General features: G+C 31.9%; 1 protein-coding gene, 1 long non-coding RNA gene and 1 pseudogene across 2 annotated transcripts; all 3 read left to right on the forward strand.

Moving 5' to 3' along the window:
- The first annotated feature begins 16,062 nt into the window (after window positions 1–16,062).
- On the forward strand, window positions 16,063–17,531 carry LOC104878895 (KRR1 small subunit processome component-like). The gene is made up of 4 exons (XM_059735737.1): window positions 16,063–16,127; window positions 16,915–16,971; window positions 17,173–17,211; window positions 17,321–17,531. The coding sequence occupies exons 1-4, from the start codon at window positions 16,083–16,085 to the stop codon at window positions 17,525–17,527; spliced, it is 348 nt and encodes a 115-aa protein (XP_059591720.1). The 5' UTR covers window positions 16,063–16,082; the 3' UTR covers window positions 17,528–17,531.
- Window positions 17,532–20,468: 2,937 nt separating this feature from the next.
- Window positions 20,469–21,858, forward strand: LOC109122335 (uncharacterized). Its single transcript, XR_002029733.2, has 2 exons — window positions 20,469–20,559; window positions 21,540–21,858. It is a non-coding gene; the product is annotated as an uncharacterized LOC109122335 (long non-coding RNA).
- A 29,181-nt stretch (window positions 21,859–51,039) lies between these two features.
- On the forward strand, window positions 51,040–103,183 carry LOC109122321 (large ribosomal subunit protein uL5m-like; annotated as a pseudogene).
- The last annotated feature ends 40,996 nt before the right edge of the window (window positions 103,184–144,179 follow it).

Genomic DNA, 144,179 nt, shown 5'->3' on the forward strand with positions numbered 1-144,179 from the left:
CCTCGATTCACTTCACCATTGATGAACGCCATGGTACCCTCGAGGCCAAACATATTGCCAAGGCTCTACAGATTCCTTTCGAGCCAATTGATCCATCTGCTTTCCGCCAGTGGTCCCCACTATCTCAGAGGGACATGGTCCACATTTTATCTAGGGAGACCTCTACAGATTCGATCCTTCTTCGAAAAAAGCTTCCACCTAGGATGCTCCTCGTAAATGTGGTACTACGTTCCAACCTCTTTCCCCTACAACATTCGGTATAGAGGCGATGAGCTATCTTGGATGCTTTATTCCGCATATCAGAAAGCTTCTACTTTGGCCCATACCACTTGATCATGGCCTCTCTCGTCTACTTTGAGGAGAAAGTCCATAGGAAGAAGCTTCAGAGGGCAAACATCATTCCATTGCTTTTCTTGAGGTTGCATTGCCAGATCTTGGCGCATATGTGTTTTCCTACTGAGCCTCAGCACGAGTGTCGCCGCCTTTGTCGAAAGCGATTCACTCTTGACAAATGGAATTAGTTGGTGGGCTATTTTGCACCTCTAGGAGCCCCTCTTATGGTAGCACCTCTAGTGCCCCCACAAACTAAGCAGGCACAGTCTACTCCAGTAACTACAGAGCAGGGCGAGCTTCTGATAGAGACTATACCACCAGTGCCCATGCCTAAGGTTGTTTCTGCTGCTCCCCCTATGACTTCTACTATTCCACCTATTGCTCCTACTACATTCGAGCCTTTCATCACCATATCTGCTTCGAAGTTTCGCGGCATTGTACATACCTTGCAAACACTGACCACCACACATACTGCTCTCTTCCAACAGATGGCTGCGATGCGTTCCCAGCAGGACCAGTAGATGGCTATACTTCGCCAGATCCAGAAGCACCTAGGTCTTCTGCTTCCACCTCAGCCTGACCTTCCTGAGTCATCAAAGCCTTTAGCTCCAACTAAGGATACTATTCCACCTGAGGACACTACCACAACAGAGGTCCACATCCTGCCACCTTAGAAGGCCACCACAGATTCCATTGCTTCAGATGATCCTCAAGATGAGCCTCAGATAGTTGACACAGTCACAGCTACACCTAAGGATACATCATCTCCACCTGAGGCCGGCATTACTTGATCATAGGACATCTCTTTATCTTATTGTATTTACATATTATATTAGTGGAGATTGTTCCTTGTTTTGATGCTTTATATTCTGGGATTGGATGTATTACCTGATGATATCTCATATTGTACTTTCTTAGATTAATATATAGACATCATTTTTTATTATACTTGGCATTTTTCTATTTCCTCTACTCATTACTCTTTTGTTTTTTTTTAATCATGTGGTTTCTCCTATACCACTTAGACTCCATTTTACTTAGGAGGTATCATTTCCTCTCTTTATTTTCAATTGCTCTTGACACATTAAGGGCAATGTTGATCTTGGTTGGGGGGAGAGTTAAGGAAGGAAGTTTTGCTAATAATGCTAGGTTAATTGGTTAATTTAGTTACTTTTTTCTTAATTTTAAAAGTGTTTACTCTACTCTCCATGGTTATTAAGGAAAAATTCTCAAAATGAAATGGGAGAAATTGAGTTCTTGCCTTTTTACTTGAATCTTAGAGTTTGTTTTATGCTTATTGAGGTTGATGAATTATTGAAACTCCTATTGAATTCAACCTTATTTCTTCCACTTTAATCTTACCACACACTGTGCACATTAGGTTCTGATTATAAGATAAAAAACTATCTCATCCCCTAAACTTAGGAAAATTTTGACTTGGTACCTTTGACCTCATTTTAATAGTGTTAGGACACCTTATAAAAGGCTAATGAGTCTTCAAAAAAAAAAACAAAACAAAAAAAAAAACAAAATGTTACACTTGCCTTGAAACCCGAGCAAGGTTCGAGGGGTATATGGCAAAAGTCTTTAAAACTCGGTCCCCTAAGCCTTTATTGGTTGGGAGTCACCAACCTCAATGCTTGTTACAAGGGTGAATAGGCGGAGTTTAGCATATTGTAGGTGCTTAGGTATTGAATTTCAATCTCAAAAGTCCGGGGTGAAATTTGAGGAGTTAGTGGTCAAAAGATCCTTAAAGCTTGATGCCCTAAACCTTGATTGGTTGGGAGTCATCAATGGATCCCTGTTACATGGACACTTTAGAAAACAATACCTTTAGCATTGCACTCCTACAATGAAAAAAATTGTGAAATAAAGGAGGTATGTTCTTAGCCTATTGGAGGTTGGTCAGTTTGCTAAGGTTTGGGAAAGAACTAGGTTGGGGGAAGAGAATAGTTCGACATACTATAATCGGAAACTAATAAGCATAACACTTAGATTTTGTGGAAGACTAAGGATTGGACCTTTGGGAGTGGAAATTATTTTGATGCTTAAATTTTCATAATGCCTACTCTTTATAAATTGTGCTTAGGCAAGAGATTTGATGACTCTTGTTGAAGGTTGGGTTTTGCCTCTTTGATGTTCCATGAGAGAGTATGATCCGCATCATACCACTTGAAAATTTTTTGGAGTGATTAGCATGATATTGTAAATTATTTTACTATCTAATTTTCTTTTTCTCTCTTTCATTGCTAAGGGACTAGCAATATGTCGGTTGGGGGGAGTGATTACTACTCAAAAAGTGCTCTTTTATAGCTTGAAATTAACTATTTTAAACACTTTTGAGTAGTAGTTAATAACTTTTAACTAAATTGGCACATTAAGGAACCTAGCAAGGGTTACTAATCAGTTTTTGGCAAGTTTTGGTGTTTTTGGTAGCTTTTTTATCATTGAAACAAACCAAGAGTGAGGGAGAATTTTGTGCAATCCATGACAATGCAAGTTGAAGCTCACATGCATGAAAATTCCAAGCTTTGGAGCACTTCATAGCCTTTGCCAAGCTTGGCAATATGTTGCCAAGCCAATCAGAGATGCAAGGAAGAAAAACAGAGAAAGAAATCCAGCATGTAGCAATTTGGCATGTCTATGCGAAAATCAAGAGGAAGAGCAACTATAGGACTGAGTGAAAGACAATTTCGCATCCAGTGCAAAATTTCGCACACCATGCGAAATTTAGCATGGTTTGCGAAATCTTCCTATGCACCGACTCAGTTAGATTTTTATCTCCAGATATTTGTGTAATTTCCTATTTTCTCCTTGTAATCAACCAATGATAGGATTTTGTATTTAGGAACTTTAAAAGGGGGTTTAAAAAGACCTCTCTCTATATATCCCTTGTATCATAATCTTAAAGGATATATAGAATTCACTTGTAAAAATCTCATAGTAATTTACAAAGCCTTTGTTTTGCCTTTCCTTCTCATTTTGTTTTCATTTTCATTTTCTTTTTAGCCAAACAACCTCTAAGGATGATTTCTCAGGGGATGAGTGGCTAAGTTTCACATTTCTTGGAGTGATGGAATTTAGGTGAAGGACCCGAATGCAAAGGTGAGAGTTTTCCTTGCTTTAAATGAAGGTAGTTGGTAACCATTAATGGTTTTTATTTCAAGGGTTAGCTTTAAATCCCTTAGAATCACTTTGAATGGCCAATACTTGGTAAGCTTTTCAGATTCAATGGATGCTTATTGCTAGATCCATGGATGTCTATTAGTTATCAAGTACGAGCCATTGGAAGGTGGTTCAAGGTGAGGGTCTTCAGTGTTTGAAGCCATTAATGGAAAGCAACTACCATTTTTTCATGAACTCTTTGGATCAAATCTTAATTGCTAAATACAAAACCGGTTCGGGAGATAACCATTCTTTATGTTATTGTCCCTAATGCGAGGAAAAGATCTGGAATCTCCTCCTTTGCCTAAGGAACTTGATCCTAGTGACCTAAAGCTCCAAGGGACCTTCTCTTTGTAGTTAACTTCAATTACTGTATTTTTGCTTAACGTAAAATCAACCTTTTCAACTAAAATTCCATTTTCTTTAAAAGTTAATTTTCATAAGGAAAAGCACCATTTCATTACCTTCACTAAAGTCACTTGTACAAAGAAAACCCATCCCTATGGACGATCTTAGAGCCATGCTACCCTAGTATACGGTGATTTAGGTTTTATAAATTTTGTTGATAACACCCGTCCGGGAACTAGAATCAAATGGCACCGTCAAGGGACGAATCACTTTTACTATTTCTTTTCCGCTTCACTTTTGGCACGACTTTATAGAAAGTAAAAAATATGAATGCAGCACCTTTGTTAGGAACCTTTTTAAAATATTTATTCCTATTTTACGCTGTGAATTTTATAACATTGCTAATTGTCTTCACAGATGTCCTCCGACCCCAATCATGGCCATGAACTACTAGACAAGTTGGAGTGAAATAGAAAGCAATAAAATGACATAAGATCAGCATTAGCTCTAATCAACCACCCAGACATGCACAACTTAGAGCACATAGCTTCACATTCATTTTGCTAGATGGATTGTCCCAACCACCCTTTTAAATGAGATATCCAAAAATTTATCATAAGAAACAGGATGTCCAAACTTTGGTATGAAGAAAACATAAACTGAGAAGCTTTAATGTTGTTAAAATGCCAACAAGGTGCACTATAGCATATTTTTGTTAATTAGAGTCAATATATCATGAAATTCAATTTGACAAAGAAATTTAATTACTCAACCACCACAGATAGTTTCTTAAAATGCCATTGTTACCTTTTTGATAGAAGATAATTGAGTCTGTAAATGAAGAATATATATTGCTGAGCTTCAGCTGTCATTTCACCAAGGCCTTGAATACCAAGACCCTCTGATGGGTTTTCGGTATCTTCTTCAGATTTAGATGATAGCTCATGTTTACCAGATTTATTTACATCCGCACTGTCAAACGACATCTCTAGCTCATCAGATTTAGATATTTCTGGTCTTTGCTTCTCAGTATTTCCTTCATAAATATCAAGGTTTCTTTCAAGACAGAGTCTATATTCAGCATTCCGCAATGTATACCTGCAATGAAGAAGACATATCATTTATAAATTTCTAAAAAATCTTTATAGACATCAATTGGTAAAGAACAAAAATGGAAATGCATCATTTGCTCTTGAGGCCTGGCTCAAGTGGTAAAGGGTTAGGGGGTTTGTGGGTGGTACCAAGTTCAAGTCCCAATATGGACAAAAAATTTACCTATCAAAAAAAAGAAAAAAAAAAAAAAGGGAAATGTATCAGTTAGGCTACTGTATTAGCTGTTCCTTCCTAGTGTGGAGGATTGGGAAACAAATAGGTTTGAATGAAGAAACAAAAGGAAAGGGTTGTCTTAGGTTGGAGAAATCCACTCAAAAGATTTTCTTGAAAGGAACACTCCAATTTCATTTCTATTTTTGTTTTATCTCCACAGCTAGTCTGGTTTGCATGAGAAGAAAGGGTGGTGGTTAGGTGGAGATCTTTTAGTGCATGATTTGACTCTCTTTCAAAATTGGGCTTGTTCTCATGAAAGAAGGATCGCACCACCATCTTAGAAACTCTGCCCATTCAAAATTTCAGCACTCTTGTAAGGTCCAAAGTCACATTAAGGAAGAAATGGAAAACCAGCCCATTTTGACCACCAATTTCATCATTTTCTACAAAATTAGGCCGTAATTTTAGGGGTTATAGGTCAGCATCAATAGCAGTGTGTCTAGAAGATGCTTTTTCAGCACATATTTAGAGAACTTTTTGTTCACAATCTTGTCAAGTGTTTGGTCAAATCCAAGAGTGATGTTCACTTACAGTTTATTCACCCATGGCTAAGTCCAAAGAAAACATTTTTCTTTCAAATCCCATTATTATGGAGAAATGAAGTTTCATCCAGACTTGATCCTATGGTGTTCTGACTTTATATTGATGGGTTCCCCACCTGTTCAGTGTCTTATTATAGCTTTATCTTCCACATGGTTCAGTTTTTTCGTTGATATTCACTTAAACAGGATAAGGTTGGTTTCCTTACAAGTGGTACAAGAGCCCTTGGTTCCAGTGTAGGCTTGATTTTGATGTTTGATGATTCCTTCTAAATGATGGAGGCTAGTGCAAGATGTATGGTTCACTTCAATAGAAGCAGTTGGCTGATTTGGAAATAAAAAATGGATGATGATTTGTACTACAAGAGTAATATGGAGCAAAAAACAATACAATGTTAGAAGAGACTATACAAAATTAGACACGCTTGAGGGATGATAGGAAAAAGCTAAACAAGAAAGCCATTTGATAAATGAATGGAGGATGGTGTCCTTCACTACATACCCTCCACCAGCTCAAGAAACTCTCATCAGAAAAATTGGAAAAATTATGTAAATAAACTTTCTTTCTCAGTAAACTCACAAGTTTATAAGTATAACAAGATTGGTTCAAGGGTAAAACATTTGAGGAGACATGTAATACTGCAAACTAGTAGATGTAATGGTTATCAATTGGTCAACAAGTATGACATATGATAAATTTTAGAATCCCAAAATAAGGATTCCAGGCTCCATGCCAATTAAAAAGCCTTTTAAGTCCAAATTAAGCTCTCATTGGTCAACCCAAAGCATACAAGGAGTATACAAGAGGCACCTCAAAGCATAAACCAAAAAGAAGAGGGGATACAAAAAAACTCATCCACCCTCATCTAGTACCCAATCAATAAAAAAAGTTGATTAAAGATAAAGGTCCTTCGTCTATAAACAACTTAGTCCAAGACCAATAACTATAAACAAAAGAATTTTTCATCCTTTGAATCGAAAACTCCTCATTTTCGAATGCAATCCTATTTATTTCCTTCCAAACCATCCAAAAGATACATAAGGGGGTTGTCTTCCACACATTTTGACGCTTCTTGCCCACAAAGGAACCATACCAACCAAGGAGGGTCTCTCTAACCAACAAAGGAAGGACCCGCGTCACATCAAAGAGTGCAAAAATTAACTCCCATGATACCTTAGCCTTAGAGCAATGAATTAGGATGTGGTCTATAGACTCTCTTCAAGGCAAAGGAAACATCTATTGGCTAAAGTCCACACCCTCCTCTTTAATTGACCCAAGGTTAAGATCTTACCCCATGAAGCTTTCCAAGCAAAAAAGCCCACTTTTGAAGAAGGCACACAAGGGCTCCAAATGATGCTCCATGGAAACAGGACTGCATTCCTTGTCTCCAAAGCACCATAAAAGAACTTAACAGCAGGCAATTATCAACCCAAACCTCCCAATCCACCCAAAAAAATTAATAATATTGGTTCATGTAGAACCTTTATGAATTTGGTAATTAAAATTAAACCAACAAACCCAACCCAATTTATAAGAAAGCAAGGTCCAGCCATCCAGGTTAAGTCTTTAAGACTCTCCAAACTAATTAGTGTATTAATTGAACAAAATCTGTTTGTTTTAATATATGATTGACATTGTTATCCTTGCATACATTGTGGCCCTAAATCCTAACAACCTCAACTTTTGGGAACATTAGTAGCTTAATATGATATCAAAGCTACCATTAACTAGAGGCTTCAAGTTCAAGTCTCACATATTGCTACTGTCCCCATCTACTCATCTGTAATTCATAACTACCACTGATTTCCTCTTCCAAATGCAAGTAAAGGTCTCAAGTTCCAGTCTCTCCTATTACTATTGTCCCCATCTATTTATGTGTAATCCATAACTATTGCTGATCATGTAGGTAGAAGTCTCTTCTATTACTACTACCCCTATCTATTTATCTATAATCCCTAGAGGTCTCCAGTACAAGTCTCTCCTGTTACTACTATCCCCATCTATTTAGCTGCAATTTTTAGAAGTCTCAAGTTCAAATCTCTTTTATTGATACTCTCCCCATCTATTTATGTGTCACCCGTAACTGTTGTTGATCATTTTTTATTTTTTTTTTATAGGTAAAGAGAAATTGTATATATAGAAAGAGGAGACACCAAAAACAGCGCCCCCCAAGTGTTCAGGAAGCATACAACAAAAAACTAAAGACTCAAACCAAAGGAAAAGGGAAAGAAGCAAAAAACATCACCTGCCCTTACTTTGAGCCTAACCAATGAATGAAGCTAAGAAGAGAATTAGGGCTCATATCTATAGACACCCTAGACCAAGACCACAGATTATATACAAAATAATTTTTCAATCTTTGAATTAATAACTCCTCATTGTCAAACGTTAACAAGTTCCTTTCCTTCCACACTATCCAAAATATACATAAAGGGCCACTTGTCATGCCTTTTTACTAGCTTTACCCACAAAGGACCCATGTTGCTGATCATGTAGGTACAGGTCTCAAGGTTGACTCTCTCCAAAATTGCTACTGTCCTCATCTATTTATTTGTAATTTGCAAATACTTCTCATTTATCTCTCCACATGCATGCATTGGGCCACACATGACGAAAGGTATTAGCCTAATAATATTCACCATTCACCTTACTATTCTTTTACTTGAGAAGTCCTGCATAGACAATGTCCCTTACATTTTCCTTTTACTAAAGGGATCAATAAACAATATTCACCATCTAGAGTGTACTTATTGTTACTTTATTTACTAGATAGATTATATGCTTCCATTTGTATCTTCTACATTGGTCATTTCCCTGCTGGTTGCATAAAAAGGCAGGACAAAGATGTGATTTTTCAACATTCAATGATAAATAATGCCACATAAAAGTTTATGATGTCAGCATCAATTCCTTTTCTCCACAGAAATGACTCAAGATATTAGTTCCCAAACCAATACGTATTGACAATAATTTTTTCAAACTAAAAGGAGGGGGGCCATGAATATAGGCTTTGAGGGATAACGAAGTGAGAGTAAGCCTGGTTTCCTACAACCACTATTTCATTAATAAACAGCTGTAAGATTTCAAAGTATATTTTTCCTTGTCTTCCATCTTCTTGGAAACCAAACGGAGTCCCAAGAAATAAATAACAGGCACGCATGAAATGAAGATAAACATACCCAGTCATCATTGAAGAAACCAATAACTTGGAGAGTGGTAGCCATAAAGCCTCAATTACAACGTGAAACTGGTCGGATGGAAGTAAACCTGAGATAGTTCGTTTCATCGCATCAACAGTAGTGGGCAGAACATCTTTTTGAATAAGGCTCACATCTAATGGTTCTATCTCTTGTATCAGATTTGAAAGAACTGATTTCCGAAAGAACAAACTGTTATTAGCAAGAGGTAGAAACTCAACACTCATTATATTACTCCAATTTCAACATCAAAATCAGAAAGATAAAATCATTATTATGAAGTACAAATTTTCATGAAAATAAACTGGATCTATTAATTGAAAATAATCATTATCTACTATAATGAGAAATTAGAAGTTCAACTTCCATAATTTTACAAGCTAGAAAGTAAAATTTACAATCATTAATGCTTGTTTCCTCACATAATTACATGGACTATCAGTAATGAGTAAAAACCAACTCATTATTTATTGTTTCGTCATGTGAAAACCTGGATTATCAATAACTAATGAGTTGATTTTAACTCGTATCAGCAGAACGCACAACCAAAATAAAGAGAACACAAAAAAACAACTCCCTCTCTTAGCGAACAGCCAACCAATCTATTACAGAACAAAAAAGCCTAAATGCAACCATCCCTTCAATCTCATGCAACTTTTATTTCAAATATATTTAGGCCTCATGCTTCTTACTGAGCCATGTTATAAGGATCTTTCACATTAAATGGGTATGCCACCAATTTCAAGCTCACTCCATGATTCTCATATGTAGAGATAGTGCAGGTAGGTCCTTGTTGGCAGTTAGAGATAACTTTTATTAGTGTGTTTATCTGTTTTTTAATTTTCAAATAAGGATGTGTAACCCCCTAGTTTTTAGCTTTCTGTTTCTTAGTTTCCTAGTTCTTAGGAATATTTTATTTTTTGTAATTATCTTCCTAAATAGATTGCCTATATATTTAAGGCTTGCATTCTCAATAAAATAGAATAGAGAGTTGCATTTTTTCTCTCTGATTTCATGGTATCAGAGCCGCAACACGTTTAGGCCTAATTCAATCTCATGGCAAAGACTGTCGGATTCAATCTCATGGCAAAGACTGCTATGCTTGGATGACGTCGTGGAAACAAGTCTTCAGCAGCTACTTCAGGTCCTATTACAGCAAATGGTTCAAACAACGTCCGCTTCCCTATTGTACGGAAGAGATAATACCTCTCTACAATTTCCTGGATGGAAATTGAATGGAAAACATTGGTTGCAATGGTCCCAGGCTGTGAAATAGGAAAATTAGAGCACTTGACAGGAGCCACAAAGAAGTCGCCTGAAGATGATCCAACCTTTCAAAATTGGGACTTAGAAGATTCAGCAAAGGAAGTGTGAGATGCAGTAAAGAGCACTTGTCCAGACCTCAAAAACTCAGCCCAGGTTTTTGAAATCAGGTGCAAACTGAAGGAGACCAAACAAGGTAATCATCGTGTAACTCAATATTACACTGATCTTCAAGATTTACGGCAAGAGTTAAATTTATTTATAGAGGCCGATTATTGCCCTGAGTGCAGTGAAAAACAGAGAAGGTCAATAGAGAAGGAAAAGATGTTTGATTTTTTGGTAGGTCTCAACAAGGACCTAGATGAGGTGCGATGAAGGATTCTTGGAAAGGAACCATTGCCGCCTCTTGATGAAGTGTTTGCTGAAGTTAGAAGGGAAGAGAGCTAGAGAAAGGTGATGTTGGGAGATGAGAAGGATTCGAACAATACCCTGATGGAAGGTTCTACCCTGGCTTCAAAAAGGGGTGAGAATGGATCATTGTAACAAACTCGGCCACACCAAAGACAAGTGCTGGCTTTCGCAGAGAAAACCTACCAATTGGAGGGCTAGACAGAGTGATGGAAGGGGCTTTCAAGTTGCAGCAGATGCAGGAACAACCTCTAAAAGGGAAGAATCTGCAACCATTCAAATATCACTTAGCAAGGAACAAATGGACATGTATAAACTTTTGAATCAATCACAACAACCCAACACCAATGTCGGGTCTTGTAATCTTGCTCAAACAAGTAATTTATTAGCAGCCCATAGTGTCACAAAAAAATTCAAAAGCACCTTGGATCATAGATTTAGGTGCTTCAGATCATATGATAGGTACTTTTCAATTGTTTTCTTCATACACTCCTTGTTCTAATAATCTAAGGGTTAAGATAGCTAATGGGTCCTTGTCAATTGTTGCAGGCTCAAATAAAATCTCTGAAAATACTACCCTAACTTCAGTCTTTATGTTCCAAATATATCATGTAACCTTCTGTCCATAAGTAAGCTTACCAAAGATTTCAGTTACATAGCTAAATTTTCCTCCTCTTCTTGTAAATTTCAGGAGTTACACTAAGGGAAGACAATTAACAATGCTAAAGTACATGAAAGGTTGTATTTCTTTAGGGATGAGGACTCTAGGACTAGACAAGCTCTTGCTTTTGGATTCAAATCTATTTCTGTTTCTGATGATGAAATAATGTTGTGACATCATAAATTAAGCCACCCTAGTTTCCCTTACTTGAAAATCTTGTTTCCATATTTATTCAAAAATAAAGACCCTCAGCAACCATACAAATCATCGAGGCCTTGTTCCATTATCCATAGTGATATTTAGGGACTATCTAGGGTAACTAATGTTTCAAGCAATAAATGATTCATAACTTTTATTGATGATGACACAAGGTTGTGTTGGGTATACCTTCTAAAAGAAAAATTTGAAACTTGCAAAATATTTCAAACCTTTCATTCAATGATTAAAACCTAATTTCAACAAATCCAACTCCTTAAGACTGACAATGATCAAGAATATTTCCATTCTATTTTAGGAGGTTACTTAGAACAAAATGGCATAATTAACTAAAGTTCTTGTGTCATTACACCTCAGCAAAATGGCCTTGCCAAGAGAAAAAACCGTCACCTCTTAAAAGTTGCCCGAGCCCTTATGTTTTCCATGGGTGTACCCAAATACCTATGGAGAGAAGTTGTCCTCACGGCATGCTATCTAATTAACCGACTCCCAAGTCATGTCCTTCAATATCATACACCTATGTCTATCCTTATTAAGCCTTATCCCACATTTCGATCACTCAATTCCTTAACCTTTGAAAACGTTTGGTTTTTTGCCTTTGTCCATGTCCATTACCAAAACAAAAGCAAACTCGATCCAGGAGCCATCAAGTGTGTGTTCCTAGGATACTCTCCAACCTCCCATCCGCCCCTAAGCAACCCGAATCTAGAAATTTGTTTTAATCCAAATCCATAGACCTACCCAATTCCACTCATCTCAATCCAATTGAGCCTACTATGTCATCAACTCAACACATTTTGGAAATAAGGGGAGACCCAAAGAGACAAGAACTCCATGTCTATAGTAGAAAGATTAAACCTCAAGGGGAACTACCTATTATGGAACCACACTATTAAGAGCCTGAACTGAATGTGAAAGCTTTGCAAAATGATCCAAGTATTTTAGATTCTATCCAGAAAAATCCAAGTCAAGTTGTCTCTAAAAATCTAGATTTGCCTATAGCCCTTAGGAAAGGTGTAAGATCCTGCACCATGCACCCCATATCCCACTTTGTGTTGTATAAAGGTTTATCTTGTTCTTTCCAAACCTTTATTATTAACATTTCTTGTGTTGAGGTTTTGAGGTCTATACCGTAGGCTCTGACTATCCTCGAGTAGAAAGATGCAATACCGGAGGAAATGAAGGCATTGAAAAAAGATAATACCTGGGAACTTGTTCAATTGCCAAAAGGGAAAACTACAGTTGGTTGTAAATGGGTGCTCACTATCAAACACAAATCAAATGGGACGGTTGAGAGGTATAAAGTGCATTTGGTTGCTAAAAGTTTCACTCAAACATACAGGATAGATTACCAAGAGACATTTGCACCTATTGCTAAATTAAACACATACGAGTCCTCTTGTTATTGCCAACCAACCTAGATTGGTCTCTTCAACAGTTAGATGTTAAGAATGCATTCCTAAATGAAGAACTAGATTAAGAAGTTTATATGGACTTGCCACCAAGATTTGAACACAATGGAAGAAATAATCTTGTTTGTAAGTTGAAGCAGCCCCTTTATGATTTGAAACAATCTCCTAGGGCAAGGTTTGAAAGATTCACTAGAACTATAAAAGGTCACAGCTTTACACGAGGGCAGACTAATCATACCTATTCTTTAGGCACTCGTCAAATTGTAAGATCATCATCCTTATAGTGTAGTTGATGATATAATTCTCACAGATAATGATCTTAAGGAAATGGAAAGGCTTAAAGGCATTATGGCTAGAGAATTTGAAATTAAGGATCTTAGACCCCTAAGGTACTTTCTTAGAATGGAAGTAGCAATGAGTAAAAAGGGTATTGCAGTCTCTCAAAGAAAGTATACTCTTGATTTATTGAAGGAAACAAGTATGCTCAACTGCAAATCGATTGATACACCAATGGATCAAAACAAGAAAAATAAAGTTGGGACTCATGGGAATAGAGGCAGATATCAATGACTAGTAGGTAAGCTTATTTATCTCTCACACACTCGACCAAATATTGCCTTTGTAGTGAGCGTGGTAAGTCAATACATGCACACCCCTTGTGAAGAACATCTAGAAGTGATGTTTCAAATCTTTAGGCATCTCAAAATAACACTTGGAAAGGGACTTTTCTTCAAGAAATCAAAAGAGAGAAAATTATAAGCCTTTACTAACACGAATTGGGCAAGATTAATAGAAGATAAGCAATCAACTTCAATTTACTACACCTTTGCTTGGGGAAATCTTGTGAAGTAAGAAGCAATCAATGGTGACTAGAAGTAGTGCTAAAGTTGAGTTTAAAGCGATGGCTCTAGGGATTTGTGAATTGATTTGGTTAAAATGGCTTCTAGGAGAACCACATGTGACTAAAACTAATCCAAGGTTGTCATACAGTGACAATAAAGTAGCCATAAGCATAGCACACAATCCGGTTCACCATGATAGAACAAAACATGTGGAGGTGGACTATCATTTCTTAAAAGAGAAGATCGAAGGAGGGATGCTTAATGTGGAGAATGTGCCTACAAGGTAACAACTAGCAGACATCTTGACAAAGGGAGTGCCTCATCAAAATTTTGATGAGCTCACAAGCAAGTTGGCACTACTAGACATATATTCCCCATCTTGAGGGGGAGCGTTAGCAATCAAAGATAACTTTAGATAAACTCTAGCTAATTATCCAGTTATTTTATTAGAGTATTTATCTGTTTTTTAATTTTCAAATAAATATGTGTGACCCCTTAGTTTTTAGCCTTTTGTTTCTTACGTTCCTAGTTCTTAGGATTTTTTTTTTCGTAATTGTCTTCCTAAATAGATTGCCTATATATTTAAGGCTTGCATTCCCAATAAAATAGAATAGAGACTTGCATTTTTCTTCTTTGATTTCAGTCCCACAGCATTTTTTATATAAAAAGAATGAGTCCTACACCTTAAACTCAACAGAAAACCAAATAAACAAGTTCACCAATTCTCTAAGAATAGAAGTGACAGCAATACATGCTGTGTCACTAGCCATGATGGTGGGGCAGTAGGGCGATTGTGGTAATGAATGTAGTGGCAAAGGCTGCAATCTTGACAATGGAAGTGAAAGCAACATCATATTGGCGTGGTAGTAGTAATATCAAAAATGGCAATTATAAAAAACTAAAGAACGTGCTATCACCAACAGATTTGTGACAGTTACAGTGGTTGTGATAGAGACAGTAAAAAGGCAATGCTAGTGGTGGCGTTGGTGTTATGGCAGTAATGCAAGTGCTGGTGGTTGCAACTGACCATCGGTGACAACATTGTACAAGAGTGCCAAATTTAATTTACTGTTAAATCCTACAATGCTTCCGTAGCCCAAGGAAGCAATGAGCTTTTTCCCACAAGCATAGTTTGGAATCCATGGGTGCTAGTGAATATGGGTTTCTTTACTTGGGAAGTTGCCTAAGGAAGAATCTTAATGCCAAATCAGCTTACAAAGAGGGGTTAGAGTATTCTGAATAGATGTTACATATGCGCCTTCATTGTTCCAAAGCAAGAATCTTGTGGCAACTGGTTTTTCCTCCGTTTGGAGTGGCCTAAGAGGAAATTCTCCTGAGTTGGCATAAGTCTTTTATGGGGAAGAAGCAGAAGAGAGCTTGGAGAACCACTCCTTTGTGCATGTTTTAGATGCATGGAAATAAAGAAACGAGAATGTTTTTGAAGATGCAGAATAGTCAAAACAAGCAATCAAATCTTATTTCATGAGTTTCTTTTTGGACTGGGCTAGAGTATGCATAGATGATCCTTCTATGACCATGATGGGTTTTGTAGATTGATTGAGCTCCAAAAGAGGAGAGGGCAGTTTTTTTTATTTTTTTTTATTTACTATCTTCCTTTTTGCTTTTTGTTTAGTGCATTTTGTACACATCGTGTCTACTTTGGTGTGTCCTTTTTTAGGCACTCTCACAGTTGTGAAAAGCGAGTTTCAGGTGCGCCTAGGCACAAGGCGACACGACGCAAACCATCGGCACCTCGCCTTACTCCAGGCGACACCTATTGAAGGAGGCGCAGCTTAGGCGCACAAGGCGCTCGCCTTCAACCAAGCGCAAAGCCCCAAAAAGGTACGCTTTTTCTTCTCCCTTCTCCCTTCTCCTTCTTCTTCTTCTTCTTCTTTTTTGTTCCTTCTTCCTCCACAAACCCCAAACAAGTTGTAGATTTCATTAAACTTTTGTCAACCTGCACCTTAGGTATAGCCATCTGCTTAATATATATGTATATATTTTGCTCCCCCCCGCCTTTCTCTCTTTCTCTCTGTGTTATATTTATTCTGGTAATTTTGGTTCCCTTTTTTTTTTTGTGGGGGGAAGATGTATTGTGAGATAGATAGATAACACACTTAAAGGTCATTAATTATCTTGAATCTTCTATACCATTCTTTATATTTTGATCTAATAATTGAAATCGAAGTTCTTTTACTTGTATTATTATTTGAATACCTTTTTGATGTCTAGCTTTTAATTGGGAACTTTATAGGAATAAAGCTTTTGTTTTGTAGATCAGACCTTATGGTGGTTGTCCTTATATTTTGTCTCATGTAAGTGCTTTTACTGCATTTTGCTGTGATAGGCAATCAAGATACTGAATGATGAAATGCAATGCAATATCATCAAGATTGGAAACCTTGTTCGCAATAAGGTGTGTGTTCTTTAAATTGTTAATAAATGTGATTAATATTTTCAGAAAATTTTATAATCAAAGAAGATATTTTCAGGAAACTGAGATGATATAGTTATCTTGATTCAGATTCTTATGTAATTTTTAATTATGTTCATTTACCAGCTAATATCATATATTGGAGGCATGCTAAATGGTTCATTGAAATTACCTTTTGGCATCTGTTGAATATTATTTTGCTTTACAGTTTGTACATATATGCAATCTGCAATGGCCAACACCTACATTGCTACAGCAGGTGCAGGTTCAAAGGCTTAAAAAGAAAATAATTCCAGAGCCTTGTTTTATCTGGAGAAAAATATTTTTGTTGGTTGTCCCTTTACTATGATTCCAGATGCCTTGTTACATCTGGAGTGTCTGCTTTTGCTGCATTTCCTTTCTACAGATATTGGAACTAATGATTCATATTTTCTTACCTTTTAAAGCTGTCAAAGATGATTTATTTTGGCAGATCTTAGTCATCTTGTTCGTTTTTGTAGTGGATGGCTAGTAGTTTTGGCACCCTTGTTGAAGCTGATGTCTTTATTCTAGTCCATTGTTCAGGATCGTGTTTTGACTTTTATGTTTTAACCTGCTTGAAATTGAGACAAATTCATGCAATTCTGTAGTTTAGTCAGTGTTCCACTGGAAAATGCAGAACAAGATCTTGCAAGGATAGGTAGAAATTTGAAAAGCTGTAGAATTGTGAATGACATGAAACCATCACAAATCAAAATTGCATCAAAGCGATCTCTATCCTTGTATGCAGGAAAGATTTGTTAAGCGTAGGCAACATCTTGTGGGCCCCAACTCTTCCACTCTAAAGGTGTGTATAATGGTCTGAGATTTGATGTCATGCTTCTCCCTCATCCTTCTCTCAACAACAAGAAAAAAATGTGTGCTCTCTTGGTTGGGTGCGCTTTGGCCACTAATTCTAACTTGATGCCTACAACATGATATGTTGTATCATGTATGTTTCTTAGATTCCTCTTGTTGGTGTATCTCTGACAGTAATATTGCAATGCAGGCACTTGAAATTTTGACAGGATGCTATACTCTTGTTCAGGTACATTGTTTTCACTATTCTTCCATTGAATCGTACAATTTAACTTGAATATTTTCTGTTTTCATTTGTTCCATTGTTGCTCTTTTTCATTTTTCTTTTAAATGAGCAGGGGAACACTGTTACTGCTATGGGTTCATTTAAAGGTCTAAAACAAGTCCGAAGGGTGGTGGAAGACTGTATACAGAATAAAATGCATCCAGTATATCATGTCAAGGTGAATAGGCCGGCATTCTTTGATTCTACTCTAGCAAAACTGCATTCTTTAATGGTTGTAGATCTGTTGATTCTCCTTTTTCCTTTCAAGAGTAGACCTTAATGATGAAGAGAGAACTTGCTAGTGAAACTTGCAGTTAATTGGTCTTGTCTTTTATTTATTTTATTTTCATTTTTTTATGTCAAAAAATTCTGTCTCTCCAATTTTTCTCTGGGTTCATTTTTCATATTTGGATTACCATTAAAAAAAATAGAAAAAAATTACATATAATTTAAATTAGTTAAAATTTTATGTATATAATTTTAAATTATTTAATTTGTATATAAAAGAAGAAAATAATTAAAATAAATTTAAACAAAAATATATAAAAATAATTTATTAACTTTAAATTAATTTTTTATTTTCTTTTAGTTAAATTATGTAAGAACTTATTAAATAAATCTAAAAACCAACCAACCAACCGACCCATTGAAAACAGCCCAATTTGATTGGTCGCTTGAACATGTAATCCAGAGCTCACGGCACAACAATAATAGAGATTTAAATACATATCATAATCCCAAATTTGTTCTAAAGATATCCCACCAACCCAAACATCTACCTTAGAAGGGACATGACTTTAATATTATATCACAAAAACACTTGGTCGCAGATTTAGCAGGAAGAAAGCCTGCTTTCATGGCGGGCCAACACATGGGAGGGTGGATGTCTTCTTCAAAAGTTGGAAAAATAACCTCAAAGCATTGAGGTTAAGTCAGTCTCCCGCACTAAAAAATTGATTGCACCATAGACTTGGAGATATCAGAAAGACTTTATCAATCTTCTACAAAATTTGATAGCTTTTACTCCATTACCAATCTTCTTTCAAAAATGCAGTGTGTCAACCCCGAAACAAACGCAAACTCGACTTATTGTTTTTATTCATTTTTGTAAGTGGGCATGTGCTTCATCATGAAACCCACTAAGGTTAGTGGTCTATGTCAGGTTATTGGCTAAAAGAAAGCGTATAAAATTTGAAAATTTTGACTTTTTTCGTAAGGGTAAATAAGGGTAAAAAGGTAAATTAAGGATACGTACTTAAAAAAATAAGTTAATTGATTTTACTTGTTACTTAAAATTATTTTTTATTTTAAGTTTTATCATTAAATTATTTTATCAAACATATTTAATTTAATTAATAATTTAAATTAAATTATTAAGTCATTTTAAGTTATTAAGTTGATTTACCAACACCTTCTTAATTTATGTAAAAAACCTTTTACTTGTTAAAATATTATATTTAAACACCGCATTATCACTTAAGAAAATTGTTTCGATTGGCATTAAATGAGTTCTAAGAAGTCCTTAATGCTTGTAAAGATATAAGATAGATTTAATACTCTTTTCCTTCTTTTATATATGTATTTAATAGTTTGCTTCTATTTATTTATTTATTTTTTACATTTTATAAATATATTGTGGCTAATATTGTTAAGGCACCATTTGAATTAGCTTTTGGAATCAAAAGCTTCCTTATAAATAAAATTCAACAAAAATTTGTGCCTATCTTTGGGCAATCATATTAAAGGACTCTAACTATAAAAATAAAAAAATAAAAGTTGCTCTTGTAAACAATTTTTGTGACAAGGGATTTAAGGTTTAATAAACATTTTATAATACTAAGATTTGTTGTTGGTAAATCATGGTAACTCAAAAATATTTCAAGACCAAATTGAATTATAATTATTCTTACAAATAGGGTATCCTTATTCAGTTCATAGACTTTTGAAAAATGCAAAAGAACGTACCTAAGAGTCTACTCAAAAAATTTCAGAAGCTTTAATTTGAACTCTACTTAACAAGTGAGTTATTGAGAAGATAGCTAGTACAAAATATGTACAATTATTTATGTTTTAGGGGTATCCCTATCATACCTTTATTCAAAATTTCAAAAGACATCCTTCTTCTCTTAAATGAAATCAATGCCATTTAATAAAGGATATCCTTTCTAAAGGATTCATCTTGTTATAATTGTACCATGCATTTTTTTTAAATAAATTTGAAGAGAATTTATCAAGGAAAAGTGTAGTTATGCATTTTTTTTTTTTTTTAAAAAAAAAAGAAAGAAAAAACCAATAAATTTGAATTTTTTTTATCTATTTTCATTTTCTTTCAAGGGACTCAGAAAAATGTATCTACACATATTTGTCACAAATATGGGGTTTTGGTTGCACCATGGTACAATACTAGAAACAATTTTTTTAATATATTTATACATAATTAATTTTAAGTAAAAGAAATTTAGTCAAATCATCAAAATCATTTTATTTGTTCTATTTTTTTCCATGAATTAACTATTTTATAAGCATGATTTTTAAATAACTATAACTCTTTAACTCTTTTCTTTGAAGTCGATATTACGTTTATTTTATTGACAATGGTTCAAGCTTATCCTTTTGTATATTCTAAGAAGTTGTGTGACATCTTTCTTTAAGTCGATTGTTCTTCTCAAGCAAATAGATCTTAATAAAAGACTTTTAAAAATGGATCCCTAAAAAATGTCAAAACAATAATATTCATAACTTTTTTTCTCATGAAAAACGGATTAATAAGAGGAGATTAAGAGTAATTTAACTTGTATGGATACTTTTAATGTGATTAAATTCATATTAGTTACCTATTTAATTGTAAAATTAATAATTTTCAATAAATATATATTAAAATAAAAAAGTTAAAAGATGTGTTCAATAAAGAAAAAAAAATAGTTATGAAAAATATAAATGACACGGGAAATCACATAATTTTTTTAAAAACTAGTAAAATAAATAGTAAGAAGATTATTTAAAATTTTCTAAATAATATTTTATCACCAAACCAACCAAATATTAATTACGAAGAAGGTCTCAATATTGACTTAATTGTTGTCAAATATTCTAATTTGAAAACTGGAAATTGCTTCATGGCTTCCAATTCAAGTGGTGGGGTTAGTTCGCAGAGGTAGGCTCGAACGTTGCTATAAATATGGGCTGGGGGTGATATTCTCGTTTTCATTTTAGCATCGGTAGGTGATTAAGAAAGCATAAGAGATGGCTGGTGGCAAGGCATTCCTCATCATTTGCGTCGTATTATTCATTCTGCCTGAAAGAGCATTGCAGGTATTAGAAATGTATTTAAGCTATTCAATTCAATTTTTATTTTTGACTTTTCATACACTCAAACAGTAATTCTAATTTTTTTTCCAAAATTACCCACCCACCTCTCCCACTACGCCAAAATCTGCTGTCACCTTGCCGGCGTCATCATCGATGGCCGCACAGCTCTCTCCGAACGGCGATCTTTCCCCTCTCTCGCTTCTCTCTATTTCTCTCTCTTCCTCTCTTTTTCCTTCCCTTTCTCGACATCACCACTGCCACTACTGTCAGCACCATCACCAGTGCATGGCCGACTGCCGCTCACAATCCCCTCCGGTCAGAAACCTCCCTTCCTCTTTCTTTTCCTTTCCACTGGTGAGAGGTGGCAGCAGCCATGGGTCGCTGGCAGTGGTGGCGGTGGTGATGTGGACAGAGAAGGAAAGAGAAAGAAATAGGGAAAGGAAAAGGAGAGAGGGTGAGGTTGCCGGCCGGAGAGAGCTGTGAGCTGCGGCCGGTGATGACGCCGACAAAGTGCCGCTCGGTTTTGCCGTTGATGAGAGGCGAGCAGTGGGTCGCTGGTAGTCGTGGCGGTGGTGATGTGAAAAGGGAAGGAAAGAGAGAGAAAGAGGGAAGAGAAAGGAAGAGAGGGGGAGATTGGTGACCGGAGAGAGGTGTGAGTGACGGTGGATGATGACATCGGCAAAGTGCCGGCCAGTTTCAGTGGGAGGGAAGGAGAGGCGGCCGGTACGGGAGAAAAAAAAATAAAAAGGATAATTTTGAAAAATTACTCATTGAGGGTATGAAAGGGTTTTTTTTTTTTTTTATTTGACACTTAAATTAAAAAATTAAAAATAAAGGTTCAAAAACTCAAATTTTGTTGGGGTTGGTGTATGGTAACATACTAACATGATCCCCTTTCAATAAGAGCCTAACAATATTAAGAATATTAATTTTGTGATATTTATTTTCCGGTGGCTCTCTGGCTTCTTAATTATTTTTATTAGGCCAGACCGATTCCGCCACCAGAGGGCGTATCAGTGAGCCGAAATCCTTCAAGACCTAGTCCAGGATGCTTCCTCCCCACATCGACGGCCCAAGCGAGACCTCCATCTTTTTGCCACCAAGGGCCTTCGTGACATCCCTGATCAATTTGGTTCATTTGGTATCCATATATATGAAGCACTTCCTAAATTTCCGTTCTGATGTTACATATAGCTTATGGTCATCTCAATACTTGCAGGTGTTGAGATTAAGATGTGTGTGCGTGTTTTCTTTTATTTTTGTTTTACTAAAATAAGGACTTCGCAATTTTTTTAGGAACTACGTTTGGTGATCTACTTTTGTTTTTAATTTTACATCATTGTAATAAAATTAAAAAAAGATCGATTATTCTATTTTCAAGACTTTTTAAGCATTTTTATAATTAATTATGAAACTACACTAACAACATATCTCGTTACTTTATAAAACTTCTAAGTCGGCTTACAAAATGTATGAGATTTTTAGTCTTTAGCTAATCAAACCAACCATGAAATCAAATCCAAAATTGTACAAGCATTAATTTCAAGATCCATATCTTAATGTGATAAGAATCATCTTTTTATCAAGAGATGATTGTGAATAATAAACAACATGAGAAAGAAAACTAAAGAGAGATGATTATGGGTGATAAACAGATTTTTTATTTAATTAATAACGAATTTGTCTATGATGTACTTTATTATTATTATTTTTAAGGTTTTATTTTAAAGAGAAAATATGTTTATCATCGCAATTGAAAGGAGTGAGAGAACCTTTCACCATTGTAACTTTTCAACTTTATTTGAATAGTGGATTCTTAGGTGTTAGTAAACTGTATGAACATAAAGATCATATTAATTATCAAATTATGTTAAAAATATCTTATATTTTCTTTATTTCTTTTCATGTGTGTGGTTTGATTAAGATTTTTCAAGAGCAATTGTACTTTATGTGTCTTCCAAAGAAATCACCCACCTTTTATCATTAAAATTAGAATTTTCATCATTATCATCTAAGCATTGGACTTGAACCATTGGAACAACTAATTAACCTCTCTTTGCCTACCTCAATTGAATTGTCAAATGGATCAAGGCAATCTTTCTTTACAACTTTATTATTTTCTATCTTCATATCATCTTTAGTTTCATATTGCAATAACAAACACTTAAGTAGGAAACTAGTAAACAATTTCAATGTTTACCACATTGAGCATGGGTCAAACTTCTCCTTTTGCATATCCCAAGAAGCCGACTTTTCTTCGTGTTGTGCCAACAGAAGTTTTATTGCAAACAATTTTAGTTCAAGGCATAAAAAAAAAAAAAAAAAAACAATTCATAGAAAGGTAAATAGGATTGAATAAGTCATGTCTACATCACAAATGAAAGATAATCATTCCACTTTATCAAAGACAATATTACAGAGAATAAAAATAAATACAATCATTAGGTTTCCAAAATATCTCATATTTCTTCACTCATTGTATTCATGACCTAAACCACGAGTCTCTCATTCCATCAAATATCTCTTATTTTTTCTCACATCTTTTTCCACCACATATAATCATTATAAACCTATCTCCATTTTATGACTTTTTCCTTTCATAATCTAGATTATTTATAGAGATATTTCTAATGACTTTTCTTATTCTATAAAAATAAATATGACCATTAAAAATATTATGTACAATATTATTTACAAAATGAATCTATATTAATTAAGAATTTGAAACACTTTTCAACACTTCTTTTGCCTTTTAAATTCAGATTGAGCATGTGGACCTTACAACACTTCTAAAAATGGGCAAAAACTAAAAAGTCAAAAGATGAATGTTTATGACTTTTTCTCCGAAACAACTAATCAATAAGAGAAAATTACCTATGATATTATTTATCAATTCAGGTGTAGAGTTAACGATTTCCAACAAATATTTAAAAAAGTTAAAAGATGTATTTCAAAAGAAAGTAAATTTATCTATATTTTTTCTTATAAAAAAATATAAGTGTAAAGTAGGCTTGATAACATAATTTTTTTCAAAACTAGTTGAAGAAATAATAGGAAGAATTGTTTAAAATTATTCTACTTTTTTATCACCAAACCAATCTGTTGATTTTCATGTAACGATTCCTAGTGCAAAATTAGTGAAAAAAGAAAAAAAAAACATATAGATTTAATGTGGTTCGACAGATTGATTACGTCTATGGAAACAAGAAAAAAGACTTTCACTATATCTCAAATTAGGATTACATAAAATAGTTGTTAGGAATTTGAGGCTAATCCAACCTATGATAATCACCCTAGAGGGAGGGGGTGAATAGGGTGATGGTCTCTTTTTCAAATTTAAACTAAGTAAAAATAAGAGACAATTTATATGCAAGTATATGATAAGCAAAATAAAGACAATTGCATATAAATTAAAAGAGTTAGGGAAAAGAGAGTGCAAACACGAGAGTTTATAGTGGTTCGACACTTCTTTGCCTACGTCCACTCTCCTCAACCTCCTAACCGAGTGAGGATTCCACTATCTTGAAGCTTCAACCAAGCTTCCAATCTCTTTACAATTGGATTATGGTTCCAATTCACCCTCTTGGACTTTTGGCTTCCAAGCACCCTTTACAATTCTCAAGAGATATCCCACTCTTGAAACTTCCTCTCAAGGTTTACAAATGATTGATCTCACAAAATCCTAGTATTAGCTTTAAGCTCAAATGATACAAGAAAAACTAGGATTGAATGGTGCACTAAAGATATGCAAGTTATGAAACAATGGTGCACTCAAAAACACTCTTCTAAGGCTCAAATATAATCAAGAATGATTTGGGAAGGTTAAACTCATGAAACAATGAAGATTGGAGCCTTTTTATAGAAGAAAAAAGCTAAACTAGTCGTTGGGGGTTCGACCGGTCGAGCTATGGGTCGACCGGTTGACTAGCCGTTAGGCCTCGACCGGACCTCGACCGGACCTCAACCGGACCTCAACCGGTTGAGGTTCAACCTTGACCGGTTGAACAAGCATTCTGGAAGAGAGAGAAAATTTTGTATCGGTCGACCGGGTACCGTTCATAGGTCAACCGGTTACTGTTCATCCCCTTCACCCGATTTAGCCAATTGAGCCGTTTTTTGCTCAACAACCAACTTTTCCAACTTATAACCTTTTGAACAAGTTTGAAACAACATTTAACACAAGGTTTTTGTTGAAAACATGAAATCATCCAATTTTAAAAATATTTAAAACAAAATAACTCTTGGATGATTTAGGTGCATAAGTAAGGAAAATAATGCATGGAAATCCTAGTGCACCAACAACCTTACAAAGAGACTTAAGAAGCTTTGGTCTTGAAAAACTCTTCTCTTTGAGGTGGTCTTCTTCTTCATGATTTCTCCTTGGCTTGATTTGTCTTTGGATTGCCACTTTAGAAGTCATCTTGCCTAATCACACTTAAAATGTAGTCATTAGTTCTAAACCTTGTTTGGTTATCATCAAAATCAAAATTAACCAAACCTTGGTTTCACAATAGTATTTATACTAACCCTTGGGCAATAAAATTCAAAAAATACCCCTGAACCGTACCATGGGCACCCTTCAACCTATCGTTTGCCCTCAACAATAAAAATATAAGCTTGAATAGCAAATGTTATCGCTCCGCTCCGCTCTACTCCAATATTTGCTCATTTTTCTTCATATATATTTCACTTAATATAAGTCACATACTACAACACAACCCATGGCTAGTTTGGACCTTTGAAATCTCTGCCATGCCGGCCCTGCTTGACTCTCCACCTGTAGTTGTAAATATATTTTGAATCTTAAGATGGAAAAACATATATTTAGATGCTTCTTTTTTTTTAAAAAAAAAAAACTTAATATTTATTACTTAATAAATTAATTTAACTTTAAATTAAATTATTAACTTAAAATTTATTATTTAATTCTTAACTTTTTAAATAATAAATTTGATTGATAAAATTAACTTAAAATTTATTCTAAATCATTAAATTAATATATCTATCGTTATTAATTTAAACTAATATTCGTTATCATTGTTGTGTTATGGCAGAGAATGAGGGCGGAAATGGTCAAAGCAAAATGGGGGTAAGGGGCAGCCACTCCAACCCAGCCCACTACCCGGCCACGGGTAGGAATGGCAACGGGGCGGGTTCGGGACGGGTCGCCCATCCCAACCTCGCCACGTTTAGCAAAACCAATTCCCATCTCCATCCCGTTTAAAAAATTAAACGGGGCGGTACCCGCCCTGCCCTGCTCCGTTTAGTTTTTTTTTTTTTAATTACTTTAAAAAATTTTAATTACATTAAAATAAATATATTTTATAAATAATAAAATTATTATATTTTTTATAACTTATTTTATTAAAATTTTTATTATTATCTATATATTAAAAATAGAAAAATTAAATTTTAAATTAAATTAATTTTAAAATTAAATTAAATTAAATTTTAAAATTAATTTTATATGTAAACGGGGTGGAGCGAGGTGGGATGGGACAATACCTGAACCCGCCCCGGGTTTAAAAAAAAAATCTCATACCCGTTCCAAACCTGTTTAATAAATTTTAACCCCGTTCCATTAGGGGTGGGGCGGGTACCCGAAAAAACTCGCCCCGTTGCCATCCCTAGCCACTGGCCAGTCATCTCCCTCAGGCAACCGCCACCACTACATCTTCTAGGGCTTTTCTTCTACGTTGCCTTCAATAATTTCTCCTAAGCCTGTTAAATTAGACCGTTTGGCTCATGTTTGATGTGTTATGATTTACATATTAGGATATTAATTAAAAGGGATCAAATAATTCTTAAATCCACAAACTACTCTCACTTTTAAAAACTAGCAAAAATGATTTTCAAGAATAAGAATTATTTTTCTTAGAGTGGAAATTACGATGGAAAAGATATTTCAAACTCACCTTTCGATATTTTTAAAATAAAATATACATTTGAGATTTAATAAAAAATAAAAGATCCCGAATGTTGACCATCTTTGAACTTAGTTCGCGTTGAATATTAATTTATTTACTATTCTATCTATACATTTGCTTTAAGATTTTGAATTTTTTGACTCAATTTTTTTTTAATCACAAAATGATTAATTTATGAAGAAAAAGGAATCGGAGAAATGTAAGAAATGGAATGTAAGTTAGAGGAAGAGTTAGTTTCATGATTATATCACATCTCCCTAATAGAATTATTACACTTTGAAGGGATATGGATAAAATCGAGTTAAGTTACTTAAACTCTAAATTTTATCTTATCCTATTATCAATAAAACAAGAGAAAACATGAATATGATTTCTATAAGAGAAATTAATATATACATGGTTGAAACCCAATATTGAACTTTTAATTATTGTTACTATAAGAGTTCAAGCTTTAAGAATTATTTTTTTCACAAAACATTGATGTGAGTCGATGCGAGTCGAAGTTTAGGAGTTGCTCAGAAGTGGCTCACGGTAGATGTGAGTCGATGGATTAATTTTCTCTTATTTGAGGAGATGGTTTACAAGGAAGACAGATGCATTGATGTTTCAATGTTGTACTTTGTTGGTTAAACTATAGTTAATGAAAAACAAAATGTTATCTAGCTTCTAAAAGACAATAAAATAATAAAAATAAAGATATGGTACTTGTTTTTATAAAATATGTAATCCGGGTATCCCTCCAATGTAATTCTATTTCTATTATTTTTGAAAAATAATAGCACGAATTTTCTTTAATTATATTTTAAAATTTTATAAAAATGAAATATTTTGTAGTTATAATTTCATTTCTTATTCTTTTTCAATGCTTATAAGTGGATGCTATTACTTTAATAATAAAGATAGTAAGACACGGAGGTGATAAGTGTTAATGTGTAAGGTCATTTTGAATTTACTTTTGAAAATGCAAAATTTATTTAAACTTAAAAGGGGTTTTTGTAGATGACTAATTTTATTAAAAGAATTATGACTTAAAAAAAAAAATTAACATGAAAAAAGAAAAAATTGTTTCTCCTAAAAATTTTATTCAAGTTATTTCACAAACTTTTACATTAATAATGTTATTATTATTTTTATTTTATTTTATAAAAATTATGCTTTGAGTTCAACTGCATAAAAGTCAAAATAAAAAACTTAACCCAAATTTTGACAAATTCAAGAATGTTTGAATACACAAGATAATGGAACACCATAAATGATGGGATATACAAAAATGTGTTTTTTTAGTACTTTTTTCATATGCTAACGTGATCATCAAAATGAAATTGAAAATATAAATTTAATAATAATCAGGGTATCAATTGAGAATTAAAGGCAGCATTATCTTTAATTAATTCTTATTGGCCTTAAATTCTAAACAAAATTTCACCATAAATTGAGCTTGCTAAGATTGTTAGGAGATGCCATGTGAGTCTAATTAATATAGAGGTGAGAAGGAAAAATATTTTTGTAATTTAATGACCACACACCACATTAACATTATAAAAAAAGGGGAAAAAGATGATATGTAATATATAAATAGAAATATTTTTCAAAAGTTAATTAGATACAAATAAAATTAAAACCTAAAATATTCATTTGGCTCTTTTCTTTTTACCATTTCTCATTTTCAATGGAATTAGTTTGTCACTGTGGACCTGCGTTTTTCACGTGCATTCCCACTCGATGGCGTGACTCACTTTTTATTTCGCGAAAATTTGATTTTTTTTTTAAAAGACTTGGAGTCGCCACTTATTTTTGTTTTATTTTTTAAGGGGAAAAAAATTAAGAAAGAAAACCTTAAGTGTGACTCCTTATTTGGAAAAGACAATCTATGAGAAACCAATGTCAGGTCCGGGGGTCAAGTTACCTATTGGGAAGGTACAGTGGTGAGCTGTAGCACCCCTCTAAGCTTGTATACGTATGGCCTCCACTAAACGAATTAAGCGAATTGTGACAATTAATTAATTAATTATAGATACCAAGAAAAATAATCAATGTACAAGTCATAGTGAAAATCAATATACACAAATAATGATGAAATCTAATTACAAGACAAGAATACACAAAATAAATGACAAGAGTATTATGAAAAATGATTTATTGAACTAAATAAAAAAGAAAGATATTAAAAAAAAATAGTTTTCAAGAAATTTTAAAGGATTTTATAAAAAATGATTTTTAATTAATTATTTCAATTTATTTATTTACAAAAAGAGTCAATTTATTTTCTCGATTTTAAGAAAGTTATTTACACATATTGTTTCAAAAAAATTTATTACAAAATTTCAATTTGGCCACAAAAATTGTTTTTATTTGCTTTTACTAAAAATGAATGAATTTTTACAATTTTATTTACAAAAGTATTTCAATTTGTTTTCATTTAAGAAAAGTAACTTATATAAATTATTAAAAACAATATAATTTTATTTGCAAAAGAATTTTTAATTAAAAATTAATTTTTGGGACAACTTTATTTACAAAAAAATTTATGGACAATTTTTATTAAACAAAGAAATTTTTGGACAATTATTATTAAAACAAATTTTCAAATTCTATTAAAAACAATTTTTTGGATTTTTCTAAAATCGTTTTTCTGAATTTTTATTAATAAAAAACTTTCTTTTATTAAGAATAATATTTTAAAATTATTATTTTATTAAAACATATTTACTGAATTATTCCTCTTATTTAAAAATTTTTTTTGGTTTGTTCGATATTCAATTCTATACATAACAAGTAAATATACACAAATAAATATTTACAGAAACTAATAGAAATAAAACCTAATATAAGTGGGAAATCAAATATATACCCAAACAAGCTTACAACAAGTTCAATGTCTTCATACGACTTTTCGAGCCTCACTTTCTTCAATGAAATTCCATGCTCCACGTGTCATAAATCGGTACTAAGGCAACAAAATTACAGAATGAGCCCATGCAAAAACAAAAATAGCACAAATGTAAATATCCAAAAATGTACAAAGTCTAAAACAAATATTCGAGCCCAAATTGAAACTTCAAATTAGTCCAATAAATTTCGTCAATCAAAATGGGCCCAAATTAGCAAATATAACCCAACAAAAATATTTCACATGTTATAGGCCCTAATCTAAAATTTTCAAATTAATAGCCAAAATATAAGTTCAATTAATCAAACCCAAAACATGATAAATTAAAATAAATCTCATTAGGACTAAATTTAATATCCCATAATCCAAGCCCAATTTAATATGTAAACCTAAATCCACAACCAAATTCAACCCAATTAAATATGCAAACCCACATCCAAAATATAACACAATATTATATCATGTATAAATTAAATTAATCCAAATCTCACAAACAACAATTACTATTAAAATAAAATCAAGAAAAATAAAGAAAAATAATAATGGAAAATGTGTGTGATGGGAAAGTGAGGAAATGAGAGAAAATGAGGGGAAGAAAAAAATGGAGGCCGGTGTGTGCTGGAAGTCAGGAAAGGGAAGAAGAAAAATGGCAGAGAAGAGTTGGGGAGATAGGCAGCCCAGGTGTCCACTGGAAGTGGGTGGATCCCATAAAAATTGGAAGAAGAAAAATCTAGGCGGGGTCCCAACCCTATTGGAGTAAGGGGAGAGAGTAGAAAAAGAAAAAAAAAAAAGAGGAATGGGGAGATGGGGAGCTACCACTGCCGTGTATGGGAGTTGGTTGTGAGTGGAGTGTGGGGAGTGGTGTTTGGAGGGAGCAAAAACCCTAAAAAAAAAAATGGGGAAGAAAAAATCTGAAGGGGGAGGAAGGGGGGGGGGGGGGGGGGGGTGTCCTCGACAGGTCGTGTGGAGCAAAATGGAGAAAATGGGGGGAAGAAAAAAATGGAGGCCAGTGTGTGCTAGAAGTCAGGAAGGGGAAGAAAAAAAAAGAAAAATGGAAGAAAGAAACTGGGAAAATGGGCAGCTCGAGTGTCTGCTGGAAGTGGGTGGATCCCATAAAAAATTGGAGAAAAAAATGGGAAAGACGAAAATTTTGGGTGGGGTCCCGTTCGTGTGGGAGTAAGGGGAGAGAGCAGAAAAAAAAAAAAAAAAAAAAAAGAGGAATAGAGAGATGTGGAGCTGCCACTGCCGTGTGTGGTAGTTGGCTGTGAGTGGAGTGTGGGGAGTGGTGTTGGGGAAAAAAAGATGAAGAAGAATGGAGGGAAATGGGGGAGTTGACCATGTGAGAGTTGGGGGGAGAAGAAATAAAAAAAAAAGGAAAAAAAATCATGAAGAGTGGAGATGGGGAGCCATTAGACGTGGGGGGTATGGGTAGGGGTAGGTGGAGGAGAGAGAGAAGAAAGAGAAAATAAGAAATCTATATATAATATAATAAAAATAACAAATAAAAATAAAAATAAAATAATTTACAAAATAATAAAAACTAAGAATTAAAGGGTGAGTGGGCAAAAAATATCACATGTAATTGGGATTTAAAATCTAAGGACAAAATTGGGCTCAAAATTAAAGTAAAAATAAAATTGAGACAAATTTTGAGGTTTACAAATATGCCCCTCTTCGATAGAGTCCACGAGTAAAGTGAGTGTATGAATAAGCGAAACGAAGTGAACTCTGCTGAAGAACAAGAAAGACCATTTGTCCCAGTACAACACAAGCTGTCTTAAACCAAAACAAAAACAAAGAGGCTCTAAAACCCTACAAAAACGAGTAAGAACAGAAACTCCGAAGGTGCCCCTAAAGTTACACTATAGATCCAGATTCCCTCATAAAAGTCTCCAAAAGTGATTCGAAAATCAATGTCAAAGTTGAGTAGTAGTCGAATCACCAAGGAGCACAGGAACGAAAGAGTACAAAGGAAAAAACCATATGTGTACCATACGAGGACACAAGGCGTAAAGTATCTAACAATACAATCAAGACACATGCTATGAGCTTACAGAGCTATATCTCGTATAAAAGATGAGAAGAAACTCTAGAATATCATAATGAAGTGAGAAGTACATATGCAACAAAGACAGAAGTAAGATGGAATGCAAAACTGTGAGAACAAAAGCATGTAATGCTAGTGATCATGAATATCAAGAATTGTGGCTCTAAATGACAAGACTGACTCTAAACGTTGAATTGAGAAAAGAATGGCTTTGGAAGGCAAACCAAAAAGCTAACTCTAAACGCTAAACTAGAAGGCCCATAGGTGAAAACCTAAGGTGGTGATACAACATAAATTCCCATATATGCCAATCTATGGTGGTGAAACTCTCAAAGGCCCATAGATAAAAATCTGTGGTGGTGATAATCTCGAAGAACCAAAGATGGAAATCCATGGTGGTGAATCAACTTAAATGCCCATAGATGTCCAATCTATGGTGGGAGATAATTGAAACAAATGCTCATAAATGAAAATCTATGATGGTGAGATAATTGTAACAAATACCCATAGATACACAATCTATGGTGGTGAATCTGAAATGCCCATAGATGTCTGATCTATGGTGGTAAAAACTAATCAAAGCTCATAGATGAAAATTTATGGTGGTGAATTTGAAATGCCCATAGATGTCTAATCCATGGTGGTGAAAACTGATCAAGGCCCATAGATGAAAATCTATGGTGGTGAATCTGAAATGCCTATAGATGTCTGATCTATGGTGGTGAAAACTGATCAAGGCCCATAGATGAAAATCTATGGGGGTTGGTGGTGAGAATCACTGAAATGCCCATGGATGTCCAATCCATGGTGGTGAAAACTGAAACAAATGCTCATAGATGAAAATCTATGATGGTGAGAATTGAAATGCCTATAGATGAAAATCTATGGTGGTGAAAAATGATCAAGGCCCATAGATGAAAATCTATGGAGGTGAATCTAAAATTCCCATAGATGTTTGATCTATGGTGGTGAATCTAAAATTCCCATAGATGTCTGATCTATGGTGGTGAAAACTGATCAAGGCCCATAGATGATAATCTATGGTGGTGAAAACTAATCTAGGCCCATAGATGAAAATCTATGGTGGTGATAAACTGATCAAGGCCCATAGATGATATAATATATGGTGGTGAATTTGAAATGCCCATAGATGTCTAATCTATGGTGGTGAATCTAAAATGCCCATAGATGTCTGATCTATGGTGGTGAAAACTGATTGAGGCCCATAGATGAAAGTTTATGGTGGTGAATCTGAAATGCCCATAGATTTTTTATCTATGGTGGTGAAAACTGATCAAGGCTCATAGATGAAAATCTATGGTGGTGAATCTAAAATGTCTATAGATGTCTAATCTATGGTGGTGGAAAACACTGAAAGTAGGGAGATGTCTTAAACAAACTGACAATAGGGGGATGCTTTAAACAAACTAGAAGCAAGGGGGATGCTTTGAACAAACTGATGGTAGGGGGATGCCCTAGGTGATAACTCATAAAGATCAACAAATAGGTCTAACAACCATGAAATCAGCATGAGATGTGATAAACCCAAAAAAATGGGGTATGTCCTAGTAGAAGAGCACTAAAGGGGGTATTCCCTAGTATAACGACTCACAAAGATTAATAAATAGATCAAATAGTGAGAAAATCTACAAAAGATTTGATGAACTTAAGAATGAGGGTATGCCACAATAGAAGAGCGCTAAAGGGGTATGTCCCAGTATGATGACTCTCAAAGATCAAGAAATAGATCGAGTAGTGAGAAAATCTGCAACGATCTCATGAACTCAAGGATGGGGGTACACCTTAGTGTAAGATAGTAATCAACATAAGACACAAAATGTCACCATACAAGACACTCTAGGATATGCTCATTGATGATGCAATGAAAAAGTCTAACATCAATGAATAAATGCTTAAACAAGACCATACATCACAGAAACTATGCTGACAAAGCAAAACTAAAATAATGGACCAAACAAATGCTGACCAAGACTCCAAGTCTAAAATGTAAACAAAGCAAGATGTAACATATCAACTATCAATATGAAAACGTCATCACAAATACATCAACAATCTAATAGACCATGCAATCATGGAAGATGTTGAACCTAATGTCCAAAGGCATGTGAAAACTCGACCAGAAAACTCAAGACTGGTTTACATCCTCACCTGATTAAGAGAATGAGATAAGGTCATGTAAGATGATGAAATAGGTGGGTTCAAAAAAAGATATGCAAGGCTTTGACACGATGGATGCATGTATAATGGAATCAAAGGTAGGATGTTTAGATGTCCAACAAAGGTAAGTGGGTAGCCAAATCAAACCAGGTGAGCTAAGAAGACTAATCTAAAAAAATATCATCATCTCTATAATCCATCGAAAACAACAATCATAAACAGAAGGTCAAGTCTCAATGTCAAAATCAGTAAGGTGGTTATGCCCCAATATGAATGCATCCCCTCAAAATGGGTAAGCCTTAAGTGCAAGATAATCTCTAGGAAGTATGTGTCTGGCATAAATTGCCATATCACAAAATCCATCACCAATGAGTAGGCTATGCCCCAATGTAAGCAATCTCTAAAATGCTCAAGAACCAATATATATTTCACAAGTGTGCGCCATGATCCAATCACTCAAAAATCCGTCAATACCAATGAGAGGGCTATGCTCCTGTATAAACACATCTAATCAAATCACCCAGTCATATCTCATACTCCAATGTGAAGAAGAAACTGATCATCTCCTAAGAATGGCTATGTCGCAAAAACCATCATCAACTGAGAGGGGTATGCCCTTGTGTAAAGTATACCAAATGAAATATACCAATCATGTCTCATACTCCAATGTGAAAAAGGACATCTGATCTCCTCCGAGGGATGGCCATGACTAAAAAATCCTTCACCGAATGAGAGGAGTATGCCTCGACATAATGGTCATCTAAAAAAAATCAACCCTTGACCAAAAAAGGTGTACCCCAATGCGATGTATCAAGCAAAATGGTCGCATACCCGATAAAAACTCCCTGAGGTGGATATGCCCCAGTGTGGGGTCATACCATAACTCCTGGTCCATCACAATCAGAATGCTCTTGAACCAATCCCAAGTATCGCCCATATAAGAGCTATCAAACACAATGTGTGATGTCATAGCCTCAGGGTGGTTTTAAGACTCAGGACATAACGTAGGCTAGGGTAAAAAGGTGAAGATATGAATGGAAACCTCAATAATCCCAATGATAAAACCCCATACCCTCATATATAAAATGCAATATGTGTAGAGAGTCACATAAGCCATGGATCCGAGGACATCCAGTATGAATATATCAGTGAGGAAGAAAAAATCCAAGATGAATATATCAGTGATGAAAGAAAAGAAATGAAGAATATTGAACTGCTGATGGGATGTATAAGAATGATGTGTGGAAAATATCGAACATGGAATGTAAATTGATATGAACAAAGAACAATGTAGGTAAGGCGAATGAAATACCATGAGAGAAACAAATAGATTGAAGGAAAAAGAATGAGCACTAATCCACTGAAATCAAGTCATGGAGAATGGTCAAATCACCAATGTATGTAATGATGGAGAGGACAATAATTCGAAATCCCTAGGAAAAGTTCATTCGTCTATCATACATAAGATACATAACGAGATAGACACAAGAAGATGAAAGACTCCTGAAAGTTCACATACGAACTTTCATAAGCAACTAACTCAATAAAGCAACCTCAACGAAGGATGACACTGTATACATACATATATGCATTTATTTTTATTTTTATTTTTTTTACTTGCACATACTCTAAATATCAACAAACGAGCACCACTGAGAATACATAATGAAATGGATATTCTCTCAAACAATGATGTAGACGAACTCTCTCTGACAAGATGACCTTCTCAACTAAGGATCTCCGAACCAATGTCCATGAGATAGGAGTGGAGAGGGATATGACGATCATCCATGCATTGAAATGTGAAAGATCATCACTTATGGCATAGAAAGAAATGTGATGATAAAGACAAAGGATAGAACAAAGATATAAACAAAGAGGTATGATGAAAAATGATGGTAGAACAACAAAAAAATAATAATGAAGAAGATGGGTCAATAAGTCCATGGCTCATGAGACTCCCGAATAAACCATATATATACTAGAGAACCCCTATCCTAGTGTAAAAGGTGAGCAAGGCTATAAGAAAGAAAAAGTTATAATGCTCATGCGAGGCTCAAAGGGCTAGCAATGGTCTAGATGTCAATAAAGGTAATAGGGTGTGAGCTAACCAAAATGAAGGCCACCCATCTTGCAACCACGATCTCAAACATCATGTTCTCAAACCCTCAAATGATCGATACTGAAAATCGATGTCTATCTGACATAACCATGCCAACCCTTTGGAATCATGCACCAAACCATACTCTAAATGCTCTATAATAATCTCAAAGATAATCCTCTTAAAGAAAATTAAATGACGATCTCATAAGACACAACTGCTCATCATAGACCAACTCTCATCATGCAAGATCAATCTTTATACTCATGGCAAAATAAGTGACAGTCTCATCAGGCAATCAACCAATCCACATATCGTAAGCCACCCAAAGACCATAAGCCATTCCTCACCATGCGAGATCAACCATGGGCTCAAACTCCTCACACTCTACCTGGTCGAATCAGAGAGGGGATGTGCAAAGCTAGAAAAGCTGGTGATGGAAAGGTCATGTAATGGTGTCAAGGGTGATGCTATGTAAAACTCACAATAGGTAAATGCAGGCCGAAGCAAAGTCCAGATGTGGGAGTGAGTAAGGTATTGCTTTGATCATAAGAAGATGGGTCATAGTCTCGAACTCTCTAAGTCAAATCTTTGGTCCTAGACTAATAACTCAATATCCTCCATGATAGGTCAGGCCTCAAAACCACAATGTGCAAGTGAAGAGATGTCTCAAATAAAAAACACTAACATAATACATGATGTGTGGTCATGTGATGATAATCAAAATTTGGATGTATGACAGAGACTCTAAAGTCATAAAAGTGTCTACTATGAGATGGCTACAAATGTGACTAAAGAATTTCTATCAGTGATCCAGAGAATGAATAAGGTGTGAAAAACAACACTGTCATGAGATTGATACTCCATTTATAACAAAATATCCCTAATTCACTTTCAACCCAAGATCCATAAAGAAAAATGATAAGGTGATAAAGGCAAACCTCTCAACAATGGTGTGAATATGAAACATGCCTTTCACCTTTCTGTAATAAAAATATCGGGTTGAAAATAAAAATAGGCAAATAGACCAAAGAATGAAGTACCGAGCCCATGATAGGTGAAGAATGTAAAAAAATGAGCATGGTCAATGAGCATATCCCAAAACATCAAGCAGAAAGTGGCAACAAACCGAAAGAATGTGTCGACTCAAGAAAAGAAGACTATTTGAAGCCCTAGGGAGAAAGTGTGCTAGACTCAACGAGCGAAAAGAAGAAACCATAACCATAAAACAAGGGATGGTCCAATTGATACTCAAACTCGCACCAATATCTATGTACTCTTGATTGGAAACCAAATGAGGGAGTATTGGATCCGAACTATAACTAAAGAGGCTTTGAAGGCCCTCAGATGCACCCACTTATAGGAAATCCTAATAAAAAGATCTAAGGCTCAACCTACAAGGTCAAGGTGGCTCTAAAAGGGGAATGGTGGACTTCAAAAGATCCCTAGCAGAAGTGATCATACCCTCTGGTGGTATGCAACCCTCTGCATGCCTCTGAAGAGATGGGGTGATTCTATGAAAGGTGGTCATCACCTCCACACATGCACTACCTCACCATCCTAGGGGGTTTCCTATGGTGAAAGCTCTCACAACTCTCAGCACTCAGTGGTAATCTAAGGTGCATAGTGAATGGTGTGGGTGCATCCGAAAATCCTATCAAACTATGCAAAGAGAAAAAACACTAGTCACACAAATATCTTGAAATCTAGCTCTGGGCTATACAAGTCTTAAAAAATCGGACTCCAATCAATATCAATGTGTCGACCTCCTCCAAAATGCTCCCAAACATAGATATAGCCCATCACTAAACCCTATTCTGAATCACTAGCTCAGTCGAAGAGCAAACAAAGCAACAAGTCTCATATCAAATACAAGATCAAGGGAAACAAGGTCAACCGAGACTAGGGAGTTGGAGGTAAGGGGATAGATGTGTGTCCCACACAAACAAGCAATACATGCATCACATAGAAGGATAACATTCATGCACCAAGTAGTCATGCAAATAACAGTATATCACTCATATCTACATATAAGCTAGGCATAAATATGATAGGCAAGATTGGTATATAACAAGAATAAACAATATGTTGAGATAAACAAGATAATATACAACAAAGAGAATCAATCATGCCAAGATGAACGAGATATACAAAATTGAGAATATACATGTTAAGGAAAGTAAGATAATCATACAATAAGAAGAGTCACTATGCAAAAGTAGGTAAGAGAATTAATCGATATAATCAACATGTGAACATCTCCAATGAACAATAATAACCAAACATGCTTCACAGATAGACATATCAAAGCTCTCAATGTGTAATCAACACCCAATCATACAAAGACACGTAGATAGGGGTATCCACTGATCGACCAATCAAACGCCACATTTCCTTTAACTCGAGTTCAAGTTTGACCCTCTAAAATATTCCTTAGCGGAGTCACCATTTTGTGGACCCGCATTTTTCATGTGCCTTCCCACTCGATGGAGTGACTTGCTTTTTATTTGGCGATTTTTTTTTTTGTTTGAAAAAGACTTGGAGTCACCACTTATTTTTTTTTTTTTTTTTAAGGGAAAATAAAATAAGAAAGAAAACCCTACGTGTGACTCCTTATTTGGAAAAGACAGTTTGTGGAAAACTAAAGTCGGGTCTAGGGGTCAGGTTACCTATGGGGAAGGTACGGTGCTGAGCCGTAGCACCCCTCTAAGCTTGTATACGTACGACCTCTACTAAACAAATTAAGGGAATTGTGGCAATTAATTAATTAATTATAGATACCAAGGAAAATAATCAATGTACAAGTCATGGTGAAATCAATATACACAAATAATGATGAAATCTAATTATAAGAATACACAAAATAAATGACAAGTGGATTATGCAAAATGAGTTATTGAACCGAATAAAAAAGAAAGATATTAAAAAAAATAGTTTTCAAGAAATTTCAAAGGATTTTATTAAAAATGATTTTGAATTAATGATTTCAATTTATTTATTTACAAAAAAAAAAGTCAATTTATTTTCTCAATTTCAAGAAAGTTATTTACACTTATTGTATGAAAAAAATTTATTACAAAATTTCAATTTGGCCACAAAAATTGTTTCTATTTGCTTTGACTAAAAATGAATGAATTTTTACAATTTTATTTACAAAAGTATTTCAATTTGTTTTCATTTAAGAAAAGTGATTTATACAAATTATTAAAAACAATATAATTTTATTTACAAAAGAATTTTTAATTGAAAATTAATTTTTGCGACAAATTTATTTACAAAACAATTTATGGACAATTTTTATTAAACAAAGAAATTTTTGGACAATTGTTATTAAAAACAAATTTTCAAATTCTATTAAAAACAATTTTTTGGATTTTTCTAAAATCATTTTCTAAATTTTTATTGATAAAAAAACTTTCTTTTATTAAGAATAATATTTTAAAATTATTATTTTATTAAAACATATTTACTGAATTATTTCTCTTAAACAAAATTTCTGGTTTGTTTGATATTCAATTATGTACATAACAAGTAAATATACACAAATAAATATTTACAGAAACTAATAGAAATAAAACCAAATATAAGTAGGAAATCAAATATGTACCAAAACAAGCTTACAACAAGTTCAATGTCTTCAACGGCTTTTTGAGTCTCACTTTCTTCCATGAAATTTCATGCTCCACATGTCATAAATTCGTACTCAGCCAACAAAATTACAAAATGGGCTCATGAAAAAACAAAAATAATACAAATGTAAATATAAAAAAATGTACAAAGTCCAAAACAAATATTCGAGCCCAAATCCAAACTTCAAATTAGTCCGATAAATTTCGTCAATCAAAATGGGCCCAAATGAGCAAATATAACCCAACACAAATATTTCACATGTCATAGGCCATAATCTAAAATTTCCAAATTAATAGCCAAAATATAAATTCAATTAATCAAACCCAAAACATAATAAAATAAAATAAATCTTATTAAGACTAAATTTAATATCCCATAATCCAAGCCCAATTTAATATGCAAACTTAAATCCACAACCAAAATCAACCCAATTTAATATGCAAACCCACATCCAAAATATACCACAATATTATATCACGTATAAATTAAATAATTTAAATAAGCACAACCATATAAATTATCATCTAATCTAACCCAAATGAGCAAATTCCAAATTAATTCGCCAATAATAAATTATCCTAAATTTCATATTAATTTACCAACAACAAATTAACCCAAATTTCATACTAATTAACAAAGGTCAAATTTCATATTAATTGAACAATCCAAATCTCACAAGCAACAATTACTATTAAAATCAAATCAAGAAAAATAAAGAATAATAATAATAATAATAATAATATTAATAATGGATAATAATAATAATAATGGAAAATTTGATTATTATTAAAATCAAATCAAGAAAAATAAAGAATAATAATAATAATAATAATAATAATAATGGAAAATGTGTGTGATGGGAAAGTGAGGAAATAAGAGAAAAGGGGGGAGAAATAGTGGTGGGATAAAAAATGGGTGGAAGGAGAGGTAGTCCTCGACCGCTGCAAATGGCGTTGCCGGCGACAGCTCATTTGGCAATGACTAACCGACCGTGGATATGGAGATGGGTTTCACGGGAAATAAAAAGAAATGAAAAAGAAAAAGAAATGGAAGGAAAGAAAAATGAGGGAGCGTGTGGCAGTGGGTGTTCGGAGGGAGCAAAAACCTAAAAAAAAAAATCTAGAGGGGTTCTCGGTTGGCTGTGTGGAGCAAAATGGAGAAAATGGGGGGAAGAAAAATATGGAGGCCAGTGTGTGCTAGAAGTCAGGAAGGGGAAGAAAAAAAAATTGGAAGAGAGAAGCTGGGGAGATGGGCAACCTCGGGTGTCCGTTGGAAGTGGGTGGATCCCATAAAAAAATGGGGAAGAAGAAAAATCTAGGCGGGGTCTCGGTCGTGTGGGAGTAAGGAGAGAGAGCGGAAAAAGAAAAAAAATGAAGAGAGGAATGGGGAGATGAGGAGCTGCCACTCTAGTGTGTGGGAGTTGGCTATGAGTGGAGTGTGGGGAGTGGTGTTGGGAAAAAAAAGATGAAGAAGAATGGGAGAAATGGGGGAGTCGATCACGTGAGAGTTGGGGGGAGAAGAAATAAAAAAAGGAAAAAAAATCATGAAGAGTGGAGATGGGGAGCCATTAGACGTGGGGTATGAGGGGTAGGTGGAGGAGAGAGGAGAGATAGAAGAAAGAGAAAATAATATATATCTATATATATATATATATATATATATATATATATATATATATATATATATATAAAATATAATATAATAATAATAAAAAATAAAAATAAAAATAAAACAATTTACAAAACAATAAAAACTAAGAATTAAAGGGTGAGTGGGCTAAAAATATCATATGTAATTGGGATTTAAAATCTAAGGACAAAATTTGGCTTAAAATTAAAGTAAAAATAAAATTGAGACAAATTTTGGGGTCTACAGTCACTTTAATAATAAAATTTCAGACACATGAAATATAATTTCAAAAATTCTAAACACTCAAACCATTAATTTAAATTATAGCTTTTAGTTTTGAAAATTTAATTAAAATTAAAATAATTTAAGAAAATTCTAAAGGAAGAAAAATAATACAACTGAAAATTAATTATAGTATGTTTCATGCAAAAAAAACAATAGTGAATATTATGAAGATCTATTTGTTATATGAAAATGAGAATGAGAATGAGAATGAAAATAAAGGTGAATTTAACATCATGAGGAGAGATTAATTAATCTATGCATTTTCTTATTTATTGTCAGGGGGACGATCCATTAATTTGAAATAAAAGAACTTTCTCAATTTTCTTTTTTAGGCTTATCGCCCTTTGCTTCATTAAGAGAGCTTGGATTAGATGAAGCCTTTCCTTTTTTTTTTTTTTAGTTAACTAATATATGCTCACTCTTGCCTTTGGTCTGATCTCAACTCCCCACAGCTAAGAAGTACTTTCAATTTAGCAGGTTGCTATAGGCCTTACCCCTAAGTCTTTGACACCTTGGTAGAGGTTGGAGCCCCTTCATGTAATCAAAGAGTTAGTGCTCTTCCTTCCTATGAAAAATATCGGGGAGAGCTATGAAAGATGCCTCCACATACTTACATGGTTCAAAGTTATTTGAGTCTCAAGACATATCAGCCTCGACAACTTGATATGGGACGATACCCAAAATAAAATAGATAAATTTTTTAACAATTATAAAAAATACATTTAAATAAATTTTAAAAATTATTAGAATAAAATATTATAAATATTAGAATTGTTTAGAGAATTTTTAATATTGAAATTAAAAACTAACCTAACTTTTTAATTACAAAAGGTGTTATTAGACAATTTAAAAATGTCTCCTAACACAATTTATCTAACTTGAGAATTTTTTACAATTTTTCTTTTTCTCTTCAAACACTTTCTAATACTAAGTAAAAATCACATGCAAGCATGAATACAACAACACTCTTCCAACAATTTTCAAATGCAAGTCACATGCAAATGCATCCACATTCCCTAACATAGTTCATAAGTACAATTTCTCATTGACTCAAGTTTCCAATTCTATTGAATAACAATTGCCCAAAACAAACAAAGAAACTATTCTTGTATCTAAATAAAATCTGCCTATATTAGCTCATTAGTAATCCTTTCAACTATATCCACAAGTATAAAATGAAAAACTGAATTTGAAAATCCATCAAGGAAGAGAATAAGAGAAAGATAAACGGTGACACCAAAATTTACATGGAAAACCTCCAAAGAGATAAAAAACCACAAGCTTACAATTGATAAAAAAATTCCATAATGAAGAACAAGCAATGTGTATAAAGCCTTTACCTAACTCAAGTCTTCTAATCCTTCACGGACTACTTGACAAACACCTTCACACTTTAGCTAAATACCTTGATATTCTGGAATGTACTCAACATCCTCACTAATATTGATCTTGGCCTCCTCTTGAAGCTCACTCAAGAAGAAAAACGGGTTTTTACCACTAGTTTCGAAATTGAGAGATGAATGAAGAAAGAAATCAACCCATTTTTTTTTCTCAAGAAAATCCATTGAAAACAATTTGGAAAGTAGTAGGAAAGTTGAATTTTATTCATAACCAAACACCCTAAATTATGAAATAAAGAAAAGAACTAGGGAGTGATGGTTGCAAGTGTCTCTCTACTATTTAGGAAGCAAATTTTTCCTTTCAAAGGTAAGAAAAACCCTTGATCCTATGGTTGAAAAAAGATCAAGAAAATTGCAACCTAGATTGATTTGGCTTGGAGCAAGATCGATCCTTGAATAGGACATGTTGAATACTTAGTAAAAAAAAATGCTTCCCAACTCCAAAAACAATTTTACAAGAAAACCATAATTTGAAAACAAGGTTGATTCAATTTCATCAAACTCCAACTCGTGGATCCGCATTTTTCATGTGCTTCCCCACTCAATCGACAAGACTCATTTTTATTGGTGAAAAATTAGTTTTGGAAAAGTTGGAATCACCACTTATTTTATTTTATTTTAAAAGAGAAAATAAAATAAGGAAGAAAACCCTAAAGAAGTGACTCCATAGTTTTGGAAAAACAAGCCTTGAAAAACCTGAATCTTGGTCTAGGGATTAGGTTACCTATTGGGAAGGTACCTCTAAGAGGTAGCACCCCTCTAAGCCTTAAAGAGGTCTCCAATGACTAAGTCGAGGGGAAAGTGGCAATTAATCAATTGATTGAAGGTACCTAGGTAGGCTAAGGTGATTTCAAAACTATCATGTCAAAAAAAAGAAGTCAAATCACAATCGCAAAGGAAGGTTAGGATGTGTACCTAGATGGCCTCTAAAGCGCTATCATAAGACATTAAAGTTAGCATAGAAATATAGCATACGACATGTATTTTATCAAAGCAAATCGAAAAGACATCTAGACACCCAAGGATGGAATCAAACATAAATAAGGCTCACAACAACATGCATGTTCATAAAATTTCGAAAAGTAAGTGATAGAGAGTGCACCTAGATAACATGCATAATTTATAAGATTCCTCCAAAAATGTTAGAGTGGTTAGGACAAGTATAAATTATTTAACATTTTTATTATGTCTAATATACAGTACTAAAGCCAAAATTGAGCCAAGGTAAGTCAAATGACTCCAAAAATAAACAACAATTTCAAGCAAAGTACAAGATCATCAGCATGCAATTAAAAAAGGAAACATCACAAAACAATTTCTAAAAAAATATTTTGGAGTTGAATTTAATTACAAAACATTTCAGGAAACAACTCCTACACATCTAGAACAACATACCAAAAACCAAACACTCATTCAAGTGATAGATTGCAGCAAAGACACCCAAAAGTTCTAGAAGTCCAGATTAGGTAAAAAAAAAAAAAAATGGGCATGCATAAACAAATTTTTTATAAAAATAATAAGAGATCACATAAAATCGTATAAAAAATCACACACAGCGTTCAAAGTGTCTATATCACATAAAAAATGAATACATGGTTAGACACTACTCAAAAATATTTTTAAAACATTCAAGCTAATTAGATGTCCGGATTCCACCATATAATATGGGTACGACTTTGAAAAATCACATTTCCCTAAAAAAAGCATAGTTTTTAATTATTTTATATGTCTAAGATCAATTTCAAGAAGTTTAGAATTAAGAAAAAAATATCGAATCAAGTTTAAAAAGTCATCTGTTATTTTATTTTTACAAAAAGATTTTGGGTGTCCATAACTGGGTGAAAACAAAGCCCTCCTAAAAACTCATTTATATCTTATATTCTAGAATTGATTTCTAACTCAAAAAAAAAATTCTAAAGTTGCTAAAATGAATTTTAGAGCTAAAGGGTCAGTGGTTGAGTGAAACCTGGCAGCAAGGAAGAGTTTTGAAAAATTTTCTTGTGTAGGGGTTCCATCAAGTCCCCATTCAATTCCCATAAGTTTACCTGTGTATCCCCATTAGTTTGGGAGCACAAGTCCAAACCTATGTGAATAAAAACCAAATTTTTGAAGAACCAACAAAGGAGAAATGCAACTTAAATGAAATGGGTTGCATAATTTTAATAGAAAGTGTGTTCTTTGCCTAAAGCTAGAATGAATGTTTTCTAAAATATTTTATTAGTGATTTAAATGCTTTTGAAAATGACTTTAAGGGAAGTAAAAAAAAAGGCCCAATGATTTGTTAAATCCCAATCAATAGACACAAAAATTGAGATTTTTGATTTCTAACTTAAGAGGGTTTTGAAAATAAGAGCAAAGCTAAATTGGATCCCCTTTTTGGCTACCTTTCATTTGGGATCAAGGAGCCAAACTTATGATGGAAAAATTAATTTTTGAAAAAAAGAAAATTTGACTCAACTCAAAATGTCAATTTAATAAAAAACCTTTTCTAAAAGAAAGATCAAACTCAAGAAATCCCTAAAATGCCTATAAAATAAGTATCAAAGATAAGGAGAACTAACAATTCAATCAAATATAACATCTTATATAACACTCAAATATAACATAATTCTAACTTATTGAAAATAAAATAAAGAATCCAAACAAAAATTTTAAAAATATCAAGCTTTATACAACTATCATGATGAACCAAAACCAAAACAAAAACAAAGTTTCAAGCTTCTCCAATTTAAATCAAAGAATCAAACTAAAACAAAAACAAAACAATAAATATTTTCGAACTACTATGAGAATCAAAACTAAATAAAAACAAAGATCATAACTTTTTTTTTTTTTGTCTAAAACGATGAATCGAAGCTTAATTAACAAAATTCCAATTTTTCAATTTTTAAAACCAAAACTCAAAACCTTTACTTACTTTCCCTTCTTGAATCAAATAGTCGCAGTGTTCCTCGCTTTCCTCTAAGGAAAAAGTATCTTTAAAATCAACTTTTCAAATACTCTTATTTTTAGAAAATAAAAAAGTATTTTTTATTTTTAATTTAAAAAAATATTTTACCAACAACTTTAAGAAAACATGATCTAAAGTTCCTAATTTTCTCAAAAACATTTAATGTCCAAATCGATGACATTAAACTATAACTTAGACAATTAACATGGAGATGCATTTATCACATCCTAGCCTCAACTGCCATGCTATATTGAGGAACTAGCATATATATTTTTTTAACTAATTACTATTCTTTACTTAAACACAAGTATGAATTTTAGTTTCTTTAATTTCTTTTCCTTTGATTTAACTCTTTCTTAGTAATAACAAAGGGGTGAGTTTGAGACTAGTTGCTCCCATCCTAGACCCATTCCATTTACCATTTATATAAATTAATCCTAATAAAAAATTAAATAAAGTGAGAGGGGTATGACACAGGCGGGAGACCAAGACTTTCCTACTTTAATACCCTATGTGTCCACTAGTACTGAACACAAAGAAAATCTTGATTTGAAGTTGAATGAATTTCTTGATATCTCATTCTGATCTTAGGGATTCGATTCACGCCTAACTCGCACTGCTTTCAAGAGCTAGCTTTCACACTTCTTATCTATATAAGATCCATATCTTGAACAAGACAACTGCACCAAGATCCTAAAAAAGAAGTAAAGTGCATCAACAACTATCGTAGAAAGAAGAGGAACATATCTACTGAGAATTTCCCATATTAGAGTTGACCTATTTAATTTTTAAATTTTTTTGAAAGTATATATAATAATTAATTTTATATAATTAAATATTACAATTTTTTATAACATATATTGATTGAATAGTAGATTTTTTTGGGGCAGGCTGGATATCTGGAAAAAAACATTTCATTGCCATTCCTACTATACTTTGGTGGATAATGGTAAAGGTTCATTATTTATAATGAATAATGTGGAATACTTTTTAAGAATTTATATGTGATATTACTTGTCCTAAAATAAAAAATAAAAATACTATTATATAAAAATTTAATTGAATTTAATTACAATAGCAAATGAAATTGCTATGTTCACAAAATAAAAAATAAAATACAAATACAAATAATTAGTTTTTAATAGAATAGTGATTTATTTAATTAAATGTTAACTTTATATCAAAATAAATGAATTTGGTTGAATTTTTAAGGCTTTTTTATTGACCCTTATACATGTTTAAGAATAATTTACTAATAAAATTTTCTCCATAGTTAAAAATTTAACAATTTTGTTTTTTAAACACTTAGACCTTATATTTTTTAAAACTCATAGATAGTATATTTAAAATTATGTTACTAAACTATGCTCTAGATTATAGTTGATTGTTCTTTGAACAAAATTTTTTAAGTATATGATTTTGTATATACCGTTAAATTCTCACCTAGATTAAGAAACCATGGGCATTGGAATTGATACATGGGAGACAAGGTGATCTTGTGCACAATCCAAAGGAGGATAAATTAATCTTTATATAAAGAGGATTCTTTGCTTAAGACAGAGTGTGGACCCCGCATTTCGGCTCATGCGTTTTCCACTCGATGGTGAGCTCGATTTTGATTTAAAAATGATTTTATTTATTAAAAAGAATTGACTTAGAGTCGCTACTTATTTTTGTTTTATTTTTAAAGGGTAAACAAAATAAGAAAGAAAAAAACTTTAAGTGTGACTCCTCATTTTGGAAAAGGTGATCTATGAAAAACCGGATCGGGTTCGGGGGTCAGGTTACTTATCGGAAAGGTACGGTAAAGACTATAGCACCCCTCTAAGTCCCTAAATTCGAGTCTCTACTAATAAAATGAAGCTGACATGGCAATCAGTAGGAAAATCAATGGATACTCAAATTGATCATGCGAATATGAGAATCAAAACACTCAATAAAGAACGATCGAAGTGGGAGCGAGACATACCTTGGCATCAAACGATCAACGTGCTATCAAGAGAGCGGGTTAGTGCACAATTAAGAAATAATCTCATGCATGTCACAGAGTAGGATAAATCAATCATGTATGATAATCCAATCAAACAATCAATCAATCAATCATAAAGTCACCCATGTTGGGCCCCCACCAAAGCCCGTTTATTTAGCACGACTTAATGTCACAGATCCCATTATTATGGATTTATATATAAAAAAAATTTATTCATGCTTATTGAAATCAAAAGGAACAGAATATCGTTTGAAAACCAGAGCAGAATTAAAACTATTTGAGAGAAAACTAGATTTTTGAAATTTATTTGAAAAATTGGAATCTCGAGGATTACTGGAAAATTGGAATTTTTTTAGAATTTATTTGAAGATCAGACTTTTAGAGATTAAATGTGAGAATGAGAATTTTAGAAATTAAACTTGAAAGAAATTGGAATTTTGAAAATTATTTGAGAGTTCGGGATTTAAAAAAAAAATTAAATTACGAAAATTGGGACTTTGAGAATTAAATTTTGAAGGAAATCAGAATTGAAAATTATTTGAGAAGTAGAGATTATGAAAATCGGATTATAAAAATTGGAAATCTTGGAAATCATTCGAAGGAAGAAGTTTTAGAAATAATGGATAAAATAATAGTGATAATGATAATAATAAGTAACGGGATAAATATGAGAACTGGAGCATGGGAAACCGAAAATTAAATTCGGAAATTAGAGAATTGGAATTTCAGATAACTAAATTTGGAAATCGGAATTCTGAGGAACTATTTAAAGACGGGGTTTTAAATAAATGAAGAAGTGAATAAATAGATGAATGGAATAATGATGACGAAGTAATAATGATTGGATAAATAACTACGAAAGATGAGATTTTTAGAGATTGGAGATTAAACTTAGAGATTGAAAATTTAAGAAATTATTTAGAGATGAGATTTTTAACATAGAAATGAGTGGATAAATAAATGGAGGGGATAACATTAATAACGAAAATAATCGTTAAACAGCTGAATGTGAACAGTGGGGTTTTTGATATTGGAAATTAAATTTGGAAGTCGGGTTCTGAATAATTGAACTTTAATGGTTGGAATAAATAAATAAATATGGAATAATAATGCTAATTAACGGAAATGATATTTAAATGAACAAAAAATGAATAGTGGAATTTTGATATTGGAAATTAAATTAGGACGTTGGATTTTTTACGAATTGGACTTTAATGATCGAAATAATAAATAAATATGAGGTAATAATGTTAATTAACGAAAACAATATTTAAACGAGTAAAAATGAATAGTGAAATTTTGGGATTGAAAATTAAATTAGGACGTTAGATTTTGAAGAATTGGACTTTAATGATCAAAATAATAAATAAATATGGGGTAATAATACTAATTAGCGAAAACAATATTTAAACGAGTGAAAATGAATAGTGGAATTTTTGGGATTGAAAATTAAATTAGGACATTACATTTTTGAATAATTGGACTTGAATGATTGAAATAATAAATAAATATGGGGTAATAATACTAATTAACGAAAATAATATTTAAACCAGTAAAAATGAATAGTGGAATTTTTGGGATTGAAAATTAAATTAGGACGTTAGATTTTGAAGAATTGGACTTTAATGATCGAAATAATAAATAAATATGGGTTAATAATACAATTAACGAAAACAATATTTAAACAAGTAAAAATGAATAGTGGGATTTTTGGGATTGAAAATTAAATTAGGACGTTAGATTTTTGAGGAATTGAACTTTAATGATCGAAATAATAAATAAATATGGGGTAATTATACTAATTAACGAAAACAATATTTAAGCGAGTAAAAATGAATAGTGGAATTTTTGCGATTGAATATTAAATTAGGACGTTAGATTTTTGAATAACTGAACTTGAATGATTTGAATTTTTAAATGAAATAATTAAATAAATATGGGATAATAATAATAATAATAATAAATAATATTTAAACGGATGAAAGTGAATGGTGAAATTTTTGAGATTGAATATTAAATTAGGAAGTCAGATTTTTGAATAACTGGACTTGAATTATTTGAATTCTTAAATGAAATAATGAAATAAATATAGAATAATAATAATAATAATAAATAATATTTAAACAGATGAAAGTGGATAGTGAGAAAAAAAAAATTTAGACTGAATATTAAATTGGGAAGTCAAATTTTTGAATAACTGAATTTGAATGATTAGAATTTTTAAATGAAATAATTAAATGAATATAGAATAATAATAATAATAATAATGATAAAAATAATAATGACTAAATAAACAAGTGTGAAAAATTGGAATTGGGGATTAGAATTTGAAATCCGGAACTTGGAGGGATTATTTAAATGGGTACACGATAAACTAGAAACACATATAATAATAAATAAATAAAACTCATGTCTCATAAGCTAACACCTGGACCATCAAGTGGCCTGGGTTGTTTTTTTTATTGCTACCCTAAGAACATTCCTTTGGCTTGCACGTGGCCATTAACTCTTTTTAACAAATTAAATAATCTTTCCCCTCCACGTTCTCCTCCATGGCCTTGTGCACCTCAATGTTCAGACATTCAACTGACGCACTCCCTTCTGCAGGCCCAGTACAATGTCAAGAAATTCAAGCTCAAATATTCAGATTTTTTTCTTTTTAAAAAAAAAACTTTCTAACACACGCTGCAGTCCATGCGCGCAAGCCCATTCCCACTTCCTGATCTCTTTGAGCCTTCCCTAAAACTCACTGAACACGGCTCTCACCCTTCACCTCTGAGTCGGCTGCAGCGGTAGAGCACTAAACGACGCCGTGCTCTTCGAAATGGCCTTGAACCCGGTCTCCGACGGACCAGTCCGCGACCCCGCTGTTTGGTTTGCGGGAAAGGAAGAGAGCCCAAAGCAGTTTTCCGGCGAGAGAAAATATAGTAGAGAGAGAGAGAGGGAGAGGAGTGGGCTTGATGAAAGGCGTGGATATGAGTAAGATGTGGCCATGCATGGCCATGCTAAGACGAGAAGGCTCGGGGTGCATGGCGTGGTGTAGAGAGAGAAAGGTAGAGGAGGAGAAGTGCTTCATGCAGCCATGCATGCGTGCACTACATGCGTATAGGATATGAAAGACCATGAAAATAGAACAATTTAAGTAAGTGAGAATGCTCAACCGAAAGCAACCCTGTGGCCCTTGACGTCCACAGCAAATGATGCAACCATATTCATAGTTCAATAGAAAACGAAGCAATGCGTTGAGGGAAATGAAGACATACCGCGCCTTGCTGGGAAGACGATGATGCCAGCTTCTTGTTTCCCCTCAGCTATCCTTTTCTCTTCTCCAAAAAAAATCCAGACCCCCCCTGCTTCGCTTCCCCTCTCTTTTTGCTCCTTAGCTTTCTTTTTCTCCCCTCTTTGTGTCTTCCTCAGCAAGCCATCACCAACCCTACTGTTCCTCCATAAGCCAGCATGGCTTCTCAACCATCAGCAGCATGGCCTCCTTGCTCTTTTGCTGCCCCGTCCAATCCGGCATTCCTTCTGCAGAAAAAGGGCCCCCCTCCTTATTTCAAAAAGAAATGCCAAGAAGTCAAGAAAACTCTCCCCCGGGTCCCTCACTAAAAGGGGTCTACACAGAGGTTTCTTTTTATGAATAGAAAAATCTTTATATAAAGGTGGATAACTATTGTTCTTATTGTTTAACACACTACATAAATAACTTTATTGTTTTTTCTCAACAGATAACTATAGTTTATGTATTTTCTCACTAGACAAATGAATATTAATTTTAAATCAAGCCAAAGTTAATATATCATATTTGTTAATGAGGCCGGATAATAATTTTATAAATAATTTGGAACAAAAAATAGACCCAATCAAACTAAAAATAAAAAATAAAAAATAAAAAATAAATAAATGGCACAAAATGATTACTATTTCTCCTCTGCATATAACTATACTTTCCGATTTTTCTTAATAGACAAATAATTTTTAAACTAAGATTGCATCAAGTGAGACTTGGGGATATTTGGTAAAAGAACTAATCACTAAAAAGTGGAAAAAAAATTATGGATCCCACTTTTTAAGTGCATTCGATAATACAAATTTTAAACCATTTAAAAGCCATTGAATTCATTTAAAAATAAAGACTTGACTAATTACTTGTGGCAAAACATTGTTGTTGATTTATAAATTGTAATAATTTCTTATTCCATTTTTGTAAAATAAACATTTTTATTGTTGAATTGCTTTTATAATAAAATTTACCTTCTTTTAAATTAAAACATTTCTTTTAAATTAAAATATTTAATTATTAATTTCTTGGTACAATAAAAAACTTATAAATAATATCTAGAATTATATATATTAAAAGGTTTGAAGAAAAGAAATAAAATACTCAACTCTATTATCATTCCTACTCTCTCTACACAATTACGTTTTGGTGGATAACGGTAAGGGTTCATTATTTATAATATTAAATAGAATATTAGTAATTATTTTTTTTCATTTTTTGTGAAATAATATTAGCAACAAAATTTTTAAATTTAATATTGCATTATATTATCAAATATTTTTATTAAATTCTAATATAAGGTGTGTGTATATATATATATATCTATATATATATATTAAATCTATTAAATATTTTATTAAATTTTACTATAAATAATTTACTTTCCTATATCATGTTTGAATACAAGCATGTGTTTTTTATTTTTTATTTTTTATTTTCTCAAACAATATCTACAGAGAAGTGTGGGATTTATAGTCAAATAGTATTATTTAAATACACATAAATATTCTATTTGACCTTCAAATATCATTTTTAGATTTTAACAAGCCTTCCAAAATAAGGTTGAAAGAATTATGCTTTAGGATATGTTAAGTGGAGTGATTGGGATCAAAGATGAAAATATCATTCTTTTATTTATTTTTAACTATCTTTTCAGCTTACTTTCTATTGCTATTATTATTATTATCTAAAATTTAATATTATTTAACATAATAATGAGATATGTATTGTATATATTGGTATTTTTAATATTATTTAATATAAACATTATTTTTGATGTATTATTACATATAATTACTTATTATGAAAAACATATGAATAATATTTATAATAATATGTATTGCATATTAATATTATTATTTTAAATAGTTATTTATTAGTAAAAAATAAAAATAATATTTATATTAATATTTTAATATTAAAATTATAAATAATAAAATAAAAATAAAAATACCAATAATAGAATAAAAGAAAAGAAATGAAAAAAATTACAAAAAACTAAATTCAAATAATTGAAACAAGAAAAAAAAAAGAAAGCAATTTCATGTTAATTAATTATATAAATTTAAAAACACTAAATCATAATTCTCTAATAGGGTTATTTTTACAATGTGACTTCTAATATTAATAAAAAAAAGAAAAAAAATATAAAAACTTGAAATCACATGATGAACATGCAACTTTTAGTTTTATAGAAGGAAAATAATTGCCCTTGTGGTGTCAATGACTTTCATAATATTTTACCCAAAAGGCTTTTTTCATTTCTAAACTTGGTTGCAATGTTGTCTTACAATATTATGTTTTTATTTCCATATAGTATCATTTTAGCAATTTACATTATTTTTATAACAACTTTAAGAAAAGATAATTTGATAATAACCAATACTATATTATTTATATGTTTTAGAAATATAAATAGCAAGGTAGCAATTTGCATTATGTGCATTTTATAATATCATATATATTTTATAGTTTCTATCATATTTTCTTACAAAAAATTTGCTCATAGGAGGGAATGGTTGTCATACATAATTTATCAATTAAATTCAAAAAAATACAACACAATCATATAAAAAAAATTATGTCATTTTGAAATTGACAATAATTAAAACAATAATTGAAAGTGATATAGTATTACTGGAAATTGAGGTGAAGATATATGAATACAATAAAGTGTTTCTAAAATGCAATGGAAAGAAGATTTATGGTTTTTGGGTTCAATATTAGGGACTTAATTTGTAGATAATATTCTTAGTTTAATAGTTTATAATTGGATTAGGTAGTATTTTATATTTAGAAAATAAAAAAAATTCTTATATAACTATACAATTATGTTAAATGGGTAGAGGAATATGATGATGATACTAAAGGTCACATAATTTACAAAGTTGTTACCCAAAAAATACCCAATGTATCCTTAATATAGTTTTTAAACTACTATCTTCTTCTTCTTTTGAAATTTTTCTTTTGATTATTATTTGTAAATCTTTCCATATATTATAAGGTTTTATTTTACTTTCTAAAGGTTGTACAAGGTTTTCTAAATTTAAAGGGGTCTTCTTAGCTTGATTTTCCTCTTTTTCAATAATCATACAAATTTCTTCTTTTTCATTTTCACTATCTTCTACACTATATACACTTGAATTTTCACTTTCAAAGTCTAATTCACTGATAAGTTCTTCTTCTTCACTATCTAGCTGATACTCATTTATTAGGTTTATTTTTACTTGGGTTTTTCTATTTCGTTCATTTAATGGTTTTTTAAGTTTAGGACATTCAGGTCTTATATGGCCTTCCTGACCACACAAATAACATTTACACTGTCTTTTTCTTTCTGAGGTTCTTTTTCTTTTTATCCAAAACTTTCCAGGTTTTTTATACCTTGTCTGATATGGTCGTTTTTTATAAAAGGTTCTTGACTTTCTTCTTAAAATTTTATTATATCTCTTAGGTTTTCTAAACTTATATTCTCTACATCCTATATCTAGATTTTCTCCTATATGTAATTTTCTACAAAGTTGTTGATTTATGTCTTGTTTCTTTATCTGACTTCTTTCTCCTATGCTTACACATTCTCTTTCTAACCAATTTTTTACAAATTCTATTCTAGCACCTATATAAGGAGAGTTTTTATACTCGGAGGTTGTAAATTCATTCCATAGTCTAAGTCCTACGGGTCCTTGTATTTTTAATATATATTTATTTAAATATTCAGGGGTTCTGTCTACTCTAGCAAGGATTGCATATTTCCTAAATTTTTGTTCATATTCTCTTATATATGAAAGGTTGCATAATTTCAATTGTTCTAACTTATGAAGGTATATTACAGGTTCCTTTACATCTTCTTGTGTTGTTCCTAAAAAATAAAGTTTTATTAGATTTATAAATACAAATATGCTAAAATTATTTCTGACTTCTTGAAAATAACTGCTGTTTTCTTGTTCCATGTTTCTAAAAAATTGTAGTATAGTTGCTCTAAGGGTGCTTTTACAAAATTCATAAATTTCTTGTTGATTTTCAAAGGATACTACCACACTTGCTGAATTTAAAGATTGCTCCCAATTTTCTATGGTTTTTCTAAGATCTTGTGCACTATCTATATCTAATATTGTTCCATATTCGTATATTGGTTGCAAAGAACTAGAAGGTTCTGTTTTAGTTTTCCATTGAGGTCCTTTTGGCTTGCTATACGGCTTATTATATTTTACTATTTCACTTTTTACATTTACAATTTCTTTTTCTTCATTTATTGTATTTATTGATTCGTTTGAGATTATTTCTATGTTTTCGTTAACTTTTGGTTGAATAGTAAATTGATTTATCATTTCTATATCTATAAGTTTTTTGATTAAATTGGTTTTATAGAGTTGCTCTATTATTTGGTCATCTGTATAGTTGTTACACATTATATTAGCAAAGTTTTCTTGATCCATTTGTTCGTCTAGTAATGTAGGATTACTAAATTCTTCTAACATTATATTTACTAACTCTGAGTTTTTGTATAGGTTTTCTACTGTCTCAATGTTTAGTAAAATATCTTCTTGTATAACATTTACATTTTCTATCTCACTATCTGACTCTACCTCTACATTTACAGTTTTATAATTTCCAAAGGTTATACTTGCACTTCCATCTTGGTTTTCATATAAGCTACTGGATGTTGGATATCTTATTATTGGTTTATTTATTTGAGGTAATTCCCACTCTCGTCCTAGTAAATAGTCTATATTTACAGGTTTTGCTTCTATCATATTTACTGTCTTACTTCCAAAGGTTTTTACTATATCATCGAATTCCATCATACATTTTAAACTTAAAGCATTAGTAGTTTTTCCTATAAATCCTATAGCTATGCTAAGGTTTTTACTTCCTACTTCCATATCATAACCTTTAGTATTTATAGTTATTTTTATTTTTTCTGTGAATTCCTTAAGATCTATACAAAATTGAGGTATACAACCAATAACTGCGTAATTTTGGTTCATATTAACTTCTGCACTAGCTAAAAGAGTTCGTCCTACTGTATTATTTCTAGTATCTAAAAGCTTAATATTTATAAGTGCTCCAATTTCTTTACGATGAAGTCCTATTATTCCTATCAAAATTATTCCTAAGTGCATGTATTTATCGGTTTTATTTTTTAATAATTTATGTTTTGTTTCTGGAGATACTAAATCTAAATATACAATATTTCCTATTGAACTTATAGTATGTTGATTTAAAAATCTAGTTATTTTATAATTTTGAACTAATTGTTTTTTGTAAGGTGTTACTTCCTTTACTGCCTTTTTCAATTTTTCTTCAATAAATTCTTTTACATTATCTTGAGGGTTTATTGCTTCTACTATTTCCATGGTTTTATTGCTAGATTTTTTGGTTCAAAAGGATTTATTTTTCTTTCTATTTTAATTATTGGTTTTTCTCCTAAATTAAAGTTTTCAAATTGTTTTAAAAGGTTATTTAATTTTTGTTCCTCTGATATTGCTATTTTTCTTTGTTCTAAAATTTTATCTACTTTTTGGTTAATTTTTTCTAAAGTTTCTTTTAAATTTTGTTGTTCTAATTTTATTTGTTCTATTTCTTTTCTAACAAATTTTTCTTCTCTAGCTAATTGTTCTTTAATATAATCTAGGTTATTTCTTAGCAAGTTATGGTTCTTAAAGTCTTCCAGCTTCTTTTCTAATTCCTAAGACCGTGTTTAGTTTTTCTACAGATTTTATTTGTCTTTTCTGGATTTCTTTTAAAAAATCTATATTATTTTGGTTTTCTTTCTGAATTTGTTCTTGTAATACTTCGTTTGTTATTTTTAATTGTGTCTCTACTAAAAATTTTAACTGCTTTACTTCTTGGGTTTGTAGATGAGGGTTCATTATCTCTAATATGTTTTAATTAGATGAGCTAGCATATAAATTATCAATATAATATTTTATAATTTCTCTTCTAATTATGGTTTCTGTAGCAAAAAGTTCGTCAAAAGCTTCTTGTATAGCTACTTCGTATTCATTCAAATATTTAAGAGAAGTTAAGTTTTTAATATCTGTGGTTAAATCTTTTATAGTAGTTCTTAAATTATGTAATTTATCACAAGTTTCTCTAAATTCTTTACGTTGAGCATACAACCTATTATTAAGTTCTTTTACACGATCATAATCTATATTATATATACTAGGAGGATAAGGAATAAAAGACATTACTTCTTATGACACTAATTCATGTTAAGTAAGCAGAGCAAATAAAGATTCAGAATAAATTAAGCAAAATTAATCAGACTTTATATGGGGTAAGATAAAGTTCGGTACTCTGAAAATTAATTTGAATCTTCAGTCTCTTTTCCTAATTAATATACTGCAATATACAGAGAGAAGCTCTGATACCAACTTTTCCCATCACCAGTTTCAACAACAGTTTGTTAGTAAAGTTTCTTGAAATCTCCGTTAGCAATGAAAGTTTAATAAAATTTAAAGTATGAACAAAGTGTGAACACATTTATTGCTAGCATTAAAATAATACAAACACTTCTCCCATACTTAATATTTTAATATAAAATTTACAAAGACTTATTAAAATAACATAAAAATTTCAAACACTTAATAAAATAACATAAAAGGTTTCAGACATTTTGGAAAACTTAATATTTTAATATAAATTTTTTTCAAACACTTATTAAATTATTAAAATAACATAAAAGGGTTCTGTGCTTATAGTGAAAGTTTTTCAACGTATAAAATTAATCTTGAATGTATAAAAATTAAGTTTTAAAAATCGGATATCTAAAAAAAATTCAGGTAGTAAAATTCAAAATTTTTTAAAACATCACTTCGTGTCAAGGTAATACCCCCCTTCTGACCAGACAGAGTCTCCCTAAAACGCCAATTTTTCGGAAAAAACGGGTTTGAGGTCAAGGGTTAAGACTAAAGACTCTAGTTTTAAAACATGATTTTACACCCAAAAAAAATTTTTAAATAACCCGAAATTTTTTATTTTTATTTTTATTTTTATTTTTTTTATGTTGATGAGAACATTATATAAAAATGATCCATGTATATTACATATATTAACTAGTAAAGAAAACTGAAAAATAATTCAAATAATTTTCATTTCCCTACTTTACCTTTTTACCCCTTTTTACCCCCTAAGGGTAAGAAAAATACATTATAAATTTAAATGAAGGCAAAAAATTTAACAGAAAATTCTTACTTTCTTATTGATTGCTGATGAATGTACAAGGCTGAAGATGGAGCTTCTTTTTACAGACACTATTGCACACACCTTTTGACACACTTTCTCGGGCACACCTTTCTTTTCTTTTACTACCACTAATATATAGGCAAAGCATTTACAAATGACAGGTGAGAATACAGGTGAGAATTAATTTCAAGTGGTTGGATGGTAGGAAAAATATTTACGGTGTTCAGAGGTTTGGTATAAAATAAATACAAAGACTTTTGAGACTATGACTTTTGTTAATTCATCCGTTCTTCTCTTCTTTCTTGTCTCTTTCTCTTGTCCTTTTCTTCTCTTTTTATTTCATGCATAACACGTGGCTTGTGGATGTCTGAACTTGTACTGCCATATTTAATTTTTGTAGTTGAAGACGCATTTACTGCTTCAATGTCGTCATTGCTGACATCATCCTTCCATTGCATTTTGTAGATTATGATAACTTTCATCGTCCAGGTTGTCCCAAAATAATGCGTCATCGCTGAGGTAGGAAGATGGTTCCAGTATATCTATACTGAGTTCGGTTATAAAATCCTGTTCTTCAGAAGTAATAAAAGGGTTTGGAACAATAATGTGTTCTAAAGGTTTTACTCTCCATATAGACATGGTTTTTGTTTCACCAATGAGATGAAATAATTTATTCCGGGTCTGTCTAAGATCATAGATTTGAAAAGCTCTAAAGCGAGTAAAAAATTCTGGAAATTCATCTGAACGGGTCATTTCCCATTCTGGTTCTTGTTGAGGGATGAGTGGTTCTTTATTATGTTTTATATATACATGATGATAGGCTGGTACTACTGATCCATCGGGTTGAAATAAAGGTGGAATGGTTTCAAAAGAAATATCTATATATTTTTCGGTTTTAAAAAGATAAGTTAAAATATCTTTCAATTTTTCTGGGAAATTTTCAGGGATTTGATATATATGGTTCATAAAAACATTTTTTAAAATTCCCTGATCCATAGGTTGCGGTACTAAATCAAAATTTTCTTTATTTACAACAGACATATTTACATAAGCTAGATATATAACAAAGAAAAATTCAGGGTCGTGATATGCCATATACCCTATTTTTATCCCGGCATTTTTAGTTCTAAAATGTTTATACAAAAGTTCTTGATTTTTAAACACTTTGTTATATTGGTTTTGTAGAAAAAAGGTTTTGACGAAAGAGTAGTTATCAACTCCAATTATATTTTTAACAACAAGCCTTTCATATTGTTCAGTCAGAAGAGCTGATTTCTTAATTAAACTAATTACTTCAGGTTGACTGTTCGAACAGTTGGTTGGATTGGTTGATACTGTATTGGTTTTCAAATCTTTTATCAGTTTTTCTTGATTTTCTTGGATTTTGAGGTTTTGGAATTTTTGGGTTTCTAAAGCAATTAGTTGGTTTTGAAGGTTTTGTAAATGTTGGGCTAAAGCTGACACTGTTTTTCCATAAGCGTATTCTAAATTTTGGTTTGGAAAACTTTGTGGTTTTAAAGACCAAAAATTATCTACAATAACCTTATGTTCTTCAAAAAGGTTTTGAGAAAATAAAGAGTTAAACCTTAGGTTTGGATTCAACACTTCGTTTAGACATATGGTTCCATATTGAAAGGTTCTTGCTTTCGTAGGTTTTCTTTGAGCCATGTTCCTGTAATCATGAAGTCAATCATTAGTATTATCGACATTATTAATTATTTGTCTACTTAACCAGTCTGCTAATATATTATCTTTTCCTTTAATATGTTCAAATTTAGGTTTGAAACCAATTAAAGAGTTTTGAAACTTTATCCATCTTTTGGTGGACAGTTTTGAAGAATTTTTGTTTTCAAAGAATTTTTTAATATTCTCACAATCGGTTCTTAAAGTAAATTGTTCTTGGTTCAAAAATAATTGGAATTTTTCTAAGACTAATATTATTGCTTCAATTTCTAAGTCTGTAGAGCTAAGGTTCTTTTGATAATCATTAAAAGTTCCACTACAATATCTACGAAGTTTTTCTTCTCCTATATTAGTTATTGCTAAAAGTATACCTCCCCATCCTGTTTGACTAGCATCAGTTTGGACTATTTTATATTCATTTTCTAAGGGTAAATGCAAGGTTGGGAGATGTTTCACAAGTTCTTTTATTTTCTGTATAAGTTTAATATCTTCTTGGTTAAAATATCTCTGCCCTGTGTTTTTTGTTTTACTATAAAGAGGTCCAGCTAATCTACTAAGGTTTTTAATATATGGCCTAGCATAATTTAATAATCCTAAAAAACTTTGAAGGGTTTTTAAGTTTTCAAGTTTGTCTGGAAAATTATTTATTTTTTGCACTATATGTTCTTGTAATTTTATTTGTCTATCCTCTAATTCTAATCTTAAAAATTCTATTTGAGTCTTAAATAATTTCAATTTCTTTTTACTTACTATTAATCCATGACTAATTAATTTTTCAAAAATCAATTCTAAATGCTTTATGTGTTCTTGAAGAGTATATGAAAAGACAAGAATATCATCAATATATACAAGAACAAAAGAATATTTTCCAAAAATATTATCCATCATTCGTTGGAATATCTGAGGAGCATTTTTTAGTCCAAATGGCATTACATTCCATTCATATAATCCACAAGGACATGAAAACATTGTCCATGGTTTACTATCCTCTTCTAATCTGATTTGATAAAATCCACTTTTACAGTCTAACTGAGAAAAATATTTACATCCTTGAATAGAATTAATTAAAGAATCTTTGTTCGGAATTTTATAGGCATCATCATATGTATTATCATTCAATCTTTTATAATTAATAACCATCCTAGCTTTTCCTCGTTTTTCTTCATTATGGTTCCTAACTAAAAAGGCTGAGGATCTGTGGGGACTGAAACTTGGTTCTATGAGGTTATTCTATAACAGTTCTTTTATTTGAATTTTGAATTCCTTTGTATCTATAAGATTGCATGCTATATCTGCTGTTTTTATTGTTAAGTCTAGGTTTTTAATTGGTATTTTACAGGTTGTCTTATTTTTATTCCAATGTTTTTGTGGGTCTTCTCCTATAATTCCTATACTATTTAATTTTAATAAGACTTAGTATCACTTAAATTGTTCAAATTAAGAAAATTTTTCTTTAATTTAAATTATAAGAGATAGTATGGGTTAATAGATTATTTCAAATTATAAATAATTACAATCAAATTCTAATTAATTACTTATACTTTTTATTTGAAATTGTAATGATTATTATATCAATTCATTTGCTTCACTTTTAGAGATAATATATAAGGTAATTTGCATATTAATTATGCAAGGGATGTACAAGATATATTATTTTTAATTTAATTTAGTTTTTTATTAATTTCTTTTTTATATTAAACTACAAGAAAACATTGTTTGACACTTATAAACAAAATGCAAATACATTTTTCTTTATATTTGCATACATATTTGAGACACTTGTACTAAATGTATAAGACATTTATACTAATTGCACAAGGTATGTACAAACCTATATGTCATGAATTTAAGTACATGATTTTTAAAAATTTTTTTTTTTTCATACCAAGTTACTAGAAAATTTGTTTATATAGATGGACAAATGTTAAATATAATTTTATTTCACATTTTCACACATATACATGATAGTAATACTAAATGTACAAGACATTTTTCATATTTTTATTAACATCCATAAAAACACAAGTACATTTGTAATAGATAGACTTGTACAACTAGTATAGTTGCATTATACATTTAGTACAAGTACTTATACATGTGTGAAGATGTAAAAAAAGTTGTATTTGACATTTATACATGTAACTAAACGGTGTTTCTAATGGTATAAAAAATATATAAGGAAAACAAAGGAAAATACGTAAATATATTCACAATAAGCATACCTATATAAGTTTTGTAGAACTTATACAAATGTCTTGTGTATTTAATATAAGTGCCTTGTACATGTGTGAGTATATTTTAAAAAAAAAACTGTATTTGATATTTATGCAAGTATGTAAATAATAGTGATATAAAAAACAAACAAAAAATAAAGAAAAACACATAAGTATATTCACAATAACACTTGTATAAGTTTTGCACAACTAGTACAAATGTCTTACACATTTAGTATAAGTGCCTTCTATGTGTTTAAACAATATTTTTAATGGTTTGATATTGAAAACAAATAATGAGAATTAAGAATTTTTAAATATGCAAATTGATAAGTGTGAATTATAAAGAGTGTTTTTATATATCGATAAATTTTCATGGGCTTAGCAACAATCATGCATCTTTTTATGCATGTTGACCCAATTATTAGATTCATCTATCTTTTAACATAATGATCTGATAACCATGTGGATAATTAATAAAATATATTTTAATCTTTTTATATTAGAAAAGTGAAAATTACTTACATTTTTAATTATCATTATCTTGTTACACATTATCACATTTTCCTTAATTCTCTTTTAAAAAATTTAATGAAAGAAATTGTGAAGAAACAAAAATTCAATTTTCTTTTGACGTGAAAATATGATATTTTAAGATATTTGATTAAAAAAATTTAACTATAAAATATCAAATTAGATAGGATTGAATTTTCAATTATACTATCTCAAGATTATCTAAATTACATAAAGGGTAAATTTGTTAAACTAATTGTATATATATATATATATATATATATAAACAATTAGTTTAACAAATTTACCCTTTATGTAAATTAGTTTTTAATTGTCAATTTATTTTGAATTTTAAACATATGTAAATTCCTTACCTCCATTGATAACAAGTAGGGATGACCCTTTAACATGGATAAAAGTAACCTTTAATATGTTAAGGATGATTTAATTTTCTCGACTTTGCATTTTGATGTATAAGCTATTTTCCTTCATAATTTCATATGTAGATACACATGAACTTTTTTGTTAATGATATTTATCCTATCATGCAAATTTTTTTTTAATGGTTAAGCGATGATTGCTTCTAGTCCACTTATACACATTTTAATTAAAACATAAAGTTTAAACCAAAAGCCTTAATAATTCTAAAATCTCATCTAACTATCACTTCTTGCTCGAATTGAGAGGACTTAAAATATTGTCAATGAAGGGGAATGAACTTAAAACCCAATAAGGAATATTAATACAGTTTCATGGATTAAACATTTTCAATTATAATTGCAAATAGGAGAAACAATGTATAATCATTTTCATAAAACTTTTGAGTTCAAACATGATAATACATTCAAAACTTTTCAACAAAAAATTTTCATATTTATGTCGAAATAATTTCATATCAAATACATTCAAAATATTTTTACTTTGTTTATCAAATAACAAATGATGCCTAATTAGGTGGGACTTTACAAATGAGTGGCTAATTTCAAATTTGTTCCTTTTAAGGTGGACGGAACCAAACCTACTAGTATTTGTAACCTCTAACCAAACCCCTAGAGGCTAAGGCCCAAATCAATTATTCCCTACCATGAAATGTAGAGGTTAACTATTATATCTCGTTGACAAAGGTTGAAAAGTCAACTATTATATCCCGTTGACTATGATTGAAAGGTTAATTATTATATCTCGTTAACTCCAATTTATTCAAACTTACAAAAACATGATATCTCCATATTTTTTGTTATATATAAAGAAAAAGTTCTACCATATTTTTCATGCAAAATATATTTAATTCATGCATAAAAATAAAATAAATTTTTTTTACACATTTCAAAATAACATATAAAAAGAAAATTGTTTCTTTAACAAAATCTGCATTAATTTCCCTTACCTTGAAAAGCACTTAGAATCTTGAAGAAGAATAATATTGAAGAATCTACTATTGAAGAATATAATTCTCATCTAAAAAAGATAACATAAGAAAAAAAAACTATTATTATTGACTATTTATCTAATTATAAATTTAATAATCCTAATAATTTCCTAAGTTAATATTATTATTAATAATATCATTTTCAACTTCCTAACCAATAACAATTTAATAAGTGAGTTTACAAATTTTCATAAAAGTTATGTCCTTTTCAAAATCTATTCCTAAGAGTCCATCAATTTTTTTTTTTATTAAAACTTTTAAAAGTGTATTCTTTCTATTTATTACGTTAAACAATTATTAGTGTTATTATTATTATTTCTTAAAAAGTTTCTGCAATATTCATCAAGAATAGTTGTTGCTAATTTTTTTTTCACTTTTCCAACACAACCAAAATCTCTAACCTCCTCCCCACACATGACCCACAACAGCCAAGGATTAAAATATTTGGATATATCATTGATATATCCGCGATATATCCAATATCCATGGATATCGATACAAAATTCAGGAAAACATATCCGTCAATCAATATTTTCAAATATTTTACTTATATTTTATCATTTTTTTTTATTTTTTTCTTGTTTCAATCGATATTTCTGGATATTTTACCAATATTTAACTGATTTTTTGATTTTTCAAGGAATTACTTATTTTCAAACATCGCACAAACTTCCCACATAGCCCATTAACATCATACTTTTGTGGACCCGCATTTTTCACGTGCGTCCCCACTTGATCGGCGAGACTTGCTTTTTATTTGTGAAAAATTAATTTTGGAAAAAGTCGGAGTCGCCGCTTATTTTATTTTTATTTTAAAGGGAAAATAAAACAAGAAATAAAACCCTAAAAAAAATGACTCCATAATTTTTGGAAAAGCGTGTCTTTAAAGAACCCGAGTCTAAGTTCGGGGATCAGGTTACTTATTGGAAAGGTACCTCTAGGAGGTAGCACCCCTCTAAGCCCTAAAAAGGTCTCTACTGACTAAATTGGGGGTTATGTGACAATTAATTGATTAATTGTAGATACCTAAGTAAGTTAGGTGATTTCAGAAAGTAGCATGCTAAATAAGGAGATCAATCACAATAAAGGAGAGTTAGGGTGCGTACCTGAACCACTTCTTAAGCGCTATCACAAAACATCAATGGTTAATTAAGGACGATCAAACAAGCATCGAGACAATCAAGTATGACATCAAACAAGGGCAATGACATGCATATTCATGGAATTTTGGGAACGTACCTAGGTAGCATATATAACTCCTAATGCGCTTCCTCAGGACAAGGGGGTTGGGTTAGATAATAAATAATAAATAATAAATCCTAGCATGTTTATCTAATTAATTAGCAAAAATTATCAAAATTCGGAATAATTAATTATCATATATATCTTGTATACGATTCCTAAAAAGAAAAATGTAAATATAATTACAATAAATAGCAGGGTGGTAGCAAAAATAAATTTAGAAAAAGATTTTCTTATGTAGGGGTTTCACCAATTCCCCGATTGATATACACGAATTTAGCTCAAAATTATCCCATTTATGTGGGACCACAAGCTTTGATTCGTGTTTGATTTCAAACCAAAATTTTCATTAAAAACCGAGAAAGATGCAAACCGATAAAAAAATGGTTGCATATTATTTTAAGAAAATGGGGTTTTCGATTCTAAGGACTCTAAATGAATTTTTAAAATAGGTTTTTATAAGGAACATTTTGAGAAAAGTATTTTATTTTAAAATAAGAGAAATTAATTTGAGAACAATAAAACGTATGAGAAACATTGTACCAAGCAAAACAAACAAAAACAAAATCATAAAGTAAAATTTTTGGCAACCAAACAAACTGAAATGGTGTGAATGGAGGCCAGTCTTCACAATTTTTCGATGGCCTCCATGAATCAAATATAAACGAATAAATGTCAAAGAAAATAACTAAACGGCCTTAGATCAAATAAAGTCAACTAGATATCAATCAAGAACTAACAAAGATTAGTCAAGCGTATAAATTGAGGATATAATCAATAATTAAATTAGATTAGTCGAACACACAAACCTATGATTAAGGTAATGTTAAATATAGTACCATAAGAACTTACAATTCTAAAACACTTGAACTGAGTAAGGATCAATCAGGAACTAGAGCTTAACACACTTAAAACATGGATATAATGACAAGGGGTCAGATAAATTAAATAATTAAAATTCTAAAGACTCGTAAACCAAATATGATGAATAAAAAAAAATAAAAAATAAAAAATAAAATAAAAAATAACTGAAATTAATAAACATAGTGATAATGATATAGAACCAAATGAATTAATCACCTAAAAAGCTAAAGCATCACATGAATCAACTAAGATGAAAATAAAAAAAAAAGAATAAAATAACATGATGATAATGACATAAAATCAAATAAATTAATCCATTAAAATTTTAAAGCATCACACGAATTAATTAGGATGAACCCATGAACTAAAATCAAATAAATCAAGATGATGATGACATAAAACCAAATAAATTAATCGACTAAAACTTGAGAGACTTGAAAACTTAATAGAGTAAAAAATTAGCAAACAAAGCTCTAATTTTCAATCTAAAAAAAAACTAATAAACTAATGGATAAAAAAAAAAAATCAAAAACTCAAGAACAAGGAAACTCACTTACCTTTGGAAGATGCAGCCTACTCGCTTTGGGGATCAATGACGTTCATGGTTCTCTTAAAGATACCATGAAGATCTTTATGGAAATTGAGGCATGGACCCCTTAAAATGCAACCTGCTGCCACTTTTCCTTCAAAAAAATCTCACCATCTAAAAGTGCAACTTGCTGCCATTTTTCTTTCAAAAAAATCTCACCCCCTCAAAATGCAACTTGCTGCCACTTTTTTTTAAAACAAATCTCACCCTAAAGTGGCAATCTGCTGCCACTTTTCTTTAAAAAAATCTCATCATAAAGTAGCAGTTTGCTGCCACTTTCCTTTCAAAAAAAATTCACCCTAAAGTGGCAGCCTACTGCCACTTTCCTTTCAAGAAAAACTCACCTTAAAGTAGCAGCCTGCTGCCACTTTTCTTTCAAAAAAAAACTTCACCCTAAAGTGGCAGCCTTGGAGAATCCCCACTGTACGGTTGTGTTCCAAAAAAATTGAATGCTGCCACTTTTCTTTTCATCAAACTCATAGTGCGCCCCATGGAGATTAATAAAAATCTCTTTTCCTTTTGTCTTCTTCTTTCTTGAACCATGCACTGATTCTCTCTCCATAAACAAGATCACCTCATTCTCATACCCCAAACTGTGCACCCGTTCCCCTCTCCAAAAGTCTCCTGCTCTCACCCTTATCATCCCTGCTTCTTATGCGTCTTTCCCATCTGTGCGTGGTGGATCCTCAAAGCGGCAGCATGTTCCTGTTATCAATGATGCGGGACCCCTAGCAATGCACGCATTGGCAGCCGTCATTCCCCATGAATGCGTGTTCCCTTATCCTCCCTCTGCAATTCTGGTACTTCTCCCTTCCCCCTCCGAATGGTGCCAGTCTCTCTCTTGAAAAAAGCCCCAAAAACGACCAAGAGAGTCCTCTCCTCTGTAGATGTGGAGATGCCTTTAAAGGATGCAATGCATGCCTTCCTTATAGTGCCTGATCTCAGTATCGAATCTCCTTGCTATTTGTGCCTCTAATTAGAAAATAATAAAATCTCCTCTTTCTTCCCATGTATCTGCCCGTCCATGGAGATTGTGTCTCTCCAAAAATTCCTTTTTGTATGGAAGTTTCCATATATTCTTCTATGGATAGCAACTCCTTCCTCTTCCTTGTAGCCGTGTACGTTACATCAAGAATCTTCTCCAACGTGTGCATTCGAATCTCATGCCAAAATAAAATAAGAATTAAAATTAGTAAAGGTCATGAAATTGAAAATCAAAACTAATTTAAAATTATGCAATTAAAAACATTATGTCTATCATAGGTACATAAAAATAATTAAGACATCAGTTTACATAATTAATCATCAATCTCATGCAATATTCTATCAAATAAATAAATAAATAAAAACAAATAACTAACCAAATAATAATAATAAATAAATGAAATAAATAAGAAATCGAGTACATGCAAGCATTAAAAGTGCAAATCATGCAAATTATGTAAGTCATGTGGGAATTACCTAAAAGGTAACATATGTGGGCCAGGATGCCTAAGTGGATCTAAAGTGAGTGTGTGTAAGCTAGAAGATGCCTAGGTGGGTCTAAGCGGGTCAAGGTGAATCTAAGTGGGTTTAGGGTGGTGCTTAATGGGCAAAGTGCATCTAAAAACTATCCTAAAAATGAATGAAAAGCTTAATTCTAAATTAGGCCTGCCAAAGGTCACAATAAGGGGTCAGATAATCCCTCAACCAAAGTCTCTGAGGTGGCTCAAATAAAGGTAAGTAGTATGAGGAGCTATGGGCCACCAAGAAACTACTGTAAAGTATCGAATAAGTATCTAATAAGACATGTGCTAGGAGGACAAAATTGAGGGTCTACAACTTTCCAAGACATCCAAAAGAATTTTTTATTTAAAAGATATTTTTTTTATTTAACTCACACTACAACACAAACATATCCATCTCTTCTTTTAATTCATTTGTTCTTATTTTTCCAACACTCACTCTCACTTTCATTCTCCAATCTTCCTTTATCTTCATTTTTTTCCCCTCTTTTTAACAACCTAAGTCCACGCATAACCAAAAAATCTCTCTCTTCATTATTCCATTTCTTTTTTTACACTTCAATGAATCACATGGTAAAGACAATTTGCTTTTTTTTTTTTTAATACTTTTTTATTTATTTTACATTTGAATCTATAATTTATTTTCTTTTTTTCTTGTCTAGATCTATTAATTGAAATATTAAAAAAAATTTCATTTTTATAAGGAACCTAAACCTAGTGACCTGAAACTCCAAGAAACCTTTTCTTTGTAATTAAGCTTAGTTACTATTTTTGGTTAGCTTAAAACCAATCCTTTTCAATCAAACTTATGTTTTCTTTTAAAGCTAACTCAGAAAAGAAAAAGCACCAATCCAATTCTTTAAACTAATATCATGTGTGAAATGAAAACCCATCCCTGTGGATGATCCTAGAATCACTATACTATGCTAGCTATGCTACCCTAGTATATGGTGATTTAGGTTTATAAATTTTGTTGATAACTCCCGTCTGAGGACTGAATCAAGAGTACACCGATTGGGGACGAATCACTTCTCTGAAGGCCTACAAGGGTCTCTAAAAGTCCTTCTTATCTCAGGGATTTTCACTGTAACTTGCTATCCCATAAGGATTTTCCCTCTTGTTCTACTTCCTATCCTTTATCCAAATATTTATCTTATGGTTCTTTATTTGCCTCTCACAAGAACTTTGTTTTAAATGTTTCTTCTTAATTTAAGCCCCGATTTTATCACCAGGCTGTTAAGTTTCCATGCTGGAGGGCTACCATGCAGACTAAGTTACATGCTATGGAAACTCAACAAAGCCTAGTTAGTTACCTTTTTACTTTAAGGGAAGCATTCGATTGGTTGTAAGTGGATTTACAAAGTAAAGTATAAATAGGATCGCTCTATTGAAAGACATAAAGCCCAATTAGTTACTAACGGTTATACTCAGCAAGAAGGCTTTGATTTCTTTAGGACTTTCTCTTCTGTAGTCAAGTTGGTTACTTTTAAAGTCTTGTTGGCTCTTGCCACAAGTCAAAAATGGTGTTTGGTTCAACTTGATGTGAACAATGCCTTTCTTAATGGCGATTTATTTGAAGAAGTTTATTTAGATCTTTCTCTTGGTTATTGTAGATAGGGGAAGACTATTAAATAGGAGAAGAGATTGGTTTGTAAGCTTCATAAATCAATCTATGGTCTCAAGCAAGCCTCCAGACAATGGTACTCCAAATTTTCTCAAGTCCTTCTTCAATATGGTTTTGTCCAATCCAAGTTTGATTATTCTTTGTTTACTAAAGGATCTATATCTTCATTGTTTCTTTATTGGTCTATGTGGATGATATCATCATCACTAGTCCAAACACTCAAGTGATCCATTCTTTGAAAACTTTTCTTCATACTTAGTTTGAGCTCAAGGATTTGTCATGTCTTAAGTATTTTCTTAGGCTTGAAATTGCTCAATCTACCACAAGTATTGTGTTTTCTCAAAGGCATTACACACTTCAACTCCTTGAAGACAATGGGTATCTTGCTTGTAAGCCTTCATCTATTCCTATGGATCCTAAGGTTCAACTTAGTGCCCATGATGGTATTGTTCTTTATGACGTTTCACAATATAGAGTGCTTATTGGTCATTTTCTCTATCTCAGCTTGATATTACTTTTACTACCCATAAACTTAGTCAGTTTTTGGCTCAAACTCGGTTACCTCACTTGCAAGCTATTCATCACCTTTTACACTATCTTAAGTCCACTTGGGCCTTTTCTTTTCTTCATCTTTTCTCTAATTGAAAGCTTTTTAAGATGCTGATTTGGTTTCTTGTTATAATCATTATTGGGTAGTTTTATTTCTAGAAATTATAATATTAAATGGCTTAATTTTAACACTTCAAATTATTTTTAAGAAATGAATGGACTTAATAATTAATTCAAAAATTCAGGGAAAAAAATATAATTATATACTGCATATAGAGATATTTACAAAGTTATTCTAGACTAATTTTGCCTCTAGAGTTTTTGGTATTAATTTATATAAGTTTTTTGCTTAAAAATATTTTTACAAATTACTAAATTTGTTGAGAAATGTAACACATTAAGTCTCATTTGATTCGAAGTTTGTTTGCTTAATGAAAAATTCAAGAAAGTTTATAGAAAACAATAAGAAATTTAGTATAAGTAACACATGTAAATATGTACTACAAATCAAGTAACAAAAACTTGTATGTAATATTTAACAAAAACTTATAGCTTATTTTGCTAACTTTTTAAAATTGTTTGATTGAGTAAAAAGGCTTTGACACAAACGAGATTTGATGCGTTTGATTCATTAACAAGTTTAACAATTTTAAAAAGTAAATTAGAACTCAAAAATTGGATCACTTAATACTTATATTTCTTATACCAAAACTAATCCAAAATGTGAAATCTAATAAAAAAAAAATTATACTAATTTATGAGAATTTAGACCAAAGGAGTAAATGTATACATGTAATAAAGAAAAACAACTTATTAATTTGTATATTTAGAAAACAAATTATATTTTAGTTTTATAATTATTTTAAATATAATATTATTAATACTTATTATTTATTTTTAACAAATAAATAGAATTAATCAATTTATTAAAATATTAATATTTATGTTTTATAATTTTTCAGCACGCACAAAATTTATCATTATATTATTTATTGAAAAATTATTATTCATTTATTTTGTATTTTCTCCTTATAATTTAATATTTTTTTTGAATTTAAACAAAATTTTTAAAAAAAGAAAAGAAAAAGAAACACTTGAATCATTTCTCAAAAATCAAGGAATAATAAAAATACTTAGAAAAATGGAATGAAATTAAAATTAATAAACTCTAAAAAAAATATATGTTTGAAAAATTAAAATAAAATCTAAGTACATAAACACTTGATTGCATTATTATTTTTTATGTTGAGAATAAACAATAAAATGTTGGAAATGATTAAAACCATAATTAAAACTAAAAACAAAATTTAAAACTAATGATGTAAAAACCTATCAGATAGTCATGCTAAAAATAAGGAAATAAAAAAATTATAAATCAAGCCTTCAAAAGAATTAAAATTACGACAATAAATTCATGAAAAATAAAATAAATAAGTGACAATTAAGTCTTAAAATTTACATAGAGAAATAAAATTAAAATAATAAATTTATGATATATAAAAAAAATATTAAGTGAAGACTTGAAAAAGGAAGGAGGATAAGTATAGAGAAGTGATACAAGTAAAAAAACTGTACAATTTTTTTTTTTTAAGTTTACTTTTTAATTTTAGTTTTTGACCAAGAAAATAGTACTTGAAAAGAATTTAAATACTTTGATTTATGGATTTTTCACCAATATTCAATTATAGTTTTTCTTTAACTTAAAAAAAGAAAAAAAGAAAAAACAACCAAAGAGTTACATATAGAAAAAAAATATGCAAGAGAAAAAAAAATAAATGAAGAGATTAATGTTTCAATCTAATTAAAGTATTTGAAATAAGTCAATATATATATTTTTTTTATTTTTTGTTTTAATCATTCCATATATTTAATGAAGTTTGGTACTTTGATTTAGAATTTTTGTTATTGATTTATTATTTAAAAAATTTAAAAGACAATTTCATTTAAGATCAACTTTATCTTTAACAATTTGAAAGTGTTGAGAAGCTTATCCACATTAAGTTGCATCTTCATCTTCACATCCTTCCTATTTCTTACTTTTTTTCCTTCACTACTCTTTATTCTTTGAACCATATCTTCTTCTTTGCCTTTTAGGGTTTTTGGCTTAGAATTTTTTGGAAGTAGATTGAAATAATTCTTGAAGATCGTGGTGGATTCGAATCTTAAATGGTAAATTCCTCTTCTTTTATTTTTAGAAATTTTATTTTCTATAATTTGTGAATTTGTATTGTAGTATAAATCATCTATGAGAGGTGTTGGCAGATCGGAGGGTTGGCCGCGTCCATCAACTCCCCTTGTGTTCGCCGTGGGCACTTGGGTCAATGCACTATAAGGTTAGAATATGCACCTTTCCTACAAGTAATTGCTTTTAGGAGAGTTGGTAGCGCTTGAGGTCCTACAAGAGGTATATGAATGTTTAATCATTTATCAACTTTGATTGCAATATTTGATGAGATTAATATTTAATTATTTATCGAATACTTCTTGATTATTATATTCGATAAAAAAAAAAAGATCTAAATTCATTGTAGGCAATATTTTATGATTAAAGATTAATTTAAGATTTAGAGAACTTGAATTCTAAAATCTTTCATTCATAAAATTTTTTTCTTCTAATTACTTTGATCAATTTTAACTACTACTTCAAAATCAATCAACTATAGTTTTTATATTAGTCTTTTTTCAAAGGATGACTAAGGCATTTAATCTAAATAAGACTTATTTCTATTATTTGATTTATTAATATTTTAGTTTAGTTAGGGCTGTTTTTATACTAATAAAATTGATACAAGTTATGGTGTCCTTTTTTTCTTTTAAAACAAAAAAGAGTTATTTAACTTTTTTATCTATTTGTTTACATCCTTTCCCTAAATTTTAGTCTAAATAAATTATTTTAAAATTAATAAGTGTCTAGATAAGGAGTGTTTCCCTTCTTTTTTAATCTCTCTTTTATAACCGTATTATATATATATATATATATATATATATGCCTTTTATTCTTTCAACTATATCTTCTTTTTTGCCTTCTGGGGTTCTTGGCTTAGAATTTTTTTTTAGTTCAATAAATTTAAAGAGATATTTTTTTAAATAAATAAATAATAATAAAAGAAAGAGATAGATTTGTTGCTCTTACTCTCTCTTACTCTCTCTTGCTCACTTTTATTTTTTCTCTAAAAAGAAAGATAGAGAGAATTCTAGAAGAAAGTTCTTTGAAAAGAGGTGAAAGACTTTTGTGCTGTGAAATGAAGTGGTTCTATTCATGATCTGGGGTGAAGAATTAAACAGTGAAACAACTTTTGTTTGGATCTTAGACTTTTCAAAAGGTAATCCAAAGATTTCCAACATTGGTAATAAACCATGTTTCATTTGTTTCCTATTATGTTTTTATTTGTTTCTAGAAAGAACATTGTTTCCCATTCTAATTTGTTTTAAGAAAGAATAGTGTTCCTGTAAATAAAATAAGATAAAAATAATTAAATAAATAAAATAAAAATGGTGGATGCAGTGGATGCACGTGAAAATTGGATGATATCCAATAGTGAAATGAATAGAAGATAATATCCAATAATGCAAATAATATCCAATAAAACAAGTGATGGGATGACATTGTAATCCTGTAGAACCCACCCTATTGCAGGAGTCCACCCCTACCATGCCATTGGTGGATAATGTCCAAAAAAATGATGCATCGCCCAAGATCCAAACTTAAGTCTTTCCCATGTATAAAGCCTCTTATTACCACTAGAATACCAACACTTAATATGACATAGATACAATGTAATGGTATTATATTGTTAATTTTAAATATGATGATCAACTTTTGGTATGGTTAAACTATGACTAAAGACTTGATATCTTACATGACTTTTTTTTAATCAAAATGATGAATGTTGATTTGTTCATAAAATAATAATAATAAAAAAAAAACAAGGGACAATGAAAGACAAGTTTTTTTTTTTTATATATATAATAATTGTGTCCTAATTAAATTTTGATTTGTTCAAATATTTAATTAAAATATGAGTATATGTTACTCATTAAAATTAAATTAAATCCTTTTGGTTAGGTGTGAAATGGTACGAATGAAGAAAGCTACAAGAGTACTAAAGGGTAGAGGACCTTAGCCATTTTTTGGATATGCTTATGAATTACGAGAGGAACCCTAGCCATTTTATAGATGAACATGTGGATCATCTTGTTAATATGATCAAGATTTTGGAAGTGGAATATATTTTTCCGTCATGATATAAAAAACAAATTTTACAAATGTTATTAACATAACCTAAGGCTAAAGTTTTAGAAATATATGGGAATTCGTTCAAGAAGAGTCTTAAGGTTTTACAATTAAGTCTTTTGATGACTTAGTAGCTCTTTTTAAGGAACATTGGCAAATATGCTTTGTGAAGAATGCTATTAGACGAATGATAGTGCTTTCTATTTCTCCTAACTTTCAAAGTGTGAGTTTTTCAAATTCTATCAGGTATAAAAATCTTAGAGGGTTATGGTTACTGAAAACAACTTCTAGAGTTATAGAAGACATTGTGTATAATCCAAACATTCTTTCTTTTAGTTTCAAATGAGAAGATTAGTTTTTCTTCTATATATTACATTTTTTTTATGCTTTGTACATAAAATGTAAATATTTTGATATGACATGCATATTTATCTTATTGATGAATTAATATATCTTTTTTTTTTTTTTCACATGTCTTCAGTTCTTTATAGATATATTTTCAACACATTCTAGATGTACAATATAATTTCATGGAGTGGGAGTTTTTTAGCTTGAAGGAAATTTATGTAATTTCTTGCCTAATTTTTTTTTAAAAAATAGTAATACTTGCATAGATTATTTCTAATCCTTAATAATTAAAATTGTATATAGGAGTTGATTGGGAACATAGTGAACTGTCATTTCTATAACAATAAAGATTATTACATATTAGAAGATAATTAGGGCAAGTATGAGTATTGATATTTGTAAATGTACCAATTAATAAGATTTGTGCAATATCTCTATGTAGTTAAATATGTCAACTACAACTAAGAACATCATAGTGGAACTAAATAAGGGTGAGAAACTGAATGGTGATAATTACAAGATTTGACATCGCAAGGTTTGGTATATCCTTAAAGAGCAAGAGGCTCTTGAAACACTAAATCATATGTGTAAGAATATGAACAAGGGAACTCTGCCCAACATAGAAGAGATTAGGAAGCTTATGTGGACTGGAAGAAAAAGATATCTTTAGCTCGTATTACATGGTTAAGTTGTATGCAATATAATCTCTTGATTGAGTATGACATATACCAAACTACTCATGAAATGTGGGAAGCTTTAAAGGAAAAGTATGGTAGACTTTCAGATACAAAGTTGAGAGAACTTGTAATGAAATTTGGAAATTAGAAGATACAACCGAACCATACAATGAAACAACATCTCAAAGAGATGAAAAAAATGATAAGAAATATTAAAACATTCGAGCATGCCCTCGTTGATGAACAACAAGTTGAGGTAGTCATCAAATCTCTACCAAAGAGTTGGGAACACATGGTAGTGAACATGACACATAATGAGAGTGTCAAGACCTTTGATGATATAGTTTGCCATCTTGAATTGGAAGCCGAGAGACTTGTGGTTGCTAGGCCAAATGAACAAGCTTATGTAATTGAATCCAGTTCACATAAAGCTTTCGAATTTAAGCGTAATAGAAAATTATTTAAGAAGAATAAGAAATTTGATGATGTTTCAAAGAAAGGAAAAACTGGGGCACACGAGAAGTTCAAGCTTGTTAAGAGGGATAAGAACAATTTGAAATGCTAAAATTATGGCAACAAGGGTCACTTCACTCGCGAGTGCACTGAGCCGAAACAAGTATGGTCTAATTCAAAAAACTCATGTGCTTATGTTTTTAGCTATGTAATGTTAGCTGAATCTATTCCTTTGTGGACTATAGACTCAGCCGCCACCAACCATATAGCTAGAGACCGAGGAACATATGTAGAGTTTTGACGAATTAGTTCTAGTACAAGATGGATCTATGTAGGAAACAATTCCAAAATTAAGGTCAAGGGTATTGGAACATGTAAATTGGAATTGTGTAGAGGACATACCTTATTCTTACATGATGTTCTTTATGTTCCAGATATTCGATGAAATTTGGTCTCTGTGTTAGTCCTTCTTGGTTTAGGTTTTAATTTGAATTTTCATGATTCAATAATGAAGTTGTATTTGGGAACAACATACTATGGTTCTAGATTATGGTTCTTGACATTGATAATTGTGTATTGTCTAATGCTAATGATAACTATTATTCGTTGATGACTACTTCTAGAAATACATGTGATAATGTGATCATATGACATGCTAGACTTAGGCATATTGGACAAAAAAGAATGAATAGACTAGCCAAAGAAAATCTACTAGGTCAATTCACTAAAATTAATATGCCAATTTGTGAATATTGTCTATCTGGTAAGACAACAAGAAAACCATTAAAAAAAGGAACTAGAGTTGAAATACCATTTCAATTTATCCATTATGATATTTGTGGTTCTATGAGTGTTAGAGCAAGGCATGGAACCTTGTACTTCATCACATTTATAGATGACTTTACTCATTACGGTCATGTTTATTTGATTTCTCATAGGTCAGAAGTATTAGATTGGTTCAAATGCTACATTAATTTAGTTGAGAATTAGTTCGATAAAAATATTAAAACATTAAGAATAGACTAGGGTAGAGAATATCTATTAGAACAATTTAAAGATTTATTTGATGAAAAGGGTATTAGTAGACAACTGACTATTATAGGACTCCACAACAAAATGGTGTTGCTGAGAGGAGAAACAGAATGTTGTTAGACATGATTAGGTCAAGGATGAATCAAGCAAATCTTTCCATTTCATATTAGGGAGATGCATTGTTGACTGCTACTTATATACTTAATCGAGTACCCTCAAAGACTATTGCATTTGCTCCATATGAGTTATGGAATAATCGAAAGCCTAATCTTAGCAATTTGTGACCATGGGGGCCAGCAACTTATATTCACAATCCTTCTCATAAATATGGAAAATGATGTCCTAAAGGAAGGGAATGTATCTTTATAAGATACAATGAACACTCCAAAAGGGTATGTGTTCATAAATGAGCATGAAGATGGAATAGTAACTAAATTAGAATCATGAGATGTCATATTCGTAGAGGACGATTTCCCATGTACGAGTGAGATTGATAGGGATTTACATCTTTATGAAATGATGGATCCTAACATAAGATCTACACCTGAATAACAATTAATGCTTGAACCTAGTGGGAGTGAACTGGTACCTATAACAAGTACAGTAAATGAGTCGATGTTGAGAAAAAGTTCTCAACAAATTATTCCTTGATGATGATTTGAGATTGAACAGGAAGTTCATATTATTACTCAATATGATGATGTTGAGCCTAAGTCAGTTCAGGAGGCTCTTACTTGTCCAACTATGGATGAGTAGAGAAAAACAATGGAAGAGGAAATGGAGTCAATATGAAAGAGAAAAACTATTGGGAACAAATGAGCTCTTAAAATAAAATGAAAGCTAGATAGATCCATTGAAAATTATAAAGCTCGATTAGTTGCTAAAGGGTATACCCAATAAGATGGTATAGACTATGAGGAAACAATTATCTGAGGAAACCTTCTCTCCAGTAGTTAGATTTGCTTCAATTTGCCTCATTCTAGCTATATAGCTCATATAGATTTAGAGCTACACCAAATGGATGTTAAAAAAACTTTCCTTAATGGAGAATTGAATGAAGAAATCTATATGGAACAACTAGTAAGTTTCATTATCCAAGGCCAAGAGTGTAAAGTGTGTAGGTTAAATTGATTGATTTATGACCTTAAGCAATCATCCAGACAATGGTACTTGAGATTTCATTGTGTAATAAATTTATATGATTTCACAATGATTGATGAGGACCATTGTGTTTACATTAAAAAACATAAAGATAAATATGTGTTATTATCTTTATACGTGGATGATATACTTATAGCTAGAAATGATTTGGAGTTTGTTCAAACCATTAAAAGATGATTATCATCTACTTTTGAGATGAAAGATATGGAATATGCATCTTATATTCTTGGAGTAAAAATCTATAGAAGTCATTCTAATAGACTAGTGGCTCTTTCACAATAACATTATATTAAGAAAATCCTTGAATGATTTAATATGAAAGATTGCAATCACATTGACACTCCATTCGTAAGAGGTGAGAACCTAAGCAAAGAAATGGTCCAAAAAAATCTAGAAGAAAATAGAAAAATGAGTAATGTTTCCTACTCCAATGCTATTAGGAGTCTAATGTTGCTATAATGTGCATAAGACTAGACATTGCTATGATGTTGGGATGGTTAGTCACTACCAAGCAAATCCTGGAATGATGCATTGGAAAGCAGTAAAGAGAATTCTTAGGTATTTAAAAGGCACTACGGACTATTCCCTTTGTTATCAAGGTAAAGAATTGCGTTTGGTGGGTTATTTAGATGTTGATTGGGCAGGTGATCTAGAAGAGCACAAATCAACATCTGGATATATATTCTTACTTAACAATGGTGTTATCTTATGGAAGCAAGAAATAGACTTGTGTGACTTTGTCAACCATGGAAGTTGAATTTATTATGTATTCAACTACAATACAAGAAGTTGTATGATTGAGAAGATTTTTGCAAAGCTTAGGAATAGTCAAGGATGTTTTTAGGCCAACAATAGTCTATAGTGACAGTTAAACTGCAAACACATATGTAAAGGACTTGAAATATCATGGAAGAACTATGCATATAAATACCAAGAATAATTTTATAAGAGATATTATTACATAAAAGAAAGTGATCCCAAAATATTTACCAACGCATTAGATGGTTTCTGATCCATTCACAAAATCCATTTTAAGAGACATGTTTTCTATACATGTAAAGTCATTAGGACTGCATAGGTTATAATTTATGTTGATTATGTGACATGGATCATTATTGATTAGATATAAGATACTCTATAAATGATCAAATGAGACGAGTATTTGTTATTCATATCATTGAATATGTAAATGGTACTTATACATATATGTTGTCAACAGGCAAAGATTGAATCTCTCACATGAGCAACTGCCCCAATCAATGTGTTTGAGTTTGGATGAGACATGGTATACTAATGATGATAAATGAGTAAAAAGTATACCAAGATAATGAGTGTCACCTTGATTAAGTATCAAGATGATGTCTATAATAAATGACATCTTAACTGAATGTAATCACCCATAATTACATTTGCCTTTTTGAATCGGACTTGAGTTTTAACACAAAAGGTTTAAGGAGAACTATAGATGTGAAACTCAAACAAGTTGTTAGTATGAAACTCTTAGTTGAGGTCTGTATGGTGGTAATTTGACATACACTCTCTAAGTGAAGAGAAACCACATAGTATGTATTTCATACTACATGTGTTTCAAAGTGACTAATAAGGAAAGTGAGTGATTAATCTCTACATCCTCACTGTGTGAGATTCTAAGGGTTTATTACAATTATAATAGCCCACAATTGTACTCTTTGTATTTTTGGCTATGTTTTGAGGTGACAAATTAATGTTGTTACTTTGGTATGTTTTCGATGAAAGTAAAATAATTTATTCTTATGAGACATATTAGGTAAGTGATTAATTTGAATCTAAAAGACATGAGCTTAAAAAAAATATTTTTTTTTAGTTACATTGATAAAGATGTGTTTGTGGTCAATGGGTTATAGTGCTTTTGTAGCTAATATGATTGTGAATACATTTATAATGTTGTGTAGTATGCAACTTTAGGGGATTAAGTGTATGCATTAAAATGTGTCTAAATAAATATGGGGTACAACGAGACATGATTATAGTTGTTCGCTTATAATTTTGGGGTTAATCTATTATGTATCCCTAACAAGTACATAACTTTATAAGCTCCCAAATTGTAGATGTGCTCGCATAGTCACACAACCCATTTACCAATATGAATCACCTTAAAAAAGTTGAGAGAATGGACTTGGATGATTATTAATCAACTATATCAACCCATCTTGTGCAAATGGGAGACATTGGAATTGGGTGGGTGCCCAAGTCGGGTTGACCCAACCTGATCCAACTAAATCAAAGATCCAAAGAAAGCAATTTCTAGGAGTTGGAATTGCTAGAAACTGCCCAGAAGCCACCCACTCAATAAATAAATAATAAAAAATGAGATAGATCTCTCTCTCTCTCACTCTCTCACTCTCACTTTTATTTTTTCTCTGAATAGAAAGATAAAGAGTACTTAGGAAGAAAAGTTATCTGAAAAGAGGTGAAAAGCTTTTGTGCTGTGAAACAAAGTGGTTCTTGATTTTGTTGTAGTTCCATTCATGACATGGGGTGAAGAATTGAATGATAAAACAATTTTTTATTATTTTTTTTATTATTTATCCTAAAATTTTCAAAAGGTAATCCAAAGATTTCCAAGATTGAAATAATTCATGAAAATCATGGTGAATTTCAATCTCAAGTGATAAATTTATTTTTTTAGAAATTTTATTTTCTATAATTTGTGGACTTGTATTGTAAATTATCTATTAGAAGTATAATGAATGTTTAATCATTTATCAAATATTTCTTGATTATTATATTTGATGAGATTGATGTTTAATTATTTATCAAATACCTTTTTATTGTTGTATTTCATGAAATTGATTTGGATTCATTATAGGTATTTTAAGCTTATCATATTTTATGATTAAAGATTACTTTAAGATTCACAGGAAATGCGAGTAAGTTGAGTTCTAGAACTTTGATTCCTAAAAAGTTTTTCTTCTAATTGCTTTGATCAATTTCAACTACTATTTCAAAATCAATCAACTATAGTTATAATGAATGTGTCATTAATTTATCAAATGCTTATTGATTGCTATATTTGATGAGATTCATTATAGGTAATATTAATTAATGATTAGTTGATGGATTTTGAGTTTGTTATTATATTTTATGATTAAAGATTATTTTAAGACTTATGAAGAGAGTGGTCAAGTAAATTGAATTCTAGAAAAATATTGAGAAAGGGTTGAAGGGGTTTGTTGAAAAAGGGTTGAGAGGTTTGTGGCTACCTTTCACACAACTTTTTTTTTTTAATTTTATATTTCTAAGTGATAATTTTTTTTAAAAAGAAAAAAAAAAGAAGACAAAATAGCTAAAGCAAAAGGCATTTAGGAGATTGAAAATATAAAGCTGATTTTAAGTTGTAACTGAATTATTTAATTTCTTTATATTTTTATCTATTTATATTCCTTTATTTATTTTTATCTCTATATCTATTTACATTCCTTTATCTCTCTCTACCTCTATTTTCTTTTTTCTTTTTCTTTTTAAAAAATGTTATAATCAACTTTTTTTCATCTCTCTTTATATCTAATTTAAATGGTAATATTGTGAAGGTGACTTATTTTGTTGAGGTGACATGAAGCCATTTTCTCTTATGGTTTAATAATAGTCGGAGTGAGTGTAGCTCTATATTCTGTGACAGGTTCAACATATTAGTTTGAATACTAGAAAAGAATATAATGCTACAATCCCACCCTTACTTTTATTCTATAAGAGGGATGTCAAAGTAACTTCCTCATGACAATTAAGGACTTGTAAGGGTAAGGGTAAGGGTAAGGGTAAATATCAATATCTCATACGATCCTTGTTATATAATTTATGTCCTAAACCTTGAAAAACAATAATTTATATTATTTTAGAACATTATATTCATTAAGATATATTAAAATATTAAAATATTCGTATATTTGATTTATAGAAAATAATAAAATTAGAATAGAAAACATATTATACTTTAAATTTTCATATTTTTAGAAAGTAAAAAACATATTGCACTCAAATGTTTGCTCTTAACAAAATTTAAAATATTTCTTAAGTTTAATATTATTTAGAAATTATTCTCTAATTTATAATTTACTAAATAATTATTTATTTATTTGTTGATAATTCTCATGATTAAAATATAAAAGTATTTTACAAATATTAATTATTTGTGAATATTGTGTTTGTATTATACATATATATTAATTATTTCCTTTTCTTAACCATTATAGTGCTTGTATTATTATCTTTTACTTGATTTATTTTAAGCAAGTGAAATCCTCTTTCCTATTTTTAAGTTAGCATACCAAAACACAATCTTCCTTATTCTTTTAGATTTTTGTTTTATTTATTTATTTGCATTTTTAATTTTTTTTTTATCTCTATACTTTTACAAAATCAAAATTTTAATATTTATGAAAGATAATAAAATATTTAAAAAAAAACTATTTTTCCTATTTAATATTATTTAGAAATGATTGTACAATTTAAAATTTAAAATTTGTTAAGAAATTACTTATTTATTTATTTAAAAAAACTATAGTTTAGTTATAGAGAATGAATTCCTTTATAAGTAAGGGCTCATTTTTGCTCCATTGGATCCCAAACATTGGTCCACCACATCTAAGTAAGCATCATTAACATGAAGATCAACATGAGGCTTCTTCCTCTCCCCCTAGACCCAAACTCCTCAACCAGAAGAAGAAAACACTAATAAAAGTAGTTGGTGAAGTGTTTAATCCAAAGATAGGAGATTAATGTCTTACGTCGACAAAGGCTATAGTGAGAGATTTGATTATCATTAAGATCAATTAGTCGGAAAGGAAGCCATGAAGAAGTAGTCGAGTGTTCCCTGGTAGTAGCAGAATAAATGAGAGATTGCTCCCCTGACTTGCCTTAGCCTCATGATTCTATTGTGAGTGGGGAATTCCCTATTGAAAGTGTTAGTGGTCTATTTTTCATCATTTTCCAGATTCTCATTTGTTCAAAATAGCCCTAGTTTGTCGATGACTAGCTATCCCTAGCTCTATAGTAGCGAATTGAAACCTTTATCCCACTTAGCATAGGAATTGTTGAAATGTCCATCTCTGACTTTGTAAGGAAGGAAGAAAATATAGGTCATGAATGTCTTCATCCCTTCTTTTACCTATGTTTGGTTCTTTCCATCGTTCTCTTGTCCGGGCCTTATATGATCCAATAGTCGATTCAATACCCCACCCTTTCTTTAGTTGCTCAACTGCCAACTCGACCCTATTGTTGATTTGGGAGAGTGAGATAGTGGGTTGAATAAAAAAAAGAGTGATTAGCTATTAGTTGGTTCATCTAACCTTCCACCCAAAAGAAAGAAAATAACATATGATTTCCTCTCTACTTGATGGCATAAGGGCTTGGACTACCACCGACCCATCTTGTTGAAGAAGTTAAGTAACCGAATGATCCATCCTCTGATCCAATCAGTCTCATATCACTTGCCTCTGCAGAAAGGATACGACCACCACCCATTCTATATACTCGGGGAGCAAGATTGAATGAGGCCTTTGGCTGGCATCTCTTATTCATCCATCGTCATCGCACCTACTCACTTCAATTGAGTTGGCTAACATGAGGAATTCTTTAATAGATGGATAGCCAGAATTATCAATCAAGTAACACTTATCCTTGACACGAGATACAAAGATATTTGACCTACTTGCACATCAATCACTCATCGGGAATTTAAATATTAATGGCTATTGAATGCGATTGTGGTGGGTTCACTCAGGTGGTAAGTCAATTGAAAGAAAGAAATGAAAAGTATCAACCTTTGAATCAATCTAAACTTACCATTCTATACATGGATATCGAGCAAATGATGAAATGAGTATATCCCCTCATCTACCCTTGCTTCAATTGCTACTTTTGGAATGCCTGGTCAACGTTCAACCCCTTCATCCTTCACTGGTATAGTATTCAAATAGATCGATCACTTTCCCTTGGAAGATTTCATAACATCGTTGTACTCAACAGGTTCCTCTCCATTTCTTGCTAATGTGGTTGGACAGGCCAGTCTTTCCTTCTCTCTCCCATCAGATCGAGAGGAAGTGTTCCATTTCCAACCCTCCCTTTTGATTGACTGTCATTTATGGCATTCGATACCCTCAAGGATGCTCTTCAGTATAGATCTATTTGACTTATTAACCCACTTGATGCTCATTTCACCTACCTTCTTTTCCCTATCTTGCTACTGGCAGGCTTGGTCAAGTGAGAGATATAAGTTTTGGTGACTCGAGGAGCACGTTGATTAATCTACTATGGTTGACTATAGATAGGAAGTCTAATTTCAATTGGTGTTTTGCTATGGCTTCAGGTGGGATGGAGAGCCACCCTTCCCTTGACTAGATTCCCTCACTAGATATGATGGGATTGGATCTCCTATCTGATAAGAGGAGTTGGCTAGAAGAGAAGGAAGAAAAGTAAGTAAATAAATAAAGGTTGAGAAATCCCTCCATCTGATCCCTATCTTTTATGCTGATCTCAGAAAATAGTACCAGAAACTAATGAACCATAATAGATGGTCGAACCAACCCTCGGTGAAGAGAAGTCGTGGGTGAGCATTTGAGTTCTTAACATTAGATCCCGCTGCTATAGTTGAGTCCACCTATATTCTTGAATCCCTATCATCCATCCAACGAAAAAATTGAACTTTTCTCACCCAAAAGGGTGAGTCATTAAAGTCCTTTTCCCAATAGTATAGATGGAGGTTGCATCGAGCCTAGCTCATATCCAAAAAAGGTATATGGTTTCTCAATATGCTCCACCCTCTCCTCATTCGGAGATTACTATTTGTTCTCATTCTCTAGGGGTTCGATGCCATCTATCCCGTTGATGGAAGAATCCCACCTAATCTAAGATTTTCTTGCTCGATCAATATTTTAGTTATAGCCTTACCAATGGTTATTTGAGAAAGAAATTCAAGAGCATTATATCAAATCATCTTATATAATATGGATTAACAATCGTGGAAAAGATATCTAAGAAGGAGACACTGAAAGATAGGAGGTATAAGGGCTATTTGTATGCCAAGGTCCTAGTAGAGATTCAACTTCATGTTGGTTAGAAATCTCACCTTATCTATCCCTATCCCCAATCTTCAACAATGAACCTTGATTTAAGAGGTGAACAATTTAAGAAAGGAAAGATAATCAACACATTGCCCTTGCCCCCCATGTTTAGGCTAAGAATAATAGTTTATTTCTCAAGACGCCCATTGATAGGGCGATTTATCAAGACACATTGCCATCCTCACCCTAGGCTTATAATAGTTGGCATTGATTTCTCTTTTAAGCCATTGAGTTGGGATAAATCGAAGTCAAGGGAAGTATTGTTGGGAATAAGCTATATTGATTGAGATTTAGATTCTATATTATATATGCTCCTAGTTATGACTCAAGAAGCTCAAAAAATGAGGACTCAATCTTGATCTGTAGTTAGATATGCTCCCTTTATTGTCAGGCAATGGATGGATTTAGAGATCTATCTTGATAAAGATATAAAATAAATGCAAGAAGATGAAGGAATGTGAACAAAATCCTTATGGGGCACTAGTTAATTGGTGGAGTCAGTCAATGGGTGAAATTGAAATTGGAAAAAACACTAGTTGAAGGTCATTATTTAAGTCAACAAGCTATCAATCTGTAACTGGACGAAGTCAAGAATAAATGGGCTATTTGTTATAAAGTCTAGAATGATGGTTCTCTGACTCAGTAATTCTTTTGTTTCATAAAATGAGTTATATAGGGCGAGTTGACTTTCACTTTGATAGGGCAATGAATTCCATTTGGGTTTGGCAAAGCTAAAATATATGATAGGAAAGGTCATTCAAAGAAAATAGAATATAGAGTATAGAGATTTCAACTTTTCGACCTAGCTCTATAGAAATGGAAAGCCCTATGCAATAGTTTATGATTTTCAACCTAACAGAGACAAACAAAGGCATTGACATATCAAAATAGTTTGTTATATTTTATTTTCCTTTGAATATATCAGAGTTGATGATAAGAGAGAAATCAATTGATTAAATTAAGGTGCCTAGGACGTTCACTCTAACTTTGATAGTTGAACAAAAAAGGGTAAAACCCAACTCAACTTAACACAAGGGCTCATCATAGACCAGACCTATACTAAGGCTAGGGTGTAAAGCATCGAATTTTACCTAACTAAGCTTGATCAGCCTTAAATCCTATCCTTAAAAGGATAACCCTTGTTTTGCTTATTTAGGACACAACAAGGCTTCTTTTTGGAATGGTGTGCTTTCATTTCATTTATAAGCATTTCACTTACTTATAAGTAGGGAGAAGCGCTAATAGCCAAGCCTGATGTTTCTTCACTTTGACATCATATTAGCTACCCGTGGTTCAATCAAGCTTCAAATAAACAAATGGAGGAGTATGCCCTTTTATGCCTTGGAGTGGACCTAAAGAGAGTCTTGAAATCTAAATAAAAGACGATAGGAGATTGAGCCACAAACAAGACAAATCGCAGAAATAGTTCTAATCTAAGACACTCAACCAGGAGCTCCTATGTGGATTAGACATTCACCTAGCCTACTTAGTTCCTAGTTTCTAAAAAGGGCTTTGTTTGTTGTCTTGCTCTAAGTAGAGTAGGGTTGGCTAGCATGATAGGCATTGGAAAAGAGGATCGACCTTCTATACCATATCCTGTTCCCAAACCCATTATATAGAATCGAAGTGTAATGGCTTTGATAGAGATGAAGGATAAAAGAGTAAGCTAAGTAGTAACTAATCATGCTAGATGTGAAAGACTAGGAGTAGAGATCCACTTGGGGATACAAGGGCCTAACTTAATTTCAAAATAAAAGAGAGTACTCAAGAATGCCTCTCGCATGTAAGGCTTAGCTTCTCGATTCACTATTTAACTTCTCTTGCCAATATGTATTTTTTAAGCGCATAAGACAACTGTAGCAGGGATTGGCTACGCCATAACACCAGTTTTATTCGAATGTAGGGTCTATAGAAGAGGATAGTTCTAGATAAGGGGTCATCCATCATAAGAAAGAAAGCACGTTGCCTCTACCTAGCATTTCTTCCTATTATTCTCTATGGTCAAGCTAAAAGCTTATCTCCTCTTTTAGTTGAGGTTTGATAGTTTCTTGGGTGTGGACCTTTTTTTTAAAGACTCGATCTTGTTAGTATGGTATATGAGATCGCAAATCCAATTTTTTTTAATGAAAAAAAAACATTTATATTAGCATGGTTGGTTGTGCAGTCCACCTAATATAAGCCATCACCATCTCTTCCTATTGGTTGAGCAGGTAGGCATTTCTTATTATCTCCTTACCTACTGAGCAAGCATCCTAGTTGGATAAAACCTATATTAACAAGCTATTCAATCTCTTTCAAAGATATAGCTATTGCAAGCAAGATCGCTATGTAGCTGCATATGCTACAGTTAGGAAACAAGCTAGCCTTACTCAATCATGAAGCCTAGCTTGCCTTAGAGGCACTTTTCAAGGCAACCGAAGATAGTGATTACTACCAAAAAGTGCTATTTTGTAGACCTAATCATAATGGTTTTAAGCACCTTTGAGTAGTAATCATATTCATTTAACCCAATTAATTCATTAAGGTCCTTAGTAATTGGTTTTAACCATTTTGTGGTAAGTTTTGGTGCTTTTTGATAGCTTTTTGCTCACCAAAGCAATCCAAGAATGAGGGAGAGCTGTATATTCTTCATGGAAAAGCTTTTGAAAGCTCAAATTCATGAAGAAACCAAGATTTGGATCTCCATAGCCCTTTGTCAAAGTCGTTCAAAGTATGCAAGGAAAGAACAAACGGAGAGAGGAAAACAGAGTAAGGAAAACAGAGGACAGCAGCTGCAGTCTTACTTCGCACTTTTGGAGCACTTCTAGAAGTCCATTTTCTACATGCTATATACCATTTCAAATCTTAGGAAGTCAAGAATCCAACGCTTCAAACCGTGTATGATTTGGAGCTGAAATGAGGAAGATATGGCCTTCGGAAGGCAACTGCATCAAGCTGAGGGACAATTTCGCACCTTGCGAAATTGGAACTTCAATGTGCGAAATTTAAAATGGATGGCAGCTGTGAAGTCGCGGTGAAGCCCAGCATTTGAAGTTGATTTTGCAACTTGTGAACTTAGATATCAACATGCGAAAGTGGATTCTAAGTTGCGAAATCAACTTGCAAAATTTTCGCAAGTCACCATGCAACGTGCGAAATTGGGATATTTTGTGCCGACTCTTTTTCTTTTGATATTTTTGTGGCTAAATTTCCATTTTCTCCTTGTATTCAGCCACTCATGTAATTCCTTAGCTAGGAAGTATCCATGGAAGGGTAAATTACCTTCCTATATAAACTCTCTTGTAAACACTAAAAAGTGACTATCTCGGGGAGCTTTTTCCAGGAGACCAACTTTTGTATATTTTACACTTAAGGAAATACAAAGATCTCTTTTGCTTTACTTTCTCTCTACTATTTTCTTGGAAGCCAAACAACCTCTAAGGATGTTTTCCCAGAGGATGAGAGGCTAACTTTTTGGTTTCTTGGAGTGAAGGAAGCTAGGTGAAAAGTTCATATGCTAAAGTGGAAAACTCTCGTGCATTAAATACAGGTAGTTGGAATTCATAAATGGCTTCTAAATCTAAAGTTTTGCTTTAAATCCCTTAGAATCACTTTGAATGGTCAATACATGGTAAGCTTCAGGTCTTTGTGGATGCTTATTGCTAGATCCATATCAGTCCATTAGTTATCATATACGAGCCATTGGAAAGTGATTCAAGGTGAAGACCCATAGTGTCTAAAGCCATTAATGGAACTTGACTACCATTTATATTGACTTTTTATGGATTAAATCTTCATTGTTAAACCTATTCCGGTTCGGGAAATAACTATAGGTTAAATCCCCAATGCGAGGTGAAGAATCCGGAATTTCCACTTTGCATTTTGAACTTGATCCTAGCAACCCTTAGCTCCGGAAGACTTTCTTTCTTCCATTTTTACTTAGTTCTATGTTAGTTTAATTTCAGTCACCACTTTCAAAACAAATTTTATTCTCTTTTAAACTTTAAGTTTATGATAAAGGAAATCATCAGACTCAATTTCTAATCTAGAGTTTATCACTGGTAGAGTGAAAACCCATCCCTGAGTTCGACCCTAGAGCTATTATACTATAGTAGCTTTGCTACGCCAGTATAAGGTCATAGGATTTATAAATATTTTTGGTTAAAATACTCAACTGGGCATGAATCAGATAGCATGTGACATCAATCACTCAAGCTAAGCTAAGGTGTTGATGTTGCTTCAACAAGACTCGACAAGCAAAGGCATGAACTACAACATACAACAAGTAGATCGTTATGCGACTCATTATGGAATGAGCTACGACTGATGACCGACACAGTCTTTGCCAAGCAAGATGATATAGCTCCTTAAAACATAAAAAGAACTCTTATTATGCAAAAACATGATATATGTGTAAATGAATCATAACCATTTTCAAATAAATCAGGATCGTTGGATGTCTGAAATGGAAAGTCAATTTTTCTATATGTATATAGATAGATATAGGGGATCATATGAAGGGGATGTTATTATTTTAAATATAACCAATTCCCTTCTCGAAGCCCACTAAGATCTATGATTAGCCTCCTTAAGAACAATGAGCAACCTCTGCTTATTATATTGCTTTTATCGATAAAGCATTCCTATGCTTTGCAAAGAGGTAAGAGCATTTGTGGTAGCAAGAATTTTATTTTCCAAATAAGCTGGAACAACTCTTGCTTGCTGTTTGTATGTGGTAGGGCCTGGTCAACTGTCTGGCTACCTCTTTACCTCATCTTTTGTCAATACTAGCACTTATTAATAAATGATTCCATTCTCAACTCACGAAGTGAAGCTCAATCTCTATTCATTTGTTCAGCACTAAGATAAGATGTAGAATTGGATTGTATATGGATCAAGAAAGATTTAATCTAGAATTCTATTTTTTATATTGAAATTCTTCTTATTGAGAAATTACTCTACAAATTATGTAGGGGAATGCACTATGGGGACTCAATAAAAGACATTATTTGAGACTTCGGAAATGAAACTGCCATTCAACTATAGTGGAGAGGAAATAAGTCTCAACAGGCATTAAAGGGGAAGCTTAGAGATGGAATTCAAATAGTTCAATAAAAGAGTACGTGATGGTGAAGTAAAGATAGGTCTAGCAATATAGACCAGGCCTGTTTCCCATTCTTTAATTTTTTATTTTTTTATTTTTAAGGATGCTCTTCAGCTATTCAATAAGGCACATTGCTTTCGCTTTTGTAATAAAGGCATTTGGCTAATAAATAAAAACCTTGGTTCACTTTTATTGGTCTAGTTTAGTCATTGCTTATCTCTTTCTTCTTTATTGGTGAATTAGGGGGAAATAGTGAACTAAGAGATGAAAAAGCAATAAATAGGGAAGTAGAGTAGTTGGCACACACTGATCAATCTAGTATGTACGTCTCTTTCATTCTTTCCATTCAACATGTCCTCTCATCCGGTAATACATCCTCCAACCCTTCCTACTCATTTAGAAATTCTATCATCGGGGTGGATATACTTAATTGGCTCAATAAAGAGGGGGTTTAGGAACAACATTGGTTGCTTTGCTAAATATAGAGTTTCAAATAGCCTTTGGGAAGGCTTGAGGATCAAGGCCTTCTCTGATAATTAATAGGCGAGGCAGATTGATTATTCTCATCCCAACCCTAATAATTGTTTTAGTATCAAATGAGTTGGGTGAGGAAGAGGATGACTATTGATGCCTTGAACTCGACTCCTCTAGAGAGTTCTCCTTCCAAGGAGCTATGCTCTATCTTAACAATTCCTTGCAAAAAGCCTTTAAAAGCAGTAAGTAATAATGGATTTATTCAAATATCGGAATAAGAGTGAAATACCTTTGACTCCAACTATGCCCTTATCATTAAAGCTTGAAAGCCATTATTTTATTTTGATTATAGTTGTTTATCATATTTACTCATCTTTAGCGAAGATAGAAGACTAGACTAGAGATTGCTTCAAATTATTAGTGAAAGGAGCAATCGAGAATCAAGCTTATTAGTGGAAATGAGGTAGGTTCAATATTCTCTCTCTACCGCCTCCATCCCTTGTTCCTACTTGTAAGGATAAAAGTCTTTTGACTTGATGCCTTTCTAATAATTAGTAGAGATTGGAGAGGAGATAGATGCTTGAACAATCATCTGTATTAGTAAATGGAGTTTAGAAGGGATTTCTTCTCTATTCCTTTTTACAACATAGAAAGAAGTGGGGCTTGAAAACGTTTTGAAAAATTTGGTTGGATCGAATAGAACTTTTGTCTTTAGACACTCCTTCTATGATAAAGGAGGGACAGGTGACCCCATTTGAGAAAAAAGAAGGGAGGTCTAGGTCTCTGACCTGTAAAGCTCATGAATCAAGCATTTTTAGGCAAGTGTATATGGAGATTTTGAGAGAAGAGGGATAGCTCGAGTCTTCAAATCCATCAAGTAGAAGTTTCACACCTCTATACTTCTCTGCTTCATCTTACTAATAGTAATGAAAGGCTTATCGGTCGACTTAGACTCAAAATATCTTTGATTAAAGAAAGCGAAGAAAGCTATAAGGCGCTCTTGTGTATGTAGAGGACATGTCAACAGCTAGATGCTTACTCAAAGGATCATTCCATAAAAGATATGATAGATCCAGATTATAAGAAATTTTTCAAGGGATGCATGAAGTGTCAAATTCATGCCGATCTGATTCATGCGTTGTCATCATCACTCTATCCTATGTCATCTTTGATAGTTATAGTTATTAGAGAAAGTTTTGGTAGAATAAGCCTTTTCATTACCTGGAAAAGAGCAGCTTAAGCTTTAAAAGTGAAACGAAAGGCAATGAAATCAAATCTAACTTAACAAACATTTATAAATCAAGAAGAAAGCAAAGGAAAGAAAGAGATGCAATGAAACTTGTTAATAATGCATGATATTACACTCCTCCTCAAATTGGAACAAATGAGAGGTTGCTTGTAGATCATAAGGTTGATGCTAGTATGAAGGTTTTTATCCGAGAGGAGAGAGAAGCTAGGAATCAGGAATCTTTCCCTTTGCATTTATTATATGAAAAAGAAAACCACCAGAAGCTTATTCTTTGAACATGAACGATTGGATATCTGGCATTTCCACTATTAGCAAGCCCTTTTTTTAAAGATGTTGATGCATTTTTGGTGATGGTAAAGCCCCTTTACTAGTAAGTCTCGTAAGTGAGATTTGGGAACCTTATCAGATGAAGTTGTTAGATTGCTTCGAATAATTTGTTTTCAACCTGAAAAAACCTTACATCACTTGTGTTTTTGAAGCATCTTCGGTAAATTCTATGTTAATTGTAAAATCTAAAGCTATGATGAAATATCCTAGGTTCCAAATCAGAGTTGGCATAGCGAATGCCCATAGACTAAACGAGGGGACCCAACTCGATATAGTGAGCTTGATATTGCATTTGCCCCTATTTAAAGGAATTTTTAGAGGAACTTACTATATATATAAGGTCATTTAGATTCCTCCACAAGGCTTTAGTTTTTCATAAGGTTCCTCTTATATGCCTGTTAATGGATTTAAGTATTTATCGACAGTGCCCTTTAGGTATGTGTTGAGAGTGAAGGGATTGATTTCACTTGCACATTGAGAGTTTTGGATGAATCCTTTTCTTAAGGAAAAAAAATCTTGACCTACAGAGATATTGATTCTAGTCCATCCATATTGCCTTTATGAAGTGAAAGAGCTCTTTCTGAATAGGGTTAGAATGAAGGAGATGATCGAGTTTTTTAGTTTCTATAGGGTTCTTTATCCTGTAAAGTCCAACCTAGTTAGAAGTTAGTCTTTCTTAAACTAAAATGTTGATGAATTTTTCTAGGCTGAGCTTACAACAATATAGTTCACTCCAAGGGAAAAATTGAGTGGAGACTTCCTTTCCCATATTGTCTAAAATCCATTGGGATGATATCTTTCTTTATTGGAGCTAGAACTCTCTCAATTCATTATTAGACTGCATTTATATACTTTTATAGTACAATACAAGTGTTTAGGCTAAGTAGGTTAAATATCTTTTTATCAAGGGTAAGGTTTGGAACTTTTTGATTTTATACTCGCTACATCATTTACTAGGGGTGATGGTGAAGTATAGCTAAGAGTTAATAGCTTTTTAATAAGGGCTCTGTTTGCCTTCTTTAGTATAGTAGTAGTAGTCTAGGTGATGGAAGATATGGAAGTGATCATGTTAGCTCTAGTGCATCTGATACCATATGAGCTACATTGTTGAGTATGGTTAGTACATAGATGGGCAGAGTCAGCTTTGCATACTCTATTTTAGGAAAAAAGCAGTAGCACTGATCTATGACCACTTCCGATCTTTGATCAGTCTTCTTTACGACCACTCTTGATTACTACTCAAAAAGCGCCATTTTATAGCTTGTAATGAACTCTTTTAAACACTTTTGAGTAGTAGTTATTACCTTTTAACTCAATTGGCATGTTAAAGACCCTTGCAATCATTTCTAATCAAATTGTGTAAGTTTTGGTGCTTTTGATAGTAATTTGATCACCAAAGCAATCCAAGATTGAAGGAGAGCTTGATATAATCCATGGAAAAGCAAATATAAGCTCATTTACATGAAGAATTCAAGCTTTGGAGCTTCATAGTTCTTTGCCAAAGCCAATCAAGAATGCAAGGAGGAAAAAGAGAGGAATCTAACATGAAGAATTCTAGAGGATAGCAACTTTTGGACACATTTCAAGTACTTCTTGGAGTCTATTTTATGCATACTATATGTCTTTTTGAAGCTCGGGAAGTCAGGAGTCCAACACTTTAAACGGTACTGATGCGACTCATGGTAGCTTAGCTTTAAAGGCGTATCAACAAAATTTATACCTTGAATACTATTACTAAAGTAGCCAAGCTACTATAGCATAGTGGTTCTAGGATCGTTCACTGGGAAGGGTTTTTGCAAACACAAGTGATATTCAAGTTAGGAAAATAGGTGATTTTCTTATGGATGTTAGCTTTAAAAGAAGATGTAAATGTTTTAGAAAGATTTAAACTAATCTAAGCTAACATTAAAGACTAAAAATGAAAGGGTGTAAAAACAAGTTTCTCAAAGATAGGATAGCTATGCTCTGGCTCTTATGCAAATTGGAAATCTCAGGATAGGCTCCTCGCGTTGGGGTTGCAACTATGGTGATGCTTGCTTCCCGAACCGGTATGGATTTAGCAAATCACGTTTTAATCCTTTAAAATGGCAAAACAGATGGTAGTGAATTTCATCAATGGTTATTCACCTTAGACTTCCTTTGAATGGCTCGTAAGAGATAACTAATGGTCTAAAGCCAAAAGCTTACCAAATATTGGCAACTCAAAGTCATTCCAGGTGATAAACTCACCTTTCAATGGCCATTGAAATTGGTTCTAACGGATTAATACAAAACTTGGAATTGAAAACCTCACCTTCCAATAGCTCGTAGGAGATAACTAATGGATAGAAATCCAAAAGCTTATCAAGTATTGGCCGTTGGAAGTTGTCCAAAGGAAATAAAAACCAAACTTTGCATTAATGAACCTTTAATGAAAAACGACTACCTTACCTTCCGGGTGTGAGAAATTTCCATGGGATTGAATCCAAGTCATCACATAACATCTATACTTTGAGAAACTAAAAGTTTTAGCCAATCATCCTCTGAGGAAAAGCCCTTAGAGGCTGTTTGGCTACCAAGAAAATAAAATAGTGAAGAGAAAAGAGAAAACGAGAGAGTGTAAAATGTAATATGTATTATATATTCCAAGAGGTGATTTCCACCCCTTATATAGTCTTTACAAAAGCAAAAGCTTGTGATTGGCTTGTTACAAGGAGAAGAAAGGAAATTACATCAAAAAATACAAAAGAAAATATCTAAAGTGGAGTAGGCAAAAACAGAGCAAAATTCGCACCACGCATGGGGTGTGCGAAATTTTCGCACACCTGAGGGGGGTGTGCGAGTTTCGCACACCATTCGCACACCATTCGCACACCTTTCGCACACCTGGAGCAGTTGTCTTCCGAAGGCCATATCTTCCTCATTTCAGCTCCAAATCGTACACGGTTTGAAGCGTTAGATTCTTGACTTCCTGAGCTTTGAAATGGTATATAGAATGTAGAAAATGGACTTCGGAAAGTGCTCCAAAAGGGCCAAATAAGACTGCAGCTGCTGTCCTCTGTTTTCCTCTTTGCTTCTTTTTGCTTCTCTTTGCTTCTCTTTGCTTTTCTCCTTTTGTTGGCTTGCTTTGGTGTAGCTAAAAGCTTGCTTTAACTTGTCCAAGTAGCTCCTCCATCATTTGGCATGCTTGAATTGATTCATAAGCTGATATAAACATGTAAACTTGCCACAAAATGGTTAAAACCAATTACTAAGGACCTTAATGAATTAATTGGGTTAAATGAATATGATTACTACTCAAAGGTGCTTAAAACCATTATAATTAGGTCTACAAAATAGCACTTTTTGGTAGTAATCAGGTACACAAATTGGAGTTGAAACGAAGAAGTTATGGTTGTTTGAAGACAACTATGCAAAGCTAAGTGAATTGAGCTGCGAAAATTTCGTAGGGTGTTTCGCAGCTGCAAAACCACCCCTTGGCACATGAGTGCCATTTCGCAGCTCCACCCCCTCATTTTGAAGCTGCGAAATGGGCTGTGAAATGGCTGTGAAATTGGCCCTTGACCGCGAAGTGGCCTCCAAGCTGCGAATGAAGTTGCGAATCATTTCCAAATTGCAAATCATCTCCAAGTTGCGGAATCACCTCCAAGTTGCAAAACCAAAGTTCAAACTTGGAAACTGGACAATTCAACGTGTGAAATCCACCTGTGCAATCTCAGACATTTGCTACTGACTAAGTTAGATTTGTTCTCAAGATATTTTGTGTAAATTTCTATTTTCTCCTTGTAATCAGTCAAAGATATTATTGGGATATTTCTTAGAAAATATCTTCTCTATATATATCTTTGAACCAATGCAAAGAAATCCATCTTATCATATATCATAGATGTAATCCGACGAGAGGAAGAAATATTTTATAGAGCACTTGCTCTGCTTTTCCTTCATATTCTTGTTTTCTCGCTATTTTTATTTCTAGCAAATCAAACTCTGAGGATTTTTACTCAGAGAATGATTGGCTAGGCTCTTTGTCTCTTGGAGTGAAGAAAGCCAGGTAAGTTTTTGAATGCATAAATTAGAAGTTTTGTTGTTTCAATTTTTAATGAAGAGAAAGTGTGACCTGTTAATGGTTTCTATGTTTTTAGTTAACTTAAAATGCCTTTAAATCACCTGGGCCAATACTTGGTAAGGCAAGTGATCTCCATCCATTGAGATGCACTAGTTTATCCCTTGCGAGCCTTTGGGAGATGGTTTGAAGGTAGGATTTTCTAGAATAGCCAACACTTGGTAAGCTTTTGGACTCCAAGGAGACATCCATTAGTTATCTCTTGCGAGCTTTTGACGGGTAATCCAAGGTTAAAGATCACCTTGAATGGCAAGTGCTAGGTGAGAGGTATGAGCCATTGCAAGATGCATCAATGACAGGGATTTAGTGTTTGAACCCATTAAGGGGAAGCATCTGTACCACACCGGTTCGGGAAATAACTATATGTTAAATCCCCAATGCAAGGAAAAGAAACAAGTGACTGGAACTTCCTTTTTGTATGAGGAACCTGAGCCTAGTAATCTGAAACTCCAAGAAATGCTTTTCTTTATTAGTAATTTCAGTTACTATTATTTTTGGTTAGCTTAAAACCAATCCTTTTTCAAACATCTTTATGTTTTCTTTTAAATCTAACCTTGAAATAAAAAAGCACCAATTCAGCTTTGAATTAATATCAATTGTGAAGTGAAAACCCATCCTAGTGAACAACCCTAGAGCCACTATGCTATGCTAGCTGAGGCTATCTTAATACATGGTGTAATAGGTTATAAATTTTGTTGATTACTCCCATTTAAGGACCACAATCAAGGAACACTAGCTGGGATCACGAATCAAATGGCACCATTGCCAGGGACCATTGAGAGGACATGATCAGCTGATACACCAATTAGAAACGAATCAACTCTTCAAGCAAATTGAATCAAATGGCTTTGCGACTTTGTTGGTGTTTAGTGTACCACACCGAAACTTGTGTACCACACCAAAACTTGTTTACCTAATGCAAAATAAGCCTACATAGGATACAAGATTGAGAAGAATGCATTAGATTCCAAGTGAGATGCCTAAGATAAAAGGAATAAGTTTGGTCATAGATCTTAAGCAGGCTGATTGTAAATCATTTTATCCAAGAGGGAAAATCCATAACAAAAAATCGTGAAGGAAAAAGATAACATGACGAGAATTCTCAACTCAAGATGTTAGAAAGTGCAAAGTCAATAGGTGTCAGAGCTGCTAAAATTGCTTCAGCGGGAGCTACAATCAGTATTGGAAACTTGTTCCATTCTTTGATTTATTCCATGTCATGAAATCCATCATTGGCTAAACAATCATTTGGTTATGCCATTTTGGGTTTTGCTCTAACCGAAGCTATTGTATCGTTTGCCCTAATGATGGCCTTTCTGATCTCATTTGTATTATGATTCATTATACTTTTAGTTGATTCAGAGTTAGGTGGAGCCATCTCATTCCTCAGGGAGTAAGAGAGGTAAGGGGTACGAAGAAAGGGTGGGTGGCCCCTTGCATTAGGATGAATCTAGTGTAGTCGGATAGAATGGAAGTGCACATAAAAAACAAATCTGGCATCTATGGAATCCACATGCAAACCTTCAAAGCTCGAAGTGAAATGATAAGATTTGAAACTTTTAATTTTTTATGGTAAACTTAGGCGAGTCCTTGTAGACTACCTACTTATGACACCTTGATGCACGTTGGTACATTGGGGTGCACTGGTTGACGCGAAAGGCTAATGGGGCCATTATAAGGAATTAGGTCACATGTTTGGGAGTCGTTTGGGCGGGTAAGTCTATTCATACCCCCATCTAACTTAAGGTTATTCCAATTTTTGAGCCTACTATTGCAACTCATTATAATTAATAAATTGAGAGTACATCTGGAAGCTTGGAATTGATTGCTAAACCATGCACCACTTGTATCAAGTGTTAATAACTGTAGCCCCTAAAAGTGGCAAAGATTTATGGCACATTCTTGTATGATCAAGTATTATTGGGTACTTCAAAGATTGAGTCAAAAAGTCTTCTTATTGGGCACACGTGGTGGTACTCTTCTTTTTAATAAAGTGATGGCTTTACTCTTTATAGCAACAATGTCCAGTCTTTTGTATTTTATTTGTATGAAACTCAGCTAAATGGATTTCTTTCAATGCTTCCTTTCTAAAATGGGGTGCTCTCTTCGGAGTCGAGTCTTGTTAAGTAGGGGCTTAGTTTGTGAAGGATGGCTCCTTTTGGTTTTGATTTTATCCACTTTCAAGTTCTTTCACGAAACCATACAGAATATGATTCTGTATGTGGTCATGGGAATCTTGTTTTTCGTGTGCTATCTGATTTTGATGTTTGGAATTTTCCATTTTAAAGATTTTTTGTGAAGTCTTCATATCTTTTTTAATAACGAAGGCCTCTCTTTTTGGTTCATGTTGTTCAAACAAGTGGGCGACATTGGCCTTCGAGTGTTTTCTTCAAGCTCTCGATCCAAATTGGGCAACCACTCTTGTGATTGGGCCTTATGACATAGAAACATCTTCTTCAACACTAGATCAAGGTCAGCGATAGCAAGAGATCAAAGAGGTCTTTCTTAAAAAAGCAGAAACATCTTATTCGACACCGAATCAAGGTTAGAAAGAAATTGAAAAGGTCTCTCCCCCTGTCTGGAGGGCATCACAACCATGGATCTTACAATTAGACAAAATGAAAAGAAAAAGAGAAATTTTTATAAATTATTTAAAGATGTTTCCATCTTTTTTATGTCTGGCCAACACAGTCTGCCCTAGACACAAGATAAAATACCTCATTATATATATGAAGCAAACTATCCATAGGTACATCCTTATGATTTGGTAGACACGATACACTTAAAGGTAGTTGCTCTCTTATAACCTTGGTCTCATTATGTTGTTCTTTGAGATGAGTACACCTAGTTGGATGTGGCACAACGCCTTGCTGACAAAGTAAGGATCCGAGATGTTGTAGCATAAGGATTTTGTTTTACATATGAGCCGATTGCATAAACCTGATAGTGAATTGTACCTTGAGGCCTATGAATTTTTAGCAAAAAGAAATAGAAGACCTTAAGTGAGGAGACTCAAACCAGTTACTGCATGCGTACCTTTCTTTATATTATACTATAACGCCAAATTCTCTGTTAGTTTGTTCCAAACATATAATAACAACTCCACTTGTTTGAATTGATATATATATATATATGTATTTTTTGTTCCTCAACACTAGTCTCTACTTACACACTTAGAACTTGCTTACAACAACCCTTGCCAAACCTATACATGGTCTTTTATTCAGTAAAGACTCAACATCCCTTTCAACGAACAACTGTAAGCTAGAAAGATTGAATTAATGATGAAGGTTGAAGGGAACCAATAAAGTAAGGTTGTAACTACTCTAATAAGGTTCTCATGAAGCTTTCTAGGCCTAATGAATGAGCCTTACTTCTCCCTCTTTACGTAATTGAGATAGACTGGTGAGGCCTAGAGACGAAGAGCTCCTCTTAGGCAGACTTTATCAGGTCCTGGTTTTCTGGGAATCCTTTTTGATCATCGGGTGAATAAGTTGGTCCAGCATCAACATCATCTTGGTTGTTATCCCTCTTATTTAGCTTTCAAGGATAGGGTTCAGGTATAAAAGCTTTACTCGGGCAAGCAAACCCCTAAAACCTAAAAAAGTGAAGCCGTGAGCAAGAAAAATGAAAAAGCAAGGAAAACCTAAAACCTAAACAACAAAGTCTAAGCTAAGATCTTTTGGTCTTCCATCAACTCATTCACAGATCAAAGTTTCATCGAAATAACATTTCAAAATGCTTTAATGCCATGTTCTTTGTAGTTGAAGAAATTCCATTGGGAGTCAAGGAAGGTTAGATTCTATTGTCGATAATAGAGGCCTAGACCTCTTGCAAGTAAGTTAGCCCTTGTACCAACATCTATGTTAGCACCCATAGAAAAAAGGAAGCCACAACAGCATATAGGACAAGTGGTAGGCTTAGATTATCATCTAATTGGAAACTAGAGTACATAATCATTAGCTATGCTATGTATTTTCAATCTCTCTTAAATACCAAGTCTCTTCTCCCTTCGAATTCCCACTCCCTATTTGGATATGATGAACAACTCGTTGAGCGAGTAGACTACTTTGCCCTTTCTACCCAATGGTGATTGGGATCCTAAGGCATGAACATCTCTTTTGTTCTTGGTAGGAACAAACCCAACTTTATCAACATAGATTTGCAGAAAGACGACTATAAGAAAAAAAACCTTTCTCATATCGTGAGCTGGAGTTAGTCTTTTAGTGTCCCCTTGTCGTATTAAAGAAAGTACTGATTCAATGTTGTTATTAGCCATTGTCATTTATTCTCTAAACTCCTGCAATAATATGGGAGGTGCAGACTGCATTCAACATTATTCCGATCAATCGAGATATAACTTTGTATGTCAGAGCACGCTTACCCGTATGTTGATGATGTTATTCTACAGTCATTTCAGCTTCATACACATGAAACTCAATTAATAGATTGTGGTCAGGAGCAGTCGCCTTCGATCCATACATTTGATTAGGGGTATGAATCAAGATGTCTTGCATTAGACCCAATTTAGTGGGACCTAGAACCACGATGGGATCTATAGCAATGAGAGCTTGCAATACCATATCCGAGAAAGCAAAGGATCCTAGTAACAAAGACATATTGAGCATTAGCTCAAGATGGCTATCATTGTAAGGTCTATTTATAAGGCTCATAACCCAATTGTAGTCCACTCCTGCATCTGACGATTCATGGTTAGGAGTGCAGTGAGAAGACATGTTTGATACGATTGACTAACTAGAAAGTGAACTTAACTTCCCCTTTGGATACCTAATTTACTATCACATAAGGGCACATAGGTACTTGTATTTCTTATATATATACTCTCAATTAAACCCCAATTAAGATAATAAAACTATACATCCACCATTTGTTTTTTCATGGTATCATAGCTCTAGGATTCTAAACTTGCCATTGTTATTGTTCTATCAATTTCTTTCCTATTGCATCATTTCTCAATCTCATCTACCATGGTTATGACACCATTTTCCATTGCTGAAATTTCCTCATCCATTAAAACATCATCTCTTCTGTTGTCTACTACACATTGATATTCCCAACCAGGTTTTGTTCTTAGTGGTATCGTTGCTGACCCAGGATTTTAAGTCTTTGTCTCCTAGTATTCTTGTTGGACCTTCATTTGTCATCTCCACTACTGCTCTTCCTTCCTTCTTAACTCAAGTATCAACTTTGTCATCTCCTATTCTCCTCACATAAATTCCTCCACCCTATTCTTTTCATCTTCTTATTTCTTTACACCATCATATCCTTTTATTCTTCCTTCTTTGTCACATTCTTATCAATTTTCTATTTTGAATTCATTGACTTCTTTTATTCTACTTGCTACACCGAATATTACCAATCAAACTTGATTCCACCAACTATCTTCTTTGGAAATTGAAATTCCTCCTGTTTTAATTAGCAACGACCTCTTAGGATATGTTGATGAAACTTTTCCTTGTCCTCCTCAATATACCTGTGATGTCGAAGGACACTACACTCCTAGTCCAACTTATCATGCTTGGATTCGTACTGATTAGAGTGTGCAATCATGGCTCAAAGCCACTCTCACTCAAGAAATGCTTTTTGATCTATAACCAACCTTTCCTCTTCTTCGCAATGTTCAGTTAGCTCTTGAGCGTCGGTTTGTCAATCAATCCATTACCAAATAGATTCAATTGAAGCATGACAAGAAACATCACTAGAAAGGCAAGTCAAATCCTAGGTTAAGACCTAAACCACTAATTTCATCTAATCAGCTTGGCCTATCCCCAGTTATTCCCTAAAAAATAATGTCTCATCACTGTCACTCTTTCTAGTGTCTAACTCAATGGTATCTGGTTTAATGTTCGCTAATGTCTTTTGTTCAATGTGGTATTATGATGTTAGGATGAAGATTCAATATAAAAACTACCTATAAGACAGCTTAAGCCCCATTATTATAAGCCTATTTAGCCTTATGTTGATTCAAATGTAGCTCCCATTCCTTCAAGAGAAGAAATGGCACCAACATCGGTCATTGAAGCACCTTTCATCACTAAAGCACCTATCTTTCTCGGCAACAAAGTTGGACAAAGGCCATGAAGCTTCCGCAGTCCCTATGGAGGGCTTTCTAGGACCAATGCACATATTCTAACATTATGAAGATGTATCATGTTAGGATTCGTTGCTTAAACGGAATCACGCCAATGTAATGGAAGTTCCTAGATCGTGTGAAATAAGAGTATTACCAAAAAGACCCTTGTCTTCCATAATCTAAAATGGAAAATTGGTTATGGAGATTCTGCATGATCAGAGATTCATATAGATACAAAGGGGTTCTATAGGAAAATCATTTCAATCCAATAAATTCTTAGGGTCAAATAAAGACAAAAAAATATGTCAATGACCTAGCATGAAGAAGCACACTCCAAGGGAATGGAATGTCTAATTTTTCAGTCAGAATCTCGATAATAATGTCTATTAGATTCTCCGATCGAACTACGTGAAAAGTCCATTGAATTCTCGATGGAAATGGAGTTTTATGAATTTTTCCCATAATTGGAAGATCATTTCGAGATCTTTGAACATATTTGAGGGTTTAATGTGACTATTGTCACTTTGGCCAACACATAAGATGAGACTTTACCACCGTAAAATGGCTTTTTTTAAAAAGATAAGGGTCAGTAAGATGTTGGAGAAGCTAGATATATGAGATCACAAACATAAATTGCTCATGACTAAATATGAATTGAGACAAAACCTTTTGTAAAGATTCCAATCTTCCTAGTGATATGCGGGACAAACATCATTATAAGTTGTCAAGAAATAGTTCCTTTGCACGAGTAAGAAATCAATGTATTTCCATGGGTGCCCTTGTTCCGTATATCAGTTCTTTCAAATTTCTCATATAGTTTTTCATGGATTAGCATCTTGAGGTCCTTTGATGGGCATAAAGAAATCATCTTGGTAACAACCACCAAACCAATAGAACAAGGGTTAGCTTTGTTGGTCTACAAGCAAGGTAAGTAGGTCCATTACTGGCTATCTCCGGACTGAAAAGACTTAATAGAGTAATCCTTTATCTCAGATTGAAGAAACTAGCGGGGCAAGAATTGAAATATGGGACCTCTCTACCACCTATGTCTATCTCCTATCAAGTATGCTCCCTAGACATAGACTACGTACAAGTACAAGGTAGTACTCTTGGAAAGATAAAATATCATCGTGTGAACATAACATTAAATTATGAATGTAACTCCTGAGGGATCGACTATTATTCTAAATATAGTAAGGTGGATAACTGTTTTTCATTAGAGCATCGAAGTATGGAGGTTGTTCCCATCATTGAAGTTAGAGTGTGGGACAAAGCCTTCTGAATGACAGAAAAAAAAAAATGAAGTGCTTAGTTTTGTTAGAAAAACCAATGCAAATATCATATTTACTTTATCTCACCCTACTTCTAAGAATAATGGGAGATAATGACTTTCTGAAATTCTCTCATTTCTAAAGTTGCGCAAGGCGACCACCTCAAAACAAAGCCCCACATCTCTTTTCCCCCATTTAATAAAAGACCCTCGTCCTACTTCCTATTCATTTGTGGGTTGGGACCTGGGGGCCTTTTTTATTTTCTCAAGAGGTGATTTCGAGAATCAACCAACCGAAAAATCTGTATCCCAGGTGACTCACAGTCTTCCTCTCGCCCAAATGAAATGGGATGAATCAAATCAATAAGCTTTTTTATTGATTCAGGCATAACGAAGCCAAATTAAATCAAGGCAAAGGCTTTTCCTAACGATGAGTCATCCTATTCAAATTTAGCTATGCTAATGGAACATGAAAAGTTTTCAGGTGATATAGAGCCCTGAACAAGAATTAAACATTACTTAGGGGTCGTACTTTGTCCCACTTGGTGGATGAAAGATTCTCTCCTTTTATCATTCTTTCTCCATACACTTTTACCTTCTTTCACTAAAGTGGAAATAAGAATCTTCCAATAAGATAAAGACCTAATAAATTTCCATTAAATTCATTCCTAAGATTGCTTTGTTGTAGCAAGATGATTAGTCTGAGAGTGTTAGAGAGAACAAAAAGTGGTAAAAACCTCTCTGATTCGGTCACCGAGTATTCATACGACTCTTTAGTAACCTAGGATGACCTCTTCGACTCATCTTTTGCTTTATACCCCCTCCATCCTTTGGAGGTGGAGAAGGGGTACTCTTAGATAAAAAAAAAAGTAGTTTAGACATATATATATATCTAATCTTAGATGTTGTCCTTGTCCTTCTTTTACCGTTAGGTTTGTATAATTTATCATTTCATTGTATATTACCTTATCTTGGGTGTCTATGATATCAGAGCCATAGGAAGGGAAGTCGGGTTTGTTTTAAGTTTTTAATCTATCCTAGAAAAGGTAGTAATCTACCTAGAGGCAATCCCAGGTTGTGCCCGTTATTAGCCGGTGTCAGACATTGTTAGGGCAAGGTTTTTGGGTGATTACTCACTTAGATTTATCAATCTTCTATTCGGTTCTAGATTAAGGCCTTAAAATGAATTTGATTTTTTGAACCATGTCTAGGAAATCCACAGATCCTCAAGAAACTATAGTAAACAACGAAGAGATTAATTATCCTAAGACCCAAAATGATTTAGATGATTGGAAATTACCTAAGGTATCCAATCAAGAAATTTATAAGAAAGAAACCTTTAAGTTCTTCATAGATTACACCATTAAGACACATGAGCAAACCATAAGCTTAGAATAGGATGATCAAGTGATAAGACTCTTGGATAGTAGATCCATAGAGAGACATAAGAAAGACTACAACTTCATATATTTTGGTATGGTCCAAGTAGCAGCCAAGCTTTAAAAAAGAATAGGTTTAAACACCTTGATTGTCATGCATTTAAGGGATAATAGACATATTGATTATGGAGATTCTATTATTGGAGTAGTCCAAGCAGGATTAAATGATGGTCCTGTTTACTTCCAGTGTTACCTTAACTTCACAGTATGATTAAGAGATGTTGACATCTTAGATTTGGTTGTTCTCCATGTTAAGACCCATGGATTTAAGTTGAAGGAAAGAAACAATCATGTTTCCATCATCACAAGATTTGCCTATAAGAGTATGACCACAAGAGTAGGATCTAGAGCGTTGTGCACCAGTCTTAAGGGAGAAACCATACTCTTCCACTCAGATGTTCTTAACAAGTCTAACTTCATCATTCCCAAAAAAATCACGTGAAATGAGGTTGAGTTTCCAAAAACCTGGAATTTCGCCAATACAGTTCTAGCCATAGAATAAAAATATGAGAGAATTAAACAAATCGTTCAATACCCAGATAGAGGAGGAGATTTGATTTTCTCAAACTCTTTTAGATATTTTAGTAATCTTAGAATTTCATATTATGAGCCTTCTAGAGCATCTAGCCCATCTATCCCTATAAGAACCACTATAATAGAAGAAGGATCCACTTTAACAAGTCCTAAGAACATTAAGTTGGTAGGTGTCAAGAGTCACACCAATCTAGCAAGACACTTCTATACAAAAGATAAGGATTCTACCCAGGAATCACAACAAGATGAATCACTGGATATGTCTCCCACATATTCGTAGACGATTAACACCATAAGTCAAGAGTTTGAGATTAATAAAGATCTCTTAAAATAAGACTTCTACTCAAAAGCCAACAAAGAGAAAAAAGATTGGTTCTTTAGCAAAGTCCCAAAAGTCTTTAGAACCATCAACCAAGAAGAATTTTACACCTACTTAAGAAAAAAAACATAAAAATGTTAAGTATTAGCACTGGTTTGAACTCTTCAAACAAAAAGAATATCCAGACTACCCTGGTAGGAGTATCAATAACACATCCACAAAAACTAAGATATGAAAAACTAGTAATGACATTGTCATAGAATCCATTCACCCTCCAGAAGCTAAGACATATAAGAATGTTAATGGAACAATAATAAGAACTTCACCATTTAAGACTAAGATATAGGATAAAGGAACTGCTAGTGTAGTAAACGTTAAGTAAATCATGAAACAAAACAACTACACTAATATGTTTCTTAAGACTCTAGGGGCTCAACTCAACGAGGTTGAGGGGATCAATGAAACACAAGATCACGTTAAAACCTCTTTTGTTAAAAAGGATACTAAGCCTTTATTTAAGCAATTTGAGTTTTCTAAAAAATTCCAAGAAAACCCCATTATTAACCAAGATTTAATAGAAAGGATAAGTCAAAAGGTAAAAAATAGTTTAATTGTGCTAGAGACACCCCAACCATCCCATAGGAGAATTAACACTATTGATGAGGAAATTAGTTCTGAATCAAGGGTCGATGAACTAATCAAGATTTTTAAGGAATCTCAACAACAAGGAGTTTTAAGGATTTTTCATAACCAAGAAACCCCTAAGACTAGGAATTTTTACCTTAGGCCAACCTTTCTTGATAAGTAGTACGAGGAAAGAAATCAGTACACTCAATCCTCTTATACTAGTTGTACCATTTATGAATGGAATAGAGATGGTATGATCGAGTACAACATACTCACTAAGCTTCAAGAGATGACCATGGTTAGCACAACCTATAAGTTAAACAATAGATTGCCAAATCATATTGTAGCTCAGACACTTGTTGTTGGGTTTATAGGTTAGTTAAAAGGATGGTTGGATAAGTATCTCACATAAAAAGATAAGAATTCTATCTTAATAACCTATAGGATAAATGCAGACAATGAAGTTGTTAAGGATGAGAAAGGAAAATATATAGAGGATGCAGTAGCTACTCTAATCTTTTCAATATCAAAACACTTCATTGGAGATCCATAAAAAAATTAAGGATAAGACTGCAGATCTCTTAGCCAATCTTAAGTGTCCCAAGCTTCATGACTTCAGGTGGTACAAGGACATGTTCCTAACCAAAGTCATGTTAAGATCAAACTATAACCACTCTTTTTGGAAAGAAAAATTTATCTCAAGTTTACCTAGACTTTTCTCTTAAAAAATTAGGATTAAGGTAATAAAGCAATTCAATGGACAAATCCCTTATGATAAGTTGACATGTGAAGGAATCATAAGCATAGTAACTGTAGAAGGAATAAGCTTGTGTAATGAATTTAATCTTAAGCAATAGATGAAATCTGAATAGTAGATCTACAAGAATAAGTTTGACACATTTTGTAGTTAGTTTGGATTTAGTCAAAAGGAAACCAAGCCCCCTTCTAAGCAACACAAGAAAAAACAAGTAGCAAGAAAGCCAAATAAGGAAAACTTTTACCACAACAAGAAAGGAACTCATGGAAAATATAGGATGAATGAAACTAAGAAATCAAAACACATCCAAATGAGGATGAATAAGGAATCCTAGAAGAAGATAGAAAACCCCCTCACAATCTAACCCAGTTTGTTTTAAGTATGGTAAAGTAGGCCACTTTAAAAAGGATTGTAAAGTTAAGAAGAAAATTAATAACTTAAACATTTTGATGACTTAAAAGACATGCTTTGTGAAGTAATGTTAAACTCCTCAAAATCTAAATCAAGGACTGATTTAGATGATGAAGATGATGTTAACCAACTTCTAGACACTAATGAAGAAAATTCGAGTGGAATATCTAGTGACCAAGAAGATTGCATTAAGGCCAATTGTTATTGTGAACCCAAGACTATAAATATTATAAGCTAAGAACAAAGTTTAATTTTAGATTTTTTAAGAAAAATAGAAGACAGAAATGTTAAGCAAGAACTTTATGAAGTCTTTAAGAAATCTATTCACAAGCAAAAAATTAAGAAGATAGTAAGCCTTTACAATCTAAATGAAATCATAACAAGATTTAATTAGAAGTCTCCTAAAGATATTACCATTAGGGATCTTCAAGAAGAAATAAGACAATATAAGAAAGAAATCAAGGATTTAAGACAATTCACAAGCTTAGATTTAACATAACTTCAAGATCAGATAAAAAAGATTGTTCTTAATCAAGGAAACCTTGAAGAAGTTCCAAAATCCTCACAAGTCAATGAAGAAGTGATAGATTTATACTTGAATACTGTTAGCAGGTTATTTTCTAGAAATGAGAAGTCTCCTTAGCTATTGTTATCAAGGATAAGTTTTTCCTTAATACCATTACTTTGATTGATTCAGGAATAGCTTTGAATTGCCTCCAAGAAGGTCTTGTACCAACCCAGTTTTATGAAAAAACTAAGCAAGTGCTTTTAGGAGCCAATGGTAAAAAACTTAAGATTGATTACAAATTCTCAAATGCACACATTTATATTAAGCAAACCTTCATTCTAGTTAGAGATTTGAAGGAAAAAGTCCTACTAGGAGTCCTCTTTTTAAAATCTAACTACCCCATTAGAGTATATAACAAAGGTTTAATAACAATACTCTTAGATAAAGAGATTCTCTTTGAATTCATTGATCCACCTAATAACAGGAATATAAAAATGTTAAGGGATCAGGTGATTAGGGCTAAAGAAAATCATGTTGACTTTTGAAAACAAGAAATTAACCTTGTAAGAAATCAAGAACAATTGAAAATTAAGAAAACTCGAGATGTCATAGAAAGATTTAAGAATAAGATTGTTAGAGAAGTTTGCTTTAACATTTTCAATGTCTTCTATCATAGAAAGCATCATAAAGCAGAATTGCCTTATGAACCAGAATTTAATAAGAAAAATATTCTTACTAAAGAAAAGCCTATCTAGTTGAATAAAGATTTATTAAGCCACCGTGAAAATGAGATTCAAGATCTTCTTGATAAGAAGTTGATAAAGAAATCTAAGTCCCCTTGAAGTTGTTTAACCTTCTATGTTTAGAAATAAGCTGAATTAAAAAGAAGAACACCTAGGTTAGTAATCAACTATAAGCCTCTTAATAATGCATTAAGATGGATTAGGTATCCTATTCCAAACAAGAAAGATCTTCTTCAAAGTTTAGTTAAATCCAAGATATTCTCTAAGTTGGACATGAAATCAAGATTTCGGCAAATCCAAATTGTTTAGAAAGATAGGTATAAGACAACCTTATGGTACCTTTTGGACATTATGAATGAAACGTAATGCCCTTTGGTCTTAAGAATGCCCCTTTAGAATTCTAGAACATAATGAATGAAATCTTTAATCCATTTTTAGATTTCATCAATGTCTACATTGATGATGTTTTGGTATATTCTATATTCGTAGAAGAACATTGGAAACATCTCAATAGGTTCATTCAGACTATGAGGAATATGGTTTAAGTTTGTCTGCCACTAGGATCAATTTGTTTCAAACTAAGATAAGATTCCTAGGTCACCATATTTACCAAAGAACCATAACCCCTATTTAAAGGTCAATCCAATTTGCTGATAAGTTTCAAGATGAGATTAAGGATAAGAAACAATTGCAATGTTTGTTAGGAAGCCTTAATTATGTGTTAGAATTCCTTAAGGATATAAGCCAGTTATGTGCCCCATTAAGACAAAGACTTAGGAAAAATCATATTCCATGGAATAAGGAACATGTCAAGATTGCCAAGATCATTAAGTGTAGAGGTAAGACTTTGTCATGTCTAGCCTTAGCTGACCTTAAAGCCTTTAAGATTGTTGAGATCGATGCTTCAGATATAGGTTATGGTGGGATCCTTAAGCCAAAAGATGGTAATCAAGAGAAATTGGTTAGGTTTACTTTAGGAACTTGGAATAGTGCCTAACTCAATTACAGTTTCATCAAAAAATAAATTTTAAGCATTGTTTTATGTATTTCAAAATTTCAAGATGATATTTTGAATCAAGCGTTGATTGCAAATCAACAAAATCAATTTTACAAAAGGAAGTTAAAATATAGCTTCTAAGTATATTTTTGCATGATGGAAGCTATTTTAAGTAATTTTGATTTTAGAATTGAGTATATTAAAAGAGAAAATAACTCAATCCTTGATTTCCTAACTCATGGATTTTATAGGATTCATGGGATCATGGCCCTTAAAAAGGCTACCCAACTTTCTAAGACCACTAATAAACAACCAGAGTCCCAATCTTCCAAAAATAGTCAAACCACTTCTCCCCTAAAAAATGGTTTGGAGACAACTAGTTGAATAGGAAAAGGAAGAAGCAAGGCTTCATTATCCTTTAATCAACTCTCCATATGAACCTATTCCCACTATTTCTAACAAGATGTTTTCCTTGTACTATGATCCTTCAGATCCCTCAAAACTAGTAAAGTCTACACAATTCCCAACAATAACAGGGTCTTAGACCTTTAAGCAAGCTACTAAAGTTAATCTCTCTCATAAGGAATTAGCTTCAAGCTCAACTTTTTCAAGCAAACAAATTGTGGTGATTGCCAACCCTACCCCTCTTTCTGCAAAATCACATTATTGGCAAAAGGATCTTAACCAACCCATCATGGTTATTGAGAGAGAGTGAAAATCCTAGAGAGATAGCCACAAAAGCTTTTCATGCAAACTTTCATTATCCCTCTGATGATTTTTTGAAGACAAGAGAATTTTATGAATGTATCTTTGTGGATACTAGTTCAGTAAAAATTAAGCATAATCCTAATAAGTATAGCAGTTTGGAATTGGCATTTTCTACTTACCATATTTTCAAAATTCTTATAGTCAAACATTAGGGTGGGAACCCTAATTTTTCAAGGGAATTATCTAAGTCTTCGAAACTAAGATTTTTCAACTATTGGGATTACCAGAGAGCCTAGTTTAATTTTTTTAAAAAAAAAAATCCAAAATGAGGACTTCCATCATTCATGGATGTTATATTTCCTATCTAAACATCAGCTTTCCTTTCGCTTTCGGTTCCACAATTGGTGGACTATTTTGGACCCACTATTAAGATTCTCCCAAAACCTATCTTGGATGGTTTTGAATTGTTCAAAAGTTCATTCTTCATTCCAAGAGAACTTTTAACTTTTCCCCCACTACTATTCTTTTTTAGCAAATTTGGTCTTATTTGGATAGTCTAGTGGGACTATATCATTATTGTAGAAGAATCAACAACCTTTCCAACTCTTTGAGGGACTTTTAAAACTAAATGGTGGGACGCTTTAAAGAACAGTGCCTCTGTGCATGCAGTTCAACAATATTTTCTTAAGCATCCCTCACAAGCCTCATCTTATGATGACATGTCCAAGTTTCTTCTTAAGAAACAACAACTTCAATCTATGCTTGCTGCAACTAAAACTCCCTAAGAATTTTAGAAAATTCTTGACAAAAGCAACTCAAGTTTTTCTCAGGAAGACTCTTATGTTGAATCTGATGATTCTACCACTAACTACCTTTTGGATAATGGTAATGACTGTGAAAGCATCCTTCTTCCCATTCGAAAATCATGATAAGCATTTTCCATCACCATTTGAAGATATTAAGCTGAATTTAAGCTCATTGTTAGTCTTGGGATTTTTCACCAACAACTTTAAGTTAATTATGCACCAAAAGTATTTTGATCTCTAAGCATGTGAAACTACAGTTAAGTCTTCAGTCAAAAGCAGTCAGAAAGCACACAATAATCTGTCAAAAGCAAGATTCGATGGCCAAAAGTCAAAAATGACTCAGTGACTGCCTATACTATTTTAGATTCTTATTTTACCTATTTAAGGAGGCTCGATCCTCAATTGTAAGAATCTGATCTTTTAAGTTTCATTCCCCTATCTTCCACCTTAAGCTTTTCCTTCTCCCCTCATTCTCTCTCAAGAAATGTAAGTCTTCAAGCTAAAATCTTTCTTGAAAGCTTTCCTCACTTCTTTCATCTCTTACCTCTCCATTGTAAGTTCTCTTCTATAAGATAATGTATGTTTTCAAGCTTATGTAATATATAAGTTTTATGTTCCTTTTCTTTAAATTTCTTTATGATTTAATATCAGTGTTTATTTCCAATTTCTCTTAAATCATTTTAAGCGTTTGCATAATTTATCATTTCATTGTATATTACCTTGTCCTAGGTGTCTATGGTATCAAAGCCATGGAAAGGGAAGTTAGGTTTGTTTTAAGTTTTAAATCTATCCTAGTAAAGGTAGTAGTTTGCCTAGAGGCAATGATTAAACCCTAGGACAAGGATAACATCCTAGGACAAGGACAATGATAAATTTTGAGGGATTCGAATAATCATAGTATAAGAACAACATCTTGTTAGAAATAGTGGGAATAGGGCTAGATGGAGAGGAGATAAAAGAAGAATGAAGCATTGCTTCTTTCTCTTCCTATTCAACTTATTACTCTAAAGCATTTTTTGGGGAGAAGGGGCTTGACTATTTTTGGAAGACTTGAGCTCTGGTGGTTTATTAGTGGTCTTAGGAGATTGGGTAGCCTTCTTAGGGGCCATGATCTCAAGAATCTTGCAAAATCCATGAGTTAGGAAATCAGGGATTGGGTTATTTTCTCCTTTAATATACTCAATTTGAAAAACAAAATTGCTTAAAATAGCTTGTTATCTTGCAAAAATATGCTTAGAAGCTATAATTTTAACATCTTTTTGTAAAACTGATTTTTCTAATTTGCAATCAACTCTTAATAAAAAATCTTGATTCAAAAAATCATCTTGAAATTTTGAAATACATAAAACAAAGCTTAAAAATTCTTTTTTGATGGTACTGTAATTGAGTTAGGCATTATTCCAGGTTCCTAAAGTAAACCTAACCAATTTCTCATGGTTACCATCTTTCTGCTTAAGGATCCTACCATAACCTATATCTGAAGCATCAATATCAACAATCTTAAAGGCTTCAAGGTCGGCTAAGGCTAGACATGGCAAAGTCTTGACTCTAAACTTAACAATCTTGACAATCTTGGTGTGTTCCTTATTCCATGGAACATGATTTTTCTTAAGTCTTGGTGTCACGCCTTAGAATGAAGGTTTGCTTAATACAAATGTGTGCATTTTTTATAATTTGTAATCAATCTTAAGTCTTTTACCATTGGCTCTTAAAAGCACTTGCTTAGTTTTTTCATAAAACTGTGTTGGTACAAGACCTTCTCAGAGGCAATTCAAAGCTACTCTTGAATCAATCAAAGTAATGATATTAAGGACAAACTTATCCTTGATAACAATAGTGATTCGCGTGTAACTCCAATTGGGTCATTTAATCAAAAACATTTATAAAACCTATGACCTCATACTAACGTAGCAAAGCTACTATAGTATAGTGGCTCTAGGGTCGAACTCTGGGATGGGTTTTCATTCTACCAGTGATATACTCAAGATTAGAAATTGTATTTAATGATTTCCTTGATCAAAAACTTAAAGTTTAAAAGAAAATAAAATTTGTTTTGAAAGTGTTTGAAACTAAAATAACATGAACTAATTAGAAATGGAAGAAAGAAAGTCTCCCGGAGCTAAGGGTTGCTAGGATCAAGTTCAGAATAGAAAGTGGAAAATTCCGGATTTTTCTCCTCGCATTGGGGATTTAACCTATAGTTATTTCCCGAACCGGTATAGGTTTGACAATGAAGATTTAATCCATAAAAGGTCAATAGAAATGGTAGTCAAGGTCCATTAATGGCTTAAGACACTATGGGTCTTCACCTTGAATCACTTTCCAATGACTCGTACATGATAACTAATGGACTAATATGGATCTAGCAATAAGCATCCATAAAGACCTGAAGCTTACCATGTATTGGTCATTCAAAGTGATTCTAAGGGATTTAAAGCAAAACTTTGGATTTTAGAAGCCATTTATGAATTCCAACTACTTGAATTTAATGCATGGAAGTTTTCCACCTTTTCATCTGGACTTTTCACCTAGCTTCCTTTACTCCAAGAAACCAAAAGTTTAGCCTCTCATCCTCCGGGCAAACATCCTCAGAGGTTGTTTGGCTTCCAAGAAAAAGAAAATAGTAAAGAGAAAAGAGAAACGAGAGAGCTCTGTAAAAATTCTCAGTGTCAAACGTAATACGTATTCTATATTTTCCAAGAGGTAATTTCCACCCCTTATAAAGTCTTTACAAAAGCAAAAGCTTGTGATTGGTTAGTTACAAGGATAAGAAAGGAAATTACATCACAAAATACAAAGGAAAATATCTAAAGTGGAGTCGGCAAAGGCAGAGGAAAATTCGCAACACGCATGGGTTATGCGAATTTTGAAGGTGTTATGCGAATTTCGCATAACACCTTGTGGAATGCGAAATTTTCGCATAACCTGGAGCAGTTGGCTTCCGAAGGCCATATCTTCCTCATTTCAGCTCCAAATCGTGAACGGTTTGAAGCGTTGGATTCTTGACTTCCAGAGCTTTGAAATGGTATATAGTACATAAAAAATAGACTTCGGGAAGTACTCCAAAAGTGTGAAATAAGACTGCAGCTGCTGTCCTCTGATTTTTTCACTTTGCTTCACTTTGCTTCTCTTTGCTTCTCTCCTTTGCTTGACTTGTCTTAATGATCCAAAAAGCTGTCAAAACATTAAAACTAGCCACAAATATGATTAAAAGACATTGCTAGGTCCTTAACATGCCAATTGAACTAAAGATGGAGAACTACTACACAAAAGTGCTTAAAACATAATGCATTAAAGGTGTAAAATAGCACTTTTTGGGTAGTAATCAAATAGCTAAAGAGACTTCTCACTTCTAGAAAATAACCCTGCTAATAGTATTCAAGTATGAATCTATCACTTCTTCATGGACTTGTGAGGATTCTGGAACTTCGTCAAGGTTTCCTTGGTTAAGAACAATCTTTGTTGATCCGGTCTTGAAGTTATGTTAATAAGCTTGTGAATTGTCTTAAATCCTTGATTTATTTCTTATACTGTCTTATTTCTTCCTAAAGATCCCTAATGGTAATATCTTTAGGAGACTTCTGATTAAATCTTACTAGAATTTCATTTAGGTTCTAAGGGCTTATTGTCTTCTTAATTTTTGGCTTGTGAACAAATTTCTTAAAGACTTCATAAAGTTCTTGCTTAACATTTTCGTCTTTTACTTTTCTTAAAACATCTAAAATTAAACCTTGTTCTTAGCTTATAACATTTATAGTCTTAGGTTGGCAATCACAATTGCTCTTAATGCAATCTTCTTGATCACTAGATGTTTGACTTGAATCTTCTTCATCAGTGTCTAGAAGTTGGTTAGCATCATCTTCATTATCTGAACCAGTCCTTGATTTAGATTCTAAGGAGTTTAACATTACTTTGCAAAGTATGTATTTTAAATCATCTGAAATGTTTAAGTTATTAATTTTATTCTTAACCTTACAATCTTTCTTAAAGTGGCCTACTTTACCATACTTAAAACAAATAAGGTTAGATTGTGAGGGGGTTTCTATCTTCTTATGGGATTCCTTGTTTATCCTCCTTTGGATGTGTCTTGATCTCTTGGATTCATTCATCCTATATTTTCCATGAGTTCCTCTCTTATTGGTGTAACAGTTTTCCTTATTTGGCTTTCTTGCTACTTATTTTTTCATGTGTTGCTTAGAAGGGGACTTGGTTTCCTTTTGACTAAATCCAATCTGACTACGGAATGTGCCAATGTCATTCTTGTAGATCTTCTATTTAGATTTAATCTATTACTTAAGCTTAAAGTCATTACATCTATCAGTGGAGAATCCCAAGACTGACAACGAGCTTAAATTCAGCTTAATATCTTCAAATGGTGAAGAAAAAAAATGTTTATCTTGATTTTTGAATGGGAGAAAGGATGTCTTCACAATCATCACCATTATCTAGAAGGTAGTTAGTTGTAGAATCATCAGATTCAACATAAGAGTCTTATTGAGAAAACTTGATATATCTAATTTAATATATATAATTTAGTAAGTAAGGCCCCAAAACGCTAAAAATATGGGGGAACAAGAGTTTTCAAGATAGGAAAAATAAATTACTATAAGGAACCAACAATTCTCTCTTCTTAATCAACCTATATCCTCCACACTTAATCAACATTTGATAGATTATCTAATCCTGAGCAATCTTAGTTATTGGTGGGGGTTCGGTTCGTTAGCTGGTATTTGTTTAGTCATTCAGATAGTCATTGGCATTTTTTTAGCTATGCATCACACACCTCATGTGGATTTAGCTTTCAACCTCGTAGAACACATTACGAGATATGTTGAAAGGGGTTGGTTGCTCCGTTATATGCATGCTAATGGGGCAAGTATGTTTCTCATTTTAGTTCACCTTCATATTTTTCGTGGTCTATATCATGCAAGTTATAACAATCTTAAGGAATTTGTTTAGTGTCTCAGACTTGTAGTCTTCCTATTAATGATTGTGACAACTTTTATAGGATATGTACCACCTAGGGGTCAAATGAGCTTTTGGGGAGCTACGGTAATTACAAGCTTAGCTAGCACCATACCTATAGTAGGAGATACCATAACGACTTGGCTTTGGGGTGGTTTCTCTATGATGCCACCTTAAATTATTTTTTTAGTCTCCATCATTTACTCTCTTTTGTTTTAGTAGGCGACATTCTTTTTCATTTGGTTGCATTGCATCAATATGGATCAAATAATCCATTAGGTGTCCATTTAGAGTTGGATAAAATTTCTTTTTATCCTTATTGTTTTGTAAAGAATCTAGTAGGTCAAGTAGCTTATGTTATATTTTCTTTCATTTGGATTTTTTATGCTCCTAATGTTTTGGGGCATCTCAACAATTATATACCTACTAATCTGATGCTCACCCCGCCTCATATTATGCCAGAATGGTATTTCCTACCAATCCATGCCATTCTTCCTAGTATACTTGACAATCGAGAGGTGTAGCCACAATAGCACCAATTTTTGTATGCTTGTTGGCTTTACATTTTTTTAAAAGTATGTATGTGTGTAGTTCAAGTTTTTGACCAATTCATCAAGGAATATTTTAGTTGCTTTTCACGGATTGCTTACTACTAGGTTGGATCGGATGTCAACTTGTGGAAGCACCATTTGTTACTATTGGAGAAATTCATCCTTTTGTTTTCTTCTTATTATTTGCCATAACACCTATTCTAGGAAAAGTTGGAAGATGAATTCGTAATTCTTACACGAATGAGATAGATCACACCCGATCAATGAAAATTTTTGACACCAATCATTTATTTATGAGTAATTATTACATGAAGAATTGACAAGCAGATTATTTTTATATGCAAACAAACTTGTAGTTTTCTTTGTAGCTTTAAACCTTTTTCAATAAGCCTCACCCCTTAAGGGGACCCTCTCTAATAAGGAAGGAAACAAAATAATCTCAATTTTATGACAAATCCAGTTCAATGGTTGATCTCCACTAACCACAAGGCTATAGGGACTCTATATTTCATCTTAGGTGCCATTGTTGGAGTGATGGGCACATGCTTCTTAGTACTAATTCGTATGAAATTAACACGACCTGACAATCAAATTCTTCGTGGAAATCATCAACTTTATAATGTTTTAATAATGGCTCACGTTTTTTTAATGATATTTTTTATGGTTATATCGACGATGATAGGTGGATCTGGTAATTAGTCTGTTTCCATTTTGATAGGTGCACCTAACATGGCATTTCTAAAATTAAATAATATTTCATTCCAGTTGTTGCCACCAAGTCTTTTGTTCCTATTAAGCCCAACATTAGTAGAAGTGGGTAGTGGCACTGGGTGGACGGTCTATCTATCCTTAAGTGGGTAGTGGCACTGGGTGGACGGTCTATCTATCCTTAAACCAGCCATTCTAGAGAAGTAGTTGATTCCACAATTTCTAGTCTTCATCTATCTGGTATTTCATCCATTTTAGGTTCTATCAATTTTATAACAACTATCTCTAACATGCATTGACCTAGAATGATTGTGCATAGATCACCCTTTTTTGTGTGGTCCATTCCAATGACAACATTCCTATCACTTTTGGTACTAACAGGGGCAATTACCATGTTATTAACTAATCCAAAACTTTAATAGAACCTTTTATGATCTCGTTGAAAGAGGAAATCCCATATTATACTAGCATTTCTTTCGTTTCTTCGATCATCCAGAGGTTTATATTCCCATTCTACTTAGATCTAGTATCATAAGTTATATTATTTTGACTTTTTTAAGAAAATCGGTCTTTGGGTACCTAGGCATGGTTTATGCCATGATTAGTATAGGTATTCTTGGATCTCTTGTTTGGGCTCATCATATGTTGACTGTGGGGTTAGACGTTGATACTTGTGCCTATTTCACCACAGCTACCATGACCATAGCTATCCCCACTGGAATAAAAAAACTTTAGTTGGATTGCTACCATGTGGGGGGTTTCAATACAATACAAAACACCCATGTTATTTGATGTAGGGTCCATCTTTTTGTTTACCAGAGGAGGACTCATTGGAATAGTCATAGAAAATTATGGGCTAGACATTGTTCTACATGATACTTATTATGCGGTTGAACATTTCCATTGTGTACTTTCTATGGGAGTTGTTTTTGCTTTATTTGTAGTATTTCACTATTGGGTGGGTAAAATCTTTGGTCGGACATGCCTTGAAACTTTAGGTCAAATCCATTTTTAGATCACTTTTTTTAAGGTTAATCTGACCCTCTTTTGCATGCATTTCTTAAGGCTTTTGGGTATGCCACGTCACATTCCATATTGTCCAGATGCTTACGTTGGACATAATGCCCTTAGCAGCTTTGGCTCTTATATATCCCTAGTTAGGATTTATCATTTCTTCGTGGTTGTAACAACCACTTCAAGTAGTGGAAACAACAAAAGATGTGCTCCAAGTCCTTGGCCTATTGAACAGAATCCAACCACACTAGAATGGATGGTACAAAGTCCTCTAACTTATCATAATTTTGGAGAACTTCCAACTATCAAGAAGACAAAAAGCTATGTGAAGTAAAAGAAGAAAGGGTCATCGACTGCTACTTAGAACCTAACAGAACTTTTCAACATGTGGGTTCTAAAACTACTTATGTATGTCGGGGTTGAGAATTGGAGGGGTCGCGCCTTAGCCTCATCAACCTAAGCCTCTCTATGAGAATTGACTCTTGAACTCTTGAGAATTGACGCTTGAACTCTTATCAAAAGATAAGGGAATCAAAGATTAGAATCCCTTTTTGGTTTGGTTGTCAACGAGTGAGAGAATCGTAGATAGGCTTATAACTTAGAGGCTAACCTTGAAGCTCTAACTTACTTTAGTTTAGGATTAACTATGAACCGTAACTTTTATTGATCGGTCTTGCTTTCTAGTAATAAGCCTGAAAATGTGGAATCATCATAAGTAAGAAGCATAACACCATGTTCTTTTTTTCCCGTCAAAACTAGTCCCCTTTTTCTGTGAGCTAGGTCCATGGTTGCTAGTTCTCTTATTTCTGGAAAATGGATTAAAACTAGACTATATGATTAGTCACTTCAGGCTACTTTTTTTTTAGATCGTGATACTCGAGCTTATGAATTGAAGGAAATGAGCATAGTTTTTTCACATTGAATCTAATACTTGCAGCTGATTTCTTTTGATGGCTTAGTCAATCCATTTGAAACTCTCTCCTGTATACTAAAAAAATCGTAGTTAGAGCAAGAAGATAGGAATTCCCACCAGGCTTCTCAAGGAATATCAGAACAGGTTAAATAGGAGCATTTGATAGGGTTCTTATAAACTTTATATCTAAAGGAAAAACTTGTGTTTATGTTATAAATGAAGTTGTTATGAGTGTTTATGTTGATTGGGGTATAAGGATTAGTGAAAAGGAAGTTTCTTCCTTAACCATAAGAGAAATGGTTTCTGGTGGGGCGATTCATGTTCTTCCGATTACAAACGGTGTTCCACTTGATGTTTCGAGAAGTACGAAACTCGAATAGGAGAGAGGGAATGCGGGGTTGACTTTGCTTGCTTAACTACTATGTTGATTGATGACTTGAGTATGAAGATGCCTATGACTATTGCTTGCTTAAAAGATTTCAGCTTTGAGGAAAAGAGAAGACACTAAGGGCGGGAGCAATGGTTGGAAAGTAGGCTTACTTCTTCCTTTGAAGCCTATTTCGGGTGCTTGCTTGGTCCGGTTCAGAGTGCTTGGACTTTTTTCAATACCTACTTAGTTGGCAAGAACGAGTATAGGAAGAAGTCAAGGAAAATACACTACTACAACATTTACCTAAAGAATCTTCTCTTTCCTTCCATAACTGATCATGGTATGAGCAGATGACTGACCATTTCTATACGAAATTGCATCAATCAATTATCTTTTGTTTTCGCTTGTTTTTTTCCTTACCTTATTATAGAATAATAATAGAAGCTATTAGAAGAAAGATATTATAAAAAATAATTAAAATAATAATAATAATAGAAAATAGGATTCTGTTAGATGAATCTTGAAAGACCCACATCAAAAAAACTTTATTGTACGATCACAATCAATTGTTATTTCAGCTAAGCAGTTATGGAAGAATTGAAAAATCCAATCCAAATGGACTAATTCAGATAGGATAGGAAGGTTCATCTTGAGAATCTAGAAGCTTTTGGCCTTAAAGCAAGTCCAAGTAATTCATGTTCTTTAAGGTCAGGCAATGAGGCATTAACAAACAACAGCAACGGTTTTGTCAACTGAATAGAAACAACTACTTGTCAAGTAGGATCGAATGGTCGATCTAAAGGATTAGTTCAAGTAGGCTCTCAACACTACAAGGAAAAAGATATATGGTGACATTTATAACGAGTCACCATAAACATAGGATGTCACTACAACATAGTGTCACCTTCTCTACTGACACCATAGAGAGTACCGATTGGTGACGTATTTGGAAGTGACACCAAAGTAGATAAATGGTAATGCATTCAGAAGTGACACCATATATTTCTAGTGATGATAGGGTGTCACATTAAATACATCATCCTTGAGTTATGATGTCAAATTAAATGCATCACCTTTGAGTTATGGTGTCACATCATTGTAAATTATTGTGGAAGATATGATTGCTTTTGGTTGATTAACCCTATAGATTTTTGTAATACTTATGAATTAACAAGTAAGATTAATCTGTGTATATTTTGTCCATAAATATAACAATCATATTACATTTAACTCACTTTTCTGTAATGTTTATGGAATAACTTGTAATACATTGATCATCTAATAATATTTGTATATCAAATGTTCACAAAAAGATAGTACATCCAACATATAAAACCCACCAAAACTAAAAAGGAAGAGTGAATACATACTAAAACATGATTTAGAAATGTTAAACATCCTAAGATTCATGTATACCTCCATTTCATAAGCATAAAACCAATTAACTATAAAATGACATAAAAGTCGCATCTAAAAATCTAAAATTCTCACTACCAATTAAAGTAACGTTTATGTCTTACAACATATGACATAAGATTCATATTTAAAAACCCAAAATCTTGTTGTATTTTTCTTTCTTTTTATTCTCCATTCCACCATCCCAAGAGTGTATACCTGCATTTCATAGTTTAATGAGTTTTATAGATTTTATTCAAGAAAATAAATATGGATCAATGTTATCATAAACGAACCAATCTAAGAACTATTTTTTTTCTTTTTTTCAAATAGAAACATTGTTCAAAGAATAAGCAATACTATACAATACTTATGGGAAAATTCATGTAGTAGCTAAGGGCTCACCATGCATGGTGATCATGATGCATCAACATTATTCATGATTAGTTGTAGCACAAAAGTATCTCATTCTTCTCTAATTTCATCAAATTCTACTTGAGAATATGTTTTTTTTTATCACCAAACTGAAATCAAATAAGAAAATAACATTAAAATGCATAACATTTGGAAGCTTAAAATTGTGTACAATTCATTAAATAAGTAATACCTTTAAAGCAATAATTGTAGGATAAAAAATTATCTCTTTAATGAATATCATAACAAAGTAGCCATATTCGAACTCTCCTTCTTGTCTTGAACACTAATCGATCAATTATAAAATAACATTAGTACTCATATATATAAATGGTGCAAATGCATAAGCTAAATGTGTAAAGAAAAATTTTGGATGACACTTGCACTAGTTGCCAAGATGGCTCCCTCTTAGATGTTTTCTTTGTAGATATTTGAAGAGCCCTATGTAAATAAGTTCAATGGGTACATTTTTAAAATATGTAAATGTTATATGTTTTAATATATAGAAATAATAAATAAAAAATGTGTTTGAGGTGAGTGTAATTTAAAAAATAATAATAATAATAATAATAATACGAAAAATAATATGAACTTACATGTTTACGATATCCTTTAAGTCCTCACATGGTTTGTGATGCATAGGGTCAAGATAATGGACTATCATTTTCCTTGGCTCAATCACTACCAAGACCCAATGAAAGCTAAAACATTAAAAAAAAAAAGTAGCATCTAATTAGAAATACAAATCAATCATAAAACCTCAAATTAAAGTATAATATTCGTCACTTACTCTAGGTTGTAGGGCATGAAAACATATTCAGCATCTTGGCACTCTATTAAGTGTTTTGACAACAATTATGTTCTCTTCTCTGTTGAGGAGTACTAAAGTCCGCTTGTGATATTGTAAAAGGATTGACAAATATAAATTGTGATTCCTTTTTGGAAATATGTAGTTGATCATGCATATGCCTATTATATTATCAAAACACCAAAAGAAAATTATCATTAGTCATATCCAATCTTGTTCAACATGGGCAACTCATTTTAAAACAAATTAAAAACTACTGAAAATAAAAGGTGTACACCATAAATAGAAGGAAATGCAGTTTGATGACACCTCTGAAGATGAAATAATATACTCACAATCCTCTTTAGATATATATATGTTTAAAATTCAACACCAAAAAGTGAAATGGGGAGTTGTATTAGGTATGTCTTCTCATTACTAAGACAACCATCCACAAATTTCTAAAAAATTTTAATGGCCAAATGATTTTGAGGCTTAGATTTTTGAATAATTGGTGTCTTCACTATCTTCTTTCCTTTATCCAACATCTATGAAAATGGAAGGAATGTTAGTAATATATCCTCCTAAACAATAAAATACCAAGTTACAATCAAATCTAATACAAGCATAAAATGACATACTCAAGGATGTTCAGTTTTAACGATGACAAGGTTTGTTGGCCCAGTCAAGCTCAAAGCCAATAGCATCCCCAACATTGATAATCTCATATGGATTTGGAAATGGAGTCTAGCATCTAGCTTGTGTGCAATATTTATTACAACCAACCTATTTGATCATTTTTCTTCTATTAGTGTACTGGTTGCAACAACATTTTCTTTTCTTTCCCCTTCTAATTTACATTTAATTACCTTCAATACAACAAATAATATCATTTACCTATCTATATATCACTTACATTAATATTTTATTATTAGTAAGTAAATGCATACCTAGTGTTTCAGTGGTGGTTCTGGTGGTTGGGGCTCTTCCATTATTTTAAACATTGGTTTTTTTTGCTACAACTGGTTGTAAAACAAATTGTTGTCTCATGTTATCACTACCCATATCAGAATGGGGTGTGGGGGGAGACATAGCTTGTCTTGTTATAGCATTTTGCACCTCTTTTCACACAATTTCCTATATTTCTTCTTTGATTTTTTTCATGTCATTAGATGGTTGATGAAAGTATGAGATGGGCCTAACCAAATAGTCTTTACCTACCACATGTCCTGGATGATCAGGCTTACCCAACGCCTGACATAATATGTCATTTGGACCAGGTGGAGGTAGTCCAGTCTCCTTAGCCTTTTCTAGTAATTCATCCTATAACAAAACATATATTAGTAATAATTTGATGAAGATGATATACATATCAATCAAAGACAACCAATTCAAGGTAGCTAGAAAATGAATTGTTTTAATATAAAGGATAATAGAAAAATTGATGTATACTGTTTCAAAATTAATTTTCAAATTACGCTACTATATTTGCACTAGTATAACATGACTACTCATAAAATGGATAACACTAAGCCTCTTGCTTATTAACACCTAACAATATCATCACAAACCATAATCACATAGACATACTAACATTATAGGCTATAAAAGGCATAAATATGCTAACTTACTATCATGTTAATCACTGGCTTTATAATTTTATTAAACTTTCCTTTCTTCTTACGTGCTTTCTTCCATAAAACACGTCTATCAACCCTACTAATAGCCCCTTCTGCTTGTAGCTATAAAATTTTTAACAATAAAACTCATTAGTTCAATATGACCAAGTTAATAAATGATATTTAAGAATTGGAATTATTTTCCTATGAACAAAATATATACTCCATTTTTTTTTACTGATATTGATAACTTACTATATCCTGCTCAAAACGTGCATATCATTTTCTTCCAAGATAATGATTGTAAATGTGTTTATCTCTTCTCGATTTCTAAACCTTGCGATATTCCTACAAAGTATAGACACAAAATTAGTACATGGTGAAACTATGTAAATATGAAAATTGGAGATGTAATAAATATAATGCTTAACATTAAAATGTTTAAAAAGTCTATCTTTAACAAAAGTTGTCTCCAATGATCCTCTTTATTTCTTTGTCAACTTGTACTTAAGGTTCAAAACTTGATGCCCATTAGTATGAAACAATTCCTCTCGGATTTTTGATTCACATTAAAGCTTGCTACAAAATAGCAACTCATGTTAGCTCATGTTAATGAATGTATACAATAATTATATATTAAAGCTATGGATAGATTTATCAGGATCAAATCCCATAACTTCTCCTTAGTCTCTTTAAGGACTTTCCTCCAACTCTCAATAACTATAGGCACATGGGTTCTAGTTATTATACCAAGATAATTACTTAGTTCGATTGAATTTTCCCCAATGTGACTACCAAGGCTATTGTATTCAATATTGAGCTTTATCCCTTTACTTTCGATTTTTTGCAATCTCTGGTTTCAATGTACTACCTCTATGCTTTATTTTTGGCAATTCCTCTTCTTTCGAATCCATATTTGTGTGGAAGACATCAAGTAAATGTGCAAACTAGTACTTCACAAACAAACCTATAAAATGACATAAAAGCAAGATTAGTATAGCTTTTCATATATTTCCTATAATTAAATTGATCATTCACAAATATATTTTTTGAAATTTTCTTTCAAAGTTTGTCATGTTTTTTGATTTCTTATCAATAATGAAGAATTTATTTGTGAGGATAATAATAAAAAAAAAAAATTAGTGCATTGTTTCAATTATGATTTATAGTTTTAATGAAAAATAAATTTAGGAATGAGAGTTTCAAGTTATGTGAGCATAAACTCAAAACATGATGATAAAAAATAATATAAATCTAATTCCATGAATAGTAAAAAGAGAGTTGAATGAAGATTGAAGTGGTACCTTTGAATAACATATATATATATATATATATATATATATATATATATATATATATATATATTATGAGCAATATATAGAAGCTAAGCTAATGTTTAACTCATGAAAACTAATAAGTGAAATGCCTTATTATATCTCATGTCAAGGATACAATATATTATTTAATTATTTTCAATCTATATGCTCTCATAGTCTTCCCTCATGTATATTGCCTCTGATTCATCCATATCATCAAATGATTCAACTTTTGGCATTGAACTTATAAAGGAGTGATGTTCCATGCAATTATCGATGAAGTCATCCAGTCCTTCCATGTTCTTGAAATCTTTTGGAGGAATTGAGAGAACTATTAACCATTTAGGATCAAGTTGGTCTTCAACATAGAAGACTTGCTTGGCTTGTGATGCTAAAATAAATGGATTCAATTTGTGACCTATTTTGGAGAAGTCAACTAATGTGAACCCAAGTTCATTAACTTTTTATACCATTCTTGTTGTCAACCCAATCACACTTGAAAATTGGAATTGTGAACATGTTGTAATCATGATCCCATATCTCATTAATGACCCTATAAAAGCAAAGTTCACCAAAAACTAGGTTCTTATCCTTAGAATTGGCAATTTCATAGTCCCTGCTAAAATGTTAACACCACTATTTTGGGTGATGCATGTCATATCATGTTCCTTAGTATGGTAACAACACCCATTAATGATATATCCAAGATATTTGAGCACCTAGTAAGTAGGGTCATGTGCTAACCATCTAAGCATGTCAGGAATATCTTACCCATTATGGATAGCTTCTTCAACCTATGTGTAATCAAAACATATTGGAAACTTGTGATGTTTTCAACATATCAAAAAAATTTCTAAAAACTAAGAGATTACCTTTCCTTTAAGTTAATATGTAAAATAATGCAAATGTTCTTCTCGCAACCAAATTTGTCTCTTAAATTGTCGAGGGTATTGAGACTTCAACCAATTCATGTGTTCCTTATAACGTTATAGACAAGGAATGCAAACTTAGGATTTCATCATTATGTTATGAAATTATAAAAAGATAAAGGTATGTTTTTCTTACTCAATGTATGGTTAGACAATAGTTGTATTCTCTAACACATAATCATGTGCTTGTAACCACGATTTGTGATTAATGTTGGTAGAACGACCACTAGTTATAGGTCTACCAAATTTGTTGTCATAATTGTTACATTTTGGAATTCCAGTTGCATGAGTCCCTGATAAATATTCAATACAAAATTCAACAGCTTCCTCTGCTAAATAGAAATAACAACACATCCTTTAGGCCAATTATTATTATGAACATATCCTTTAAGAACTTTCATATACCTCTCAAATGGGTACATCCACCTAAAGTAAACTGGACCACATAGTCACACCTCCCTTATCAAATACACTGTTAGATGGAGCATAATATCAAAAAATGAAGGTGGAAAATACTTTTCAAGTAAGCACCACATGACCACTAACTCATTGTGTACTTCATTCAATTTTAACACATCAACCACTTTTGTACATAATTGATTGAAGAAGATACACAATCTTGATATAGTATATCTCACATGCTTTGGTAAAATAGAACGTAATGCCACTGGCAACAGTTGTTACATAAGTGCATGGTAGTCATGGGATTTTACACCAAATAACTTCAATTCCTCTAAGGAGACAAGATTTATAAAATGTGAGCAATACCCCTTAGGGACCTTCAAATTAGACAATGTTTGACAAACTAATTTTTTCTCATTTTTCGATAGTGAATAACATGTAGGGGGAAGGTAGGTTTGCTTCAAGCCAACTCTTGGGGAAAGTTTAGACCTTAATCCCATTTCAACTAGGTTAAGTCGAGCATGAAGTCCATCCTTTGTTTTCTTTGGGATGTTAAACAAAGTATCAATAATACTCTCACAGACATTCTTTTCAATGTGCATAACATCCAAGTTGTGACAGACAAAGATATTTTGAATATTCTAACTTAAAAAATATAGACTTTTTTTTTTCCAACAATTTGTGTTCACATCAGATTCAAGAGATTTTACCTTCATTTTTTCCCAATAAATAGGAATAAGATCAAGTTTTTCATTTCTTCCCCACTCAAAATTTTAGGAGAATCCCAAAATCTTATTCACCATTGAATGCCTTCTTTTGTCTTTAATAGGGATGGTTACATGGAAGAAATCGTCAGTGACCTATATACGAGTTCTTTCTACAATGCTTTAATCTTTGGGAATATGTTCCTTCTCCACATATTGGACATGCATGATATCATTTCACTGTGCAACCGGCCAAGCTTCCATAAGCAGGGAAATCATTGATTGTTCATAAAATGATGGCCTTTAAAGTAAAAACCTCACGCAAGTGTGCATCATAAGTCTCAACTCCTTTTTCCCATAAAGTTTTAAGGTCATCCACCAATGGACTCAAGTAAACATCTATATTTTTACCAAGTTGATGTGGCCCTAAGATCAATAATGATAGCATCATAAACAACCAAGAAGGAAGGTTGTATATGATCAGTATAACATGCCAACAACTATGTCTACTACTCATATACTTATGAGGATTTACACCATCTGTTGAGAGTGCTAGTCTAAGGTTTCTCAGTTTAGAAGCAAAATTGAGACACATATGGTCAACTAGTTTCCACGCTGAGGAGTATGATGAGTGGCATAGTTTACCATCATATTCTTTATCCTTGGCATGCCACATAAGATGTTTAGTTGTTTTTTAGGATTGGAACATCCTTTTGAATCTAAGGATTGGTGGTAAATACCAGAAAACCTTTGCAGGAACCCCCTTCTTAATCTTTTCCCCCTCATTGTTTATTTTCCACCTTGACTTTCCACAAGTTAGGCATGCAATAGCATCCTTATATTGGTTTCTATACAAAATACAATCATTACGACATGCATGAATTTTTTTATATTCCATCCTAAGTGCACTAAAAAGTCTTTTTAGCTTCATACATGGACAACAACATCTCATTATTCAATGGAAACATATCTCCAAGAAACTAAAGCAATTCTGAGAATCCTTTTTCAAACCAACCATAATGTGTTTTTAAGTTGTAAAGTTTTACTAATGCTGACAACTTTGTGTATTTCATGCATCTATGATATAAAGGTTTTTCTGCATCTTTAAGTAACCTTCGAAACACTTGGGGATCAATCATACAATTAACTTGTTGATTCGTCCCCAATTGGTGTACCTTTGATTCAGTCCTCAAACGGGAGTTATCAACAAAATTTATAAACCTAATTCACCATATACTAGGGTAGCATAGCTAGCATAGCATAGTGGTTCTAGGATCGTCCACAGGGATGGGTTTTCATTTCACACATGATATTATTTAAAGCACTGAAATGATGGTTTTTCTTTTATGAGTTAGCTTTAAAAGAAAACATAACCTTTGGTTGAAAATGGTTGGTTTTAAGCTAACCAAAATATGGTAACTGATTTTAATTACAAAGAAAAGGTTTCTTGGATTTTCATGTCACTAGGTTGAGGCTCCTTATACAAAAGGGAAGATTCCGGATCTTTTCCTCGCATTGGGGATTTAACCTATAGTTATCCTCCCAACCGGTGTGTTATAGTTGCTTCCCATTAATGGTTTCAACGCTAAATCTCTCTCACTGATGCATCTTGCAATGGCTTGTACCTCTCACCTAGCATTTTCCATTCAAGGTGATCCTTAACCTTGGATTACCCTTCAAAAGCTCGCAGGAGATAACTAATGGATGTTTCCAGGAAGTCCAAAAGCTTACCAAGTGTTGGCTTTTCTAGATAATCCTACTTTTAAACCACCTCCCAGAGGCTCGCAAGAGATAACTAATGGATCTCTATGGATTGAGTCCGAAAAGCTTACCAAGTGTTAGCCCAGGTGATTATAAGGGATTTTAAGTTAACTAAAAATATAAAAACCATTAACGGGTCACAACCTTCTCTTCATTAAAAACTGGAACAAGGAAAACTCCCACTTTTGTATCCAAATCCCTTACCTAGCTTCCTTCCGTCCAAGAAACAAAAAAGTCTAGCCACTCATCCTATAAGAAAACATCCTCAGAGGTTGTTTGGCTAGAAAGAAAAATACACTCAAAGTGAGTAGGTAAGGCAGAGCAAAGCCCTGTATATTTCTTACTAAAAAATGTACAAGTGGTCTCTAAGAATGTCTTCCTAGATTCTGAGATAGATATTATAAAAAGAGATATCTTAAGATATATAAAAAGAGATATTTTCAACCCCTTAATTAGATATCCTAAATATCTAAAAAGATCTTCAGCTGATTACAAGGAAAGAATAGATAATTACACAAAATATCTTGAAGTAAAAATCTAACGAAGTTAGTCCAAAATATCTAAAGATTATATGAAGATTTCACAAGTCAGATATGGAGTTGTGAAAATTTCGCAATGCTAAAAAGGAGTTGCGAACTTTTTGCAAGTGAAAAAGAAGTTGCGAAAATTTCGCAAGTGATTGCGAAATTCTTCTGTGTTAGATTCCTTCTCTTATTCTTTTCCTTGCACACTTGATTGATTTGGCAAAGGCTTTGAAGCTCTCCAAAACTTGGATTCTTCATGTAATTTAGCTTCAATCTTGATTTGCCATGGATTATACCAAGTTCTCCCTCATTCTTGGCTTGTTTTAATGATAAAAAAGCTATCAAAAACATCAAAACTTGCCAAAAACTTATTAGTAACACTTGCAAGGATCCTTAATATGCCAATTAAGTTAAAAGGTAAGAAATACTACTCAAAAGTGTTTAAAAGAGTTTATAAGAAGCTATAAAAGAGCACTTTTTGAGTAGTAATCACTTGTACAACATTAACCATATTTATTGTGTCAGCAACATCATTATACTCGCATTTGTCATAACGTTGTTGTGACACATTTGAAAATCCTCCACCAGGACCCTTTTCTCCATGCCAATACCATACTCGATAACTGAAATCTATTCCATTAAAGAACAAATGCTCTCTAATGACTTAAGGAGTTTGACATAACAGATTTCCACAACATAAACATGGGCATTTTATAGAGGTATGGTTGGTTGAATGTGCTAATGCACAATTGATAAAGTTTTCAACTCCTTCATCATACTCAACTAACCTTCTATCTTTTAACATCCAATCTCAATTTTCCATTTCAATTAAAATAATAGAATATATATCATAGACAAGAGAACTGCAAAACTTGTTAATATTAAGAATAAAAAAAGTTAAGTACATCTTTCTTCAGCATAATATTGGATATATTTAAATAACTAAATGTAGCTTATATATGCAAGAACAAAACTTAATATGCATTAGTATAGAAAATAATTGTAAAAAGTTTGTGAAAAAATATACATAAGTATTATGCAATAAAACTATGGAACAAAATAAAACACATGAGTATACAAAACATTTGTGAAAAGTTTGTCAAATAACTAATATGTTTAATTAAACAAGCTTCAAAAGCATAATATATAGAAAAAAAAATTTAAAATATATAAAGATTTAATTACCTTTACAAGCTAATTTTATCTTCCTTACTATTGATACTATATAAGAGCATGCAATAAATAAACGTACACTTACACTTTCAATAACTTTTTTGATAATGACTCGCTTACTATTTGAACCTATTACAAGAATAATATATTATCAATATAAAATGCTACAAATTTAAAATATTTTTTTTTACTAAAAATGGCACATATCCAAATCAACTATCAAGTCATATTTTCAGTAATACATTGTAACTTTTCAACTAAATATTCATCTCCATTAAATTAAACTAATAATCCAAAAAATGCAATATTTCAAGTATGAACATGTGTATTTATATATATTACATGCTTCAAGTCATTCATATAACTTACAAATATTAAATTTAAGTACGAAAATTTTAATTTATAAATACTAAAAGTTATAAATAATAAAAACAAATAGTATCCTTTGAAATTTTAAAATATAAAGAAATACGTGATAAAAAAAAACCTTAAAATTCCATAAATTTATTATAAAAATAACCTATTATCTAAACAAATTTTTTAGAAACTATTTTTATCATTTACCAACCACAATTATTGTATCATTTACTATGTTCACTATTATCATAATTATTATCCTTTCCATCATTTTATTTTTTAATATATTTCTTTTAACTTTAATCAACATGTTTAACTTAATTTATTGGCATTTTGTTTGTTATTTTCACCCACAATATATACATATACATTGGGGGCACTCCAATACATATACTTTTTTACCTTTTTTGAGTGATGTTATTTTCCATCTTTTTTTTGTGGTAATGCAATAGTCATTAGGTTCAATATTTTTCCAATCAACATGATAACTTAAAATTTAAAGATCAATTTCTATATCTTAGAAATTAACCAAACACAAAGAGATAAAATATTAAATACTTAGTAGGAATTTATTTTTTATTCTTATAAAAAAAACAAAACTTTCATATAAATTCTTTTACAACAAGTAGGGATTACATTATATTTTCAATTTTTTTTTTCAAATGTAAGGACACAAATTTCTTGAAATTTTAAAAATTCTTTTAGAAAATATTCTCTCTTGCTAAAAAATGACTAGATTTTATAAAAGAGTTTAAAAACAAAAAATGTGAACCAAAAAGTGTTTCCAAACACCACCTTTTCTTTTGTTATGATAATTCATACTTTATTATTATATAGGGAAAGAAGAATAATTTGTTTTATATTAAATATGCATGGGTATATTATAACAACTAGTATTTTATTTGATTAAAACATGTATAGGAGCCACTACCAGGCCAAGTTCAGACCACGACAAGTCATAACCATTGCAATCAAAGCTCAATTGGTATTTCATTAGAAATCATTTTTCAAATATTTGTTATTGAAAAATGTCAACTATCACATCATAGAAATTCTTTTTATTAAATGACCATCGGATACCTTTTAATCTGAAAGGATATCATTGTTAGTGATCTATGTTAAATATTTAAATTAATTCTATAATTGTTAGTATACATTATAATTTTTACGTTACAATTTTCTAAAATAGAACTATTGATTTTAATAAAAAAAATTCCAATATTCAATTTTAAAGTCGGAGACTTGAGAAATTTGTTTTTAATATTCATGAATGTAAACTTGTGTTTTTTTTTTCTCAAAATTAATAAAGAAATATTATTAATTTATTATGAATAGTGTCATATTAAAATTCTTATATTTAATAAAAATATTGTTATTCATCATAACTTTTTTTTAAAAAAAAAATTATTACTTATTTTTAATTCAAAGAAATAAAAATTTAATATTTATTTTGAAAAAAAAAAAAACCAAGGAGGTGTTGTGGCCTTATAATAAAGTTTCTTTCTATTTTCTATGTAAATAATTATTTTAAAAAAATCTGAAACTAAATTCATTGCCACGTAGGCCACACAACATTGAAGCATGATAGATGTAATAACTTGGTGGTAATAAGATGCATGGATTAGAATATTATACAAATTTTATTATGTAAATAAAATAAAATAAAAAAACTGAATCCATTTTCATTCGGATTTTTATTTTAATATGTATAGAAATTCAATCTAACAATATTCTCAACATTTATTCTTATTATAAAAAAGAGACAAGTGATCCACCTTATCTCTTTTAATTAATACCCTTGTTATTAAACTCAGCACTAATTGTAATTTTTTTTTAAAAAAAACAAAAGAACCCTAATGTATGCGACCTTCAGTGGGGTCCACACTACTGCCTCATGCTTTATCCATTTTTTTAAAAAAAAAATTACTTCTACTAATTATTTATATATATATTAATAAATTAGCATTTCTCATTTGTGTGCTCGTTCTGATTAAATCCATAGATTTGTTGGACACACACGAACACATTAAGATTGAGCAAATTTGAGGAGATAGGTGGATTTGGGCCTTCTCAAATCTAGATTTGGGCATGAAACTCCAAGCTCAATCCAAACCAAATTGCACACATCTTATTGGGTTTGAATTTGGGCCTATGGAGTTGACCTGGGCCAACCCGATTCAATTCAATGGGAGGCAATTTGGTACCATCATCACTAGCATACAATTGTGGTCTTATTTTAGTATTCACTCGTTTTTTAGTTTTCTCAATCCCAATTCACAAGCCATCTTTTCATAGTTGTAATTGGCTTCCATATTTCCTAATCCATGAGTTTTAGACACCAATTAAATATAATTAGCATTAAACTAGGTTTGATTTATAATTAAATATAATTAGCCTAAAACTAATTCCAATCTTTAGTTAAATTGGGTATTTTTCACATGAAAACTTATATTGTAATTTATATTATCGAGTATCATAATAAATACTCTTAAATAACTAAATTCATGTCAAGATTTAACTATTTTTATACCATATTTAAATTAGTAAGACATATACTTAAAAAGGGATAAAAGTTCACCAACATATACATATTTTGTCAAAAACAAATCTTTAAAGACTTTGGGTCTTTTTGGTTTTGGAATCTCAAGATCCATCCCTATTTCAATTGGAAATCCATAATCTTTAAAGACTTTGAATTTCTCTAGTGGATTCTTATGATTCATCTTAGTTTTGTTAGAGAATCTAATAAACTTCTCCCACAATCAGCTAGAAGGGGTCATTCCTTCTCACATGTAATGAGTTTTTAGGCCTATCCTTTGTCAACTTAGGGTATCACTTGTTCAATGGGACAATATCATCTTGGTTGTAAATGGGTTTTCAAATCATTCATTCCACTATTTTACCATAATATTTTTTTTGGCTCACATATGTGTCCATCATTATATGCATGAAATGAGAAGAGCTAAATGGTAAGTATATTCGCCATCATTGATTTGAAGGCAATATTTTAATATAATCTAATAAAATAAAATTTCTTAAGTAAATGATTTATAATATTTTGAAAGCTCGATCAAACAGCGTCATTTTCTTTATTTGTCATATTTTTTATAATAAATATTTTTCACTTCAACAATGGAGAACTAAGATGATTACAATTGAACTAATATGAAAAGAATATTACAATTTTTTTTATAAGACTTTAACCAATCATCTAAATTTTTTATTATAGATCAAATATTAGAAACATTATTGTGTAGATCCCAAAATTTGTCAAAATTTTATTTTTACATTGATTTTGAGCTCAATTTTGTCTTTAAATTTTAAATTCTAATTACATGTGATATTTTTTACTCACTTGTCATTTAATTATTAGTTTTTATTATTTTGTATATTGTTTTATTTTATTATTATTTTTTTTAAAAATTTATTTCTTTTTCTTTCTTTTTTCTTCTTTCTTTTCTCTCTCATCTCTTCTCTCTCTTCCCATTCTTCACTTTCTCTATCCTCTCTCTCCCCACCTACCCTCACCAACCCCCCATCCCTGACGTCATGGAGACATGCCCCCCTCTCATTTCTTCTCTAATTTTTTATTATTTTTTTCTCTTACCCACTCTCCTTTCTAAGAATGACAATGGGACGGGTTCAGGACGAGTTGCCCTCATCCCAACCCCGCCCTATTTATTCAAAATAATTCCCACCCCCGTCCCATTTAAAAAATTAAACGGGGTGGGGTGGGGCGGGTATGATAAATTCTCATACCCTCCTCGCCTCACCTCTTTTAACTTTTTTTTTGAATTTTAATTTTTTTTTAAAAATTACTTTTAAACTTTTTAATTATATTAAAATAAATATATTTTATAAATAATTAAATTATTATATTTTTTATAACTTATTTTATTAAAAATATTTTATTATTATCTATATATTAAAAATAATAAAATTAAATTAAATTAATTTTAAAATTAAAATTAAATTAATTTTAAAAATTAATTTTATATATAATTGGGGTGGGACAGGGTAATACACGAACTTGCCCTGAACCCAGCCCAAGTTTTAAAAAATATTCTCAAACCCGTTTATTAAAATTGAACTCCGTTCCATTAGGGGCGGGGCGGGGCGGGTACCCAAAAAAACTCGCCCCATTACCATCCCTACTCATTTCTTCCCTTTTGCCCCCACCATTCTTCTTCCTCAGCAGGCGCTCCCAACACCCAGAGACAGTCCCCCACTCTCTTCTCTCTTCTCTTCCTTTCATTTTTCTCTCCATTTTTTTTTTCGTTTATGATTTTGTCCTTCCATTTTCACTTCCTCATCTTCCTCTGAGACACTCACCGCACCTCCATTTCAAAGACATCCTTCACACCCACATAGCTGACCCCCATTTTTTTTCCTTCCCCATTCCACATGCCCCCCTTATTTCCTTCCTTCCATTTTATTTATTTGTTTATTTATTTATTTTATTTCCCAAAAAAACCCATCAATCCCTCCCATCGCCGCCGCCAACTCCCTCCTTTCCTCTCTCATTCTTCCATTTCCTCAACTTTCTCCTTCCAAAATTTGAAATTGTGTAAGTTTTTTTTTCCTTTAATTTTAATAGTTGATTGTTGTTGAAATTGGGCTTATGTTGTTTGTGGGCTTTATGTTTGGACTTTAAGATTTAGGTATGGGCTTATGCATTTATGTTTGTTTGTGGGTTATAGGTTTGGGTATGCATATTGTTTATCTTATTTGGACTTGGGTCTATTACTTATTGGTTATTTGTTTGGGTTTATTGTATTGAGTTTAAGATATTATTTCCTTTGGCCATGTGTATTATTAATGTGAGTTTGTTAATTGATATGAATTTTGGGCCCACAATGTGGATGAGATTTGTTGGATGACTTGAATATTTGATATGGGCTTGATCAATTTGAACTATTTAATTTGGACATGGGACAATTGTGGTGTATATTAAATTATGCATGGATTATGGAATATTAAATTTAGGCCTAGTAGAATTTATTTTAATTTATCCAATTTTAGGTTTGGTTGATCGTGTTTGTATTTTTGGCTATTAATTTGTAAACTTTGTATTAGGGCCTATGACATGTGAGATATTTTTGTTAGGTTATATTTGTTAATTTGGGCCCATTTTTAATTCGTGAAATTTATTGGACTAATTTGAAGTTTGAATTTGAGCTTGAATAATTATTTTGGACTCTACATATTTTTGGATATTTATACTTTGGCTTATTTTTGTTTTTGCATGGGCTCATTCCGCAATCTTATTGGATGAGTACAAATTTATGACACGTGGAGTACGAAATTTCATGGAATAAAGTAAAACTCGAAAAGCTGTAGGAAGACATTGAGCTTGTTGTAAGCTTATTTGGGTACATATTTTATTTCACACTTTTGTTTGGTTTTATGTTTATTAGTTCTTTAAATATTTGTTTGTATATATTTACTTGTGTACAGAATTGGATATCGAATAAACCAGAAATTTTGTTTAAATAAGAGAAATAATTTAGTAAATATGTTTTAATAAAATAATAATTTTAAATATTTTTCTTAATAAAATAAATTTTTTTTTTAAAAAAACGCTTTTAGAAAAATCCAAAAAAATGTTTTCAATAATAATTATCCAAAAATTTCTTTGTTTAATAAAAATTGTCCAAAAATTGTTTTGTAAAGAAAGTTGTCCCAAAAATTAATTTTCAATTAAAAACTCTTTTGCAAATAAAATTATATTGTTTTTAATAATTTGTATAAGTCACTTTTCTTAAATGAAAACAAATTGAAATACTTTTGTAAATAAAATTGTAAAAATTCATTCATTTTTAGTAAAAGCAAATAAAAACAATACTTGTGGCCAAATTGAAATTTTGTAATAAATTCTTTTAATACAATAAATGTAAATAATTTTTTTTGAAATTGAGAAAATAAGTTGACTTTTTTTTTTTTGTAAATAAATAAATTGAAATCATTAATTCAAAATCATTTTTTATAAAATCCTTTGAAATTTCTTGAAAACCATTTTTTTAATACTTTTTTTTTAATTTAGTTCAATAAATCATTTTGTATAATCCTCTTGTCATTTATTTTGTGTATTCTTGTAATTAGATTTTATCATTATTTGTGCATATTAATTTTTACCATGACTTGTACATACTCATTTACATGATTATTTTTCTTGGTATCCATAATTAATTAATTAATTAAATGCCACAATTCCCTTAATTCGTTTAGTAGAGACCGTATGTATACGGACTTAGAGGGGTGTTACGGCTCACCACCGTACCTTTTCAATAAGTAACCTGACCCTCAGACTTAGACTCGTATTTTTAGAGACCTGTTTTTTCCTTCAGGAATCATACTTAGGGTTTTTCTTTTTTATTTTGTTTTTCCCTTAAAAAATAAAACAAAAATAAGTGGCAACTCTAAATCTTTTTCTAAAAATAAAAAATTTCACCAATAAAAAAACGAGTTTCGCCATCGAGTGAGAATGCATTGAGTGAAATACGAGGTCCACACATTGTTTTTTATTTTCTTTTTTGGTTTAAGATAATTTCTTCATGACACAACTATATATTCAATGAAGCTTTTCCATAAGAGAGAAGAAAATGAAAAAAATTGAATTCTAAAGAAGATCACTAGTCTCTTGTGGAAACTGAGACAAAAGGGAAAAAAATTCAACAAGGATAACCCAATTGAGGGGAAATTAAGAAGACCAATAAGCTAGTGTGACTTATGGGATATGACTTTATACATATCCAAGTTAGTGAGTGACTATCATGCTTTAGAAAAAATAAAAGTTCTAGGGTTGTTATGTCATAAAGACCAAGTCAAATTAAATATTTTTTCATTCCAAGTCATAAACAAACTTATATTTTGAGCAATAATAATAAAGAGATTTCACATAGTTTTGTCAAAAACATCTATACTTTTGCCCAAATTTTTCTTTTTCAGGTAGTCAAAAGTTTATATATTATTATACACATAATTATAATCATGCCTCTTTTAACCAAAAATTAATTTGATCCCACTTTTATACATTCTAAAATCATAAAATTATTTTTTTCAGAATGATCTTTAATAAAAACCTTTATTATACTTGTCCTCTACTATTACACTATTTTTGTATATTAAAAAGTTTTCAATTATTTTCACTTGTTTTTTTAGGATTCCAAGTTTTTAAAGAAATAAAAGAAAAGCAAATGTGATAATAATGATAAATCAAAACATATAGACTATGTCTAGTTCCTAGAAAACAAAATAAAAACGAAATATGGAAGAAAAGAAAAAATTACAACACTTATATATATATATGCAAAATACAAGAAAATCATAATAAAAATAATAATAATAATAAATTTCAAAAATGATAAGGTAGGGTACAAGATAATAACTTTTACATTTACATATATATATTTAGTTTTAAGAAAACAAAATCTTTTAGCTTTGCATTCTACTTGTATCATTTCTTTTTGTTTTTACTAGTAAAGAATCCAGTGAATTTTCTTTGTCATAGGGGAGGGACCATCAAAATTGCTTTATTATAGAAAAAATATTAGAAATATTATTTTCTAACAAATGATGTCGATGGCTGACATCTTACATATATTGTCATAATGGAGATATACGTGAGAGTGAAGGTAATAAATACTTTCTCCTCATTGCTATTGGTTGATACTTTCTCATAGTCATTTTATTTGTGTTATTCATAAAAACTTCTACTGTAACCTTACGTAATATGTTTCTTTTTGAATTTTCAATATCCTACCTAATCTTACCCATTGGACACTCCTAACTTGCAAATTTAGCTATGGTTATTAAGTCATAGAAGTCCAGCTTTGTGTTATTTTCTTCTCATCTGTCTCATTTTTTCCACAAAATTGTGCCCTATGTACGAATTAGTTAGCGGAAGATGACTTCTATGACTCAAGAGAGTCATGGTTGAATTTGCCAGTTAGTAGTTTTTGAGTCATGGCTGAATTTGCAAGTTAGGAGTTTCCAACACGGCGGGATTATTTTCTTGTCTTCTCTAATTCTACAAAACTATGCCTTCATGACTGGAGCCTTCATGACTGGATCTCATTATTTCACCAAGTGTTGATCACTACTTTTCTGGTTTGGGACCATTTCTTCCTTATATTTAAAGATGCTTTTCCAATGAGAAAGAAAAGAAAATGAAGAACTTGAAGTTTTTGAAAAAAAATTAAAGAAAAATACGAAGGAAAGAAAATAGAAAAGGAAAAATAAAAGAGAAAAATGAAGAAAAAAAAGAAGATATAAAGTTAATAAATTAATGTTTATTTGGGTTTCTAACTCATTCTACTTATTTTTTATTTTCTATATAAAGATAAAATAATATAAAAAATATATAAAATTTTATTTAATTGTAATTATATATGATTTTTTTTTTCAAAGTGAAATCAAACAAATATACTTCTAATTTTTATTCTTTTAAAAAAATAACAAAACTTTTATATAAATTTTTATACAAGCAGGAACTCACATTATGTTTACAAAACTACTTTTTAGTTTTTAAAAAAAAAAAAAAAAATTAAGAACACAAAGTTTTTAAAGTTTTAAACAATCTTTTATATTTAAATCTTTTCTCTTACTATAAAAATGAGTAGATTTTATAGAAGAGTTTAAAAATAAAGCAAATAACAAATAACAAACAATAAAAAGTGCTTCCAAACACCACTTTTTTTTTTTCAATAATTTCTATTTTATTATTACATAGGGAAAGACCAGTAATTTGTTTATATTAAATATGTAGAGGTATATTATTTTTTACTTGTATTTTATTTGATTAAAACATGTATAGGAGCCACGACAAGGCAAAATCATTACAATCAAAGTTTAATTAGCATTTCATTGGAAATCATTTTTCAAATATATGTTATTGAGAAATCTCAACTGTCACAGGGAAAAAAAATTGTGAAATGACTACTTGATATCATTTAATTTTGAAAGGATATCATTGTTAGAGATGTATGTTAAATATTTAAATCAATTCTATAATTGTTATAAATATTTAAATAAAAAAACATAAATAAATTATATGATTTAACATTTTTTTTCAATCAAACTGACTATAATAAATAAGGTTGATAATCCACTCCATCCACAAAATCAATAAACAAAAAGTATAGTTTTATTTTTTTTTATTTTTTATAATTATTCATTTAAACAAACTACACTCTTTGTCTCTTACCATTTCAAATATTAATATTCATTTTAAAAATATTAGTATACATTATATTTTTTAAAGTAGTACTATTGATTTTAATTTATATATATATATAAATTGTAATAATCATTTTTAAAAGTTGGTGATTTGAGAAATTTTGTTTCTAATATTCATGAATTTAAACTTATGCCTTTTTTCTCAAAATAAATAAATAAATATTATTAATTTATTATGAATAATGTTATTTTTTTAAATATAATGTTTGATTATTTAATAAAAATATTGTTATTTATCATAACTTTTTAAAAATTTATTCTCTATTTTTAATTCGAAGAAATAAAATTTTAATATTCATTTTGAAAAAATACCCAATGATGTGATGTGAAAAAATACCCAATTATAATAAAGTTTCTTTCTATTTTTACTTTTATTTTTTATTTAAATAATTATTTAAAAAAATCTGAAACTAAAATCATTGCCACGTAGGCCATCCAAGTGAGATGCACAATATAGATGCAATAACTTGGTGGTAATAGGATGCATATATTGAAATATTATACCGATTTAAAAATATTATTTTAAATTAATTATATGTACTATTAAGAAATTGATAACAAATTTTATTATGTAGATAAAATAAAAAATTGACTCCATTTTCATTTAGATTTTTATTTTAATTTATGTAAAAATTCAATTTAATAAAATTAATTCTCATTATTTATTTTTATTATATAAAGGGTCAAGTGATCCCCTTGTCTCTCTTAATTTATTGGACGAACACAAACTCATTTGGCCTTTAAGGAGATAGGTGGATTTAGGCCGTCTTAAATTTAGATTTGGGTATAGAACATGACTCCAAGCTCAGTCCAGCCCAAATAGATCACATCGTATTGGGTCTCAATTTGGGCTTATTGAGTTGACCTGGGCCAACCCGATTAAATTCAATGGGAGGCAATATGGTATCATCATCACTAGTATACAGTTGCTGGTCTTATTTTAGTATTCACTCCGTTTTGGAGTTTTCTCAGTCCCAATTCGCTAGCCAACTTTTCATAGTTGTAATTGGCATTAAACTAGGTTTAATTTATAATCAAATATTATTAGCCGTAAACTCATTCCAATCTCTAGTTAAATTGGGCAATTTTCACGTGAAAACTTATATTGTAATTTATATTATCGGGCATTATAGTAAATACTTGCAAATAACTAAATTCATGTCATGATTTAACTATGTCATATCATATTTAAATTAGTAAGAGACATACCAAAATGGGGAAAAAAACTCACCAACATGTACATATTTTGTTAGAAACAAATTTCTTTGATGAATTGCTCCATTTCTAGGTAGATTGTTCCATAGTTTATATGACTCTATTTTGTTTGTTTTCATTGCCTTGTATTTAGATTTGTCAGAAACAAATCTTTAAAGGTTTTGCGTCTTTCTAGTTATGGATTATTGGGATTCAACCTTATTTCAATTGGAAATCTAAAGTCTTTAAAGACTTTGAATCTCTCTAATTGTGGATTCTCAAGATCCATCTCTGCTTTGGTAGAGAACCCTACAAACTTCTCCCATAATTAGCTAGGAGTCATTCCTTCTCATGTAAATGGTTTTCAGGTATACCCTTTGTCAACTTAGGGTATAACTTGTTCCACAGACAATTCTATTTTGGTTGTAAATGGGTTTTCAAGTCACTCCTATTGTTTTATTAGAATTTTTTTTTTTTTTTTGGCTCACATGATGTGTTCATCATCATATGCATGAAATGGGAAGAGCTAAATGATCGGTGTGTTCATCATCATTGGTTTGAAGGCAATATTTTGACATAATATAATAAAAATTTGTAACTAAATAATTTATACTACTTTGAAAGCTCGATCAAACACTTACTGACATAGGTGTATCATTTTCTTTATTTTTCATATTTTTTTATAATAAATATTTTTCACTTCAACAATGGAGAACTAAGATGATTACAATTGAATTATATGAAAGAATATTTTGAGTTTTTTTTATGAGACTTTAACTGATCATCTAAAATATTTTACTGTAGATCAAATATTAGAAACATCATTGTTTTTTATTTTCTTTTTTGGTTTGAGATAATGTCTTCATGATACAACTATATATTCAAGGAAGCTTCTCCCATAAGAGAGAAAAGGAAATGAAAAAAAAAAAAATGGGAATTCTAAAGAAGACCACTAGTGTCTTGTGGAAATTGAGACAAAAGAAAAAAAAAATATCAACAAGGATAATCCAATTGAGGGAAAATTGAGAAGATCGACCTCATAATAAGCCAATGTGACCTATGGGTCACGACTTTATGCGTATCCAAGTAAGTGAGTGTCTATTATACTTTATAAAAAAGATAAAAGCTCAAGGATTGTCATATCATGGAGACTAATTCAAATTAGATATTTCTTTCATTCCAAGTCAAACAAACTTGTATTTGGGGCAAAAATAATAAAAAGATTTCACATAGTTTTGTCAAGGAGGTCTCTACGCTTATCCTACTTCTCCTTTTTAGCCAAAAGTTTATAAATTAATATACATATAATTATTACTTATTTTCAATTCAAAGAAATAAAAATTTAATATTTATTTTGAAAAAAAAATGACCCAAGGAGGTGTTGTGGCCTTATAATAAAGTTTCTTTCTATTTTCTATGTAAATAATTATTTTAAAAAATCTGAAACTAAATTCATTGCCACGTAGGCCACCCAAGTGAGGCCACACAACATTGAAGCATGATAGATGTAATAACTTGGTGGTAATAAGATGCATGGATTAGAATATTATACAAATTTTATTATGTAAATAAAATAAAATAAAATAAAAAATTGAATCCATTTTCATTCGGATTTTTATTTTAATATGTATAGAAATTCAATCTAATAATATTCTCAACATTTATTCTTATTATAAAAAAGAGACAAGTGATCACCTTGTCTCTTTTAATTAATACCCTTGTTATTAAACTCAGCACTAATTGTAATTTTTTTTTTTTTTTAAAAAAAAGAACCCTAATGTATGCAATCTTCAGTGGGGTCCACACTACCGCCTCATGCTTCATCCATTTTTTTAAAAAAAAATATTTACTTCTACTAATTTTATATATATATTTTTATTAATAAATTAGCATTTCTCATTTGTATGCTCGTTCTGATTAAATCCATAGATTTGTTGGACACACACGAACACATTAGGATTGAGCAAGTTTGAGGAGATAGGTGGATTTGGGCATGAAACTCCAAGCTCAATCCAAACCAAATTGCACACATCTTATTGGGTTTGAATTTGGGCCTATGGAGTTGACCTGGGCCAACCCGATTTAATTCAATGGGAGGCAATTTGGTACCATCATCACTAGCATACAATTGTGGTCT

Source organism: Vitis vinifera, chromosome 3, assembly GCF_030704535.1.
Source record: "Vitis vinifera cultivar Pinot Noir 40024 chromosome 3, ASM3070453v1".
Lineage (NCBI taxonomy): Eukaryota > Viridiplantae > Streptophyta > Magnoliopsida > Vitales > Vitaceae > Vitis > Vitis vinifera.

Coding starts and splice junctions, on each gene's coding strand:
- LOC104878895 (XM_059735737.1), top strand. CDS start 16,083: ATGCAATGCAATATCATCAAGATTGGAAACCTTGTTCGCAATAAG. Junction 16,128..16,914: donor GAAACCTTGTTCGCAATAAG/GTGTGTGTTCTT, acceptor CCTTGTATGCAG/GAAAGATTTGTTAAGCGTAG. Junction 17,212..17,320: donor GATGCTATACTCTTGTTCAG/GTACATTGTTTT, acceptor TTAAATGAGCAG/GGGAACACTGTTACTGCTAT.